The sequence below is a fragment of the Dipteris shenzhenensis genome, chromosome 6 (assembly GCF_047967505.1).
Source record: "Dipteris shenzhenensis isolate YYH24624 ecotype China chromosome 6, Dip_SZ_1.0, whole genome shotgun sequence".
Classification (NCBI taxonomy): Eukaryota; Viridiplantae; Streptophyta; class Polypodiopsida; order Gleicheniales; family Dipteridaceae; genus Dipteris; species Dipteris shenzhenensis.
In genome coordinates, this window is record NC_141601.1 from 12425627 (window position 1) to 12569805 (window position 144179).

At 43.2% G+C, this 144179-nt stretch overlaps 3 protein-coding genes and 1 pseudogene across 5 annotated transcripts; 3 read left to right on the forward strand and 1 right to left on the reverse strand.

The window, feature by feature from the left end:
* Window positions 1-12288: 12288 nt before the first annotated feature.
* LOC147900802 (uncharacterized) lies at window positions 12289-84912 on the reverse strand. Of its 3 annotated transcripts, none has more exons than XM_087376176.1 (6): window positions 84718-84912; window positions 61536-61660; window positions 42679-42891; window positions 35203-35262; window positions 34940-35104; window positions 12289-12611 (listed from the first exon to the last, which is right to left on the reverse strand). In XM_087376176.1, exons 2-6 carry the CDS (start codon window positions 61617-61619, stop codon window positions 12531-12533), a joined length of 603 nt encoding a protein of 200 aa, XP_087232302.1. In that variant the 5' UTR covers window positions 61620-61660; window positions 84718-84912; the 3' UTR covers window positions 12289-12530. The 3 variants fall into 3 exon arrangements, with proteins under 3 accessions (XP_087232302.1, XP_087232300.1, XP_087232301.1); XM_087376174.1 differs by having other exon boundaries at window positions 35203-35392; window positions 42674-42891; XM_087376175.1 differs by having other exon boundaries at window positions 35203-35392; window positions 42674-42891; window positions 84655-84912.
* Window positions 43245-47100, forward strand: LOC147900803 (uncharacterized; annotated as a pseudogene).
* A 19737-nt stretch (window positions 84913-104649) lies between the features above and the next one.
* Window positions 104650-108317, forward strand: LOC147900804 (G-type lectin S-receptor-like serine/threonine-protein kinase SD2-5). Its single transcript, XM_087376195.1, has one exon. It carries the CDS (start codon window positions 105305-105307, stop codon window positions 107999-108001), a length of 2697 nt encoding a protein of 898 aa, XP_087232321.1. The 5' UTR covers window positions 104650-105304; the 3' UTR covers window positions 108002-108317.
* A 31953-nt stretch (window positions 108318-140270) lies between these two features.
* Window positions 140271-142973, forward strand: LOC147900805 (pentatricopeptide repeat-containing protein At2g33680-like). The gene is made up of 2 exons (XM_087375753.1): window positions 140271-141785; window positions 141873-142973. The coding sequence occupies exons 1-2, from the start codon at window positions 140271-140273 to the stop codon at window positions 142971-142973; spliced, it is 2616 nt and encodes an 871-aa protein (XP_087231879.1).
* Window positions 142974-144179: the final 1206 nt, after the last annotated feature.

Genomic DNA, 144179 nt, shown 5'->3' on the forward strand with positions numbered 1-144179 from the left:
CTACTGCTCCTCCTCCCCCCTCCCTCCTGCTCCTCCCTCCTTCCTCCTCCACGCCTACTCCTCCTCACCCTCCACACCTGCTGGTCTGCCCCCCTTTCCTCCTCTTCAATTACTGGTCCTCCCTCCCCCATCCCTCCTCCTCCTCGCCCTCCCTCTTCCTGCATGCTACTCCTTCAAGCCTACATCTCCACACCTTCTCCTTCTCTACACTCCTTTAGTCATGGCACCATTCGAGAATGTCTCCAACAAGTACCAGGTTCACTTAGAGTTAGAGGCTGAATATGCAAGCACACGTAGTCGAGGATTGAGGGGAGCTTCCAAAATCCACAGGCTTCGTTCGCAAGGAAAGAAGCATCTCAACCTTTGGGTAGAAGGATCCTTGTATCCTTTAGATCCTACAAACCAAAAGAGCCCTCCTTTCCATACAATGCATGAGCTAGTTTGGTTTGTTGGAAATGGACATGTGGGGTTGCTTGGTTATTGCAATCGGTTAAACAATGCTCAGTCAATGGCTATGCAAGCAAGCGAGATGCGCAGTGCCCAATCAGAGATGGTAGCACATTTAGGAAATAGCACCATTGTTGCAATGCATAACTCTATGCAGGATCTTCAAAGGGAGAACCAGGATCTTTATGATAAAGCCAAAGCATTGGACTTGGAGCGAAATGCATTGGACTTGGAGTGACATAAATTAGAAGAGTCACTCTGTCAGCTAGCTGAGTCCAAAAAAGGCTTGGAAAGATCTATATACAATCAAGTACGATGAGCCGTAGAGAAGGAATGAGAGAAGGCAGAAGAACGAGTGCAAAAGATGAAAGAAACACCTTTGGGATTGAAGGAGAGGAAAAGAAGGTACTTACATAACATGGATGCATTGGCACCCACTGGTGGTGCTAGAAAGAGGAGAGTCTGGGCTACAAGGTTGGTTATCAAATGTTCCAATGAGATTACACTCTTTTGTGCTACACTGTTTGTGACTAAGTTTTTATTGTGTTCTTCTTTAGGAACTTCATGGAAGATGTGATGGGAAGAACGGACAGGGATCATATTGACTATTCATATGCTCTAGCTAGTTTATTAAAGTCAAGTGATGTCATTGGGATACTAAGGGACCCAAGACACAAGCGCCTACGTGTGCAAGTTGTTGGGGAGGTAATGAAGGACTTCAAGGATATTGTGGATGCAAAGGAGATGCTTACAGCTTGTGATACTGCCGGTGTAAGTCGTGAAGCTTACACATCCATTTTCAAAATTTTCGAGTCTGCTATTTTGGGAAAGTATAAGAAGTCTACAGTGCCCCTACCCACACCTTGATCTGTGAGATGTGCACGGCAAGAAACAAACCAATGTGCAAGAGAAATACTTGGAGGGTACCATTGCGTAAGGGGCACAATGACTTGGAAGAGTAAAAAGAAATCTGGCTTGCAAACCTTTGAGATGAATGCTTTCAACAATGTCCACTTAGATGTTGAGAAACTGCAACAAGCAATGGTCAAATTCTATGGCATGAGAGAAGATGTAAGAGGAAATCCATTATAGCATTGCACTTTACTTAGTTCATTTCCTATATCATGTTTATCCTAATGATTTTTCTCTTTTGTTGTAGAGATTGCAATGGAAAGCTCATATTTATCATCAAAATGGACGAAGCTCAATTGGTGAAAGAACACAAGTTAGAGAGAGTTAGCATCTACATTATGAATAAAAGCCTTAGCCTTTGTTCAAGGGGATGAAGAAGTAGATCAAGATTTCTCAGTGCAATCAGAGAAAGATATATGGTGGCTTGCAACATTGGAGACTCCGAAAGAGTGCGATGAGACATTGAAGTGGGTTCTAGATAGAACAGGAATCCCATCGACCCCATCCGAAGACAAGAGGAAGGGCAAACATTGACAATCGATGGCCATGGAACCTTTCAAGTTGAATGGCATCTTGCTGGTTATTTGAAAACCCTCAAGTGCTTGCATGGTTATGATAGAGGGGCAAATGCAATGAACACATGCCTTTATTGCATGTGTTTGCAACGTAAGGAAAAGGCTTGCTTACAATGGGAGAATGACATTCTATCTTGTAGCCAAACGCAAGCCCCGAATCGCAACAAGAAGGATCCAAAGTGGGATCCCATCTTGCCCATCCCACTTGAGAGAGTACACATATGTACTTTACACGCAGAACTACGTGTACTTGATAAGTTGTTGTATTTGCATCTTGTTTATGCTTGGAATATAATTCCGTAAGAAATATCCACACGGTGCATTGCAGAAGCTGAAAAGTTGTTGTCAGAGATGGGATTCCATGGAGGACATGTTAAACTTAGGGAGGATAAGAAAATGTCTGGGGCAACACAGAATTTTCCTGCAAAAGTGTCCATGGGTGGAGGGAAGGCAAGGAGATTCCTATCGAACCACAATCTCGACAAAGATAAACATACATTGTCTCAAAGTAGTTTGGGTTGGGAAAACTGGAAAGCATTGTGTGAATGAACGACCAATAAGGCTTCTCATCATCCAGTAGCAACTTTGAGAGCTAAAGTATGGACAAAGGTAGATGCATTAATAAAATTGCTTCGCCAAGTTCAAATCGATGAGATGTATAATGAAAGGTTCAGGATGGCTATGAAAGAGTTTATGCAATTAATGGTGAAAGCATGGGGGGAGTCGCACATTACGCATTACATGGTAATCTTGGCACCATCGTAATATTTACCACTTGCTTTATAAATAGTTTTTGTTGCTGATTTGATTCTCATCATGTTTGCATCATATTCTCTATGCACACGAACCATGGTTTGTACAAAATTGGGGTCCTTTGTCAATTTGGAATACACAAGGCATGGAGAAGTCACACTATAGAGCCAAGGCAGCCTACTTCAAGAACTCAAGGCATGGTGGTGGTGTCACTCGCAGCAATGCATTGCATGAGATGTTCGACTGGTTTTTTAGATGTTTACTAGGAAGGACTTTGAAGTCTGAAAAGGCAAAGGCATCAGAACTTGCAAAAGTAGTTCAAATTGTATCAAAGAATAGAAGGAATAGTGCTTGGAAAGCATCCATAAGGAGTCAAGGAGTCACACGTTGGTTGCAAGCTAGAGTGAGAGAAGGGAGCAGATGGGTCCAACCACCAATAGAAGCTATGGTCTAATTGTATACAAATATGAAATAAATATATTGCTTATTTTGACCACAATTTGTGTACTCACTCTTTAATATCTTGCTTATTTTAACCACAATTTTTGTACTCACACGACGTTGGGGAAAGTGGGGACATGGTGAAGGAGGGGGGAGAGAAGGGAGGGGCATGGGGTGGGGCAAGGGGAGGGGTGGAGTGGTAGCAAGGGTGGGGGAGGGGAGGATGGGGGTTATGGGGAAGGGCGATGGGTGTGGGCAGGGCAAGTAGGGGGAGGGCAAGGGGGGGAGGGCGACGAGGGTGGGAGGTTTAGAGGGGTTAGGGCGGGGGCAGGGGGCACGATGAAACCCTAAATGTAATTAAAAGGGATGTGAAAACATGATGGGCCCTTATAAAAAGTTAAAAAAAACCCTAACTCTCATTATTCAATGGCAAGAGTGAAGAACACTGCTAGACCCACTGGACACCGCCTCCACCCTTTCTCCTCTAGCTCTACCACCTCCATGGCATTCGTGCACACGAACCTATCTGAGTCCGGTGGCGCCTCCCCCGACTCTCATGAGCACTCCCCCAAGTCTCGTGAGCCCACTCCCCAACCCCAAGAGCATGAGCCTTCCCCTCAGCCTTCTCCCCAGCCTTCCCCTCAGCCTTCTCCCCAGCTTTCCCCTCAGGCTCAGCCTCAGCATGACCCTCAGCCTTCCCCTCAACCTTAGCCTTCCCCTCAGCCTCAGCCTTAGCCTTCCCCTCAGCCTTCCCCTCCCCATGAGATCCCTCTCCCGATTGAACAAAATGTGTTCGATAACCTCCCGGATATAGAGAGGCTTCCTGAGGGTCAACAGACTGCCAGGAAGAGCACCATCTTCCCTCTCCCAGAGATACAGCCCATGGCAGAGATGACCCCTATGCCCATGAGGAGGGTAAAGTAGACTCCGAGGAAGCCCCATCCCAAAGAAGGCCAAAGCTCCAGACGTCAACGAGAGGAGGATTCGGAGGAGGACCAATGTAGACAGGAGCAACGGAAGAAGTTCAAGGCAGACAGGAGGTCGTGGGAAGGTGTTCGAGTACCTGTAAGGCCCCCACCAAGAGTCAGGAAGTCGTACCGAGCAAAACCAAGAGTGCGGGCCTTGAGGGAGATCAGGCAAATGCAAAAGACCACCAACAACTCAACTTGATCCCGCATGCTCCCTTCCAACTTGTGGTATGGGAGATCGCACAGGGATACAAGGATGATGTGCGCTTTAGCATAGGAGCTATGGGGTTGCTCTAGGAGGCTGTAGAGCAAGTGACCACCGCTCTGTTCGAGGACACCAACTTGTGTGCCATCCATGCAAAGCGTGTCACGGTCATGGACAAGGACATGGCTCTGGCGAAGTGGCTATGGAGTGACCCAAGTTTGAAGCCCTAGATTCTCTTGCAGCCCACTCTTAGGACTTAGACCACCCCCTGCCCTTGAAGACACTATCTTGTATCTAAGGCTTAAGGGCCGATTTTTTAAAATAAAATATATTGACATTCTCTACACTATCGCATTGTTGTATATTTTCCATTTCAATGCTTGCAGTAAATGATCATTTTAGGTTAAGTTTTGAATTCTGTCAAATCTTGAAGGAATTTCACCGTCGCGCAGAAGGGAAAAGTGTCCAGCACGTCACCAGGACCCCAAAAAGCCCAAAACCCGCCATGGCGCAAATTTGGGCATTCTAGAAGTCCGGCACGTCGCCAGGACCCCAAAAATCCCAAAACCTACCACGGCACGAATTTGGGCATTCTGGACTTGGCGACATGTCGGACACTTTTCCCTTCTGTGCGACAATGAAATTCCTTCAGGATTTGATAGAAATGAACTCTTGATACCCAAAATTGAATGATACTAAATTGGCTAGAAATTTATTGAATTAACACAATTAAAATGATGGAGAAAATATATCATCAATGACTTAAACAAAATACAATGGAATTCATGACGAGCAATGATAACTTAAAACAAATAATAAAGACATGTAGTCATGTATCCATTGAAATATCCATTTAAATATATGCTTATACATACAAAAGGCCTCATAGGCTATCTTTCTTCTTGGCTAGTTCGAGTACATCGAGAAGAGGAGTCTTTGAATCTCGTAGTGGATTCCTAGATATAAATCTAGCCGCAACAACACTAACATCCTCCTCTCCTGCTGCCAAAGACATAGCCATTGCCGTCAATGCCCTGCCATGAATGTTCAATCCAAAGGCATTGATAGCAACTAGGCGGTGTACCAAAATGACTTTGTCGGCATTCTGAGTAATGTTGGAGTATCCGATAGTGCACGACAATGCCTTGCACTTTAGCAGCTTCAAAGGACTTCGAGGAGAAAATTTGATGTGAAAGACCACGATATGCTCTGCGACTTTGCCAAGTAATGGGCCAAAGAATGATCTCGCCCAAATGTACTGCGAACATTATCCTGTCGAGATGAGAATTCATCAAGTTCGAATGCATCCTGCAACAATTCAACAAACATTAGAAGACCGACAAAACAAATTATATTTAAAAGAACATCAAAATAAAAAATATTATTTGAACTTACCACTACAGCATTGTCGGCTTCTATCCCTTCCTCATTTGCAATGTTGATGGAACCAAGTGCTGTGTGATGTTCCATTTGGGAGGTGAACGCTTTCTCCTGACCTGTGTTGGAGGTGGAAGCTTCTGCATGAGAGAGTTGTGCATTATATACAGACATGTTTGCATCCCTCATTGAAACCAGCGTCATCAAGAGAGTCTTCCATTGTCTGGTCTTCGGTACCTAAAACCCCAAGATCTTTGACACTTGTGTCAACATCGAACCCCGATAGGACTCCAAGTGCCTCATCCTCTCGTAGTCCAAAAAGAATCGCTATATCATGGAGGAATACGTACTCTTCTCCATCGATGATGAGGGGAGACAAGGACCATAATTGTAAGTCTGGGTCAACGATCTCCGATGTAGATTCTTGCTCTACTGGGGGCTCTTGAAGTAGGCTCAATGCTTGAGCTGCTTCCATCTCCTCTGTTGGATCATCAAGACTCTTTTCCATGTAGATGTCCGAGTCTAGTCTAGGGACGACTAGATCAGCAGTTCTAATAGAGGGGGTGCTAGACGATGAGGCTTCTTCCTCTAAATTTCCTTCTTGGAGAAGGAAGATGAATGTCATCTCCCATGAAAGGAATTTGGGGCCTGTATTTCCTATGATCTCTGCGTCTAGGATGTCTTAAACTTCGACTGTCCTAAACCCTTCCTCTGTAAGGTTGTCACAAAAGCGGGCCAAGTGCTTTACAAACTTGGGTTCCTCTACAAACAGGTACTTTATGTAATCTATGGGAATCCATCTCTTTGAAGTGTGGTCAAGTGTATAGGCAAAATTTGAGAAATTATCTTGCATGTAAAGGATGAGATCTGAGAACTCATCTTTAGCTCGCATATATGTGCCTAGGACATCTAAAGTCCTATTAAACACTAAAAATAGCTCTTCCTCACGATCTTCAAATGCAGTTCGTGAGATGAAGTCATGGAACGTAGTTCTAGCTGAATCCATGGCAAATAGCAATTGATGGAGGGAGTAACTTCTGAGGACGGGAGTTTCTATGGCTCTCTAAATGTGAAAGTGAGAATGTGATGTAAAAAGGGCTCTTACCCCTTAATATATCAAAACCCTAAAACTTAAAATTAATCATAAAATCCCCAAATTTTTTGAAAAACATTTACCACCATGAACTAAAAGGAGAAAACATTAAAAGAAATAACATTTTAATTTAATTGTCCATCATCTTTTGAAGCAATAACTAGGATTTGACAGATAAAAAATTAAATGCTGCACTAGTCAAACACATTGTTAGCAATCTTCAAAGTTGCAGGAGGAATGAAATTGGCACTATGCATGCACTTCTCCACACGGCAATCTTACCACCATTTAATGTAAAGTAGAAGGACTCTGACATGATGTCCTCCATGACCAATAGGTGTTCTCGCACATCCCTTAGAGTCCATTGCAATGCGACATTCACATTCTTGACATCTCCCTCTTCAACATCAATAGACAAAGTTACCCCCATATTATCTTCATCATTAGAGTCTAGGGGACCATTTGTTTTCTTCCAACGCCTGTATTGAAAAGTAAATACAACATTTGGCATGAAAAATGGTATCTAATAACCACATTGTCTTTACATGCGTGACATTAAATCACATCACCCTTTTGGTCACCTGACTGGTTCCCCAATTCATCCCAAGTAAATCTTCAAGAGCATTTTCATCTACACGCTTGCAAAACCACATAGTTTTTGTTCTATGCATATGTATATTCTGAAATAAAGAAGCAAAAATGTGCAGAGGCATAAACCAAGATAACCTTGCCCATTTGGATCCAAATGTAAACTTCATGGCCATGCCCACATCCTTTGCAACCTTGTCCTTGTATGATTGCAATGTCCTCGAGTCCACATTGTTGCAATCCATGTCTTAAAGTTGTGGTAGTGCAATGGTTTGCAGATGGCCATGGCTTGATGATGTCGTTGGAGTGATGTATGTTGCATTATACCAATACACATTCTTCATTCGCAAGGAGGCCAACTTCTCCCTGGCATGCATTTGCTTACCTAAATCCTCATGAATTGCAGTGAACTTGCCTATGAATGATTCAACTGGTTTCCACTCCTCGAGCTCCGAAGGGAAAACATCTGCCACCATGAATAAGAGCTCTTAGAAACACAAAATTTCCAAATGGACTCATTACACTTACAGGTGAAAAAGGTACATAGATAGAAAGGCTCACAGTGTGATGGTATCCTAGATTGATTGAATGATGGAGGAAGCCGCATATCTTTTCCCATGTAAACATGTTACACTTTTGCGAGCCATCCTTTCTTCCCAAACTTGGACTTCAAGATGTGCCCCTTCCACTCATGCAAGATGTCACCCTCTTGCTCTTGGGAAGCTTATGTGGACCTTTGGCTGATCCTTTCATCACTATCCAGTCATTTAAGCTGTAGGTGCAAGGGATCCACTCATCCAATTCATTTCTGGTGTTGTGGAAGACACAAGAGGTCATAGCATTGCATGGTCTTGTAGCCTTTCTCCTCACCATGCTTGCAGAGGTTGCAACAGCAAGAATGGGACTCCTACACAAGGCAATGCTGCTCCAATAGAGGCACAAAAGAGGGAGAAGGAGAGGGACAGAGCAGCAGCAACAGAGGCATAGGAGAGGGAGAAGGAGAGGGATAGAGCAGCAGCAACAGGAGGCACAGGAGAGGGAGAAGGAGAGGGACAGAGCAACAGCAACAGAGGCACAGGAGAGGGAGAAGAAGAGGGACAGAGAAGATGTAACAAAGGCACAGGAGAGGGAGAGGGGGGAGAGAGAGAGAGAGAGAGAGAGAGAGAGAGAGAGAGAGAGAGGAGCTGCAGCAAGCAGGCCAGAGCAGGAGGGAGCAGAGAAAGAGGGGGAAGAGGGAAATTGCGTGGGATTTGGTTCAAATCTAAGCTAGACCAAAACAGTGGGGGGCAGAGGCCCTAGAAATAGGGAGGGGAGAAGAAAAATTCACCATAAGGGCCCTACCATCCCATTGAAGGCAGTTTTGGGCTCATGTGGGAGAGGTGCACCTGGTAGGAGGATGAAACATGGGTTAAGAGGGGGGGGGGATGGTTTGGGTGGTCCCTAGTGTAAGGGGAGCAACCAATAGGGGCTCTCTGCACGCCTGCCCACCCTCCACCTCAACATACCATTGCCCCACACCTTCTAGCACTCTCATTGGTATACCTCAAATCACTCTCTAATCCCTTGAAATTAGGAAACACTAATTGGAGGCCCTTTTGAGACCCCAATTCTCCCCTAATGTCTGCATGTATCAGCTAGTTTTTCATGACCTCCTCCTCGGACACAAATCTTTTGATGTCATTCCACTGTGACCCCTTAGGATATTAGCCACTGTGAGGTTTGTTGGATAATATACGACGAGCATTGAAGAGGTGAAATGACAATTGTTTGCATTCACTCAAAATGTGCTCGGATTGCACAAGTATGTTCCTCTTCTTCTTACTCCTCTCATGTTTGAAGGTCTCTTTCCTACTCTTCTAGCTCTATCATCATGAGGTGGCTCATCTCTTGACATCTCTAACAATGTTGTGTGAAGGTTCTAGGATAAGACGAATGCACCCAAGATATTTTGGGATATTCTACATGCACAAATTCATGCAACTTTTAACACATACAATTCTATGGATGTGCATAAGATAAAGAAAATTTTAATAGTTACAAACGTAACATGCAGTGCATGTAACATGATGTCAACATGATACATGATTCATCATGCATATTGATTGTGATTACAAACATGCTACATGTAGTATGATACATATTGCACAAATGCTTTACTTTTATAGTTGGATTACATGCATGCAATATGTATTAGATTGCATTGCAAAATAAAAAATGACATGCTATCTACAAATAAAGAATTGACAAAAATCCACCTCCCTCTTTGAGAGACCCTATGACCTACACCCAAAGCATGGTCGCATCTAGCTCTTGTTCCTTATGAGCATAGGGGCCAAGGACTATCCTCCAATCCAGGCCATGGTGTGGGGCTTAAGATAGGAGAGGAAAATTACTTCTCAAATCAAAAGAAGTAAAAAAAAACCATCGATTACCTTATTTGGTCGTGGCAGTATTGATATTGTTGGTAAAGAATCTATTACCAACTGTTGAAGGCATGTTACTGTTGGTATATCATTATTTGCCGATGGTAACAAGCATGAAACAGTGGTATTTTGACTACTACCATCAGTAAAAAATATGCCCAAATATACCGCCAGCACTATTTCTTTCACCAGTGGGTATCAATGACCTTGAGCAAAAAGGTTTGGTAAAAGAGTGTAGAGATTAATATTGTAGACCCTTCTTGCAATAATAAAGGATGACAAGGCGTATCTACGGATTCAAGAGGAACTATCATCATATGTAAATGGTTGGAAAAAAGATATTTGAAATTCTTAATGCAAATAGTAGAATTTGTTAACCTAAGCATAATGCCAAGTAAAGCTTGGAGCATCGATAACTTTTAGAATATATTTGTTGAAGTTAAGAAGTATGGCATGTAGATCCAATAAGGAGAAACATTACTAAAAATGGTTTCATGCTATCGAATGAAGAGTAGCATAGAAGCATTTAAAAACCCAAAATTATAGGTGATATTAGTGTTGGTAAGCACTCTTACTTCTTAATGATAATACAGATGAATTTTAGAATGCAAAGATAGAAGAAATGCCAAGATGTCTAGCTTGGATGCAATTCTCTTGGCCTAGACATAATGATCGTTGGCACTTGCATCAAGGGTACCCTAGGCAGTGAGTTCGAATCTTGCAAGTCGACTGTGGGACAGCTAGTCAGTTTTAACACCTCAAGAATAATTGATTCTTTGTATTGTTTCTTCATGATTAATACATCATTCAGAGATAAATAAAGAAAGATCTATTAACATCTATGGAAGACCTCACGGGTCTACGAGACAGTGCAAACACCAAAAAGCAACTTGCAACATCCAAATAACCAGAGAGTCAAGGGAGTGCACAAGGTTAGCTCCTCCTGAGTTATTATAGGACATAGCTACATTCTAGTAGTATCATAAGGTGGCCCTTGTAACATCACTTTAAGACTAAGAGTCTTTGGGTTTGGATTTGAAGTCCCTAATCAATGCTTGTCCATCTGTATAAATCGCCCATTTGCTTGCTTTGCGCACCTCCTTTATTTTGGTGAGTTCTTTATTCCTTTGTTTGAGCTAGATCGGAGTGAGCTCCTCAGATATCCAAACCTTTATACCCTTTAGCTTGTGTGTTTGTCTAAGGATCTTAACTCTTGCTACCCTCCCTTTGAAGTAGACTTGTGCTTGTGTGCCATTTTGATTGATATTACATATATCATTTTCATCCGATTCAATTTGTGGTACTTCTTTCTTACAACATGTGGTTATATCATCTACGTCTTTCTCCTCATCATCATGAAGGCAACCATCTTTCAATCTCCAATGAATTAATCATCTTATTTCGTGCTCTGGTTTCCCGCTCTTTAACCTCCACATAAAGATCCACTCTATTAACTTTGTTGTTGGATGCCAGCAAGCCATTCTTGATTGATTGAGTTCACTTGATTGATGAACATATCCTTACTGTGGGGACAAGTATTGATGCCGATGGGGATGCTTTACATTTTTGTATGATCCCCGCAATAATTTCTTGCCTTCCATTACTCTCCATATCCTACATTTTCCTACAAGTGTTGCAAGCTGAAGCTTGAGCTCAACTGATTCCTTGGTGTAAGTATGGGTCTGAGATGATCCTGTGTCTCAAATGAGTCTTCGCATATGGAGTGGGTGTCGATAGTGTTGCAATGGCAGAATATGAGGGCTTGCTTATTAGAGTTGAGGTAGCAAAGGACTTCATCTTGGGAAGCTCCATGTTTGGCCTGCGTAAACTAAATAACTGTAAATTAGCCCCCCAAGTTGAGCCAAGGGTTCAATCCAACCCGAGGTGGGGGCTGGGACCTTTGAAATTTGTACTTTAAACTTTTGGGCTCCAAAAACTTTAGGCAGAGAGAAAACTTGAAGGTGGTGCAGAAAACAAGCTCGGCAGAGACTAAGAAACCTAATGTGAAACAGTCTATTGACACGACTTAGCCTGAGCTGAAGCGATCAGCTGAAGCGAACACTAAGAGGTAAAGGCCTGGAGGCTGGAATCCAGAATGGTGTGGCAAACCTGGAGCGATGACTAATAGTGGTGGCGGGGCGACCTGAGCAGGGGCAAAACTTGAACAATGGTGTCGAGCAACCTGAGTGAACTAAGACTGAGGGGGGGGGGGCGAAAGAGAGAGAGAGAGAGAGGAACTAGGGAGTTCCAAGCAGGTCTGCAAATCACTTTAATAACCAAGCTATATTAAACAAGTGGGCCAAGGCCACCAGTAATATCACCAAAAATGGTTTGGCATCTGACTTACGCTACCTTATATACCATTCCATCTTGGCATAGCCATGTGATAGAAACCCGAATTATGATATCACTGGACAAACACACAAACGAAAGGGGCATGAATAGATGGATCTTCTCTTATCTTTATACATTAAAAGCCAACTAAAAATATCCAATGGCACATTAACTCAAATCAAAGTATTTGTTGCTGAGTAGCAAAACCCAAATTTGAAGATTAGGAAAATTTGATAAATATCTAGAAGAAGCCACCAAAACCATTTGTTACTAGCTTTAATATGAGGATAGTCTCTATTTCAATGTCCCACGTGCTAGTCATCTTGAGAACCCTCCCTTTGCTGCTTCCTTGCAAAAGTGTGATGCTATTATATAGCATGTTAAACATAAATTGTTTGACATGAATTTGAAACATCAAAAATTGTTATCACTATCATTGTCCTCTATGCCTCCTTCTAAGCTTGGAGTATCACTCGATACATTATCCATAACATCCTGCATGTGGTAGAAATTCAAATGATCAATATAAACTTTGCAAAAGAGCTAGAAAAGCTACAAGTGGTCTCAGCAATGATAAGTATTTATTAATCATCAATGAGAGATTACCAAAACACATAAAAGAATACAAAATATCACATTACCATTGTATATGAGATAGGCCCACTTCTAATCATGGCATTGTTTCACAACAGTGTTTACAACAGAACTTCATATCAATTCTTTAATCTGAAAAATCAAAAACTTGCGGATGATTATTGAGTCTAAATGGCATGGAACATCAAGATATTACCACGAGTTGGAGCATAAATTGGGTGTCATTGAATCTACAGCTGAGCACCCCTGTGCAAACTTCTAGTTTGGAGTTTTATTTCAAAAGACCCACCCCTCAAGCAGCAACATTGCACCCCTGGTCTAGAAGATGTCAAAGCCTAGGTTCTTTTTGCCAAAATAGACTTCCAGTAAGTATGAATAGGGCTACGTCCACGGAGAAACAGCCAGCCCTATGTTTTTCTTATCCAGCGAGCGAGAAGATACAAGATACAAGCAGTATATCCACTACTCTCTTGCTATGTGAGCCCCCTTATCATACAAATTTCACCACTCAACTCATGCACCAATTTTTATGTATTTTTGGCTCAGGGGCGTTGCCCCCGAACCCTCGCAAAGGGGGGCCTAATGCATATCGCCGGCCTGCCTTGGAACCCCTCAGTGACAGTGCTAAGGGGAGGTGTTGCCCCCCCACACTCCCCCTTCATAGAATGCGTATAAACACACCTACATCCAAAGCACGGCACCTCATAACACAAGGCTTGGGGGTTGAGGTTAACCACATTGATGGGACTCCCTTTTTTGTGCAGCCAATGTAAGGATGCCGAGTGGCGACCATGTCAGGGCATGCCCCCGTTGCCCGTACTTGGGCACTTGGTCTATAAAGGCCCTAAGATGGGATAATTAACTACACCTTGCTTCTACCAGACAACCTCCTAACCATCTCACGCCAACCTTTCACCTTGGAGATGATTTCATTGCAAGCACCTACACTATGGATCTAAAGTCATGAGCTTAAGATAGTTAGACTAGGAAAAGGTTAACATGACATGGAAACTATGGAACCTCAAGGTTTGTGGGTTACACTGGTCATTGGAGTGTTGTGGCTATATGACAGAGTTCACGAGTTCAATTACTAACTAGAAGCAATCCTTTTGGCCATATCCTCCTACCTTGTAGAGTGAGCAATACTAGACCGAATAGACCGAACTCTTCCCGAGAAATTGAAGTCAATAGACCGAACTGCGTCTCTAAATGAACAAGCTATCCTATGGAATGATATTGAGCCAACTATTGGACTCCAATTGGACTCAAACTGGAAGATGCCTATAGGCCATGCCTTGCATAAATGCTCAGCCTTTCAGCGGTCTTTTTAGAACCCTTCAACCTTGCTCCTAGATAACTAATAGAGTATAGATGATATCATTCCAAACATAGACAAAAGTGGTTGCAAGTCGAATCTGCTGCCCCCCATCACAAAACTGCACCGTGCAACCGAGATATTCCAAGCTGTGATACTAGAAATTTCCTTCCAAACACTGTCATCAACGCACAAGTTGAGTCCTCCTCAGACCTATCCTTCCACTACACTGTGAACGCACAAAGTGTCTAAGGACCGGGCCAATCCAATACCTTTTAATATCCTCTTATGGTCAAAGCTCATGTCCTCTCGGGAAATTTTATGTCCCATATACAAGAGTCTCACTCTTAGATTCCTCTGCGCACAGCTTCTCACGCCTTTGCATCCTGTTTCTCACTCTTAGACTCCTTCACATACAACTTCTCACACCTTAGTGTCATTAACACAATGCGTTGATGCTCAACATACTCATCGGGAGAATGGTTGTATACCATTATATCGTCTAAGAATACTACCACAAATTTCCCAAATATTCATGAAAGATATCATTCATCATCTACTGGAAGGCCACAGGAGCATTCATGAGTCCAAAAGAAATACTATAAACTCATAATGGCCATACCTAGTTTATTTGTCAGCTATGCATATCTGGTGATATCCAGTATGAAGGTCAATCTTCATAAAATAGTTTGCTCCTTGCAGCCTACCAATCAAGTCATCGGCCATAGAAATGGCATATCTTGTTGAACTTCTTTGAGTTCACACACATTCTCCAACTCCGTCCTTCTTGTGCTTCAATAGCACCCCAAGGAAATTTCTTTTTCTCATTTGCCCCATTCATAGATATTTCAACAACTATCAAGATATCTTATCTTCTTCCATTTGGCTTATCCCATGCTTATAGGGTTAGCTCTTGGAACTAACTCTATCCGATGGTCTACCAATCTAATGGGTGGTAAACCAGGCAGTAACTCAAATGAAAATACAACATCAAATTATTTATTTCTTTGTTTGCGAGTGCTCATGTTTCCCATGCATCTAGCTTAGTAGATTCATTAAGATTATTAACTTTTGATGCAAAATTACACTAACACACATTGATACACTTCATACTCAGAATTTTCCATCATAATAATAACTTCCAAAGAGTGTACAAGAGCGCAGGGTGGGACATCAAAATCAACTTATGATACACAAGGTACTTCCTCTTTGAGAAAATTTAACCTATGACTATACCAATCAATTCGGACATTCAACCTATCCAACCATTCTTTCCCCATCGTTACATCCACTCTATCTAATTCATTAACATGAAATCTGGATCTTCGGAGTAATTCTATATCGTGGGGGGAATCTGTGTCGAAATGCAAATCTACTTCCCCTTTACCATGTACATCTCAAGACATGGTCACTCGAGCGTTGGTACCCCAACTTCTGCACAAGTTTAGCGTTCAAGAAATTGTGAGAACTTCCGGAGTCAACTAGGATGTGCACTGCTCTACACATGTTCGACCCATATATACAAACAAGATTATTACACATTCATATTAAAGTTAACTTCTTTCTTGCAAAGAATTTGACCTAGGATTATGATCTAGACGGAAGAGATACTGTTACATTTGACCTCAATCGTTCTTTGTCTTGCCTTCCATCTTTGGACACTGCATCCGCATATGCCCCTTTTGTCTGCAAAGGAAGCAGTAGCCTTCCTTCACATACATAAGGGTTTGCTCAGCTTTCTTTACTCACTTTTCCGTCGCCTCAGCCGTATTCTGTGAAGGACTCAGGGCTTGATTCTACACCGCCCTTGTAGGACGGAAGCACTTACAATTATTTTGCTCAGAACTCGTGGTAGGCTAAGGTTCTAGTGAAGGACTCCCCTTAGAAACATTATCATCATTGTCCTTGGTGTATCTAATCACATCCTCGAGGTTTCTACTTCAGTTGTTCTTCACTTGTAGCTTGTGTTCGCTTACTAAACCATTTATGAAGAATCCACACAAGGTGATAGGATCGATATACGAAGCTTTGGACTATAGGTCTCCGAAGGGTATCGAACAGAATCTATTCCCTGTTTAAGTTTGTAGACGTAGAGACGATAATACTTGTGCTAACACTTTGCCTTTGAACATCCCTTATGCCATTTGTATTTTAAGTGCATCAAAAAAGGGATGAAAGGAGAAGTGTACCTGCCTTCTTTGTCTTGCCTTCCATCTTTGGACACTGCATCCGCATATGCCCCTTTTGTCTGCAAAGGAAGCAGTAGCCTTCCTTCACGTACATAAGGGTTTGCTCAGCTTTCTTTACTCACTTTTCCGTCGCCTCAGCCGGATTCTGCGAAGGACTCAGGGCTTGATTCTACACAGCCATTGTAGGACAGAAGCACTTACAATTATTTTGCTCAGAACTCGTGGTAGGCTAAGTTTCTGGTGAAGGACTCCCCTTAGAAACGTTATCATCATTGTCCTTGGTGTATCTAATCACATCCTCGAGGTTTCTACTTCAGTTGTTCTTCACTTCCTTGTAGCTTGTGTTCGCTTGCTAAACCATTTATGAAGAATCCACACAAGGTCATAGGATCGATATACGAAGCTTTGGACTATAGGTCTCCGAAGGGTATCGAACAGAATCTATTCCATGTTTAAGTTTGTGGACGTAGAGACGATAATACTTGTGCTAACACTTTGCCTTTGAACATCCCTTATGCCATTTGTATTTTAAGTGCATCAAAAAAGGGATGAAAGGAGAAGTGTACCTGTCAGCCATGCAACAATGCAGTCGGAAGAGCACTCCTTTTCAGCTGCGAAGGTCATCAAGCATAAAGGATGGCGATACTGGTATACTCCCACTGGCTCCTGCTACCAAGCCCGTAACTATGGCTTGTAGCACTGTAATGGTCTGAGTTTGGGCTGCAACCAAGTCCTTCATCTGTATTGCAAAGCAAACCTTCAGCTCTGTGTGTTGCCCCTTCATCACGAGGTTATCTTCTCCGTATCAATATCGCCATCCTCCTCTCCACCATCGGGCTCTTCAAGTGAAGGCATGTTGGCTGTAGGTTTTTCATGCATTTCGTTCCCTTCAACCATGGGTAGGAGAGTACGAGAGGGATGTGAGGATAGAAAGGGAGGAATTCTGCAAGTAGATTAGAAAAGAGAATAGAGAGAGCAGCTGGAATCTGCACAGAATGATGTGCTAAGTAAAAATGAGATGGAGAGAGAGGCTCTGTAGAGGGAAATTGTTGGAATATGAAGCCAAAGTGAGTCAAAAATATGTGTTCTAGTGTGAGTTCTAGTCTAGTGTGTCCTATGGATGCCACGTGTCATATTGGGAGTTATCCCATATGCATAGGTGTTCATATGTGTGCGTGTGCTTTTATATAAGAGTTGTACTTGTCTAGTGTCAAATCAATCAAGTATCAAGCTACAAGCTCTTTGGTCTACATGTGAGTACTCTCATTTTTGTTCATTGCTCTAGTCATTTCATTTCCATTTCATTATGTCTCCTTTTGAGTATCACTTCCTCTCTCCCTAGCCTACCCTCTCTCTCTCCCTCTTTCCACCATGTTCCTTCATGTGGTATCAGAGCCTCCCTTCCTACCTTCCCCTTCTTCTTGCTCTATCTAGAGAATGAGAGAAGCCCACAAATGGAAGCTCCCTTCTCCTCTAAGGTAGAGCCTCCCTTCCCTTAGCCTCGCCATGGTTCCTCACCATCAAGTACTCCGGTGTCCTAGTGATTGCTCTTGGTCCTCGTTTGTGAGTTCAGCTCACTCCCACATCAGTTCGTGGTTCTCCCTTAGCATTGGCGGACATTCCTTGTCAATTGGTCGTCAAAAACTTGTTTTGGAGGCGATTGCGAGCAGTTTTAGCCTACTTTTTGACATTTTTTGCTCAAATTTGGACTCTCGTGACCTCCACTAGTGATTTGAGCTTCCCGAGCTTACCCACAAGTCATTTTGATTGTACCGACACTCCAGTACATTGACTTGAGGCTTCCGACAGCGGGGAATACTCTTTTCACACCTCGTCATCTCTGACATTGCGATATTGCGGTGTTTTTTTTTTTTTCCCAAGAAAGAGACTTCTATTAAGTAAGAGAAAAAACCTGCAAGAGCAAGCTCAAAGCGGAGTACATCATGAAATCATGAGGATAAATAAAAATCCCCTCAGAGTGAGGTGGAAAACAACCAAGGCTGAGGTTGCCCAGGAGTCTCCCTGCATACCCGTCCATACGGCCATCAAAGTATGTATGGTGTCTGTCCAGATACTAGCCAATGTGTGCGAGGGATGAACCTGAGTACCCTCCAAAGCCTCTGTGCATCTGGCTCTCCAGATATGCCAAGGCCCAGGATGCTATGCTCGCTAGAATCTCCCAAGAAGTATCCACAGAGGCATGTACAGCTGTAAAAGGAAGGTGTGGTACCACATCCAACGAACAGGACTCAATTCGATGACGTCGAACCAAAATGGCCCGAGAGGAGTCAAATCTCTCATAGAAAACCTGAGGTCCTGTAAGAGAAAGCCAAGCCACTGAGCCCCATGTCATAAAAAATGGGGAGTGGGCAAAGTGACTGAAAATCCTGGCTACCCCCATCCAAATCATCCTCGCCTGTCTGCAATCCCATAAGCAATGCTGAATAGTCTCCGAAGCAGAGAGGCATCGAGGGCAAGTAGGGTCGGCTCCGAACCTGGACCTCCAAAGATTCACTGCAATCCCACCATGGATAGAAAGCCAAAAGAAAATAGTGATCTTTCTATTCCTGTGGGATTTCCAGAGTCTCCTCCAGAAGCACCTCTTCAGATCTGCAGTGATATCAAATGTCTCCCAATGAGGAACTCTGGAAGGTCTCCAACCTCTACTACTGAGCTGAAATCTCTTGGATGCTCTTCTCTCGATGCCCTGCGTCAATCCACTCCCACTCTCCGGGTCCCACTGGAAATACCTGATGGGAACTCCCTACAACCCTGATAGGCTGAAAAGCAGACTCAAGCAAGATGTCCTCTGTGGACCTGAGCAATCTGCCGCTATCCTGGACACTAAAAACCAAAGCATCCTCCTGTGCATCTCGAAAGGCCAAAACCTGAAGCAGAACACCGCCTCTCGTAAAAGTACCTGCCCAAGTGGAGGAAGTGAGTGGCATATCATCTGTCTCTACCCAAACCTCTCGAAGGGCTGCCTCAATCTGCAAGATCCTCCCTACACTCCCTCTGAGATGTCCTGTCAACCTTGATTTGGTCTCCTCTGGAAACCTTGATTGCGGTGTTTGACTGTCCCAACAGTCAAATATAATTTCTCTGATCTCGGTACACTTCGGTGACTTCTTCGATTGGTGCGTCATCTCTGCTACTCATTGCCTCTTATGCGCATTCGGTGACTCTCCGATCGGCACATTGAGAGTCATGACGTGATCTCCCTTGGTAGCTGCTCCTATGGCCTTCATTGACACATCATTCGAGGGCATTCTCGCCTGGTCCTTCACCGACATACCTCTTTGCATCAGGATGTGCACACTCTTGTGCAGTAGCTACTTCGGGCTCATGGGTTCTCTGCCCTTGCTATGCATAAAACGAATGAAATCTTTTATATATTTTTATATATGTTTGACTTAAAGGTTCTCTGCCTTGAGTAGTCCCTCTAAAAAGAATGTTTGAAGAGTTAATAAAGGTCCTCTGCCTTGGATTGTCCTCCTAAAATGATGTATTTCTTTTATGGTGTGTGACTCCATGTTTCTAGTTAGTCCTTGGAGTCAAGAGGGGGATGTACTGTGGGAGCCATGTATTGGCATTGATAGAGTCTAGTTATCAAGCCTGGCATATGAGTTCTAGGATGTTGGTGCATTGGTCCTAGACCTCTGAGTTGATCATGCATCCATGCATGTTGAGCCTCTAAGCCATGCTAGATGAGCTTTCTATGTTATGCTCACTAGCCTCTGAGCCATGCTCACTTGCCTCTGAGATTGTTTGGGGCCATCTCTAGTTCTAAACCCCGGCATGCACAGTTTTGATGACCGTCATTGTCATGTTCTGTTCTTGGTTCCATTCCAGTAGTCTCTCACCTTGCCTTCATGGGGGGGTGTTGGAATATGAAGCCAAAGTGAGTCAAAAATGTGTGTTCTAGTGTGTTCTAGTCTAGTGTGTCCTATGGATGCCACGTGTCATATTGGGAGTTATCCCATATGCATAGGTGTTCATATGTGTGTGTGCTCTCTTATATAAGAGCGTACTTCTCTAGTGTCAAATCAATCAAGTATCAAGCTACAAGCTCTTTAGTCTACATGTGAGTACTCTCATTTTAGTTCATTGCTCTAGTCATTTCATTTCCATTTCATTATGTCTCCTTTTGAGTATCACTTCCTCTCTCCCTAGCCTAGCCTCTCTCTCTCCCTCTTTCCACCATGTTCCTTCATGTGGTATCAGAGCATCCCTTCCTACCTTCCCCTTCTTCTTGCTCTATCTAGAGGATGAGAGAAGCCCGCAAATGGAAGCTCCCCTCTCCTCTAAGGTAGAGCCTACCTTCCCTTAGTCTCGCCATGGTTCCTCACCATCAAGTACTCCGGTGTCCTAGTGATTGCTCCTGGTCCTCGTTTGTGAGTTCAGCTCACTCCCACATAAGTTTGTGGTTCTCCCTCAGCATTGGCGGACATTCCTCGTCAGTTGGTCATCAAAAACTTGTTTTGGAGCAGTCCAACGGCTGTTTTTTGACCTTTTGAGGCCCGATTTTGACGCTTTTTGACAGACCCTGTCCCGCACCATTTTGAGGGAAAGAAAACTTTGTTCGTATAGCTGTAACGTCCAGACGTCTGTACGGACCTCTGTAGGCGGATGCACGACAGTGCCAGGAGTCCGTACAACTTGTCAGAAGGCGATTTCAAGCAGTTTTAGGCTACTTTTTGACATTTTTTTCTCAAATTTGGCCTCTCGTGACCTCCACAAGTGATTTGAGCTTCTCGAGCTTACCCACAAGTCATTTCGATTGTACCGACGCTTCGGTACATTGACTTGAGGCTTCCGACAGCGGGGAATACTCTTTTCACACCTCATCATCTCCGACATTGTGATATTGCGGTGTTTGACTGTCCCGAACAGTCAAATATCATTTCTCTGATCTCGGTACACTTCGGTGACTGCTTCGATTGGTGCGTCATCTCTGCTACTTATTGCCTCTTATGCGCATTCGGTGACTCTCCAATCGGCACATTGAGAGTCATGACGTGATCTCCCTTGGTAGCTGCTCCTATGGCCTTCATTGACACATCATTCAAGGGCACTGGCATATGAGTTCCAGGATGTTGGTGCATTGGTCTCCTAGACCTCTGAGTTGATCATGCATCCATGCATGATGAGCCTCTGAGCCATGCTAGATGAGCTTTCTATGTTATGCTCACTAGCCTCTGAGCCATGCTCGCTTGCCTCTGAGATTGTGTGGGAGCCATGTCTAGTTCTAGACCGGCATGCACAGTTTTGTTGACCGTCATTGTCATGTTCTGTTCTTGGTTCCATTTCAGCAGTCTCTCACCTTGCCTTCATGGGGGGGTGTTGGAATATGAAGCCAAAGTGAGTCAAAAATGTATGTTCTAGTGTGTTCTAGTCTAGTGTGTCCTATGGATGCCACGTGTCATATTGGGAGTTATCCCATATGCATAGGTGTTCATATGTGTGTGTGCTCTCTTATATAAGAGCTGTACTTGTCTAGTGTCAAATCAATCAGGTATCAAGGTACAAGCTCTTTGGTCTACATGTGAGTACTCTCATTTTTGTTCATTGCTCTAGTCATTTCATTTCCATTTCATTATGTCTCCTTTTGAGTATCACTTCCTCTCTCCCTAGCCTACCCTCTCTCTCTCCCTCTTTCCACCATGTTCCTTCAGAAATTACTGTCCAAAACAGGTCCCAATCGCTAGGTAGTCTACAACAGCAATTCATCGTTGAAATCAGTGTCAATGATCTGCTTGCCTAGTACAATGCAGTTTTGCCAATGTTTCGCTGCCTCCTATGGTCTGGTTATCTGATTCGCAATCTACTGTTGCTGACTGGGGTAGCACTTAATGATCTGATCTGCGCCTTGTGGCTGTACTAGGGATTCGCAGGGTTTTTGGTATTCTAGTCTCTCTGTTTTTTTTTAAGGAAGGCCCCAAAAGCTCCCAAAATCACCTCTGATTTTGAGTCAGTTTTCTCAAAAGTTTTACTTTCCTGCTTTTCAGCCTTCAGCCTGGGTTAGCTCCTGCAAATTCTCATGGGCCTGTCGGGGGAAATCGTCTGTCTCCTGTTCTACTGCAAAAAAATTTGCAATCTTTCACCCAGATCCAGCTTATATAGACCTCTATTCAGGACCGAACCTCTGGTGCACCCCTAGATGACTCCTCAGCAACCAATTCATCCTCATAATCACACTGAGACTACATGGCAGGTGGCATCTCTTTCAACAATTGATTCAAAATGAATCCATGCAACATATTTGTAAATATATTTGAACACATAAAATGCTTGACTTTTAATGTTCAAGGTTTATGTGATGCCCAGAAATGGAAGCTTGTGCGGCATATGTCAATAAATTGCAACCGGATATAGTGGCTATGCAAGAGCATAAACAGCATATGTATGCAGGCCGCACAGGACACTTTGCTGGTTATGACATTTTCTATGCAGGAGAACACTCTTTTTCTAGTGTCGTTTTTCTAGTGAAGCATGCCTTTCAGCCAGTTGTGGCTTTAAATGACAAGGAGGGTAGATGGATTATTATGCAGCGTCTTGTTCAAGGGTGAAATCTTTGAATTTGGCTTGGTTTATGCACCTCAATCTTCTTATAGCAGAACTTTGATTTGGGAAGCTATGAGCCGATATCCCTGGAGACAATATGCTTTCATCTGTGAGATTTTAACAATGCACCCCAACAAGGGGATAATACTTCTGGTAATACCCACATGTTGGCACATTGGTCTCAATTTATTTCTCAGCTCAGTCTTGTTGATCTTTGGAAAGACTTGAAGCCCATGCTTCCAGGCTATACTTTTCAACACAATGCACAGTCCGCCTATCGAGCTCGGCTAGATCGTTGCTATATGATCAATCCACAGCAATATGATATTTTTACTTGTCAAATATGGGTGGAATATGCTTTCCTACAGTCTGATCATGCTCCATTATGGCTGAGGTTGTCTTCTCATGCAGCCTCTTTGGGATAATTGTTGGATTGATATTAATTATGCATGGAATGCTTTTGCTTCTCGGATGCAGTCCGTAATTTGTGAGTATGGGAAGAATTATATGCATGTCTTGAGGAAGGCAATTGCTGAGGCCAAAGTTCAAATGTCAAAACTTGACAGAGCTTAGTTAAGTCAGGGATTTACATCAGCAAGAGATAGCATGCCTATGTCAAGCCAAGCTTCTTTTACAAACAAATGATCACAAGAGGATGCCAAATGGGAAAGCAAAACCAGGCAAAGAGCTCTTTTGGATAAGGGTTGATCATATAAAGAGTTCTTTAAAAGTCTGCATTACAAGAGGCAATCTGAAAATATTTGCGGGGTCTTGACATCTGATGGTTTTGGACCTCCTCACGGGCACATCTAGCTAATGCTCGTCTCCCATTTTGCTCAACAGTTTGGGCATATATATTCTCATTCATAGGAGGTCCTGATGGCCCGACGGGAGCTTTTATAGTATGTCTGTCCTATTATTTCCCCTGTAGGCTATACAGCTTGAGGAACCTTTGAAGAAAGGAAGCTGACTGAGGCAATACATTCTTGTGGCAATGGAAGTCCCCGGGCTGGGATGGTCTCACTGTAGAGTTCTTTCTTGCCTATTGGGATGATTTGAAGCCTATTTTACTGTCCATGATTAATTATGCTTGGCAAAATCAGCAAATGCCAGATGCTTGGAAAAAAGGATTGGTTAAGTTGATTCCAAGAAAGCATTTGTGTACATCATTTGTTGATTGGAGATCAATTACACTCATGCTTGTCATTTACAAGGTGATGGCTCAAATGGTGGTTAATAGAATCAAGGGTTGCATGATGGTCTACATCCTGCCTAATATGGCTTCGTACCTCATAGACATATCATCAATAACGCTGCCAATGCCTATGTTGGAATGGAATATGGAAAGTAGATGCAGCAAGATGTACTTTTGCTAATAGTAGACATTTTGAAGGCATTTGATATTGTACAACGGAACTTTATCAGTCACGTTCCTATCAAGTGCTTGCAGTGGGACCCAGGAGAGTGGGAGTAGGTCGATCATGGGCACCGAAAGAGGGGAATTCTCTTTTTTCGTTTCACGGTTGGTAGTGCCAGGAGATTTCAACTGAACAGTAGGGGTTGGGTTCCCTCCAGAGCCCCCCATTGGGACAGCTTTTTCATCACTGCAAATTTGCGTAGGAATTTCTAGAGGAGGCTCTGGAAATCCCTCAGAAATAGAAAGATCACTCTTTTCTTTTGGCTTTCTATTCATGGAGGGATTGCAGTGAACCTGTGGAGATCACGTTTTGGGGCTGATCCCACTTGCCCTCGCTGTCATTCTGCAGAGGAGTCAGTGCGACATTGCATTTGCAATGAGGACTATTTGGAAAGGGGTTGCGAGGATACTCAGCATTTTTCATACTTCCCCTTTCTTCATGACTTGGGGCTCGGTCGCATGGTTATCCCTTACTGGGCCCCAGGTGTTTTATGAGGGTAAGCCTTCTTCTTAGGCACTCTCGGTCCGCCAGCAGGTGATAGAGCCCTGCTCTCTTCAGGATGTACCACTTACTCCCTTCAGGGCTTCTCATGCTTCAGTGGACACCTCTTGGGAGATCTTGGCTAGCATTTCCTCTTGGCACATTTAGAGAGCTAGATGTACAGAGGCCTTGGATGGCACCCAGATACACCCTTCACAGGTGTTCACGGGTATTTGGACTGACACGGTTCACACTTTGATAGCCATTTGGGCTAGCATGCAGGGCCCTTCACGGACAGCCTCTTCTAGAAGGATTGTATTTCTTCGAGTTTGGAAGGGTTCTCCCTTTTTCTCGGAGGTTTCTACTGGATTGAGATGGCACTATCAGCCCCAATTCTTTCTTTTTGGCTTTTGAGTTTTTCATGCATTGCATGGTGTATCCCGTATGGAGCTTGCTCTAACGGTTTTCTTTAATACTTAATAGAAGTCTCTTTTTGGGGAAAAAAAAAAAAAAAACAACCGTGTCATCTGCTAACTCACTATCCAGGAGCTCTTCTTCCCGGCGGATAGGAAGTCTCAGCCCATAAATATCAGCTTGAGATCTAAGGTAGATACTCATAGCTTCCGCCACAAACAGAAAAAGAAAAGGGGCAAGAGGACATCCCTGGCGGACTGATCTGGAAATCTGAAATCTGTCCCCTCTTACCCCCCCAATAAGCACTTGGCTATGGGCTGATCTGTAGAGAGAGGATACTCCTCTAATCCATGCATCTGAAAAACCAAAGCGAGATAGAGTACCCTCTAAAAAATCCCAGTCTACTCTGTCGTAATCTTTCTCAAAGTCCAAAAGTAGAATGGCCAATCTCTGGCGGCTCTGCATGGTCCATTCTGAGGCCTCCCAAAATGAGAAAATATTATCAAAAATACTTCTGCCATGCACAAACCCTATCTGCGTGTCATGAATCAAATCTAGAAGAAAAACCTATAGCCGCTGACTGATGGCTTTCGCCAGAATCTTGTAAAAAGTGCACAATAGAGTGATGGGTCTCCATTGAGACACTAGATTCCTATTACCCTCCTTTGGGATGAGATGAATGAGACCATCTGTAAGTGAGTCCGGCATCTCACCAGAGTCCCACACGCCCTGCAGGGCTGATGTAATGTGATCACCAATCTGCTCCCAAAAAGTAATAAAAAAGGAAGGGGTAGGTCCATCCGAACCTAGGTACTTGCCCTTGTGAAGGGCAAGTAATGCAGTCTTGAATTCTGTATTGGTGAAAGGTGCATCCAGAGAAACAAACATCTCATCCTTCACTAGTACATGGATACACTGCCAAATAACCTCTCTGACATCATCTATAGCCTGTGTGCCCGGATCTGCAATAAGAAGGGATGCAAAAAAATCTGAAGCTACACGCATGACAGCATCAGGATTTGACTGTAACACCCCGTCTGAGTCAACAAGCTGCGAGACACTATCTCTACTATGTCTAGGCCCATGAGTAGAGAAAAAGTGTTTGTTGACCCTACCACCCATCTGAATCCAAAAGGATTCCCGTGCATGAAAGGCATATTCTGCTCTCTGATCCAACAATGTCTGCATATGAGCCCTTGCTGCAGCAAGGCGCTCCTGAATCCAAGCATCTGTGGGCCTCTTCTGCTCTTCCCTCTGAAGGGACGCTAACTGCTGGTGTATACCAATCTCACGTCTGAGAATATCACATCTCCTAGAATCAACGACTGTATGATAATAGTCACTAATTCCGGATAAGGCTGCAACTACCTGAGATGGGCGGACAGCTCCACCCTGTATGTGAGAAACCCAAATCTGTAAAATATCCTCCGTAAGGCTCTCCTCTGCATAAAAAGCATCCGGAATCCTGACACCGGCAGAGCGTCCTCTCCGATAAGGCTCAAGAATCTGCAACAGCATTGGAAAATGATCTGAGGTGGAAACCCCAGTAGAAATGCATACAAATCCTCCTCTGTCAAGTGCCCAATCGTCTACATAGAATCTTTCAATACGTGGATGGATGGGCATGTGTATTCTCTTGTTCGACCAAGAGTACCGAAGTGACTGTGGCATAACATGAAAGGCATCATCCAACCAAGTGTCCCTGCCACTATACTGAAAAAGAAAGGCATCACAGGCTGCCCTCTCCAAAGAATGAATTCCACCCTGTCTGCCTCCCTTTTTGTCTGATGGCAACTCAACCATGTTGAAATCGCCACCAATGATCCAAGAATCTGCAATGGGGGCCCAAGGGAGTAACTCCTTCCAAAAGGAGATCCGCTCCCCTCTATTGTTAGGAGCATAAAGATTGAGAAGACCAATCTTACGCCCTCCAATCAAAATAATAATCCATTGAGCTCTAGAGGGGGAAATAATACCATGACCAGCAACCAAGGGGAGAATAGAGGGAGAGACCGAAATGCAAGTACCTCCCCTTGTGGCCATAGCAAGCGACGAGAAGGTATGTCTTGAAAGCAGTTTGCCCAATTTAGAGCAATCACTAGCATCCAACTTGTGTTCCTGGATAAAAAGGATATCAATAGCACCTCTAATGACACCTGGATGAAGCTGATTCCGGATCAACTGCCTACGGCGACAGTGTGGAACTCCGCCTAGGCCTTGTATGTTCCAGCTGACCTGTCCTTTGCTTTGACAACTGCCCACATGGCAGCTCATGTGCTGCCCATGTGACAGTTCCAATATCACGAGGTCTATCTCCCCCATGCTCTCCTCATATGGGGGCTTACAGATGGGGAGGTGAGCATTCCAACACCCCCTCTTACCAACACATCCAGGCCCAATGGCAACACGTCGATGGCAATGTTCCAGTAACTCCTTGGTCGTAGTCCTCTGGAACATTTCGATGTCAAAATCTTTTCTTGGCTTTTCATCCAGTGGCTACTCCACTGCTTCCGCACACCATCCTGGTACACAGGTCCATCTTTGGTAGCACCTCCTAGAACCACCTCCTTCAGTCACGTTCCCGCCTCTGAGAACTCGAGCAATCCAGCCGTCACAATCTTCAAGTTGTCCCCCTCATAATGAGTGAACAACTTGGAGTCTTCCAGACACCATGCTCTAAGGGTCTGTTTCAACCCGTCCTTCCTTTGCCAAGATCTACAACCAATGGATATTTCCAAATAGCCTAGACAATGAACTCTCGCTGAGTTCTCAAGCACGTACTCTTCTGCCTTCAGTACTCTTTGTCCATCACCTTCTAGCAATCTGTGTCCGAGATTTGAAGAAGCACCAACACTTCCCCTTCTACCTTCGAAGAAGGCCAATTCCTTCCAATCTCGTATCTCCTGAGAAAAATGAAGAGCAGAGTCTCTCCACAGCATGCTATAAACGCTCAAATGCAAAATATCAAGTACATACCAGACTGTTGTACTGCTTGTGTGTTTGCTCTGAAAGCAAACCCTATACCTCATCGAGACACCCACCAAGAGTCTGTGTAATCCTCTACTGTCCCCTTCTGAAGTACAGCATCCATCGGACCATGAGACCCCACGTCCCTCCATGGAATCCACCCTCGTATTAGTGTCAACAGCCACGCACCTAGAAGGTACCAAGCGCTCCATGCTGTCCTTCACCTTCACAAAGGCATATGACACCTCATCGACCCACATCTCTATGTTATACATCCTCACTGTGATTTCTTGGTCAACATATCTGACCTCGGTAACACTCGGTGATGTCACCAGGAACAACTCTTCGATTACCACATTTTCTTTGGCCTCTCCCTCTGAATCTGAGTCGGACTCCTTCCTTTTGTTTTTCTGATCCGCCTTTTTCTTTCTGCAGTCCTTTGCGAAATGTCCTGGCACATCACAGTAGAAGCACTTCTTCTTCTGCTTCCTCTTGGAAGCGTCTACATCATCAGAGTTGTCTTTCTTGGACTTGCCACCGTTAGGCTTGCCCTTACCTCTACTAGTGTAATCCTTCGCCAACATCGCCTTGTTGTCTTTGCCGTCGTTGTAGAGCTTCTCTCGAGCTTCCTCTTGTAGCAGTAATGGACCCAACTCCTCAAACGTCAAAGGTTTAGTCCTCTGTCCTACTGTCACGGTTGTAACAAAGCTCTTGAAACTTCAAGGTAGTCTCCTCACTACCATCAAGGCCAAATGGCATGAGTCTGTCTTCTGACTAACTGCTGTCAGCTGATCCCTCACCACCTTGACCTTCGTCAAGTGGCTTTGTACCGTATCTCCTTCCATATCAAGATTGTAGAGTTGATGCTAAAGAAGCAAAATCCGAGAGGTGTTGTCCGTCTCGTATAGATCCTTCAGAGTGACCCACGCCTCTACTGATGTCTCGGCCATCTGGATTTGTGGAAGAACAGAGTCCGCCGTAGTTCCTATGATTAATGCCAGGGCATGGGCATCTCTGTCTTCCCAAGCTTCGAGCTCCTGCCTGTCTACTGCCATGACTATCTTCCCTTGCATGTCTACCATGTCCTCCGGCTTCGCCTCAACTCCCGTTGTCAGCTTCCACAACTTCCGAGCCACTAAATGGCTCCGGATTTTCACCTTCCAGATCAAGTAGTTGGTCCCATCTAGTTTCCCAGACTCTCCGCAGTTAGGGATAGTGAATGAGAGAAAACTGGGGGAGGAGAAAGGGCGAGCAGGGGCTGAAGAGGCTGTAGAGGTTGACATCTATGCTGTTATATCACACAGCAAAGTCAACCAAACTCAATTTTTAGTAGACCAGAACTCTGAATGTACCTAGCTGAACCTGAGCCACCCTCCTTCTCGCAAGGGCACAATCCTCTAGTCGTGGAAGTCGATTCCCAAGAGCGTTTGAATCAGGGTCGTGCTTCAAGGTCCCTGCCTTCAGGCTCCCACACCTGTGAGCCTCCTACTTGGGCTCTGATACCATGTTAGAAATGACCCAACAGAGGGTACGCATAGTGGAAGACTGATAGTAATGCCCACAAGCTCACACAGTGTGATGTGGGGTGTGGAATCACAAACTTCTTAGATGTGCAAGCCAGTAAATAGACAATGCTCAGAGACAAATATAGAAGCAACACTTTATATTTCCGTCCGTCCAAAAACTAGGACAGGATACAATACCAAAAGGTCCTTCTACTACAAGCCTGGCACTCCTAGATCTCTGAGCCTGCATGCTCCACCTCGAGCATATGTAGAATCTCAGTCTAGATCCCTTCCACCTTGCTGTCCGGAAGCAGCCTAGGTGGGCAGCACCTTGAGCTCAGTCTGCAGCCGTATGTCAGCCTCCTCCTCCTGTGTGTAGGTCCAAGTGTAGGTCCAAGGGTGGGCCTGTGGCTGCTGCTGTCTGCTCCCCAACTGCTGCTGCAAGTGATGAATGAATTAGGCCCAATGGATTCTTTATATAAGCCCAAGGCCTGCTCCACAAAAACCGACCAGCAGCATCATTCTGGCCGACCCAAACAGGCCGACCAGTCTGCTGGAAAACCGCCCTGAAAGGGCTCTCATTACAAGAGCCCTTGGCCCACAATACTAGGGCTTTGGCCCTCCTTTCAAGGGCAGATGCCCTCCTATATATTCAGGGTCCAGCCCCCTTCTGCCCTGCCATTTTCTAGGCATGGTAGGTTGGCTGGAACCAGCCCTATGCCTGGCCGAGCAGGCTGCTGGTAACCCCTGCCCTGTTGCGCCTCTGCCAGGCCCTTCTCGAGCGCCGTACAGATCCAATAAGCCTCCGTACAGCCCCGTACAGTGGGGCTGTACCCTGCTGATGTCAGCGGGCTTTGACAGAGCCTTGTTGCAGGTGGTACGCCTGTCCTTTGCCTTGACAGCTGCTCACATGGCAGCTCATGTGCTGCCCATGTGAGAGCCCCAATATCACCAGGTCTACCATGCTCTCCTCATATGGGGGCTTACAGATGGTGAGGTGACCATTCCAACACTCTTGGTGCCTTATTGTATGCGATAGCCACTCATCCTATGCTTCAATATATAGATCATATGGTGGCCACTTATGCCTTGCATGGTTTGGAGATCCCTGGAAGAAAGCCCATGAGTGCAAAAGCTTATGCTGAAGATTCCTTCTTCACTCCTAGGAATGCTGAGAAGGATCTTTTGCAACTTCATGTGTGCTTTATTGTTTTATGGAATGACTGCTGGTTTGCACGTGAACTTTCGAAAAATCCAAGCTTCTGCCTCTGCATGCCAAGGACTGGCATCATCTTTTGTGGGCGGGAGAAATTGTTTTGCCAAATCAAATTGCTCGTCATCTTGGCTATCCATCCCAGCGGTCCTCCAATCCAAATCATGTAAGAGAAAAAGGGCACCTCCTCTACTTTGTTCGAGCACCCTATCCAAACCGGCAAAAACCACTCCTTCGAATCCCAGTGAGTCTTTGTAGGTGGTTGGCCCTCCCATAACCAAAGGTGCCACCTTGCCCCCTTATGTCTCACTGCAATTGGAACTAGGTCAGTGGTCCAGTTCTTGCCCAAGCGATCTACCACTTTGACTCTCTACCACTCAACTGAATCCAAACTTCCCTCCTTCTCCAAGTCTCTCGCAATCTCTAACTAGAGAATGCCCAACATCCCCTAGAGTATGCACCAGTATGAGCCAAGGGACTGTCACAAAAACTAAATCTGGAGAGTCACCCCGGTCCTTGAGAATTGTTTGTACCCATGGTAGGGGGCCAGGAAATTGTGCAATCGCTCCCACCATGCCTCAAGGATCTTGGCATTATGTCTGCCCCCCTTAGATGAGAAACTTCCTATCCTCGTGTCTCTATCTCCGTGGGAAGGCAACTCCAAGTCCCAAAACACCTAGTTGGTCCACCGTCCCATTGTGCCCAACCAAATGTGTATCTGTTGCCCCAGCATAAGTCCCTCCTAATCTCACATCTGCAGGTGCCAAATGAATGGCTACATCTCAAACTCCTCAGAGCACGTGGGGCTGTGGCCTTGATAAGTCTGCTAGACAAATGATGCCAAACCCTATGAAGGCTCCACATCAGGGGGATCATCACCCAATCTCCCACATAAAACGTGTTAAGATGCTCTAGTAGCATCATGCCTCCGCCGGCCAAAGAAGAAAAGAAAGCTATCAGAAAGTCCGGAGCACTCTGCCTCTCTCCACAAGTCACAAGCATTTGACTACAAAGCTGAACTGCTCCCACGTACTCCTCTCAGCCACGGGCATCTGTGAGAAGGAAGCTCCTCCCTACTTGTCTTCACAAACTCCAGGTTGTTGAATTCACCTCCTAGAATCCAAGAGTCAATGTCGGGGAGGCTCTCAGTCAACTGCCTTTTTTTTTAAAAGTAGGGCATTACTGTCTGTAGGGAGGGGCGTACACGTTCAGAACTTTCAATCCTAGAATCCCCCTGACTTGGTAGAGGTATGCGATTATGTGGAATGTTGTGTCAAGGTATAGGGGAGATGTCCCAAACTCAGACAGAGCTATCTAATGTGGGCCCGTCAACGTACTACGGATCATCCATGACAACAAGAGAACCTAGAGCCTCTCCAATTAGGCCCAATCTACCTCAAATAGGTCCAACCCCCAACAAGGACTGAATGCAATACATGCCCGCTAGCCAGACCAAGGAGGAAAAGAGAATAGACTTGGTCTGGGAATTGTGAAATGAGATGAAAGCACTGCTGTTTGAGTCTAGCAAGTATGGCATATCCGAGCTTGCATCGCTGGTCGCATCGTGAAAATCAGATTAGAGAAAAGAACCACCAAGTATGTGTAAGATGCCGCACCTTCCATTGGTAATCTGTTCAGAGTGAACTGCTGCTCTCGGTGCATGGCTTCTTGGGATGTGTTGAAGATATGCCCTTGGTTTTACCAAGATTTGACCTTCAAATCATGTGTCTGGCAGAAAGTATGGGGTGCATCCAAGTGTTGCTAGAGGCCCTCCGCTCAAGATGAGAGTTTGTCTGCCTCAATGACAGATCTGAGTGTGAGTATGTGATCTAGAATCGCATCATAAACCGTTCATTATGTGTGTCGAGCACTGATGCATAGATATTGGACATGAAATACCCAATCATAATGGTCCGATAGTTTTCTAGGCTCATGGGATCCCCTGCTTTGTGAAGGGGAGTGATGGAGTTAAGGGTCTAGGTGTGTGGGAGACCGGTGCAAACCGCTTCATTAAAAAGCTTTCTACGTTTGGGAAGATAGCAATTATCCCAAATTCAATGCATTAATACGTAGCCCCTCATAATTTTTTACTCAGCTGTTATGAAGCTTCAAGGCTGCGTGTTTGATGCCATCTATGGTCCAAAGCGTGCAAGAGGTAGGGCAGGGCAGTTGTGTGAGGGCGGTTGAGGAGTGTTGTATAGTGTGCGAGCATAGGAGTGCCATAGCATGGTGTCCGTCAGAGGAGCGGGGGCCCATGGCTCATGAAACTTCTGCTAGAAGTCCTAAGAGTTGTTACTATTTTTGTTTTTAATTAACTCCTAGTTTTGGCAAACAAAGGCCTACTTCTTCTGGCGAACCAGATGGCGATACTCGCATAGTCTCTGCCTCATGCAGAGGGTAATGGTTAGTCTCAAATCTATGTTGATGGTGTAGAGCCTTATGTCATGATATGTAGTGTGAGTGGGTGGCGTCATGGTGTGTTGATTGGAGGCCTCGATGTAGATAGGTATTTGGATTGGGGATATCCACATGGTATGCTCAATGTTTATATAAGCACAAGCATGTTGGCATTCTTCTGGCACTAGCTTACAATTTGCCACCCGGACATGGACTCCTCGATTTTTGGAGGTGACTTTAACAATCTAGTGTTTAAGAAGAGCAAGAGAGAGGCCTCCCTGGTTGTTAGACCATGTTCTAGAGATTCCCTAGGCAATAAGCTGGGTTCTCTGGAAACAGGTTGGGTTTTCAAATAGCTAGCTGTGTTTTTCTTTTCCCATGATCAGCCCCCTTTGGATTGCTGATGTATGGTTGATTCTCAAGTTTTAACAGAAGGCTATTTTCTCTCGGGGAAAAATAAAATAAAATCCTCTTCTTCAAACCACAATTGATCTGGAAGAGAACAATTGCATGCAAGCAAAATCTAGGAGTTATTCTTTCAATTCAAGGTGAAATCGGGCTCCAAAGCAGAAACAACAAGCTGAAAAACTAATCACGATTAGCTTAGAGATGTCTACTGAATCGAACAGGCGCCTAGTGGTTAGCAGGAGGCAAAAATCCAAATCACAATTTCTGTTTTGTGTTTTAGTAGCTTAAAAAACGTGGGAGCAGTGAAGTTCTCAACAATCAAGTTCTCGCTCTAAAGCTGATTAAAAGCTAGAAAGAACAATCTCTTTTTTTTAAAGTACATTACACTTACAGATTAATAAAAATATAGATATACCCATTTAATCAAATATCCCTAGCCTACACAATGGGAAATAACTTCAATAATTGTTAATTCTCTATTTAAGCTGTTATCCCATGACCCCTCTACCCATGCACATAATTGATGCATAATTAGGCCTAGAACAGTTAATTGTACATGAAGGATTAACTCATATCTATAGGGGGAACTAAAATTAGGGAGTGTATTTTGCAAACGGCTATCATATTACTCTCCAGAGGACAAAACTGTATCATACGTCACATCAGATTGATTAATTTTCCCACTCGCGCTAACGAGTCACAAGAGCTGTGTTCTCCCAACCTGGGTGACTCTTTCAATGCTCATGATAGATCTAGCCAAGGTTTCCTACCATAGACTTGCAATTAGCCGCATGGCACTAATTACGTTCACATGCCCATTTACTCTCACATCACCCTACCATCAACCATGTATGGATAGCCCTTCGCCAGCATAACTATTCTTGCCATTATCTAGGCATACCCAGAGTCTTGTGAACACCAAGTCCCCTCGTGACACACAAGAACCTCATCAATCAACCTTAGACCATCAGTTCGCAATCATAAACAGCTGATCCACTTGAGTTCATGGTTCATTCTGATTGGAATGTGAAATGAGTCTTAACCCAATTCTCAAATAAAACAGAAATCAGAGCTCTTAAGTTTTGAAGTACATTAATGATTTATAACGCCTAGCTTTTTTAAAGATATTTCCATGAAAACTTTCAAATATTTCTCTTCTTTTCTTCTTTATTATCAACGCCATCAATGGCTATTGTAATCCACTTACTTCCAACCTAAACCTCCACTTATTATTTGATATTTTCATTTGGTTGTTTACTAGTACATCATAGAGATTTTGGGTTATGTTGGATGCTTTTAAAACAGAAAACAATGTCTGAGAGTTTGAGAAGTCAATTAAAAATGTGGAGAGGCACTTACAGTTTCTGATTTTTCATTGCCTAAACATGAAGGATTATGAGCTCTTTGAGACGATGGACGGTAGTTGTTACTCTCTGATATTCTGTGTCTGTATTCTACTATTTCTGAGTCATGATCATCATCTAAGGAAAGAGAAGCCATCTCTGTGCCTTGTATTTTTATTTCCTGCATGTCACTTTTTCTTAGAAAAATATTCGGCTGCAGTTTCCTTTCAATTTGTTATAAAGACAACATTTACTCATGTAAGTCCATCAAAGGTATACCTCGTCATGAAATCGGCGCTGTAGGCATCTCATCCTGCGCTGAACCTCATCATGTTTTTGCTGTTCAGCCAAGTGAAAACCTTCTAATTGTGATTCTAACCATTGAAGATTACGAAATCGTTCTATGTAAGTGGAAAAAAGACCCTGTAATTCCTTTTGCAGTATCTCATACTCGTCCATATATGCAGGCCTAGATAGAGTAACTAAACAGATTCAGGGTACATAAACTTCACTGTTTACATGTTTGTTTCTTTCTGGTAAGAAGCGTTAGCCACTTAAACTAGATTTGTGCCTAAAGATGGACAACTGAGAAGCCTTGTAAAAGATTCCAAAGATTGACAAAACCTGCAAGTTATAAAGCACATTTCTAACACCTTTGCATTCATAAGATTGCTACTCCTTCAATTGCACCTTCGCATTCATAAGATACTACTCCTTCAATTGCATCCCTTCCAAATGGTCTGGAATGCAAAATTATCACTTCTTTTCATGAATCAAGGAGCTTTGATGCAGGAAAACTACATTGAGGTTCAGATGTTGGAGGCATGAAGTAGGGAATAACAAACAGGCAGTACACAATCATTTATCATTTTATTGAAGAATGGAGGCACCTCATGAACTGCGAAAGTGGTTCAAGAAGGGAAGACAATAGGGAAGAATACAACCAAATTTTAGAACAAGAATTATGCGAAGATCCCTGAGAAAGCTGAAATGCAATATTTACAGAGAGACTCCAAATAGGCATAGAGATAAAAGCAACTTATATCAAAGCATCTGTCATAAGGCCACTGCAAGAGAAAGGACAATCGAAACGTAGGCAATCAACTCTCTTTCTTTATTTCTATCTCAATGTTATAACCTTGTTTTCTGAATGCAAAATATGCATTTCATTGTTAAGCCAAACCTTTCCAAGGCTTTAACTCAAACCAGATGCAAACAGCAATTTTGTAGTCCTTCTAGTATTAGATCTGTTCCTAATGTGATTATCCCTTTAGCTTCTATTTAAGGAAAGTATATACATGTTTTTAGTATAATCATCTGGAAAGCGCTTAAAAGTCAAGCTTGAAATAGACGTATATGTTACAATTGTGATTCCCCTCTTAGCTATGTGCTAAGGGCAATTATTCTAACTTAACCATACACAATATGAGCTTGTCTCAAAAGTATTAAACACTTTTCTTAAATGTCATCTACTTGAAACCAGCTAGTCTCTTTGTTAACAAAAAGAAGGCCATACTATTTATTGTCAAGTTAGAATATCTTCCAACCCCATTCGGGAGTTTTAATGAACCCCATACTTGTATGTATGTACTTGTATGGATCCACCTGATTAACTTGGTTAGCCTAAAAACTTGGATGGGTAAGGGAAGGCTTGACACTACTACTCCCGCTCGAGCTGCTCCGGCTAGCTGCTTCCTCCCCCTCACATCACCACCTTGCCTCCCTCCTTGCTCAGCCACGCAACTTCCTTGCCATCTCCATCCTTCTGCTGCTCTTATTGTGCTTCACAAGTGACTGCTTCCGCTTTGCTGGGTCTGCCTTGGTTGCTAGCTTCATCCGCCAGTCGCCCCTTGCTGCCGCCGCTCGCCAGTCATTGGGGGTGGTGCTTTTTCTGCCCCATCTTGTTCCTTCTTGTGAACGGGGTTTTTTGCCCCTTGTCATTTTGGCAGCTCTCTAGAGGTAGGAGATTTCTCCCTTAGCCTGGGGGCCTCATCCAAGACATCATGTGAATTGTGGGATTGGATGCATTATGAATTTGAGTGCTTTGTGAGCTCGAGCTCAGTCAGTAGGAGCTTGTGTTGGGCTGTGTGGTCCACTGGTTTTTTTTTAGGTTGTCTGGCTTCCGGGGAAAATGTAGCCAGTGTATGAATTGAATGTGTAGAGACAATGATGTTGAATGAATGCCTTTTACCTTCTGGTGGTGTTGTTCGGTTGTTTTAAACGTGGATGAGGATGGCTCTGAAGGCGGATTAGGCTCTACTGCTTTTGTCCATCCACCGTCTCATACAGCGCCTACAAGATTTGGGTTACGACCAGGAGGTCATTTGGACCGAGCGTGCCTCCATCGCGGGTCTCATAGTGAAGATGGGTCCGGAAAAAAAGACCCCAAGATAAGTGTATGATGCAACTACCTCAACAGATGACCCATCAAATACGAACTGCTCCTGGCGCATAACGGTTCGAGATGTATTGAAGATCATAACCTTGGTTTTACCCAGGTTGACCTTCAAATCATGAGACTCACAAAAGGACTGTAGTTCGTCAAGGTGTCTCTAGAGCCCCTCTGCCGAGGAAGACAAGAGAGCCACGTCGTCTGTGTAAAGCAATATCCAGATCAGCGTGCCCGCAAGAGAGCAACCTACCCCCCCCCTGTGACTGCAACACTATCTCAAGCTCGTCAACGTAGAGACCAAACAAGGTAGGTGATAATGGACATCCTTGTTTGACGCCGATACTGCTCATGATCTCGTCAGTTCACCCAGATCCTGCCCGGACTGTGCGTGAAACTCGCTCATAAAGTGCCATGACAGTCCAAATGACCTCCTGGTCGTAACCCAAATCCTGTAGGCGCCGTGTGAGATGGTGGATGGACAAAAGCAGTAGAGCCTAATCCGCCTTTAGAGCCATCCTCATCCACGTTTAAAACAACCGAACAACACCACCAAAAGGTAAAAGGCATTCATTCAACATCATTGTCTCTACACATTCAATTCATACACTGGCTACATTTTCCCCGGAAGCCAGACAACCTAAAAAAAAACCAGTGGACCACACAGCCCAACACAAGCTCCTACTGACTGAGCTCGAGCTCACAAAGCACTCAAATTCATAATGCATCCAATCCCACAATTCACATGATGTCTTACTTCATAACACGCGGAGTCCGGGCAGGATCTGGGTGAACTGACGAGATCATGAGCACTGTCGGGGTCAAACAAGGATGTCCATTATCACCTACCTTGTTTGGCCTCTACGTTGACGAGCTTGAGATAGTGCTGCAGACACGGGGGGGGGGGTAGGTTGCTCTCTTGCGGGCACGCTAATCCGGATATTGCTTTACACAGACGACGTGGCTCTCTTGTCTTTCTCGGCAGAGGGGCTCTAGAGACACCTTGACGAACTACAGTCCTTTTGTGAGTCTCATGATTTGAAGGTCAACCTGGGTAAAACCAAGGTTATGATCTCCAATACATCTCGAACCGTTATGCGCCAGGAGCTGTTCGTATTTGATGGGTCATCTGTTGAGGTAGTTGCATCATACACTTATCTTGGGGTCGTCTTTTCTGGACCCATCTTCACTATGAGACCCGCGATGGAGGCACGCTTGGGCAGAGGATATGCTTTATTGACTAGACTACAGAGGCAATGCTTCCGCTCTCACTTTCAGGATCCACAGACCAAAGGGTTGCTTTTTGACTCCTTGGTCTGCCCAGCGGGAATGTACGGCAATCCATGTTGGGAGCCAGACTTATCGGATACAGAGTGGGCCAGGGTGGAGCGGCTACAGGTTCTCACGTTATCACGGATGATCTGTGGTAAGCCATTTGTTCGTCACCAGATCATTCGGGCGGAGTTTGGGTCACCCCCATTACAGCTAGATGCTGCATTTCAATCACGTTGATAGGACAAAATCTATATCAAGTTTTTGAGCACTGTAAATAGTTGTGGGTAGGCACATAGTTGTACACATCTAGGGTAGGTGTGGGCTTTTGGCATTTGTGGATTTTTCTTTCACAAGCATGATGGACTGATGTATAGTTTTTTGAGATAATAAAGTATGTTTTGTAGGGACTTCATGGGAAATGATGAAATGCAATGTGGTTGTACCAGACTTCCAAAGCAAGGGTGTCTAGTGTGTGATCAAGCGAAATGTTTTTGGGGTCATGTAAAGTCAAGTCATGAAGGGTTTTTTTATATTTTCCTAAGTCAATGTGCACTTGCATGTTACAGGAATTTGATATGTTATGGTGTCCATGTCAAAGGGCTTTTCATGTGTGTGTACGGGGTTGCATGCAAGCTTTAATGTGCATGCTAATGTGTGTGGGAATTGTGTGACTAAAGGTCCAAAATGTGCATTTAATGTGATTTGGGGGAAATGTCTTGAGAGTGGTAAAATGTCACTGATGAGGTGGCAAATTAGGCTTAGGTGGCTGGACTGATTGGGAAGGCATCCTGCACATGCAAGGTGGCTACGTGATGGATGAAGGGGAGCTTCTAGGCTGTGAGCTGGAGCTACGTGGAGATGGCGGCTGGGAGCAGATTCGGTTTTACGCTGGAAGAATCTACGTAGGTAGGGGCTCTGAGAAATAAAGGTGGAACAATCAGAGAGGTGGGAGAGGCTCGCAGTTGTTGATGGGAGGTCATGCGTGAGCAGGAAGCTGAAACCTGTGCATGAAGACATCGTGTGTATTGACAAAGAGAGCTTTGTGAGCTAGGGAAGTTGTGGTGGGATTTCGACTGGAGGAGCTTGGAGTAGATGGGCTCTAGGTGCTTCATGTTGACGAACTTTATGGCACAATTGGCTCTGGCTGGAGTCTTGTAGCGAACTCTATGGTAGCTGCTTGAGGTGCTTCTGCTGGCTGGAGGTTCAGAGCGACGCAGAGGCCTGTGAGCAACAGAGAGTATGCACCATGCGCTTCTTGGTTTCATGGGGAAGGCGTCGCTACTACACAGGCTGAAGGACCTTGAAGAGGCGTGAGCTCCATGAGCTCTATGAGCATGAGAGAAGTCGTGAAGGTGGAGATGAGCGACGAGCTGTAGCAGACTAGCGTGGAGAGCACTGGCTATTGCTCTTATTGGGAGCTGCTGGATTTGAGGAGGATGACTATGCAGGCAGTTTGCTTTGGAAGGAGCTATATGGCTGTGGCGTCATTTATGCTGGCTGGAGGTCCTTGGACAGAGGTTGTGTGTGAGTAAGAGGGTGCTGCAATGTGCACACGGGTTGGCTAGTTGTGGTGTGAGCACTCAGTTGCTTCAAAGCTGGAAATAGTGAGGCCTTTGGCCACATGCGGGTGCCGGGTGTTGCTGCAGAGACCTCAACTGATAGAATCTCCAGAGATGGCGGGCTGCATCATTGCTAGTGCTCGATGATGATTTTGGGAAAGATATGATAAGGTTAGCTTGTGGGTTGATATCTTGAAGAGTCACGAAGATAGCCTTCATGTGGGCTGTGGGTTCATAGTATTCTGAGGCTGACTGTTTTCTGAGTTTTGGGGGGAAGTTCAGTTCTAAGTTCAGTCTGTTTCGGGCTGTGTAGTCTTTTGTCTCTCTTTGAGTCTGTGTGATCCATGTTCAGCCAATTTTTTTTGTGGGGGTTTGTCTCGGTGCCTATTACAAAGAGACATACTTTGGAATCTGGTTCATAAGCTCATCATCTACGAGCCCACATTGCAGCTGATCCCTATGAAGTCTCAGCTATCTGACGTGGTGAAGTACATAATTCCTGGTAGTCTTTCCTTTTTTTTCTTATCATCTTTTTGGCAATCCTGCTGGGGACAGGAGGAGTTTTGAATTGAGATTGGGTACTCAAGACAAAACGGTCCAGAAGAATTGGCTGGGGAATGTTTTGTGTGGTTAGGGATTGAAACTATGAAGACAAAGCCTCGCATGAGAGTGATTCATTGTGAGTTATGTGGGGAGTGTGGACACAGGAGAGATAGATGCCTTGATGTTGAACTTCGGGTGATACGTCTCCGTGCTAAGGTTCAAAAGGCTTTGAAAGTGATTGCTCTTAGGAAGAAGAATGCCAGTCAGATGCAAGGTAAGCTTTCTTCAGTATAGTAATTATTTTTGCTTTCTTCCCAGAAGAGGTTGGGTGGTATTTCTGGTTGGAAGTGTGTTTGAGATAAGTTAGTTAAGAGGAGAGATGGCTCATAAATTTCCTTGATTTCACGGATTGCCCAATGAAGATCCAGAGAGGTTTTTAGAGTGCTTGGAGTTCACAGCTCTTATTAAAGACAGGAATGCTCCAGAAGTCCTTCTTCAGATTCTATCCTTTTGTTTGTTGGGAGAAGCGAAAACTTGGCTGCACACTTTCTCTGCAAGGATGCGTGATGATCATGGTGCTCACAGAAACCCGACTTATCCAGAGGTGAGGACAACTTTCCTAGACAGGTTTATGTGTGTCAGAGATCCTGATGGCATTTGGAGAGAGCTATGTTTAGTGCAGCAATAGCCGACTCAGTTAGTGGATGAGTATGTCGGTAAGTTCATGGTGATCCTTTCCCAAGAACAAGGAGGACCTAGCATCATTGACCCCGAGATGCAGAGCAAAGCCCTTTTAGGTAAGCCGGTGATACACGGCCTTACCCTGTGCTTAGAGCCCTAGAAGCTCTTGCTTCACCGAGGGCTTCTCACAGGCAACCCCTGTACAAGAGGTTTAGTGGCAATAGTCCCACAGGTGGATTTTCTCAAAAGCTCCCCTCACCGAGAAAGGTTCCCCCTTGATGCGAAGCATTAACAAGGTTTGGCAGCACTTGTCCTAAAGGCTTATTTGTACCAACTCGAGGTATTGGGAGGCGTTTGAGCGGAAGTCACCTATATGGCATCCAGAGGTTGGGATCAAGGGGGACTCGGGTTGGGGCAAAGGACGCACTCTAATGGATATAGTGGGATAGTGGCTCAGCCAGTCATTTTTGGGCCTAGAGCTGCCTTCCCATGGAGGCAAAGGAACAAAGTTGGGCACTCTCATTTGAGGGGGACAGGCACTGGATGGTGGAGATTGATGCTATGATCACAAACGTCATGGTGGGAGGTACTCAACATTGTGTCGAGCCCCCCTCACTTCTACACACGGTTTCTTAGGATAGGGGTGCCCCTTAGGATTCAAATTTTACAGTAGTCCCTCCACTCCTAGTGATAAAAACTATACTTCTTCAGCACAAGTTCCAGTCTCGCCAAGACAGGAGGAGGCACGGTGATACCTCTGGTTTTGGGAGAGCTAGACTCTTCGAGAGATTCAGTGGGGACCGAGTAAGTCATTTTGGCCCATACAAGTAGGGCACTCTAATAGAGTGGAGGAGGTTCCCTTCTTCTCGGTTGCCCTCCAAATCTTTCCCCTCACCACACGGTCCACTAGACCACCACCTCTTGGTTCTGTACCCTGCAACAACTGGTACGATGAGGAGTGCAAGGCTTATCGCCAACAGCTTCGACTTGAAACGAGATGTCACCTCCCGAACACACCAGAACGGTACGTAAGTACCGACGTCTCGTATGTCGGAAGAAGCAGGCATTTCTTCGTCGAAATGAGGAGGAGCCCTAAGGCATTCACATTGGAAACAACCAGAAGGGGAACGTTGAGATTTGAAGAAAGAAAGACCTACTAAGTTTCCACAACATAACAAGTGCACTTCTTTGTCATACTCATAAATTCTTGCAACCAAACATCTACAAGATTTGATTTTGATATATAGCTTTCTTTAGAAAGTGAAACTAATGGATAATGCATGGAAAAAAGATTTAATCTAACCTCACATTCATAAAGGTAGCAAGCCGTTCCTCACTCCGTTCTAGCTCCAATTTCCGTTTCTTTAAAGTTGACTGTAAACTCTGCTCATCAGCTTCAGTTTGCAACAGCTCTTTTCCAGTAACAGTAATTTTTTCGTGCATTGAATCAATGGCCTCTTTTAAGGCCTTCTCCACTTCATCCAGATCTATATTGTTGGTGGTTACCCTCAACCTTTCATCCTAGAACAAAAATATTACAGGTGGTCAAAGTTGAACCCTTTGAACCCTATATTTGACTGGCAACAATGAATCGTAATATGAATCAGTATTTTAAGCACCTTGTTCCCACACGTGTGTGCACTGTGCACACAGATACACCAGTGTCATTGTATATAAGCATACTCACTTTCACATATCAGATGTTAATAGTAGAAAAGAATATCATATATTTGAAGGTACACACTTATGTTCGGACAGGCAAACATCATCATAAAAGGATATATTGTTGCTTTGTAGACTTCCGCAAAGCATTTGACACAATCCCACGGGCCAGGCTGATGGAAAGACTACAGGATATTGGAGTACCACATGAGATGCAATGGAGGATATATGCCTTGTACGAGACGGTGATGGGCCGAGTTAGAGCACCTAGAGGGCTGTCAGATGCAGTTATGAGTACTATTGGCGTGAAGCAGGGGTGCCCTCTCTCTCCCACACTATTTGGCATATACATTGATGAGCTCTCAGAGTATATCAACATGATAGGAGGACCCGGAGTCAACCTAGCAGGAGTGTTGATACCCATACTGCTCTATGCAGATGATGTAGTTTTGATTGCAGATTCTCCGGAAGGATTACAAAGACATTTAGATGCGCTACATGCTTTTTGTGAGGACAGGGATCTAACAGTAAACCTTGGGAAAACCAAGGTGATGGTATTTAATACTACACAGGCTTGGGTGACGCGCTCAGCACAACAGTTCACTTTCAAAGGTGAGACAGTAGAGCAGGTACGATCTTATGTGTACCTCGGGGTGATCTTTTCTGGTCCACAATTTTCACTGAGAGCCGCGATTGATGCCAGATTGGATAGAGGCTATGCAGCTTTGCGGGCACTAGAGAGACAGTGTGCACATGTACAGTTTCAAGAGCCACGCACAAAATTATGGTTGTTTGAGACATTGGTGGTGCCCACATTATTTTACGGTGCAGCTATATGGGGCCCCAGTGTAGGGGGTGCAACTGAGTGGAGGAGATTGGAAAGGCCATTAGTGACATTGATTGCCGCATGATCCGGAGCAAGCCATCTGTACCACATCCGATAATACGAGCTGAATTAGCAGCTTCTCCACTAGTGACTGAGGCTCTCTTCCAGGTAGTAACTTGCATACATAGATTGTGGGATCTACCTGGCTCCAGATATGCACGGTTGGCTATGATATCATCCAGGCAACTAGCAAAGGAGGGTCGAACATGGTGCTGGTACACTCAGCTACAGAGATGCTTTGTCGAGCATGAGTTGACAATGGATGCACTCCCACCCTTTCAATACAGTTTGGATTGTCCCAAGTTAGACCTGTCTCGCCATGACCGAAACAAGATCATTAGAGCTGATATTGTCAAGTTGGAGACTGAGAGAACCTGGACTAGACCACATGAGCCCTTAGGGAAGAAGATGGCATACTACCAAAGCCATTTTCTTCATTTATCTTCAGATGAACTTATAGCCAGGCCAGCATACATGGACACACACCTATCTCACGGGCTACGTAGTATTATTGGCCAAATTCGAACCTCATCACATCAGTTGAGAATAGAGACAGGGAGATACACCCACACAGCCCCTCAGGATCGGATATGTCAGTTATGCCAGCAGGAGGAGGAGACAGAGGAGCATTACGTATGTAGATGCACGCTATATTATGAAATCCGAGGAAGATACCAATGTCTATTCAGAAAAGGATTTGGCCCACTCCGTAGGGTGATGGAGTACGAAGATAAAAAATGCTTGGGTTTGTTTTTATCAGAGCTCAAGCGACATAGAGAGACTTTGTTGGGAGACAGACAACCGAGACCAGCCCCACCCAGGCAAAGTACACTCAGAGACTTCTTCACTGCCAGCACCTCAGCTAGTTTTATGCCCTCCCCGCCATCAGAAACCCCTGGTGCCACCACCACCTTATCACACACAGGCAGATTGCCACACTCTAGTGGTGTGATTTTGGACCGAGCCATCGCCATATCCAGGTCATGGAGGCCCAGGCTCCCAAGACCCCGTGCCCGGCACCCATATCTTCATCGGATCCGTGCCATCATTGCCAAACACAGGAAACGTGTGGCACCGAGTTATGAGATCCTAGAGCTGCCCATGATTGGGATTTTTGACATAAGAAGAGTGCAACCCTTTTATTGATTAGCTTTCTGTCTATGCTGATCAATTGGTACTTTTAGTAAATACTTGCTTGGTATTTCATTAGTTTTGGGTCACTTGCAGTCCCTCTGACTGTAAGTACCTTTAGTAGCTCTCAGCCTTCAGCTTATTTATTTTGTTGTTCTCTTTAATGAGACAACACTAGCAGATGTATCAACTGTTTTAGTCTCATAGGCCGTTTGGCCTTTTAGAGACGTTAATATATATCTATCTCCCTCTCTCCCCCCCCCTTCGGTGTACAGGGGCGCAAAGCAACCGCACCGTCTGCGCTGCGCAGCAGCAGCAGGGTTGCAGGCAGCAGCTCCAGGGCTGGGGTTGCATGGCAGCATCTCTAGGTCTCGCACACATGGCAACCAGTAGGGTCACCACCAGCAGTGATTGCAAAAAAGATAGAGCACTACTGCCTTTATAACTACTGCAATCTCTTCCATATACTCACCCCCTTCCCCAAACACCCGACACCATGTACTCCCTCAACCCTACAGGTCTTCATCCCGGACGAGTTCAAAGTAAACACATCATCCAAAAGAGGTCCTGCTGATGGCAATGGCAGATCAATCCACTCAGAGTATAAAACTTCAACATGTACATCATTACCCAAACTCAATGCTCTGCACAGATAGACCCAATTCCAAGATCAAGTACATGAATATTCAGTTTCTTGTTTTTTAGTATTTATATCCACTCATCAAACTCAACATCTGTACAAAGACTCATCCAGAAAAATCCTTCTAGAAGGTCTTCCATTGCTGGTAACACAACACCCTGCCACTCTTCATCATTTACATACAACAGCACGTGCCACACACCTTGTGCTTCAAAGTTGAGGATTTCTTCAAACTGAGAGTTCCAGCTGAAGCACACTGTATCATATTGTGATTCTACCTCCAAACAAAAATACATTTTTTTGTTTTTTTCATTTCCTCCAGTAACTCCTCTACTGGTATCCCTCTATCTCCTTCCACAAAAATATCTACAAAATCAAATTCCACACTCAAATTACTCTGATGTGATATCTACACTCTAGTCTTAGAAAAAGATATCTACACTCTAGTCTTAGAAAAACTCATATTCTGGTATCATATCTATCTCATAAAACAGATCTCTAGGCCACTGGGGGTTCCTGGGAAACTCCAGTCCTGCAGCTACCTCATCTGTTATCTGTAGAATAAGAATCCACCCCTCCTCTGTGACTTCATTATATATTACTTCATACTGCACATGTCGGGATACAATAATTGCCTCCACCCTGTGCTTCATCTCAAACACCAAAAACATTTTTCTACTTAGATCCCTGGTCTGGAAGACTCTTTGGTCGGAGAATGACTGCAAGCACTAGTCCCTGCTGCCCCTGGCTTCTTAGTCATCAAATGATCAACTGCCTTGTATGCTCAGAACCACCACCCTCTGAAGTAAACAAAAATTCCCAAAACAAACTCAATTTCTCGTGTTCATGGCCTATACTATGAGGAGCATAGATCATTGACAGGGCTAAAGACCAGCTTCCAGCACTCCTGGCTAAGGCCCCTCTACCTCTAACTTGCAACTATTGCAAGCCCATGCATCAAGCGCCAACCTCGTCCAGCTCTTCATCGCCAACACGCACACCACCGTGACCTTCCTTCGACCTTAGTTGATCAACCCATGCACTACCTACAACTTCACTGTCGTGCAGCTCTGTACGTAAGCCCTTCTCGAGTCAATTCGCAAGCAATGAGAAGGGCCTTAATCACCCACTGGGGATCGCGACCTCCATCAACTCCTTTGCTCTTGCTCACAGAATATTTCACGTCGCCAGCAGTCCTTCAGAGGATTTAAACCAGCCCATACATCCTTCGTATCAGCTCACGCGCAAACAACTTCCGTCCTGACTATGGAGTAACCTTGTTCAGCTAACTACAAACAGATCGCCATCTCTGGGAACCTCCAGTGCAAAGGTCTTCTCAGCCTCACCAGGCATATGCTTGGCTAAAGCTTTTCTACAGTCAGCCTTGAAGCAAGCGTGTACCCCGAATTAGCGTCAACCCATACTTCCTTTGCTGCAGCACCCCCGTCGCTCGTCATTTACGATCATCTCTTACACGATGACCCAACACAGCTACTTACTCTGACTCAAACACACAGAGCTCTTCCCCGGCTCTTGTAAGGCTCTCCCACTACCCATCCTTCCAACAAGCTCGCTGTTGCGCCCACCGTCACCTAGCTCTCCCTCTGTCATCCCTCCATCCTCCCACAGTCGGGATGGCCTCCCCCGAAGCTCTCTTCCTCGTAGTCCTCCTATTCACCGAACCCGCTTCCCCTCCCGACCTTGCGCCCCTACGAGCCTCCCTCCTCCGAATTCAATTCTCCTCCCTTTAGAAATCTCCACACCCCCGACGCTTCCAACCCCCCCGTGAGGAATTTGTCAACCCACATTCCTCTTTTCAGATTCACGTAGAGGGCTACGTGTGCTTGCATGGCCACATCACGTTCCACGTAGCTTCTTAAGATCTATGCTTTTTTACCCGTCTCAAATGCACACCGAAAAAAACTCCACCCCAAGCACTTGCACGCTGAATATGCAGAACCTGCAGCAACAATTGCTGATGGAGGCAGAATATTATTTCGTTGAAAGGTGTCAACCATCCTTGGAAGCCACTCTTCTTTTTGCTCCCTATGTCCCAACCTTCCATGGCCTCCAAGACCCCACGTGAGCATTCATACACTTCGAACTTTTCCAAATGTTCTTCGATGTCTATTCTGTCTACCACCACAAGTGAGTGACCAACACCACAAGCAACACTAAGAACATCCATGCCCTCCAAAAGGTCTGCCTTCTTTGCATTAGCTGATGATTTTGGACCTGTGGGGCCGTATCCAAGCTCACCATACGAAGCCTATCCCCAGCTTATACAAGACTTGTCTGCACGTTCACTGCACTTCATCATTTCCCAAAAGGCCCCATAAAAGTATCTACCATCTCAAGAAAACATATACATCAATGTAGAATCTTTTATAAGAGTGTCCATACCTCAAAGCCACCACCAACTAGCTATGTACATAGCTATGCACCTACCCATCAGCATGCAACAAATGAAAAGCATATTTACATCTTTATCCACACATCTCTAGCAACCCCTTTCTTCTCCTGCAACATTCATGTCCAGCAGTGAGCCGAGAAGAGATGAAAGATCCAAATTTTCTTCTTCTTCACTTTGCACTGACTTCCACCGGTTCTGCCATAGCTCATTATCTTCATGATCCTCCTCTTTCAGTGCTACCATTAACCGTGCAAAGTATTTCTTCAACCGGACACCATTGACTCTTTTTTTATGTTTCTTACCATTTAAATCAGTCAATTGATAAGTTGCATGTTCAAATTTCTTCTCCACTCGGTATGGACCTTCCCACTTGGTTTGAAAAGCAGCATGAAATGTACTATCCAGTTTGCTATTGTATCTGAGAACTAAGTCTCCATTTTCAATTTCTTTTTTCTTAATTTTTTTTTTCCAACTCTTGTCTCCGCATTTGCACTCTGACATAATGCTCAAAAGCCAAATCCCTGTCTAATTGCATCAACTGCAGTGCCAGTAATCTCTCTCTATAACTGCATATCCTTCTTCAACCAAAAATTTCAAAGTTGGTATTTCCACATCCAATGGCAATATTGCTTCTTTCCCATACACCAAATGAAAAGGATAAAATTGAGTGTTATGCTTCACCGCTACCCTGTATGCCCACAAGACTTGATTCATCTCCAAGTTCCAATTTTTGGTATGGCTTCCCGTCATTTTAGTCATCATCAATTTGAAATCTCCATTAAAATTCTCATTCAACCCATTACACTGAGGGTAATATGGAGTGATGTACTAATGATTTATATTCAGCTTACTGCACAAGTAATCCGTCACTTCTCCTCTGAATCCCGGACCATATCTAAAAGTAACTCCAGGGGAATTCCAAATCTGCAGCATATGTGTTCATATATAAAATCAGCAACCCCTTTGCTATCCACTCTCTTTACTGCCTTCACCTCTGCCCATTTTGATAAGTACTCCACTGCGGTCAACATATAACATTTCCCTCTGGCAGTTCTGGATAGAGGACAAACTGCATCTATTCCCCATCTCTCAAAAGTATCATAAACCAGCATAATATTTCTCGGCTCCATTTTAAGCATTCTTTTTCCCATCCTCTGACATTCATGGTAGGATCTACACCAATGCTGCACATCCTTCTGTATTGAAGGCCACACATAACCCTCCAGAAGTATTTTCTGCAGTGTAATCTTAAAAGCATAGTGTCCTCCACAAGCTCCTTCATGACTGGATGACAGTATGTAATATATCTCTTCTCTCCAAGGCACTCTCCTCAAAATTTGATCAGCCCCTCTCATGTAAAGCTCATCATCAATCATCATATAATGTCTGCTCTTCCGTATGAAGTGATATTTCCGACTCTTCTTAAGCTCCTAAGGTAGATGTCCAGTAAGTAAGAAATCCACTATCTGAGCCAAGAATTCTCTCCCTCTGTACCGTGGATCTTCAAGCCTTGCTATCATTGGGTTTTGATCACTCATCTCCTAAGCTAATTCATGTGCCATTTGATTATCCTCCCTTCGCACATGCTGGATATCCCATGCTGTAAATTGTTGAAGCAGCCTTCTTACTTTGGCTAGATACCCTCTCAACCTCGGGTTTCTTGCTTGCCAACTTCCCAGGACCTACTTTACAACTAGTAGAGAATCTCCCTTGATCATTATCTTCTGAATTTTCAGCTTAAGTGCAGCCAGCAACCCCTAATATAATGCTGCATACTCCGCCTCATTATTACTTCCAGCTTCCAGATGAACTCCCTCTTTCTGAATCAGCTTGCTCTCTGAATCAGTAATCACATAGCCTCCATTAGCTTGATGTAAACTCTTCCTGTATGAGCCATCAAAATGCAAGATAGATGTTCCTGGAATGATAGCATGCTCCTCCTTATCTATCTTCTTCTCCACTTCCTTCACCAAAATGGGACCCTCTTTGTATGTTAACAGATCTGCCAGTGTGGCTCTGGAAGTGCTCTCCACCAGAAATGAGAAAGTATATTCTTGTAGCTCAACCAACCACTTCATCATGCTTCGAGAAAGTGTTGAATTATTAACAGCCTGAGGCAATAAAGGATAGCAAGTCAAAACCACAAATGGCTTCGAGATAAGTTATGCCCTGAATTTCCTGCAAGCATACACCAAGCTTGATAGAATTAGCTCTGCCTCTATATATCTTCTCTCTGCTTCTGTTTTTACTCTGCTAGCATAATATACAAGCCTCATGTGTAGGGACTCCTCCCCTTTCTGCAATAAGATAGCTCCCACAGCATCTGGTCCAAATGAAGGGTTCACATAAAAGGTCTGAGAGAAATCTGGAGCTTTCACACAAGCAATCTCTCCCAACACTTCCTTCACTCTATTGACCCCTGCTTCACAATCCCCACTCCATTGCAGAGATTCTTCTTTCATAGCTTGTTGCAAAGGATACAACAGCTGAGAGACTAAATGTATGAATCTTGTCATATACTTCACTTTCTGCACAAAAGTCTGCAACTGTTTAGATGTAGAGGGAGCTGGAAGTAAGATAAGGGCTTTCACCTTCTTTGGATCATGTTCAATGCCATTTTGAGATACTACATGTCCCAATAATTTCACTTTGGAGCATCCCAAATGACACTTCCGTGGATTGAATTGTCCTCCTGCTTCATCCATTCAGTGGAACACTTGATCCAGCCTCCATGCATGCTCTCTCTTGGAACTGTACACACATATATCATCTAGAAATGCTCTCACAAATTTATCAATGAAAGGGGCTAACACTTCATCAGTATTCTCCTGATACCATGCCGGTGCATTCTTCAATCCAAATGGCATTACTCTGTAACAAAAGCAACCCCAGGGTGTGATGAATGTAGTTTTTATTTGACCTTCCTCTGCAATTGAAATCTGAAAGTATCTAGAATATCCATCACACACACTGTATTTCTCATACCCTGCAACTCTATCCAATATATCATCAATAAAAGAAAGAGGATAATGATTGCTTTTTGTTACCGCGTTGAGAGGTTTGAAATCAATGCATACTCTCCATCCTCCTGTGTGCTTAGGAATGATTACCACTGGACTGCCCCAATCTGAATATTCCACTGGATAAATTAGCCCCGCCTTGAGCAACTTATTTAACTCTTCTCTCAGCACAGGCAAAAGCTCTCTGTTTGTCCTCCTTAATTTCTAAAAAACAGGCCTGCTACCTTCTTTTAGCTCAATGTGCATTGGCTCACATCTGAAACCCTAGATCTCTTCATGTCAGGTAATAAATAGCTGAGCATACTGACGAATGACCTTCATATACTCCTCCTCCTCCACTTCTTCTAGACTGGAATTCAGCATGGACAGCAATATCTCTTCTCTCTCTGTTTGGGAAGGTGGGGGTTGCATCAAGTTATCCATATCTTCAAGCTTACTCTCCTCCTTAGCTTCTTGTATCTCTGCTGCTTGCAATTCATATGCATCAGACTCCTTCAATAGAAATGATACTTGCCCCTCCTCAAATGTAGTACTTTCTTCTTCTGTCTCACTGTCTAACTCCTCTTCCATGCTTGTTTCTTCTGCTTCTTCTTCTATTTCTCGTCTGCTGCTCATATCAAATTTCTTGGCTTTTCCCTTCTTATTATGCACTGTAATTGTACCCATCTTCCAGTTTGGTATTGCTCCCACCTGTCTGAACCAAGGTCTGCCCAAAATCAGCGGGTATGCTCCCAAACCAGCAGGCATAATGTGGCAATTAATGCAACATGATACTCCAAAAGCATCCACTACTACTCCTGTGCATATACCCAGACACTTCACCTTCACATGGTTTGCCAATCGGAGCCTAAAATCTGAATGTGCATTCAATTTTAGCCCCAACCTCTCCATACATGCCTGAGTCATGACACTTATCTGTGCACCGCCATCAACATATGCCTCTCCAACACTCATACTCCACACCATGCATCCACTGCAAGGCATAAATCTGGAAGATTTCCACGGACATCATCTCCGTTTCTCCTCTCGTAGGCTCCTGCTCATTACTTTTTATGGGATTAGCCAACTTCTTCCATTCTCTCTTGAGCTTAGGGCACAAACCAAGTAACTGTGCAAAAGTTATATTGGCTGTCCTCCCCTTCAAATCATTCATCAGTGTGTATTCCTCCTGTCCTTGACCCATATACAAATCTGAAGTTTTGTAATGTTTCCTGGGCCTCCGACTTTTCTTTTTAGGAGACTGAGGGCTGAGATCAAACTCCACATGCTTTCCTTTTTTTGCAGAGTGTCCATTTTCTCCTATTGCACTACTTGTTCTCTTTGCCACTGGCACGATCTCTGGAATAGTCTCCACTTTGATCAGGTTGATTGCCTTCCCCTTTCCTTTATCTTCCCATTTGACTCCACTGGTAGAGGGTTGATTCAAATCCTTCACTTCCACATTAAAGTCTCATGACCTTTCATTTGTCTTATGCATTATAGGATACACTTCTCCACCTACTCTTGCTGGTTTATCACAATGAGGGCTGATATGTCCCCACTCTCCACAGTTCCAGCACTTCACATTGCTCATGTATCCCCGTCCTCTATCTACTCCAGCTGAATTTCCTTCACTCCCAGCCTGTACATCTCTCCTGTTATTTTGCACACCTTGGCCTCTTCCTCTTCCTGCAGTCTCCATCCAATTCAGGCTAAGTGACTTCATAAGCTCTACAGCATCATGCAAGTCCTTTTTCAGGGAGCCATCCTGCATAGGAACAAACACTGGCTCTCTTTCTGCATAATTTTTTATTACTTCTGGACTTCCAATCAGATGCTTAGGCTCTTCTTGCATGCCAAGCTGCCTCAGTCTTTGGATTTTCCATTCCTTCTCCCTGGCCACTCTGACAGCATCCTTAAAACATTCCAGATTCTTCAGCTCCACTTTCAATCTGAGTGTAGGCTTTAGGACAGCTATGAAACGATCACGCTTGATCATTTGAGGTGGTATCTCTGGAACAAGAGCTTCACACCATAAACTCCATAACCTTCCAAATTGGATTAGATACTAATTCACATCTTGCCCTTCCTCCTGCCTCACCTTGCACAGCTCTTTCCAAACTTCATTAGGGCTTCTGGCTTGTGCAAACCGTGCAAGGAAAGCCGCTCTCACCACTGTATACTCCGGATTTTGCTGTTGAGGATGAGCAGTCCTGAAGGTAGCAACTTGAGTCTGCAACCATGCTTTTGCATCTCCCTGCAAGCAATAATTCAAGATCTGAAACAAAATCTCAGGGGTTGCCCTATCTTTCATAAATGCTGTAAATTCCATCTTTTCCGGGAATTTTACTGCATTCTCATATGGCATCCCCCAGTACTCTGGGAAGTCTTGTGCCATCCTCACAATCCTTCAACTACCACACCCTGGCCTATCTCAACCACAACAAAACTGGAAAGCAACAGCAGACACACTACTAAAGAAGCTCACTATGCATCCGAAGAGCATTCTTTTTCCTGCGGGCAAGCACTTTCAAAGCTCTCTGCACTACGGCACGGAGTCAGATCACACATAACTGGACTTCAATGCATCTGTCCTTCCTGTGACCACACTCTCCACACCATTCACACTGTATCACTCTCATGTGTGGATTTCTCCCCATTGCTTGCAACACAGCTCAGAACATCTGCTCTTTCAGTCTTGTAAACCGAAGTGAACCTCCTTCGTGGAGGCACCAAAAAGATGATTACAAAAAAGATAGAGCACTATACTGCAATCTCTTCCATATACTCAACCCCTTCCCCAAACACCCGATACCATGTACTCCCTCAACCCTGCAGGTCTTCATCCCGGACAAGTTCAAAGTAAACACATTATCCAAAAGACGTCCTACTGATGGCAATGGCAGATCAATCTACTCAGAGTATAAAACTTCAACATGTACATCATTACCCAAACTCAATGCTCTGCACATATAGACCCAATTACAAGATCAAGTACATGAATATTCATTTTCCTGTTTTTTAGTATTTATATCCACTCATCAAACTCAATATCTGTACAAAGACTCATCTAGAGAATTTCTTCTAGAAGGTCTTCCATTGCTGGTAACACAACACCCTGCCACTCTTCATCATTTACATATAACAGCAGGTGCCACACACCTTGTGCTTCAAAGTTGAGGATTTCTTCAAACTGAAAGTTCCAGTTGAAGCACACTGTATCATACTGTGATTCTACCTCTAAACAAAAATACATTTTTTTGTTTTTTTCATTTCCTCCAATAACTCCTCTACTGGTATCCCTCTATCTCCTTCCACAAAAATATCTACAAAATCAAATTCCACACTCAAATTACTCTGATGTGATATCTATACTCTAGTCTTAGAAAAACTCATATTTTGGTATCATATCTATCTCATAAAACAGATCTCTCGGCCACCGACTCTTGGAAAACTCCAATACTGCAGCTACCTTATCTGTTATCTGTAGAATAAGAATCCACTGCTTCTCTGTCACTTCATTATATATTCCTTCATACTGCACATGTCGGGATACAATAATTGCCTCCACCCTGTGGTTCATCTCAAACACCAAAAACATTTTTCTACTTAGATCCCTGGTCTGGAAGACTCTTTGGTCGGAGAATGACTGAAAGCACTAGTCCCTGCTGCCCCTGGCTTCTTAGTCATCAAATGATCAACTGCCTTGTATGCTCAGAACCACCACCCTCTCAAGTAAACAAAAATTCCCAAAACAAACTCAATTTCTCTTATGTTCATGGCCTATACTATGAGAAGCATAGATCATTGACAGGGCTAAAGACCAGCTTCCGGCACTCCTGGCTAAGGCCTCTCTGCCTCCAACTCGCAACTATTGAAAGCCCATGCTCTCAAGCTCCAACCTCGTCTAGCTCTTCATCACCAACACGCACACCACCGTGACCTTCCTTCGACCTTAGGTGATCAACCCATGCACTACCTACAACTTCAGTGTCGTGCAGCTCTGTACGTAAGCCCTTCTCGAGTCAATTCACAAGCAATGAGAAGGGCCTTAATCACCCACTGGGGATCGCGACCTCCATCAATTCCTCTACTCTTGCTCACAGAATAATTCACGTCGCCAGCAGTCCTTCAGAGGATTTAAACCAGCCCATACATCCTTCGTATTAGCTCACGCGCAAATAACATCCGTCCTGACTATGGAGTAACCTTGCTCAGCTAACTACAAACAGATTGCCATCTCTGGGAACCTCCAGTGCAAAGGTCTTCTCAGCGTCACCGGGCATATGCTTGGCTAAAGCTTTTCTACGGTCAGCCTTGAAGCAAGCGTGTACCCCGAATTAGCGTCAGCCCATACTTCCTTTGCTGCAGCACCCCCGTCGCTCGTCATTTACGATCATCTCTTACACGATGACCCAACACAGCTACTTACTCTGACTCAAACACACAGAGCTCTTCCCCGGCTCTTGTAAGGCTCTCCCACTACCCATCCTTCCAACAAGCTCGCTGTTGCGCCCACCGTCACCTAGCTCTCCCTCTGTCATCCCTCCATCCTCCCACAGTCGCGATGGCCTCCCCCGAAGCTCTCTTCCTCGTAGTCCTCCTGTTCACCGAACCCGCTTCCCCTCCCGACCTTGCGCCCCTACGAGCCTCCCTCCTCCGAATTCAATTCTCCTCCCTTTAGAAATCTCCACACCCCCGACGCTTCCAACCCCCCCGTGAGGAATTTGTCAACCCACATTCCTCTTTTCAGATTCACGTAGAGGGCTACGTGTGCTTGCATGGCCACATCACGTTCCACGTAGCTTCTCAAGATCTATGCTTTTTTACCCGTCTCAAATGCACACCGAAAAAAACTCCACCCCAAGCACTTACACGCTGAATATGCAGAACCTGCAGCAACAATTGCTGATGGAGGCAGAATATTATTTCGTTGAAAGGTGTCAACCATCCTTCGAAGCCACTCATCTTTTTGCTCCCTATGTCCCAACCTTCCATGGCCTCCAAGACCCCACGTGAGCATTCATACAGTTCGAACTTTTCCAAATGTTCTTCAAAGTCTGTTCTGTCTACCACCACAAGTGAGTGACCAACACCACAAGCAACACTAAGAACATCCATGCCCTCCAAAAGGTCTGCCTTCTTTGCATTAGCTGATGATTTTGGACCTGTGTAGCCGTATCCAAGCTCACCATACGAAGCCTGCTGTCCCCAGCTTATACAAGACTTGTCTGCACCTACACTGCACTTCATCATTTCCCAAAAGGCCCCATAGAAGTATCTACCATCTCAAGAAAACATATACATCAGTGTAGAGTCTTTTATAAGAGTGTCCATAGCTCAAAGCCACCACCAACTAGCTATGTACATAGCTATGCACCTACCCATCAGCATGCAACAAGTGAAAAGTATATTTACATTTTTATCCACACAGCGGCAGCCCCTAGGTCGCAGCAGAACAAGAGGGCTTTCAAAGCAGCCTCCCTTCCGCCTCTCTCACCTTGAGTTGGGGTGATCCCCCATTGCTGCTCAGGGGTTACATAGCTTGGGGGGGGGGGTAAGCTATAGTTCAAGGCCATTATGAATAGGAAACCCACCATTTTGACTCTAGTAGTAAAAATGACTCCAAAGAAGCTTTCCTACACTGCCATAGCTTCAACGCCCTCCCCCTATGACTTGACCTACCACAAATTTCAGAGCAAGCTTGACCCATAGGAGAAGATCTACTTCCTGCAGCAGCAGCAAGAACTCAGAGATGCCAAGCTCCAAATTGCCACTCTAGAGAGGAAAGTTTAGACATTAACAGCAAGGGGGGAAGTAATTCAAGAGGTCTTGCAGCAATGTAGTACACCTGCACCACAACCTATGAAGCAAATAGTTACCACCTAGCTCAAATCTATGAAGCAAGAATTTACAGCAACTGTGAATAACAAGATTAACAAATGTGATGTCTACAAGGAGGCAAAACAGCAAGAAACCAGGGCTGCTAATAATCGGGTTATACACCTAGGAGGGCTGCCTGAGGGTTGGACTATAGGAAATGGAAGCATAGAAACAAAGATTTACCACCTCAAGGAGATAATCCCCAAGATTGAGTGAGATTCAGAAGACATAGTTTAAGTCCTCCAAAAGGGGCACAAGAAAATGTAGTCTTTCAAGATAGGATAGGAAGGAGCAAGGTTCTCAAACAAACTAACAAGCTGAGATGTACCCGGACGTGGATTTTAGAGGGGCTCAACCTGACTCAGCTCAAGGCAAGAAATGCAGGATTGACTAGAGTAAAGGAAGCTCAAAAGGAAGTGGGCTGTTTATCGATATGGAATAGCACTAAACAGAGACATCAAATCTAGACCAAAAGACTCTCAGTCTTAAAATGATGTAATAAAGGCCTCTTCATAGTAGGACTGGAATATAGTAGTGTGCTATAATAAACTCAAGCTGAGATTCCTTGTACACTCCTCGTCTCTCTTTCACTCAGAGATATAAAAGCTTTTTGGATGTGTGCACTTTGTCCTATAGGTTTGTGAGGCTTTCGAAAGATGTTAATATAAGTCTCTCTCTCTCTCTCTCTCTCTCTCTAAATCCCTAGAGAGGGACGAACATGCAAAATCTGGTCGACAGGGGAGGTAGAAAAATGAACAACATGTGCTAAGATGCACAGCCTATGCACACATCAAAGAAGGATATGAGAATACCAAAGGAATTCTGAAAAATCTATTGGAACAGCCAGCCAAAAATCTAGGAAGCTACCTAAAAGAAGTTTTGAACACCATCACAAGGTACTTGGGCTAGCACACAAGCTAGCAGCACAAGTACTAAATGCATAACAATTTTGTAAGGATTTCATTGGATTCCTAAAGGGTCTCACACAAACTTTAATACAATCATATCATATCATCTCTCTCTCTCTCTCTCTCTCTCTCTCTCTCTCTCTCTCTCTCTCTCTCTCTCTCTCTCTCTAACTTCCTTAATAGACTCTTCTCAGAGCTCATTCATTGAGTTCTTCCAACCAGACCATGCGGACTCCCACACCACTAGGCCCCGCTGTGATCGTGACACAGAGCCAGCAACACGACAATGCTCAGATAGAGGGTTGATGCACATATTGCACTTGGGAATATTCCTTCCCTGTTCAGAGTTAGGGCTCCACCGACAAGGGTCACTATAGCCCTTATCAGACGCAGAGCTACGAGCAGGAGACGACACAGGACCATGTCCGCGGACCAGCCTCCAGCACTCTATCTCTGACTTTATACCTTCACTACCTCATCCCCCTCGACGGATGTTGGTGTTGTGTAGACGATCATCATTCTGCCATGATAGCACTCAGCACTTATCATTTGCATTCTGCATTGGAGTGGATGCTCGTTTAGTAGCTCCACCCACACTGCTTGTTTGTATTAGGATTATTTCACAGTCTCATAGACCCATCGGTCTTTCAAAGACTTTAATAAACTCTCTCTCTCTCTCTCTCTCTCTCTCTCTCTCTCTCTCTCTCTCTCTCTGTGGCCCCGATCTTAGCACATATGCCACGGCTTCCCTCCTACTTGGAGTACCACCACCATTGTAATGATCCCATGGAAACAGGAAACTACTGCACCTTCGTGATTGGCCACACATAAGATCGGTACTAGAGAGAGATCAGCTTCTACACAAAAGCACAAGGGAAGCGGGTTTTGGAATAGGCTGGATTCCGGAGGCAGCATCCCACTCGACCACATCTTCACTCTATGGGCTTCATCGAGGAGGCAAGATCGAGATCCCAGAAAGCCTACACTTGCTATGTAGACTTTTGGAAGGCCTTTGATACACTCCCATGAGCTCACATGATAAGAAGACTCTAGAAGATGTAGATCCCAGGAGATATGATCCGAGGGGTGATGAGCTTATATTTGTCAGTCAAAGGGAGAGTACGCACCCTTGGAGGCCTGTCAGACTGGATTGAGAACATGAACAGAGTGAAGCAAGGCTGCCCCCTCTCACCGACACTATTTGGGCTCTACATTGATGAGATCATAACTTTTATTGATCATCTAGGAGGTGAGAAACACTCCTTGTTGATCTGATGATACATATATTGGTTTACGCAGATGACATAGTCCTCATATCCCCCTTAGCGGCGGGCCTACAAAGACACCTAGAAGCTCTAGAGTTGTTTTTCACAGAAAGAGACCTAATATAAGATTTCACTATATTTAAAAAAAATGTGCGCGCGCGCGGCGCGCTCGTTGCCACAGATGTGTGAAGTATTAGGAGATTGTGCCTCCTTTACTCTGTTTTTGTCCATATTCTCGTGAGTTCATTGATATTCTTCGACAGCGCCTGCGAGCGAGATTCTCGACTGTTCCTTTTGGAAAGTCTTTCTGGCTCTTTGGTTTTGATCCACCCAAACCGGAGTTTCATCTTTTCTTTGTTTGGGTTCGCTATTGGGTACTCTGGACTTTATGGACAGACAGGAACTGTAAAGTCTTTAGTGATCCTATATTTTCCTTGTTTGGCTTTTTAAAGCGTTCTCTGCAGCAATCCTTCTTTGATTGTCTGCAGACGCACTGTATAGATCATGATGTATATCTAGCATACACTGAGATTTTCAGCTGATGTAATTTCGGCTGCCTTGTTTTGAGGTCGCTACTCTTGTAATATAATCAATCAAAAGTTTTCACTAAATTTTTTTTTAAAAAAAGTGTGTGTGTGAAGCACTATGAGGTGTCTGGACCATGACATAAGTGATGATGTAATGCAAGGCCCCCTCTTAAGGAGGTGCTTATGATATAGGAATTCCTATGATATAGGAGTGATCTCCTTTGATGTAGGAGAGGTGCCTTTGATTTAGGCCAACCTCCCACACACTCTATAAAAGAAAGAGAGTTACCTCTCTCATAATGAATAGAACACCATTTTGGCTTCATCTTGTGTTCTCATATCTTGAGTCATCATGCATCTATTCTCTCTCACCAATTCCCAACATAGTTTGCTCCAAGGGTAGCTTGTCACACTTAAGGTTGGAAGGGGGGCGACAGGGGGGGGACCGGGGGGGGGGGGGGGGGGGGTTTGGGGTGAACTCAAAGAAAAAGAGCCTACTAACCCCTCTACTCGTTCTCTAGCTTTCTCACTACACTTCTCTTCCTTTCCCCACCCCCTTTCCATGCCTGCTCCTGTTCATCCATTTTTCTCACCCAAAGAAAGGCTTGAAAATCAACAAAAACCCTCCATCCTAGGGTGGCGAACACCAATTAGGAAGTGCTTCTTGTTTCCTTGCTTACTCCTCTCCCCAATAAAACCTTGAAATCAAGAAAAAAGCCTACGCCCCACGAACAGGGCGAATTGCAGCATGTCACTCTGCTTCCTTGCTTGCTCCTCTCCCTCTCTTTGCCCCTAGCCTTCCATGCTCACCCCACCATCCCTTTTTCTGTTTACACAATCTCACCTCACTCCACCCTCACCTTCCATGCTCCACCTCTCAGGCTTGAACTCCATGCTCCCTCACTCTTCGCTACCTGTCCCCCTACCTCTCCCACTCACTCCAGCCCTCATGCTCCCTATGCAACCCCTCCCACCCCAACCCCTTACCCTTTAATGAATTCATATACACTATATTGTAGGCAGGTACTATGTGGAAGCCATTGAACTATAGACGAATGTTCAAAAGTTCAAAAGGTTATATCAAATGTGGAAGTCTCATGCAGTCATCTGCACAATCCCCACCATTGCTTTGACATCCCTTTGACGAATTTGTCTCAGATCTATTACAAACAGGCAGCCGTGTTGCTTCAATACTGCCTCATGGTCATGAATTCCACAAGGTGGAAGCAGAACAAATACACTCTGAATCCATTGAGCAATAGATGACGGCTCGACAGTTTGAATTCTCGATAAGCTTGCAATTTTTGGCAGTTTCTATGACTGTTCGCTGGCTGTGTCAACACAGTCAACATCAACACAGGCTTGGCATCAATATTTGGAAATGTGTTTTAGAGTTGCGCATCTTGGACTGGTGAGCCTAATGCATTGGAGTGGGAAGGGTGAGCCTAATGAATTGGAGTGGGAAGGGTAAGCCATGGGATCATTCAAATGGTTGGAATTTCTCCTTATAGCAATGAAGTTGACAAGCTCAAGAGACCAGACCTGCAATTGACAATAAATCTGGTCCCATTTAGCACTCATATGTTTAGGTTCAGTAAACCAGAAAACAAATCATCCTATCTTAGCATTGAAAATTTGCATTGCTTCCCTTGTAAACGCACAAGACATAACTGTGAATTTGATAAGCTTCCTCAAAGTAGTCCTCCAGAATCATAATAAAAATAACCCTAAGGCAAGTAACACCAAGAAATTTTTAATGCATCACAAAATTAATTCACTCCAAATTAATTGATCAAAATCTCTTCATGGAAATCCATAATCATAGCATCCATATATAAGGTATCTATTCACCTTTAGCCTAGGCTCCTCTATTAATATGTCATACAAAAGAGAGCCACTTTTAACCATATCAGTGACAAGTACTCTTGTCGTCATACTCTTTACTCCTTTTGCAGACAAAATCAGCTCCCCTCAACCTGCACAAAGTGAAAGAAATAGGCATTGACCATTTAATTATGACATGATGATAATGAAGGGACATGTGGAGAGGGGAGCATCACTCTAACACTAGGAACGGAATGGAAAGATGGAAAGCATAATGAAAATGGAAAGAAAGTACAAGTGCAAGGCAATGATAACCAAAATACTCACATAAATACTCACATGTAGAATAAAGCTTGATGTTGACTGATATATTAAGACTCAAGACAAGTACAACACTATATAGTGTGCCACTAGACTCTAGAAAGTCACAATGTCTATGGGATATCTCCCAATGTGACACGTGGCATGTCTAGGACTCACTAGACTATAAAACCACACCTAGACCACCTAGAACACTCATTTTAGACTCACTTTGGCTTCATATTAACATCCCTATCAAAGCCAATACATATGACTCCCACAATACATCCCCCCTTGGCTTCAGAACAGGACATGTTAGGAAGCCACACACCAAAGAAATAGGAAAACCAATACATCTTTTTAGGAGGACTATCCAAGGCAGAGGACCTTTAGACTCAATGAAAACCTAACACTCAATACGTATCATTTTAGGGGGACTACCCAGGACAGAGGACCCCAAAATACATCAAGCTGTAGGAATAATAAAAAATAGATCTCTTAGAAGTAAGAGATGTCCTCCAAGTAGCTAATGCACATGTGTGCACATCCCTACGAGTCGATGAAGCGCTAGGCACGAATGCCCCAAAAGATGTGTCAATGAAGTCCATGGGGTAGCTACATGGAGCACTCACATGGTGACTCTCAAAATGCCGATCAGAATCACCAAATGTCGGAAAGAAGCCTCAATTTGGGTTAATTTTGCTTAAGGTAGCAAAACCCCCAAATAAGAAATAAAAATAAATGATGATTTTACATGGATTTTAGAATCCCCAAAAATATTTACATAGCAAAGGCTTCAATTATGCCAAGGGAAGACAAGAAACAGAAAAGCACTAAATCTGTAAAATTAGGGTTTAGCAGAAAATTAGGGTTTATCAATATTTGGGGCTTTTCCAAATTTCTTGGTTGGAAGGATGCTAGTAGCTGTATAGAACCCCTAGATCATGAAATCCCCCAAAATTTTTGAAAATCTGAGCAGAAATCTGAGATAGCAAAATTTTAGGGTTTCGGGGCAGTTTTGCACAGGTTCACGGGCAGGGAACAGCGAAGTGGCGGCAGAAATGACGCTTCAGAATGGAGGCTACTGTGAATGGCGTGCCAAGTAGGCCTCATGATGATGCGATGGTGCGCTGAAAACCCACGAACTGCCCTGCGTCGAATCTTTCCCAACACATGATGTCTGAAATGCCACGAAGCCGTCAGCCTCACACCTCCTCAGCAACCCATTGATGTATCCCAATTTCTAGCGACGTTCAGCCACAAGGTACCTCAGTCTTGAGCCCCCAAAATCGCCTACCAGCATGCGACCAAGAATCCTCAATCCAGTCCAAAGCATGCAGTCGATCAGCAGCACTTGAACTCTTCCAGAATCTCCATGGAGAGGCTAAGGGAAAATGAAGGAGAGAAGGGGAGAAGGGAGAGGGTTCCCAATAGAGCTTCATTTTTCGGCCATCCTTTCTTCCATGGTTGCCCAAGGTAGGAAGCGAGGGAAAGAGAGGGTGACTCTGATACCACATCAAGTGTAACAGCTACCTATCTATTAATCTCTACTTCGTGTCACGGGAGCAGCACCATGTATCACCTCCCAGCCAAATCTCGCTGAGGCTGACGAGCAGACAGAGATTCTCCGTTCAAAATCATACGTGAATAATTTCCTTCTCTTCTCTCTCGAGCCTCAACAAGCCCCAATTCCCTAGATAGATCTAGATGCCACATGTCATCCAGATAGGGCCTTCCTAATGCAACATTTCACCCCTCTCTTGGGATGCATTAAATCCTTTGCTCCTAGGCACAATCTTTGCACTAGGCCCTTGGCCTTAGATCTACCTAGTCTGGTGCTATCAGCCCTTGGCCTTAGATCTACCTAGTCTGGTGCTACCTAGGACCTTGACATTAATTCCCTCCCGATCATTTACATGAAGCGCAAACAAATATATTACAAAGATAGATCCTTTAAGGGAAATGTCGACTGATTCTTCCGAGGTCATGCTACCTCGGCTAGAGCGTAACAATCCTTCCCTCTTCAAACATCAGTGTCCTCAATGATAAAATCTGGGAACACTCTCCGCAACTGATATACGGATTCCCAGGTAGCTTCGGATAGAGGCTGACCATGCCATACAACCAACACCGTGGGTATCTTCCGATTTGTATTTGCATTGTTCCTCGGTCCAAGATTCTTGTTGGTTTGCGCCTTGCAATATCCTCTATCTCCTAAAACAAAACCACACCTTCGATTAGTGAGTCACCTGTATGTAAAAATTTCTTTAAGCGCGAAACATGAAAAACCGGGTGCACCTTACACCCCTGTGGCAATTCTAATTTATAGGCTACACTGCCTATTCTCTTTAGAATTAACCACGGCCCACAGTATCGAGGTGATACCTTAGCACACTCTCCTGAAGTCAGCGACTTCGAGTGCGAAGGAACTCTGAGAAAAACTTTTTCTCCTTCCTTAAATACTCTTATAGACCGGTTTTCATCCGCATACACCTTGGCTCTATCCATAGCCTGGTGGATATTAGCTCTCGCAAGTGCTAGCATCTCCCGCATCTGAACCACAAAGTTCGCGGCACTAGGCACTTTCTGAGGTACTCCAACTATAGTTGGATTGGCTGGTCTATAACCATAGTTCAGTTCAAACGGACTGAACCCTGTAGAGGAATGTTTCCTATCATTGTAGGCAAACTCCAACAATGGCAACCACTTGTCCCATGTATGTTGCCTCAATGACACATATGCTCTCATCATATCCTCTAAAGTCTGGTTGACTCTCTCCGTCTGACCATCCGTCTCAGGATGATCCCCAATACTCATTCCCAACTCAGTCCTTAGTGTCTCAAATACCGCTGTCCAAAAATGACCGGTAAATCTGACATCTCTGTCTGACACTATGGATCTAGGCAATCCATGCAGACGAAATATATGTCTAATGAACAAATCCGCTACTTGCGGGGCACTAACAGACTCCCTAGTCGGAATGAAGTGAGCCATCTTGGTTAGACAATCAACCACCACAAGGATAGAATCATACCCTCCTTGTGTCGTAGGCAGCCCTACAATAAAGTCCATGGAAATGCTCTCCCACTTACTCAGTGGTATTTCCAAGGGCTGTAAAAGTCCGGGTGGCTTCGCCCGCTCGGCCTTACTTACCTGACATGAGAAACACCGTGTCACATATTCATGAATATGCTTTTTCATCTTTGGCCAAAAGAAATCTCGCTTCACGAGATCATATGTCTTCTCGACTCCTGGATGTCCCGCACATAGGCTATCATGGCACTGTCGAATGACTCTCTGCCTGAGATCATTCTAACCAGGTACTACAACCTTGCCATTTCTTTTCAGCATACCATCCCTTATGGTATATCTTGCATATGTTTGGCCTTTTCTGGATGCCAGGTCATCCTTTTCATTTTCCCCGGGTTTTAACACATGAGCTTTAGGCCATAAGCTCTGGACAAACTCATCCACTTTTTGAGTTTCTCTTATCTCGGTCATTAGAGCACTCTCTAATACCGTGAAACTCAGGTTGTGCATAATGCGAGACAATGCATCAGCAACCTTATTGTCTTTTCCTCTTCGGTACCGAATCGTTAAATTAAACTCCTGCATGAGCTCTGCCCACCTAGCTTGGCGGCCCCTCAAGTCAGGCTGTTTACAAAAATGTTTCAGAGTATCATGATCCACATCCACATAAAACTCTGAACCATACAAGTAATGCCTCCATGTTTTCAAAGCATGGATAACAGCATACAACTCCAATTCATGAGTTGGCCAATTCCTTTGAGAGGGAGAAAGCTTCTTGCTTTCAAAGGCTACTGGCCTTCCCTCTTGAAAGAGGACTGCTCCTACCGCTATGCCACTTGCATCGGTTTCTAGGAACAACGGTTTCTGGGGATCAACTATTTTTAACACCGGTCCTATGACCACAGCTTGTTTTATGGTATTAAAACTTTCTTGTTGATTCTGTCCCCAAATAAAAGGTACTTTATCTGAGGTCAGATCAGTCAATGGCGATACTATTCTGGAATATCCTTTGATATGCCTTCTATAAAACTGGACAAATCCCAAGAATGATAGCAACGCGGTCAGACTCTGAGGGATTGGCCAAGTCACTATCGCAGCCACTTTCTTTGGATCCATTTCTACCCCCTGTGGAGTAATTATGAATCCTAAATATTCAAGCCTAACCATACACAGTATAGTTTTCTTTTTATTTACATAAAGACTCGCTTTCCTCAAAGTACTGAACACTACTCTTAAGTGTTCACGATGCTCAGTAATACTTTTACTGAATATCAGGATATCGTCAATAAAATGTACTACGAACTTTCCGATATACGGACGTAGTAAATCGTTCATAAGCATGACGAAGGTCGCTGGAGCATTGGTAAGTCCGAAGGGCATTACCAAAAACTCATAATGACCAAACCTGCTTCTGAAAGCGGTTTTATGCACATCCTCGGCTCTAATCCGGATTTGATGGTAGCCACACTTAAGATCTTTGTCTTTAATTTCAGCCTCTTCACGAGCTTGGAGTTAATCACATTGTGAGTTGACGCCGAGTCAAACAACACAATGACATCATGATTGGCCACTTGCCCTTTCGTTTTAATTAACTCCGTATCATTAAAGGCGGTATACCCCGTTGCTGCGGGCTTAGATAGGATGTTATCAAGTGCACTCGTCACTAGCTTAGCAACAGACACACATAACAAACAAGGTACTAACCTCTGAGAAGATCCCGCTAGCTGAATCTGCATCTCTTCCGCTCTGGGACTTCCCTCCATCTCCACGTCGCACTCTGAGATCACCATCTCAGCCATCCGACGATCTTTGTTACGTGAACAATCCTTCCACTGATGAGGCTGAAGGCAACCAAAACATAAGCCTTCTCTCCTCGCTTTTTCCCTTTGTTCTGGGTTCAAGGGAGACTTAGACCAAGCCCGGGCTGCCATTGGGGTTACTTTCCTCTTCACTCCAATGGTGGTACTTGGTTTAGGAGTTTCAGCCGGTCTCGCCTGCTTGGCTTGACCACTCGGCTGCGAACCACTCCCTCTACTAGCCCACTTCTTCTTAAACCCAGATTTCTTCGGATACCCATACTAGGTTCCGACCTGTGCAAACCCACTTGGCTTGCTGCCCTTGGCATCCTCATAGTTCAGGGCTATAGCTATTGCATCATCTAACGTGTTCGCGTACTTAGCCCGAACTTCCATTTTTATTCGATCATTCAATCCAAATATGAAATCTTTCACTTGGATTGATTGAGGCAGGGGTTCGTCAACCTTCATTACACTCTCTCGAAACTTATCAGTGTATTCTGCCACTGATAAATTTCTCTGACGAAGGTTCCTATATTGATCCCAAGCTCGGGATGCTTCGTCAGGAGGTAAGAAGTGTTTCCTGAACTCTCTTTTAAACCCCTCCCAGGTAGTGGATGCTATACCATCTTTTTGTTGTTTAATCCACCACCGATCCGCTGCCTCACTAAACATGTGGGTGGCCTCACGGATCTCCTTAATGTCATTTCTGATTTCACAAATGGCGAACGCCTCGTCCCATTTGTGTAACCAGGTCTCAATGACATCGGAGCTACGGTCGTTCATCCGACCAGAATACTTTTCCGGTCTGTAATTGGCAATATTTGGCACTTTAGCCTTCCTAGGCTCGACCATATGGACACTTGACTCCGGTTCCATTGGAGCCTTTCCCTTCTCCTCTCGAGAAGGTCTGGCAGATATACTATGTATCGCTCTCCTAAGTTCGGACTGCCCTACATTGGCCTGTAATTGCTGCGCTAACAACTGTTGCAAGGCATCCTCCAGCAATGCAATCCTGCCAAATAAAGTATGAGCTACTGGGTGCGACACCTGCTGGGTCGGCCGGACTCCTGATTCACCACGGTCCCTTCTGGAAGCTCCTTCTTCTGCTTCCATTCTGTTCAATGGGTGTTTTGGTTTATTTTGTTTTGTTTTGTTTTCTTTTCTTTTTTTTCTTTTTCTTTTTTTAACACCGCTAGAGAATTGTATTTACAAACTGACACAATTCAGTGTACTGACACTCCGACACAATTCCCTATACTAGGGAATTCCTACAATCCCATATTCACACTGATCAGGCATTTAATACAGGCATATATCTCAGATGGCGCTTTTCCCTATACTAGGGAATTTCCTGCAAACTGACTCTGACCGAAGCACACAGGCATATGCACAGGCATAATCTGTCCCTCCTACAACATTAAAGCCTCATGCAGGCTGGTCATTCACGAGATCCTGTCTATGAAAGTAGAGCACCACCCGACTAAATCGAGAAGAAAAAAAAAAACAACACGAAGCAAATGGAGGTCAAAGAAAGCTCCCTGGTCATCAACGATTTCACCACTTCTTGGTTCCCTGTAAATCCCGCCAACAGTCCGCAGTCACAGCCTTGGATTTCCTTCGATACGGATCTGTGTTTACGTGGCCTCTTCTCCTTGCCTATCGTGCGCTCAAGATCACCGCTCACGTATTCGCTGGATCGTCACCCCAGTCACTGCTTACGAGCAGACTCCATGGCGTTGGAGATGGCTGAGCGTACGTGTGTCAAGGAAGTAGATCACGGGCTAGCCAGGCCGCTTTGCGTCACCTCTACGTTGCAACTCTGCAATACGTTTGACGAAACGCACGAAGCACTGACTTACGGGCTCCCCACACTCCAACAATATTCAAAAGCCTCCGTCCGTCGTAGATGACCTCCATATTCGTCGAATGCCCGCATGGGATCTCCGTTAAGGTAGTCCAGCGCCAATCGATGCGTAGGCCAATTGTCCGTCGTCACGTCGCAGCATCACCCGATCAGCCCGTCGATTTGGCGCTCAGGTACTTCGACGATCCCGCTCTATCCTTCCAGCTACGCCCCCCTTCCGTTGTAGTTACGGGAGCGCCATCGACCACGGGCATCGTCAGCAGCTTCGTTGCAGTTAGCCCCCGTCGCCTCGCCACCTATGCTCAAATCCTGCTGTCGATCACGCGAAGGATCGAATCTCCTTGCCTATCCGTCGTCAGCCACCAGGGTTGTCTAGGCCTGTACCTCGAACTCACGCTGCCTGTTCGTCACACGTCCGCGCCTGCACGTCACGTCTCCCGTGCCTGGCCTGTGCTCTGATACCAAAATGTAACAGCTACCTATCTATTAATCTCTACTTCGTATCACGGGAGCAGCACCATGTATCACCTCCCAGCCAAATCTCGCTGAGGTTGACGAGCAGACAGAGATTCTCCGTTCAAAATCATACGTGAATAATTTCCTTCTCTTCTCTCTCGAGCCTCAACAAGCCCCAATTCCCTAGATAGATCTAGATGCCACATGTCATCCAGATAGGGCCTTCCTAATGCAACATTTCACCCCTCTCTTGGGATGCATTAAATCCTTTGCCCCTAGGCACAATCTTTGCACTAGGCCCTTGGCCTTAGATCTACCTAGTCTGGTGCTATCAGCCCTCACCTAGGACCTTGACATTAATTCCCTCCCGATCATTTACATGAAGCGCAAACAAATATATTACAAAGATAGATCCTTTAAGGGAAATGTCGACTGATTCTTCCGAGGTCATGCTACCTCGGCTAGAGCGTAACATCAAGGGACATGTGGAGAGGGGAGCATCACTCTAACACTAGGAACGGAATGGAAAGATGGAAAGAATAATGAAAATGGAAAGAAAGTACAAGTGCAAGGCAATGATAAGCAAAATACTCACATGTAGATAAAGCTTGATGTTGACTGATATATTAAGACTCAAGACAAGTAGAACACTATATAGTGTGTGCCACTAGACTCTAGAAAGTCACAATGTCTATGGCATATCTCCCAATATGACACGTGGCATGTCTAGGACTCACTACACTATAAAACCACACCTAGACCACCTAGAACACTCATTTTAGACTCACTTTGGCTTCATATCCAACAGATAACCTGCTCTTATGTGTGCTTTCAAAGAAAGCATTGTGCATCATTCATCATATTACTTTGTGAATAGATATCATATTGTCTTGTGAATTGAGTACATTGAGACAATCATAAACATAACGATCACCAAGAACAAAAAACTGTCTTATATCTATATTCACAATAGGTTTCAAACACTAAAGAATAAGGTTTATTCGTTCAGGTCGCAACCCTAGTCCACTTTTAAACTTTTGAAATACACATTGTATTTCCTAGGAGCTAGGAGAGCCAAAAAAACTGGCACACTCCACTCAATAGACTCATCAAGAACAGCTAGATAGCCAGCCCATTGTGTGGAAGAATATCATTCTTCTTTTCTTTAGAAAGAGAGACTTCTATAAAGTATGACCAAATACATCAAAACCTAGGTAGAACTCCTGTGATGAGAAAAGCATCTCAATAGCAATTACAAATAATCTGGCTCAAAACAATGTCATTCTGGATGACTTAGGTTGTCCACTAGACTATTCAGGCTACATGTAAAGGTCTAAATGCAAGACAAACTAGCATTCTCAGTCGGTGCCTAGAGAACATTTATGCAAGCAACTTTAGACAAAATTATGCGTAAATGAGAAAAATAAAATATGAAAATAACTTAGTAACAAAGCTACGCTTATGTTCTCGTCAGTACCCATGCATAAGCTGCCATCTAGGTTTCAAAAAATTCTGGAATCTCTTTGGTAAACCCAGTGCTTACTAAGCTTTGAAATCCCAACCAAACAATAAAAATTTCAACTAGCAAAAAGGAAGAAACAAAGCAGAAAATAAGAATACAAAATGCAGCGAGAGAGAGAGAGACAGAGAGACAGAGAGAGAGCTTGAGATCCTTTAGGATCTATTGGACTAGTGACCACTATTAACTAATGGTGGTCTTTTACATCCAGTGAAATAAAAACTTTACAAATCTTGCTATGTTTCTTAGCTAGCTTGTGCGGTACTCTAAGTTCTGTGTCACGGTGTTCTGAGGCTTCCTTTAGGTAGCTCCCTAGCTTTTTAGCTGGTTGTTCCAACAGTCCATCGACGTATTTCTCTCAGATGAGTGCATATGTTCGACATCTTAGGAGCACGTGCTGTTCATTTTCTACCTCTCTTGTGGGGCAAATTTTGCAGATTCTTTCCTCTCTTGGGATCCCTGGTCTTGTTATGCCCCGTAATTCCATCCATTTCGTTCCCTCTCTTTGCCATCCACTTGTCTTTGTATCTTACATTGCTTTGTGTGGTATCCTGCTTGCATCCATCTTCTCAATCTTGTCGAGATAGACTATGTAGTGGCATATTGCTTCCCCTTCGAGAGGTATCACACCGATCTCAACTAGTCGAATGGGGTAGGGTGTCTGTACCTTGATCCCTAGTTCTCCTATGAGAAATCATTTATGTAGTGTTTCTATTCTTCTCCAAGAAGTTCAAGAGAGCCTAGATGGCCATGTTGGTCACCCATAGAGGATCATTGTTTGCACAAGCATGGTATATAGAAACTTTCTCAAATTTCCCAGCTCCATACCTAGATGAATCCAGGAACATGCCCAAACTCAACCTCTAAAAACACAACATAGTGCAGTTTCAATTTCATGATAGTCAATCATAAGGTTGAAAACCATAAACTCCATCATGCATAGCAAGGACTAGCTACTATGACATCCCCACTGACATCATCAGCACCCAATAATGGGTGTAGACCATAGTACAAACATATGCTCTCACACATACAAGTCCACACACCCACACATACTTGAGCATCCATTTATACAAAGTCTTTGTACTGAGTTTCCGTCGGCACTCCGGAGGTGAAGGCAGACTCAGCCATGACGAAGGCTAGCACTAAATAAGAAGGCTAATCAAAAAGTAGTCCAAAATCTCTTCATTCAAGCTACAACTTCTTGTGAAGACTAAACGATTTCATTTTAGTGTCTCTTAGACGAGCATCTCCATCTAGCTATAAGGTGTGCCTTCCTACAATTATTATAGAGCCTGTATAGAGCTTTCAGCCCTCCGAGATTCTCTTTTCTATGCATGCATTCTGCTTGTAGTCTTCAAATTCCAGCCCTAAATATTTATATGTGGTGACTGTGCTCAAATGCTCCCCTTCACAAGTGGATCCCATTTGTTATTTCAAGTTTCAATCACCATTACTTTTATCTGGCTATGTTGACTTGCATGCTTGAGTGTCTACAAAACTTGCCCAGTGCATTCAAGTGTGCTTGTATGTCCTTGTTTTTTATGAAGAAGACTACGTCATTTGCGTAGATGAGCAACAATAGGACATACCCCAAAAAATTGGACACTCATCTGTTGTATTCTCATCCAATCTTCCAATTCATCAATGAAAAGACCAAAAATAGTAGGTGAAGGAGATAACCTTGGTTCCATCTACTAGTGGCTGCGCTGACTCGGTTGATACTCTCGTATAGTCAACTCTGAAATTCTTGAGGGGCTTGGAGCCTTTCCAATCCTTCCCATAGCTTTTTTACGTGGAACTGTATCAAAGGCTTTCTTGAAGTCTACACCTTTCTTATTCTTGGCTCCCTCCAATGCCGCTCCCTCCAATCTTTCCCATAGCTTTACGTGGAACTGTATCAAAAGATTTCTTGAAGTCTAGAAAGCAACATTAGACTACGCCTTTCTTATTCTTGGCTCCCTCCAATGCTGCTCTTATGGCGACTAAATAATCCAATGTTGAGTGCTTGGGATGGAACACTGCCTAGGATGGTGTCCTAATTCCTTGTGCCTCTTCCCACCTGCTGATTTTTGTTCAATGATAATACCATACACCTTGCCATTAGAGAGAGAGAGAGAGAGAGAGAGAGAGAGAGAATTGAATTAGGTTAAATCTCAACCACAACAGGACCCTTGATGGGGGGCGGACAACAACTAATGCTAACACAAGGGAACAAAGATTAACCAACGTACATATAAGAAAACAAATGAAACACCAATGTAAACACAAGGAAACCTCTCTCTCTCTCTCTCTCTCTCTCTCTCTCTCTCTCTCTCTCTATATATATATATATACATATATTTGCTTCACCTTTCTAAGTTTTCCACGCATGCAAATTTTGAAGAATTATCTAGCTTTCCTCTTGAAGCTTCTACTCATCAGGCTGCTTTTTCCTCGAGAAAAAACCTCAATTTCTTCTGAATTAAATTCTATAAATGTATTCTCTTTATTTTTTTTGTGCAATTGCTACCATTTTCCATGCTTTCTTGGCCTCATTACATTCCCTGCGTATGATCCGTTTGCAGAGCATTCCATTACTTCTTCCTAGGCCTTTTTAAAAGCATTCCGTATGATCCGTTTGCAGAGCATTCCATTACTTCTTCCTAGGCCTTTTTAAAAGCATTCAAGGACTGTTTCTTCTATATTATCTTTGTTAGTTGTTTGCTCATCCGTTGCACAATGTCTCTTCCATTCACACGCTTAAGGACTGTCTGGTTCCTATTAATATGGATGAGATTTGTTATGACCCGTATTCTATTGTTCAAAGAATTTGCATGCCTTAGCTGCCTCATCCCGTGTTCAATGCATAAAAGGGGGCTTTATGGACTGCCTCTAGAGTTGGCATCACTTGCGAAATCACTGATTGTGCTGGCTGCATGGTTGCTGGTCATGAGGTACATCAACTCTGTTGTGTCCTTTCATGCACAGAGTTCCTGTCTACATGCATGAGATTTTACTATTAGGTGACTTCACATGCCTAGCTGTCGCACCCCATGCCCGTGCAATTTCAATGATAAGAATAGCACTCTATGAATTGCCTCTAGAGTCTGGGCAATCATTAAGAAGTCATTGAATATGCTTGCTGCTGCAGGCTACTGGCCAGGATGTATGTCAACTTTGCAGGGGGGCTTGCGGGAAAGCAAAAGACAAAAAAAAACAAGCAAAGAACCCCCCCCCCCCAAAAAAAAAACAAAAAAACAAAAAATAAAAAAGATACATGTGGAAGTGGTGCTTTTGAGCATTTCATACAAACGTTTCTGCTAGAAACACTTTGTCAATTGTCAGAAGAATGGTCACTAACCCTAATGTGAACCCCCATATGAGGAAAACGAGCTAGTAGACCATGGTAGCTACTTGTACACCATTAGAAACCTATGCACAATGTCTGCATCTATTTGGAGAAGCGCCTGCAACAATATGGGGCAGCAAGGTTGCATGGGTCAGCAGAACAGTTCAGCACTGCTAAGGCCTAATTCCAGGCCTGGCAGTAGGAAAAGTCCAACAAGAAGTTGGTGGCAGTAGTAGGTCCATTCAAGGTCAGCAGCAGGCTGGTCGGGCAGTAGCAGGTCCAATCAAGGTCAGCAGCAGCAGTTTGCCTACAAGATCGGCTAGATTTGGGGGTGGTTCTAGCCCCTCCCATATATAAACCGGGGGTTAGACACTCCATGAGCCACACTGAATCCCTTTAAAAGGCAACGCGGACTGAGGAGTGTTTTGAGCATACAAATCCCTTAGAGATCTCAGCGGTCCAATCATCCTTGATTGTTGCTTTACCCAGCATCTTTATTGGATGTGTTCAGCTCTCCCCACTTATGGATAAATAATAGTTCTCCTTCTCTCTTTTCTACTATACTTTTCTAAGCGAGGTTTCAGCATGTAAGTGCATCTCTTAGCATTTGGAAAGAGTATCCTAGATCTATGTCCTACTGTAACATGCAACGGTTATCTAATCGTGTAATTCACAGCAAGACCTTCTTTAAACCTTTAGCGAGGAATGAGCGTTGTTTACTATAGAGAGAGAAAGGAGATGAGGGTAGAGAGAGAGTAGAGAGAGAGTAGAGTCGACAACCGATTGGGTCTTTGTACCCACTGAGGGCCCCCTCCCCCAATCAGGGGAGAATTTGCTTTATACTTGGAGAACTGAGAAATACAAAGAACACTCTTCAAGAGAGCACGGAACGCGCTTCTAAAGAGCTCACTGTGCACACGTATAGCAGACCCAAACACCTGAGAGGCAACGCCGACCAGTACCGAGACCTTGATGCTGTCCACACTGACGATGTAGGACGCTTCTACAAGGCAAGGGAGAGGCTTGTGCTGTCTACCGGAATGCAGGGTTACTCTGTGAGTGAGAGAGTGATAGTTGAGAGTAATAGATACTAAGAGAGAGCTGAGATACGACTGAGAAACTAGAGCTAAGAAGTAGGCTGTGTAACCTGTAAAGAAAACTGACAAAATCTGAGGAAACAGTGTCCAAACCTCTCTCCGTTTGCTGGTCCAAACCTCCGACTGTTGTGCTGCATGGACACCTTTAGATCAGGCTGAGCTGATGGCCAAGGGACTGAGGTTAGAGCAGGGCCAGATCTGAGGATCTCAAGGGCTGCACAGGAGGCTGAAGTGGAGCCGTAGGAGAACTGAAGGCAGGAGCAAACTGAATGAGAAAACAGGGCAGCCAAGGGGCCCTTTTATAGGGCTGGACTGAGCCAACCCAGTCTGTAAACAGCCGACTGAGTCGGTCTGTTCTACAGACTGATTGGCCTACAACCAGCCTATAAAAGCCCTCCCTGGCTCATTTGCCAGGGGAGTTTTTGGGCAGCCTTTGCAGGCTGCCTTCTCTGCTTACCTGTCCAGCCTTTGGGGACCCTAACGGGACTCCTAACCTAGGCTAAGACCTAAACTATAAGATGGAAACACTTAACCTACTGTTCTCCAGTGGGTACTAGTGAACAAGAATTGACTTACTAACTTGACCTAAGGCTGAGAGACTGACCTACGTAGCTTGTGCCTGACTGTCCCTGGACAAGGGCTCACAAAGGGGTCACAGCATACGACAAAATCTCCTATCTGGGAACTATAATGCACTTGTCGATGTAGTCAGTGTGTCACCTTGCACCCAAGTGCAGGGGTGCATATGACACCTACATTGAGTGCATCTCTTGGTGTTTGGAAAGAGTTTCCTAGACCTATGCGCTGCATTAGAGGTTCAAACATTCAGGCCTCTATTTCTAACACGGTATTAGAGCCATCAGTGAGACTCTTGCATTTACTTTGAAGGAAAGAGTCCCTCCAAGTCCGAAGGTGACCCCAGTTTAAGTAAAGTGCATGCGGTGGTTTTGTTGCTACAGCAAAGTCTATTCTCTCTTTTCTGTAATTTCAGAAGCTATGGCCACCCCATGTCCATTCCAAACTTTGTAGATGCGGAAAAATTGCATGGGTCAAATTATCCATCTGGAAGGTCAAAATCCAAAGCCACCTCATGGCTATGAGGCTCTTTTGCATCTTTGGACAAGATCCCATAGTTGACATGACCAAACCTCTCATGCCATAATTTGAAGATGTCTATGTTTCCATAAACGGTCAATACATTGATTCGGTACAAACCATCTTCTTTGACTCCTCATGCCAAGATCTCTCCAGTCTCCTTTGATCTGACCATGACCTCCTGATTATCAAACTCCACCTTCATCGTGTTCCTAGTCATCCTACTCACAGCAAGGTTTTGCAAAGATCATGCATTTAGTATACATTGGAGATTACCTTCTTAGTTCCTAAGTGGGTGAAGAAACAAATACTCCCTATGCCCATCACAAGACATGTCCCGTTGTTCCCCAGTCACCTTTGAGTTTGGTTGTGCCGTTTCCATAGCTTTGAACTCTCAATCATTCACAGGATCAGGTTATTTCCTGACCTTCATTGATTATTACACCCGTATGATTTGGGTTTTGTGCTGGTGGCAGCAGGCAGGTCGGGCAATTATCCTATAGAGTCGGCTAGCTCTCTCTTTTTTTTTTTTTTGGGGGGGGGGGAGAACTTTATATTTGCTTTTTATTAAAAAGTGTCAAAAAAAATTAAATGCCAAGGTCGTCGGTTAGGGTGAATGGCACTAGATGTATCTAAGGTCAAAGGCCTACATGCACCGAATTGTGAAATATGCCGAAGGACAAATGAATGAAATATACTCCAAGAGAAGGATAAATGGTGCATTAAAGAATGCTCTCATGATTGTGACATGTGGCAACTAGATGCGTCTAGGGAATTGTGGGCTCTGTAATATTAGGGTGCTTACAGACTACATCCACCCATGCCCGCCCATGGTGCATTGAAAGCATCTAAGCCGTGGGTTGGACATGGGCAGGCAATCTATGATCTGTGGGTAGTCTGTAAACACCCTATGCATGCAAGAAACAACGTCAACCTATCTTTTGAGCTGGAAGGATCAAGATCGTGCCATTGCCCATGGTTCCCAGATTCATGATTCATCGTGTGACCTTGAGAGGCTTTGTGGTGGTTGTTCATATTAATTGGTATCAGAGGGTCAAATGTGGGTCGTGCTCCGTTGGAGTCTGACGGGATCAAGAAATTATGGCTTGTGGATGGTAGTACGTTGAGGCAAAGTATTATGATTGGATGAGAGTTTGTGTTGCCTAGTCATCTGGGGCAAGTTCGTTATGCTTATGAAAGATTTACTACACCCGTATATCGGAAAGTTCGTAGTACAGTTTATTGATGATATTCTTGTTTACATCAAAAGTATTGCTAAGCAACACTTAAAGAAGTGTTTGATACTTTTGAGGAAAGCTAGTCTATTTGTGAAAACCTGTTATGCATGGTTAAACTTGAATACTACTCCTAATGGTGTTGAAATGGATCTGAAGAATGTGGCTACAATAATTCCTCAGAATGTGATCACGTTGCGATCATTCTTAGGACTCATCCAGTTTTATCGAAGGCTCATCAAAGGATATTCCGAGATAATATTGCCTTTGTCTGAGCTGACCTCAGATAAAGTACCTTTTGTGTGGGAACGATATCAACAAGAGAGCTTCAACTCCATAAAGAATGCAGTGGTCTCTGGTCCGGTGTTAAAAATTGTTGATCCCTAGAAACCATTTTTCCTAGAAATCGATGCAAACAACATTGCGATAAGGGCGGTTCTTCTTCAAGAGGGAAGACCAATAACCTTTGAAAGCAAGAAGCTTTGTCTCTCTCAGCAAAATTGGCCAACCCATGAACTAGAGTTATATGCTGTTGTTTTTGCTTTGAAAGCATGAAGGTATTATCTATATGGTTGAATATGGTTGAGAGTTTTACGTGATTGTAGACCATGATACTCTAAAGTAATTTTGTAAACAACCTGCCTTGAATCGCCGCCAAGCTACGTGGACAGAGCTCATATAGGAGTTTAATATGAGATTCGGTACTAAAGAGGGAAGAAGAATAAGGTTGTTGATCAATGCATTGTCGCGCATTATGCATAGTATGAGTTTCACGGTATTAGAGCGTGCTCTATTGACCGAGATTAGGGAAACTCAGAAAGTGGGCAAGTTTATCCAAAGCCTTTGCTCTAAGGCTCATGTGGTTAAACCCGAGAGAATAGATGACCTGGCATCTAGAAAAGGACAAACTTTCCCCCATCAAAAGGAGGGGAAGGCTTGGTGTCCGCTGAAAGAACTGGAAGAAGAAGGAAAGGAGACAAGGGAGCTAGAATGAAGGAAGCATAACTTGAACTGGAAATGAAATGAAATGGATGGAAAGGCAAGAATCAAAATGAAATCACTTATATGACCAAAAGCTCCACTGAGTTGATTGATGTGACAAGTGAAGGTACAACACTCATATAGAGTGGACACACACACTCAAGTACCATACGTATATGGGATAGCTCCCAATATGCCACATGGCACTCTCCAACACAAAGATCATAAAACTAGTTTCTAGTACACACTAGAACACACTCTTTGACTATGATTTCTCCAACATCCCCCCTCAGAGCAAAGAGTGTGAGACCCAACACGTAAGGAGTAAACCGATCCCCCCTCCACCGCAATACTGCAAAGAGCAAGTCCAACTATCCAATACCTCTCATGTGATAGTGACTTCTCAGTCAGCTGCGACCGGCAATGAAGACCATCACTCGTCACCTCTCCTTACTCTGAATTGGGTAGGAGTCTTGCATAGCCATAAGAGTAAACACCCAATACAATCACTTTTTGGGAGACTACCTTGGGCAGAGTACCCTTATTGACTCCAAAGCCACAAAATCATACATTATTTTAGAGGACCTTTATTAACTCACATAAGAGAAATCAGAATACATATGGATTGTCATCCTCAATGGGGGTGACAAGGGCAATGAGTGTGTGATCGAGGTCTGGAATTTGTGTTTTATTGAAAAGGATCAAAAGGAATTGAATGCCAAGGTCATCAGTGAGGGTGAATGACACGGACTAGATGTATCTAATATTAGAGGCCTAGGTGCACCAAATTGTGAGACCAAGAGAGGGTAAATGGTGTATTAAAGAATGGTCTCAGGATTGTGACATGTAGCAAGTAGCGCATCTAGGAAATTGTGGGCTCTGCAGTAAGCATGCAGGAAACAATGTTAACGTATCTTTTGAGCATGCGCTACAGAGGTTGGCTGGAAGGATCAAGATCATGCCATCACTGGTGGTTCCCAAAATTATGATTCATCGTGTGATCTTCAAAGGCTTTGTAGTGGTTGTTCGTATCAGACTGGAGTTTGATCTACATGTGTTTGGACCAAATATATAAGACACCTTCGACATGTTCCTCATGCAGGAGCATATTCTGACTGCGGCTCACAACAGTGGTTGAGAAGGGTGTTACCCATTTGCAAGTCCCCCAAATGAGGAGAGCATGGGGGATTGACACGTCACACCTATACAGAAATGAAGGGAGAGACATGTAGAGGCTGCCATGTGGGCAACACAGAGGCAACCACATTCCCCCCTCCCCCCCCCCCCCAAAGAAAAGAACTTCTATCAATGCTTGATAAAAAACCATCTTGCAAATCAGCAAAACCAAGGGTGCTGATCCAGAGAAAAAGACGCCGCCTAAAGGGCCCATCCTGTTTCCTTAGCTCCACACATACTGCCTAGAGAGTCTCTGGAATAGGGGCTAACAACCACAATGGCGGGCTATACAACCAATGGATACCTCTCCGTGAGAACATAAAAGGAGCCTGCAGGCCATGCCTTGCAGAAGCACGCACGCCTTTCGGCAGTCGCTCTAGATCCCGGAATCCCACACTGGCAACCACATGCACGGCACGTCTTAGGTTTAAACATTTATGACCCACTGTAGATTGATCCACTATGGGACTGTTGTGGTACTGCCCACGTGGGGCTGCACATAGACCATGGAGAAGGGCATATTGACTACATAAGAAGCCCACTGTGTGGGCTGTGGAGCTGGGCATAGACCTTGGAGAGGGGCTATATTGACTACATAAGAAGCCCCTTGTGTGGGCTGTGGAGCTGGGCAAGACCCAGCAAGAGGGGGGCTCTTATAGGCGCCAAAGGGCTGGTCCAGTAAGCCAATCCACAGACTAGGTCGACCAGCCAGGAGACTGGCAGCAGACCCGAGGGTGGAATCAGCCAGAAGAAGGGCCAGTCGGCCAGTTCTAGGGGGGCATTCAGTCCTATATAAAGGCCCCATGAGAGTGCAGACAATATCCTTGCAGAGCAGCATCGCAGCTACTTCAGGCCCTAAAGGAGTGCATCCCCGGGCACTTGAAGAAGCAGGAGAGGCAGTAGAGAGGGAGCAGCATATCCAGCCTGCAGATGTGCATCTAGGCACAAGAGGAGGACGATCAAAGGCAGCAGCAGGGTGCAGCAAAGGAGCCAGCAGCAGCAGCAGCAGCAGACTTTAACACGCATGGGGCTCATCCAGTGAGGAGAAAACACAGGTGCAGAAACGGAGCTGACAGTGACAGCGTTTTGGGCTCCTTTCATAGCCACTGAAGTCCACATTGAGAGGGAAAGAGCAGCAGGAGTGCCCAGCAGATTAGGGCAACAGTTTGTGACCTCAGTTCCAGCACTAGTGGGCAGCACCCCGCTGTCCACAGCGTGTGGTTTGTGAGTGCACCTTTTGTAATACATTTTGGGTCCTTTGTTTTACTTTCAGACTTCAGTGCCGCTTTTTCTGTGTGTGAGGCACTAACACCCACCACATTGGGGGCCACCTCAAGTGTGGACTCCCTGCTCCGTTACTACCCAGAGAGCAGATAAGTCTTATTAACTTATTTGGTTGCCATATCTTCTTGCTCCTCGCTTTTCCCATTTGCAACATAGCATGGTTGTTGGGGCTCTATGATGGATCTAGTTGCTCTTCTCTTCTTTTAGTCTCCTTTTCTCCTACCACTGGCTTGTTTTTCCTCTTGCTTTTGCAAGGCAATTACCAAATCCTGTTTTGCCGATTCTCCCCTTCGTTCAGCGAGATCTCATCATGAGAAGATGTGCTCTTCATCACCAAGCTCCATAGCTACTGGTCGAAGCTAATGTGGCATGGATAGTGGCCAGCTCTCCTTAAAGAAGACTGCACAAAAACTCTGGCAAGGTAACTTCTCGGTTGCCCTCCTTCAAGGACTCCCATCTCGCCTTGCTGCCACCACCTTGAGACATTGCCCTTGGCGCGCCATACACACCCTTGGTTCACTGCAGTTGCCACATGCCACCATCCTACCCTCACATCTGCTTCCCCACATCCCTTACCTGCCATGTCGGCCCACCCTCCCTTGTGTTCCCTCCCGCATCCGCTCCCTTGATCTGTCTGTCTTTAAAATGCTGCCACCACCTTGAGACATTGCCCTTGGCGCCACACACACCCTTGGTTCACTGCAGTTGCCACATGCCACCATCCTACCCTCACATCTGCTTCCCCACATCCCTTACCTGCCATGTCGGCCCACCCTCCCTTGTGTTCCCTCCCTCATCCGCTCCCTTGATCTATCTGTCTTTAAAATGCCCATGACCTTCGTCGACCTACTCTCTAGACTTTTGCCTCTATTTTTCCTAGACACCATCATCTTCTCCATCTCCCTCTCCTACAGCCCCAACGACACATGCTTCTCCTCTCGAAGTCATTATTGGCCTGCCCTTTAGGGAAGGTCTTAGTGAAGGTTTGAGTTCTTGCAAAAGGGAAAAATAGGGGTTTTTGGAATTCAAAAAAGTCTTCAATTTCATTGGCTGTTTTAGGGGGCTTTCAATGCATGCATTTGATGCAGGTGGGAGCTGCCCCATTTTGTTTCTAGAGTCTAAACTAATTTTGGGCGAGTTCATTGATTGCAGAATAATAACCTGCAAATTCGCAGGTCCCATGCCACCCGTCCTCTTCAGTAGCACAGGATCAATTTGAATACCTGTAAGGAACCCCGGTGTTCGAGAAATGGATTCCTCGATCTCTATCAAAAGGCAAATGCTGTTTCTAGGTCGGAGGATGGAAACACAGACACAGATGACGAGGCTAGTTGTGTAGAGTCATGCGCATCAGAATTGCTCGCACATTTGAAAAAAGACAGCATCCCACGCTTTGGGATAGTCTATGCCATATGGATTCGTGCAATTTTAACCCTATTGCAGAAATAATCGAAAACAACCAGCAAAATGTAGAAATTTCTTCACTGATTTAGCAGGATAACATGTCAACGACCATAATCAGGGAAGAAGTGTAACGCAGAACCAGCATCCAGATCGAAAGAACAGGCTGCTTGGGAGAGAGGAAAGTAAATCTGTTCGTGAATTCTATCGTAACCAAAATCTTTCTTCCTCTCTCTTCCCTCTGTCCCTCCTTCCCACTCTGATCCCCCCACACACAATGGCTCGCAGGTGCATTAAGCAATGCATCGCTTTACATGGTTTGCGTGTTCTGACGGTCAACAGTTGCAGTTGCTTAATCCTCGGTGTTTGGACTTCTTCCGATGCGTTGGTCAGTGCATAGTGTTTGGACTCCTTCCGATGCGTTGGTCAGTGCATAGTGTATTTTAGTGTCCTTATCTGTGTGCGCCTTGTCTCACTCCTGCTGATATGGTCTTTCATTCCCCTCTTCTAACCCAACACATCCTCAACTCTGCCTCGCACTAGATACCAAGGGTTCGCTCACGAGTGGTAAACCAAGGACAGAGTAAAGAACAGATGGAACGAGGGGATGACGTGGCAATATCTCTAAGAGGGAGAAAAGTAGCAACAACGGACAGTACGTGATGCCATAGAACGATGGCATGCTGACCGAACCTCCAACAGGCTCTGTTGCGAGGACAGAGGAGGAAAGGCTGACACCACCGCCTTTTGCATCCTTGCTCCTCAAAGGAGAAAATATACCCGGCCTTAGCGACAGTCTGCTAGGCAAAGAGAAGGCCAAGCTACGAAGGAGGAGGAGGTTGGGGAGGATGATGTTGGCGAAGATGGGAAGGAAGCCTTGAATTGGAAGGCCCATTTAATGTTATCCTATTCTTCCCTCCCACATCCCTTCATGGCTCATTTGGTCTCCTCAACCATCAAAATCCAAACCTACCAATCACATTGTCTGCAGCCAAGCCATTCAAAGCAGCCAAGTCCAAACTGAGAGGCCGTTATGCTTCTCTCCATTGTCTCAGATGACTGCCGAGGGATCAGTGAGTGTAGAGTCTTCATCTTTTCATGCTAGAGTGGGTGTTTTTTGCATGCTCTTCTTGTGGAGGTAGATTCTGCTCTATGCCCTGCTGCTGCTTGGTTTTTCATTGCAAGAAAAGGCTGCCGAAGGTTTCAAATTGATCACTCGGTTCGATTTCAAGATCATGAGAAATAGATCATGGAGGAGTTAAAACCGTGTGACCACTACTTGGATGGCCCTCTTCCTGACGGTTTCTAGCGGCTTGGACTGATAGGCAATGCTTGAGCTTCACCTTGATCAGATTATTCTCTCCACAAACTGCAAATCTCCACGTCTGGCTCTTTGCCTCATCTATTTGGGTCGTTACTGAAGCCATCACTTTCCACAGCTAAACTGTGTGTTCTCAGCCACATCTACGATCAGCTTCCAATCATCATATTGCGCTGATCATCCTCAGCGTCGCTTCGCTTTTCAACTGGAAAGGATGTCAATTCCGCTTGCGTCTCTGCTGCTGTAGCGATAGCTACAAACGATGATGTGGTACTCATGCTCTTGGCGTGTTCTTGATGCAACGATCTATTACTGCTGCCCAGCTAAGATGTGCTGATCATGCTTGATCTCTCCGATCTCCTCTCGGGAATCGCACATGCAAGGCAAGAAAGAAAGCTTCCGTTGAAGGTAACGCATTTGCTTGGGCACCTGGGCCCTTCTAGTCTTCTATTCCTTATTTTAGATTAGATTTTGAGGTATCACTCAAGGGCTCAGCCACATGTCTTTCATTTAGAGCTTGGAGGCGAGAAGAGAGAAATAGGCACGAAGGAGACAGCGTTTCAAATTACGTTTTGATTTGGTCTCTCTCTCTAAATCAAGAATCGACGCCTTCTTTGTATCGAGCCATTTCAAACTGTGCAGCCCGCTACCAAGATGTGCAGTCCCCTGCCTGCGATCCTCCTCCTCGCCAACCGCTTCATCGATTTTCCTGATATTGATCTTATATTTGGCCTTGAACTCTGCTATCTTCTTCTGGAGGGCTTCACTCAACCGACCGATGACTTCCTGGAGCCCCTCTTTATTGCGCACAACCGCGGGCAAGACTTCTCCCATGGTCCGTTCCACGAGCACACCACCGTTCATGCAAAAGCATTTACGGCGGCAGAGATCAAGGGGCTGAAATGACGAGGGAGTGCTTGCTCAGTTCGTTGGAAAGCTCAGCGTCTCCACCAGAATCAGCCATGACAGCTCTTCCTCCAGCGTTCAAACACACAAATACGATCGCAGTGCACACCCACAGGTTTGGATTGTGCAGGATTGCACTGGCGCTCTCAAGGAGGGGCTAATTTTTGAGAATGGAAGCAATGTGCCGATTCCTACCTGGGGGAGCCGATGAGCTAGATTTGAACCACCCGCTACACCTGTTCACAGCCATTCTCAGAGGCTCTGGGAAGAACTATTGCTGGAGGAAACATTTTTGGAATTCAGGGAAAAGCAGTTCCATCTTGGCTTCCATTTGAAGGGACTATTAAGAACCTGGTGATTACAAGATGAACTCAGACACCAAGAAAAGAGCCATGTCATGCTTGCAGCACTTGCCTAATTTCGTTCCATGATGATGTCCCGTAAAATCTCCGCAGCTCCACCGATGTTTTCTAATTCCCACCGTGGCTGTGCAAAAAGAAAATCCACCCTGCAAGAACTTCACAATACCATTGTCCTTGAAGCATTTAACATCATTCAGCTATTCACAAATCTCTTGGGTGATCCATCTGACGGGGATCTTCACGAATCCTCCTAGCAATCCTGAAAGACTCAAACCCATCGTAGAAGACTCGTGTGATCAAAATGATGAGGGAAAATGATCACGTGGTTGGAGGGTGATGAGGTCACATTATCCTGTGTGCTTGTGAGGCATTGTGTGCTTAGAAGGCACTTTTGATTGGGCAGTTGACATCACGTGTCATGATGACCTAAACAGTCAAGGCAAGTGAGTTGGCCACAGATGACATGGCTACTAGTGATGACATGGCATGCCACATGGCAAGTGATGTGGCAATAGTGATGTGGCACATGTGGATAAGATGACATGGCAGGGGCACAGCCGATTAGGTTGATGATGTGGCACTTGGGCCACTAGTGCTATGGCTAATTGGTGGGCTGGCAGATAAAGATGACATGGCAAGGACGCAGTCATTTGATGACACGGCACAAGGGTGGCCACAGATGACATGGTCGATAAGTCTACTTGCCACATGGCAGTCGTTCGGGTTAACCAAACCAAAGACTCGACTTAAAGAACTCAACCATGGTGAGTTCTTACCTGCCACGTGTCAGCATCATGAAGTAACGTGCCCGACCAATCGCGAGCGACGGGCGGTTGCAAGCCATAGATTGGACCTGAAAATGGCTGGCACAAGATATTCCTCCACATGAAGGGTGGTTGGGCGATGATAATCTCATTGGAAATGAAGTCCTAGTTGAACTTATTGAACCTACATCTTTACCACATGAACCAGAAAGAATTTTAGATAGACAAGAAAAAAGAACACGACATACAATATGGCAAGAATGTTTGGTAAAGTGGAAAGATAGACCTGAAGAGAGTTCAATGTGGGAAAGGGTAAGCAATCTCTAGAGGAGGTTTCACAATTTTGTTTTCGAGTATGTAAACCATTCTTAAGAGGAAGGGAATGTTACGTCAGCCATAATTGTGTAAGTCTCAGGCTTGGTTATGGTGAGGCAGGAGACCAAGAGGGCTTAATAGTGCAATGGTGGGCACGCATGTGAGTGGCCACAAGTGTGGACCCATTGCCCACCTCGATAGGACCCGGGGTGAGTGTGGTGTGTGGGTGTGTTCAAAAAAAGAAGAAGATGAATGCTGATAAAGCATTCATAAGGCCTGCCTCAGATGCGCAGCTTGGAAGAGAAAGAGAGAGAGAGAGGGCGCGGGGCTAAAAATGTGGAGGATTTCTTGAGGCAAGTGGATCAATAAAAAAGTTGAATACATTCAAGAGGCCTGCCTTGGCAAACTAAAAGCTAAGAGAGAGAGAGAGAGAGAGAAAGAAGAAGAAGATGCTTAGAGAGAGAGAGAGAGAAGAAGAAGAGAGAGAGAGAGAAAGGGGGAGAAAATGATGGCCAAATTTTTAAAATTACTAAAATTGGATTTTCACTTCTTTGTGAAATGACCATTGCTTAAGGCCTAGCCCAAGGGCACCAAAAATCTAGATTTTTTGAAAATAAAAAATGGCCATTTTAGCTTCTTGTTGAATTGCCTTCACTTAGACCTACCTATGGCACGCCAAAAATTGTGTTGGAAGTACTTGCTGCAAGCCAGGTCACGGTATTTATTCACCTCAAAGGGCTAGCAATATTTATTCTGAAAATGGCTTCATACAACGGTTGAGATTGATCTCAGCCGTGGGGGCGGGGCATTCCGGGCAGGAAAGTCCTCGAATATGGCGAGCGGTGAGCCGAATTTCTGATATTAAACACATTTGCATGGCCTTGTAAGATGAATTGGGGAAAGAGCTCAAAGAGGACTTTCTCAATAGGAAAGACTTTAGAATATAGCAAGCAATCAGAGGCACCGAGCCAGATTCCAAGGACTTTCCGACCAGGAAAGCCCTGACTCCGGTCGTTTCCCCCTCGACGGTATCTATGGCTAAAATTTTGAACTATGAGAGGTGACTTTAGTGGAATTACCTTCCTTGTGGGTGGGTTGAGAGGAGGGAGGCTAGATTCCTTCTATAAAAGTAGTCTCATCGGATGGCTTAGATTTAATCTAAGACAACCTCAGCGCTTTACACGCGCAGAACATCTATCGAACAATGAACGATCCAAGAAACTTTGTCACAAAGCCCAACACCGATGTCTAACAACATGCTAATAGACATTAGAGTATGTGACATTATTTGTACAATTTATGTAAGTGAATATATAAAGACTTTCATTTAGACTCTCTTTAGACTTATGACAAAAGGTAGATCTTTCTTTAACCATCTACTTTAACTAGTTCATGAAACATAATTCAAATTATATAGACACTCATATATCTATTTATGATACATAAACATGTGAGTACATAATTATTTGAATTAGTGTATAAGCATACATATGTGCACCTGTATGTGTACCTATATGCATGTGTGTGACCAACATGCAACAAATTAATAGGAAAAGCATCAACTCTGGGAGTAGATGGAGAAACCATATTTATTATTGTAGTAAATATGTGTATTAAGAGATTAAAAAACATATTTCATAAAGGGAGTAACTGCATCTATGAGTGCTTATGCAAGAGTTATTGCATACAATTTTATTTTATTTAAAAGCTATTAAAGATTTTTAGTTTTCATTGCCCACTAAAGAAAGAATAAGGATTAAAGAATAGTAATCTTAATGACTCTAGGTTAAAACATTATGATATTTAGTTGAGCTAGGGTTTCGAGCTCTTTGTTGGAAGGTGAGCTTGCATGTGCGATCTATTTGGGGGGGATGGAAGCTCGATAGGGGTGGGGGGGGGGGTTCGAAGCGTAGGAGGTGTGAGAAGGTTGAGGGCAGATCGTGTGAAATCTTCTCACTGAAAGCAGTTTTTGAGGTGAAAGCGTGTCAAGGTGGAAGTCAAGGTGAGGGATGTGTCACGGGTGTTGGTGGTCCCAAGGAGGTTAGGGGCTTCTCTGAGGCCATGAGCGGGAAGCCTGTTGAGGGGGAGGCAGTAGGAGGAGGTCCTTTGGCTCAGGGTAATTCGATGGGGGGTGTGAGTTCTTAGGGGGAAGGGCAGGAAGAGAACAGGTCTTCTACTGATGTTGTGGCAGTGAAGCTACATGAGGTTTTTATGCATTGTCTAATGAGGAATCATGGGAGATTTTGTGCCAAGACATGGCTAGGAGGGAGAACGAGCCAACGAGGAAAGAGCTCAGGGAGAATGGTAGGAAGCATAGTGTGGTGTGTCGTCTTCAGTTTGATGTGGTTAAGTCGAGAGCTTGAGAAACTACTTAATGGAGGTGTCCACCTATTTTTCACTGGAAGGGATGGCTGAGTCGTAGGAGTTTCTGGTGTCTGAGTGACACACTATGGCGGAGTGTTTCAAGAGGGGGGTTCATGATAATCTACTTGGCAAGGCTTTCATGTTTTATGGAGAAGCGATTCTGGCTTTAACGTGGAGTCCGAACATCAGTGTTGATGAATTTCTATTTAGAGATTGCCTAGTCTAGGTGGACTTTCTAAGAGTCCTTGCATGGATGGGTAGTTCCGTGGAGGTGTTGGCGTCAACGTTGGGGCGTGTTCTTGTCAATCTAGCATCTGCATGCACTAAGTTTGGGGTTAAAAGAGCATGGATCTTATGGGATTGGGGCCATGAAATTTCGAATTTTGTGGAGGAGGTTTTTGAGAATGTTTATGTTACACAGAAGGTGCGATTTAGACCATTTCCTGATTCTTGCTATATCTGCAAGAAGTTTGGTCCTTTCGCAAGGGTATGCCCAGAAAGACCAAAGAACACCAAGTTGGCAAGGGGCAAAAAGATGGGTCGAGTGAGTGAAAAGGACTGGATCTAATGGAGGTACATCTTAATCAATCGAGGGAAGTACAGTTTTAGCATTAGGAGCCAAATCCATCGGCGTCTGGGGGTGAGAAATATGATGGGGGTTCTGTACCTTAAAATAAGAAACATGAGTTGGGCATTGTTCCAGAGGCTGAAGGCTCACATGATAGGAAGGCAAGTGAGGTGGTGCAGAATGGTGAGGAAGGATGGAATTGTTGGTACAAAGGGGAAATCGGGTTTGGTGGAAGAGGGGACTAGTGTTAGAGAGCTGCGTTTAGGATAGGGAGTGGGAAAGGTCCAATTCAACATGAAGACAGTGCTCAAGATTCATCATAGGGTTAGGGGTCTCCTACAGATTCAGTGTAGGGAGCTGGCAGGGAAGAGGAAGCAAATCAAGAAGAGGGTCCTTGAGGAAAGGTCATGGAAAAGGAAAGCTTCTAAAGTTGAGGTGGAGGATGTGCATCGAACGAAGGGTTTGTCGAAGCATATTAAGAATATGGCAAGGAGGGCGGCGCAGGGGTACAAGAGAATAGATTCAACTTCCTCAGAGATTCTTACAAGGTCTTGGCTCAGCAGTAGGAAGGTGGGGGTGTTTACCCGCATAGTTTCACTAGTGATGTGGAATCTCAGGGGAGGGGGTTGATAAAACACGTGTGTTTTTGTAATTTCCTGATGGAATGCTAATGTAGTCTAGTTGCACGAGCTGAAGTGTGGCTCGGATCAAGGGCTTTGGTTCGCTTTAGATATGGTGGGGTATTTTACTGTGGTGCATTGTCCACTTTGAGGTAAGGGTGGTGTTGCTGCCTTGATTAAGAGACCACTTGTGTTTGTGGAGCTGTTTAGGGATGAAAGGGGTGTATGCCTTGCAGTTGAGGTTTTGCTCTTGAAGTTTAAGTTCAATATAGTGAATGTGTATGCCCCAACCATTATAGCTTGATGGCACAATGTTGGAGAGTTTTGGATGATTAGATGAGGGGGGTTAGATGGGTAATGGGGGGTGATTGGAGTATGGTGGAGAATGAGAATGGCAGGTCTCAAGTAGACAGGGAACTTTTGGAGGAGGAGGTTGACGCATGGAAATCTCTGTGTCTGAATAAAGGTTCGGTGGACTATATGGTATTAAAGGGGCTTGGCAGATTCACATGGACTAATAGAAGGAAAGGTGATGAATCTTGGGCAGGATGGCTCGATAGATTTGACATCTCAGATGAAGCGTGGTGGTTATGCGCTCGAATGGGGGGTAGGTGGCATGATGCTCATGTGGGTGTTTCTAATCATGTACATGTTGAGTGGTCTCTTTTACTCCCCCGAGGAAGTTGGACGTAGTCAATAAAGCGAGCGGGAAAAAGTAAGCGAGCCCATAAAAGCGAGTAAGAATTTGTTGAAGCTATAGAAAAATCAAGCAAGCAAAGAAAGAATCTTAGTGTCCCATAAAAGAATTTATTGAAGTAGAAAGTATTCAAAAGGGGGGTTATGTGTCACATTCCTTGAAATTGAGTAGCTCAAAGTTAAGGACTATTTTAACGTGGCCCCATTTGGGTTTGGCAATTATCTAGGGGGGTCACTCATAAACATGTAACATAGCACTTTAGTTGCACCAAGGGGTATTTTTTTAATGGGGGACTTACATGCCATTTATGTGCATGAGGGGTATTTATAAAATAGCAACTTAACGTAATTTATATATGTAGATTTATAAAGGAGTGTCACAATTTTAAGATTGAAAATGTAAACACGTACACAAGTTTAACCAATTACATGGGAAATGTAGAAATGCAAGATTAGGGGTAATTTTTAACACGTGCTTGCTCGCACATGCTTTATGGGTTTATGAAGAGTGACTCCCCGAGCACAATTAGAAGGTAGAGGATGTTAAAATTTGGCTTTTTTTTGCCCAAAATAGATAGGGTCTTCTCGCTCCCTATTATGGAAAACCTTGCTTTAAATTTGGTGCAACAATTCAGTCAAAAATTCATAAATTTCATATTCTGATTCATGAAATTTTTTAGATGGTGCAAAAAGGCATGATATTCATCAAAATCATGCCTTGTCATTGAAATTGATATGTAACACTATGACATTAGGATTTGACAATCAAAAGATGCAAGGATGTCAAAAGCTCGTCTTTTGGGCCAAAACAACCAAATGTTGACAACTTGCAAAGATACTCTTTTGATCCTCTTTTGATTTACAAGTCCAAATGGGGTCATGTTACATATCAAATCAAATGGCAAGGCATGATTTAGATTATTATCATGCCTTTTTGTACCATATAGTAAAATTTTGTGCACCAAAATATGAATTTGTGGCCAATTTGTTACACTGGTTGGATTAGTGGGATGTAAGAGTCAATCATTGTCAGGAGGGATGTTTTTGCAGTAACAAAGAAACATGGGTAATGTTCCAAGAGTGAATAGAGTTAAAAAAGTAAAGCATTTACATATGCATGGAATGCAGACTACTCCATTCAAGGAGTCCTTGGAAATGCCCCTCTTGTGTAAAAGGTTGCATTGATGAACTTGATTACTATGGTGGAAAGAGAGAGACTAATTGTAGTAGGGTTTTTCTTTGATACTAATGATGACTTGGCAACGAAACATACCAACTCTCTTAGGGGGGATGTGAAATTGGTTAAAATTATATGCATATTTAACTTTCTAACATTGAGGAAACATAAGGACTTTTGAATAAATTATTATTTTTTGCTACTCAAATAGGGGATTTATTAATCTTTTATTGTTTTGCATTGCTTGCTTTTTTTGGCTCCCTCTCTTTTTGGTAATCCTTAGGAAGTTGGTAGGTCCTTTGATGTGACATTCTCATTTGATAAGCAGATGCTTGAGCATGAGATGTTTTGGGAAGGAGTTCTGTAGACTTGGGTGCAAGACACATGTGCTCAATGGGATGGGGCAAATAAGGGCAATATTAAAGTATGCTAATGAGTGGGAGATTTATTTAAAGTCTAGTAAGAGGAGAGCAAGTTTACAAGTGACCCAATGCTGGGAAGGTTCGAAGAGGGCAGTGGATGAGTTCCCCAAGATCAACTGGCAACCACTCTTTTAGATGAAGCTGAGGATGCTCTCAAGGCTCAAGAGTTAGACAGGGCAGACAACGTAGAGTGAAGAGTAGGATAACATGGTTAGCCCTTGGAGATTGCCCATCAAAGTTCTTTTTTCAGATTGTTTAAAAAAAACGGGTGATAGAAACGATTTATAGGGTCATGGATGCTGATGGCAATGTTCATACAAAGTTCTGGCACATAGCGGATGTTTTCAAGATGAAACTAGAAAAGATAGTACGCACTCGTGGAGTCAGTGATGACAAGTAGGAAGCAGATGTGATGGAGTTTCTAGGTCCAAGGGTTTTGGAGGTCCAGAGAGTGAGTCTGGGGAGGTCACTCATAGAAAAGGAACTTAAAGAGGCTTTAGATCTCCTAGAGAAGGATAAGGCCCCATGGCCGGATGGGTTGGCTGCCAAGCCCTTTTGGGCCTTCTGGGACCTTATTAAGGTGGACTATGTTGCAATGGTGAATGCATCTATGCAGTAGAAAGGCACTCTATTTGAGGATGTGAATGTTAGTTTGGTGAAATTGTTCCCGAAGAAGCCCAATAGGATTAAGGTGGGGGATTGGCGCTTTATCACCATGTTAAATACATCATAAGATTTTTGCCAAGGTGCTGGCCTACAGGATTAGTGATCTTTGTTTGAAGGTAGTGGATTGGGAGCCAAATGGGTTTGTTCGTGGAAGAGATATATTTGAAAATATCCTTAATGTTTTTGCTACCTTAGATTATAAGATGACTACAGGACATAAAGCCTTGTTGTTGGGGTTTGATTTTGATAAGGCTTATGATAGGGTGAGATGGGACTTCATGCTCAAAGTATTAGGGAGGTTGGGGTCTGGTGAGGAGCTCTCTAGAATGGTGTCAACCTTGTTTGGGAATACTGTAGCATGTTATGTATTAATGGGGGGCCTAGGGTTGGTATGATTTATGCAGTCTCTATGTCAGGGTTGCCCTTTGGCCCCAACATTGTTTGCTCTGTGTACAATTCCTTTAATTTCATATATTTAAAAGGGTGTGATTAAGAGGCTAATCAAAGGCCTAAGGTTGCCCTTAGGGGAACAATTCAATGCCCAATTGTTTGCTGACAACATGATTTCGGTGACCCTGGAGGACCAGGAGAGTGTTCCCTACTTGACTAAGGATTGATAAAGGCCATAATCCAGAGTGGTTGGAAGAGGGTGGGAGAGTTTCTAGGTATAGGCATTGACATGGTAGTCATCATTCATTATCTTGGAGCCTCGTTAGGGGTGGGGGTTACTCTCAAGTAGAGGTTCAAGTGGTTCAAGGATAAGATAAGGTTGAAATTAAGGCACTGGTGGGGTGTAACTATGGGGTGGAATGCTAGAATTCTAGTGCTAAACCATGTACTGTCTTTGTCTACTACTTATCTGGCGTCCATTTGGAGATTTAGGAAATCACATTTGGAAATTGAGAAGATGTTTAGGGCATTTGTGTGGTTGGAGGATAGCAGTAACATGAAGAGGCACTATGTGCCATGGGAGGCACTAAAGGCCCCTAAAGCAGGAGAAGGTTTGGGAGTTCTAGATATCGATAAGAAGAATGTGGCATTACTTTCCAAATGGCTACCTAGAATCTTCAAGTGTGACGTTCTGTGGATTAAGTGTGTAAAGTGGCTTGTGTAGAATGGAGTGGGCAAGAAGGTGGGTACATGGAGAAATCTTTCATGGTATGAAAAAATATGTTATAAGTTTCCCCTCAAGATTAAAGGGTCTGATTTGGTGGTAGGATTGTTGGAGGCATAGAAGATTTGTGGTGATTTATGGTCTTGGAAGGGGAGGTTTGGCTTGAGGGGGGATGCCAGGACTTATGGTGGAGTAGGGTTGTGTCTTACAATGGGGAGCTACTAGCTATGATGGATTTTCCTCAAGCAAGAATTATGCACAACAAGGTGTTGTGTCCCTGGATTAATATTTGGAACTAGTAAAGAGCCGATTGGAAGCCTCTGAGAGCTTGGTGGAATAGTATGATCTGAATTATAGGGAGGAAGCCCTTCTTGTTTGATTGATAAGTAGTATTCTTGATAGTTGGCCGAACAATTGTGTGTCACATGTGATGTGGAGAGTTAATCAGTGGAATGTGGGTAGGGTTGTGCTGATGAAAATATCTACAAAAGAGGTGTATAGGAAGTTGATGGAGAATAGAACTATGTTTGGGCATCTTAATGATAAATGGAAGATGAGGAGATCCTAAAAGTGGTGGTCTAACATGCTGAAGGAAATTTGGAAGGGCTGCAGGGCCGGAAAGGCGAGCTTTATGCTATGGAAGGTTGTGCATATGTGGCTACCACTAAGGTGTCTAGTGGCCAAGTGGAAGGATATTGATCCTTATTGTCCATTGTGTGGCATTGCTTTTGTATCTATTTTGGTCTTGTGGGATCGCTAGGAGGGTATGGAGCACAGTAGCAAGAGCAGTTAAGGCAATGGGGTTGATGGATAGATTTTAATATCTGCTAGAAGCGAAAGTTGGTTTTGGTTGGAGATACAAGCGGTCTTCCCTCGTCACTGTCGGCATGTTGGCTGTATGTGCATGCTACTATTTTTCTTTTGGTTTGGTAAGTTTGTAACAAGGTTGTCTTTGGGTCTGGGTTGGGCCATGGGTTTAGAGAAGATGCAAGTCTTGGGGGGGTTAAGATGATGTTATTAGACTTTGGTAACACAGTTAGTCCCTTTGATGATCTAGTGGGGGGTTATCTTTTGGGTGTAAGTCGGGTAGGGGTAGTGGTTTGCAGTAGGGAGGGCCGTGGGCAGTTTGCCTGAAAGTCAGCCATTTTGTAATTTTTATATTGACTAATAAAAGCTGGAAAATTTCCTTTTTTTTTTTTAAGGACTCTGGGTGGAAGAATACAAAAATCACTATTCTTCCGCCTAGAGTCATTAAGTTCTATGTTTTGAGCAGAGACAATTGAAAATCTTAAAATTTAATGATGATCAACCCATTGGAACTATTATTGTTATTTCTCTAGAACATGGTGGTACATTTTAGGGGAAGAACTTTAGTTGTCTTGTCACATCTTGAAAGTTACAAATGTATCATAAATTGGAGACAATTCAAACGTAAAAATTCATTCCTTTATGACTTCATTAATTTAATTGCATTTACTAATTTCTACATCAAAACATAATCTCTCTTACTAGATTTATTTTTGCATTTAATTTATTATGGTGAACACGAAGAGATACGAACTAACTTGCTTAATACATTTTATGAAAAAAGCCTAGTCATGTACACAATCAAGGACATAACTCCCATAAGGTTAACAAGTAGATAATGGTGTTGACAAGCTTCTCAGTAGCGATTCACTTGTTGCCAGATCGACAAATTGAAAGGATTTCTCCAACAATTTAAGAAAAGGAGAGCACTCTCTGCAAAGTATGTTCCTTAAACTTCTATTACTTAATTTATACTTGGGGGAAAAATCATTGTAATTAATAATTCAAAAAATATTAAATAAAAATTATTCAAAAAAGAAAGCATTAGACACAGTATCTTTTTCATTTGTTAAATTTTTTCCTTTTTAACTATCAACAATAAATTTAAAAAAACCTTTGATTTCAAATAAAATACGATAATCATAGAGAACACGCCAAAAGATCAAATTTGCATATCAAATAGAGGACATGAATACACTTTTGCAAGAGTAATGGAATCCAAAGACAACTCATATGTGTAGATACTCTTCAATAGAATTCAATAACTAAAAGGAGAATAGGAATTTAGTAGGGAGCATTAGAGAAGTGCTCAATGAGAAGCATCTTTCAAATCAATATTGGGCAAAAGCAATGCAAATTCCTGACTATGTGCTTGATTGATTTTTGGCCTGAACTGATGGAAGGTATGAGACCTTAATGTTAAGAAAACTAGGGGTATGTAGAGATGAACTAATTAATTTTAAAAAATCATTATTAAAAAAAATGAAGATCATAGACTTGTAGAGCTAGACAAAACTTCACATCCATATAAAAACTTCCAAAATTGGAGAATCAAGCGGAAGGTTATTGCAAAATTTTAATGGATGAGCAAAAATGTCCCAAATAATAGACCATGCTACTTAGACAAAAATATATCGTTTACTTCTTCTCAAAATAAAGATCCAAATACAATAGTGGATAGATCTTGAAAAGACAAAGATCTGATATAGGCTACAGCAAAATTAGAGTTAAGAGCAAAAAGTAATGATAGTTTTACTCCCCTTTTACTCGATACTATCAAAGCTGTCCATACTAGGCCTGAATCTTGCCTCTATTTGAAAGGCAATGATTTTTCTTAATGTTGAAGTAGCATTCATGACTCATAGTGGAATGAGGTTACCTAGAAGAGTAGAAGATACACTCATATCAAATTTGACAAATACGTCCTCATGTGGACACACAAAGCTTTGAAGCAAAGAGGGAAGAGATAAGAGAAGAATGAGGAAAAGGAAGCATAGACTTAATTCAATACATCAAGAGAGAACATCCGATTGGAGAGAAGTACAAGGGTGAGATCCTAGTTCTCTAGGGAGAGGTGGAAGTATGGGTAGAGCAAAGTTAGATACAAGGTGTTGGCATAGCTACAAGAAGAAGAATGAGACTCTTGAGAGGAAGGATAGAGGCTCCTTTTATAGAGTGATTCTCACCTTTCTTTACCTTGTTACAAGTCTAGCCACTAGATATAGTGACATAAAGACACGGATAAACATCAATTGTCTTTTATGGCACATTTTGATAAGTGTCTCATCACAAAATACTTGCGAGTCTTTAGAGTGGAGGAAGTCAAGAGTTATCGCACATGGAGCCCATAGGGTCCCTGTTTTTCCATATGTCTGCATTATCCCTAGTCCATATAGGAAATTCATGAATTGATCCCACAGTCTTCCACAATCCTCCACATGCCATCTACACACTTCTCTCTTACATTATGGAGCAAACAGGGACACAAGACCCACTTCTTTATATGAGTCACTCTTTCTATTTTCATATTTCATTCACAAATAAATTTCACCCCATATTTATCATTCCTACACATGGTATTTACAATTATTCATTCCCATCATCCTCTCAATTCATTATAATATCTTAGAAAATGAAAATAAAGTGATAGCCACTAGGCTACTCCTTAATACTCATACTCTTATCATATATAAAATTGATACGAATACCAAATAAAAGATCTCAAATGTTGGTGTCACATCTTTTCCACCTTAGAAGTTAGCAGATCCCCAAGCTTGCCTTGGAGATTTGTTGTCCATGGTGTCCAAGGGTAAAAGATCTTTAGCGGGTACTTGTTGATACATCCAGGAAGCTCTTATCTTCCAAAATATAAGTGTTATTTTTGAACAATCGCTTTACCCTGAAGGGGCCTTTCTAGTGTCAAAGAATCTTCTTATCTAGTTGCTTCTCTGCACGACCATTAAACCTCATGACCAAACTTCCTTCCTTGATTTCTACTTATTTTTTTCTTTGTGAGAGTGTCATGCCTTGATTTGCGCTATTCCTGTGTTGCCTTCAAATTTCAAAGTGCTTGCAACCTCTTCTAATCCAAGGTCTCTAGTTGTACAAGACATATTTGCCAACATATTTGCGAAATGGCCTCCACCTCATATACAAGCTGAAAGATTTTGAAACCAAGATCTTGTGAGTGGTTTTATAAAAAATAAACAAGCTAAAAGGGTGTGAAACCAATAGAGGGCTTGTGAGTGGTTCTATAAGCCCATTCAACTTATGACACATGCACATCTGACTCTCTTTGCATACACTAGTTTTGACATTGATCCACAAAGCAATCCATTGACTTTTTCTACTATACCAAAGGTTCCACCTCCCTCCATGTCTAAGGGCCTCCAATGGAAACCCAAATCAGGCACATAGGTACTCTGTGAAAAAGGATGCCACCGGTATTGGCTTATTACTAAGTGTGGCCTTTGCCTCTACCCATCTGGTTGCATAATCTATGGCCACCAATATGTATCACTTTCCATGTGAGGAGCGCAGAAATGGACCCACAAAATCTATCAAAATCGACCATATGTTGGAATAGGGTTTAAGGATCCACAAACCAATTTCTTGTACCCATATGCTTGGCATAGTTCATAGCTTAGGTGCCACTCGTAGACATCTTTATTGAGCCTAAGCCAGCAATACCCTATGTTGAGGATCTTGTATTGTACTAGCTGAGGCAAAGTGATTTGAACATTCATGGCATAATTCCATAATGCTTTTAGATTCTTCCAAGCTCACCATCCTCCTAAGAACCTTATCTTTACCTTGCTTGTAGAGAGCATCTCTTATAATTGTGTTAGGATGAGATTTCATCATAAGCCTTTGCATCTATTGAGGGATAAATCCATGCAAGGAGTATCTTGCATCAAAGTAATATTGAACATCTTAGAGATTTGACCAACCTGTATCTACTAAAGCAAGAGTCGCCATTTTGAAAGAAGACAATGTTATTGTAGCCAATCCATTAGCCTTTTAATTATCTTTCCTTGAAACATGCAGACATTTGTACAGCTCAAAAGGTTCTTTTAATGCCATTTCTCTTTTATATTATTCTTGCAAATTAGGAGTCCTTGCCTTGCATTCTCCTTCCATTTTCCTAATTCTCAATTGAGAATCTCCTTTGATCTCTACCTCATTCGCTTCCTCCTTTAGGCAATTATTTGATATAGCATTTGGAATTCTCTTATATTGGCCCAAACCTCTTTTCCTTTTGAATCAAATAAAAGTACACCCCCCCCCGGTCCTAGCTCCACATTGCTTGGAGAGGATAAAGCTCCATCAGAATGCAAACAAAGCAATTGCTAAACTCTCCAAAACTTTGTATACGTCTTCGTTTATTCTTGTTCCTTACTCTCATTCTTTTCCTATAAGTAGATTTGCAAGAAAGGCCCTAGTGGTACTTTATATAACAACAGTAAAAGAGAATTATTGAAGCTCACAAATCCATTTTGTAAAATTTCCCATAGGATTGGGTTTGCAAACTACAAATTGCAAATAAAGCTAAGATGTAATGAAGAAAAAGGGGCGATGTAGCAAGTACCACCTAAACTTCCTTACTAGGAAAACAAGTGACAAACCTCCTTTTTCAATTTTATCATACCTCTCAATGAGTTATCCGCTTGCATGATACACACGTTGCATGCATCTTATGTTGAGGACCACGTGTTGCAGTGAGCCAAGTTGAGTACTTGTGACCATTCAAAGAAGGAATATGAAAAAGGAAAATAAAAATCTAAGGGGTAAGTTATTAGGAAGAAGTTGTTAGTAGGGATTGATGTAAGATCCTAGTGGTGTTAGCTTCAGCAGAGTAAGTAAAGTGCATTCTCATGCTCCTCTTAAGTCGCATATTTGATTTGAGTAGGACTTCTAATGGATTCTCATGAGACAATGTCTTTGTCATGCCATGTTTGAACGTCTAGAGTTGTGCATGAAATTTTGTCTTGCTTCTTTTTATTGAAGTTTCATTAAAATCCATTTCATTGAGGGCTTTGCTTGGAAGTATTTAAGCCCAATAAGGTTGTGGCACCATCTGGAGCTTTATTTGTCTAAGTCATCAAAAGAGGATTTGAGAATGCACCATACAAACCCTTAAAATGAGGACTATGGCTAAAGAGGTTTATACCCACATCCCATGCACAATGGAATTTGAGAAGCCACATTAGGCGCAAATAGGGTCAAATTTCTATAGGGAAAGTCTATATTGATGGGTTTGAGCACCTAGGGCAGACCTGGGTAGTACAATGAGAGATTGTGACTATATTGATGGGTTTGAACACTTAGGGCAGACTTGGGTAGTACAATAATAGTGGATGATGATCATCATAGCATGCTTCAACACCTAGCAACTTTGACAAATTGGCACCCCAGCAAGGATTTCTCAGAGCGTTGATCAAGAAGACCTGTAGTAGATCGTACCTAGCAATAAGCAGTTAAAATAAGAGATCCCACATAGTGGCAATCGGGAGTAGACTCATTTAGGCAATGATGAGATTGAGCCACATTTTATCATTGCCTACCCACACAATCATCTAGAGTTGTGTGTTAGTTTCTTGCTAGGAATCCAACACCTTGACTGACCTAGCCACACCAAGAGACCATCACTACCCAAAAGTGTTGGTAGAGATAGTGAGGTCTCTTCTCTTCAAGGCTTTATATGCCTTGATTCTTGGATTATCCACTTACATGTGGGATTAATCCTTTTGGCCACTTGTCACATGTCTCCACTAGCGTGAGAGGCATTTATCCTCCTCCCTATGCTCCAGCACATCAAATGCAACAACTTAGTTGCAAACACACAGTGTAGCTCACATATGATAAACTCTAGGTGAGGAGGGAGAAGTTTCTCAAGAAGTGTTTTGGCAACTTTTTAGAAAACCAAGGCTTTTAGCCTATCCTATGTGGTCATTAATATAGTTTCCCAATTAAAATGCACCAAACACATGCCATAGATGCGATACTTTCATGTAATTAGTGGCCCTAGAGTAATGACATTGTGTGTTCATGCTTAGATTTTATTAGGAGATTATACATGATCTTCTATGGGATAGTAGATAATCTTGATTTCATTGTCAATTATCTTTTCATTTATGTAGTGATGTTGCACCTCAATGTGTTGTTAGAGCATGAAATACAAGATCCTTGGCAAATTTCATAGAGATACAATTGTCAAGCATTATTGGAGTTGAAGTTTTTTGAATGTCCAATATCACTTAAGAATATCCTCAACTAGATAGCCTCACATGCAACATTAGTGGATGCTTATATCTAGCTTCTCTATAGGATAAAGCCAATATTACTTTGCTACTTATTGCTCCACTGCATTAGGTCAAGCCCAATGTTGAAGCAATATCCAAAAGTAGACCTTCTATTATTTCAGGCACCTTGCCCAATCACTATTAGTAAATGTGAACGATGTTATACCATTGCTTATTGTGTACTCAATCCCATGGATTAGGGATTCCCTCAACATACTTGAGGATTCTCTTGGATGTCTACAAATGGATTTCTTTTAAATTAGACATATATTGGGATATTATAACGATTGCACTCCAAGACTATGTTGATCTTCTGACAAAAATTCACCTGAATCCATAGTCAGTGTATTAATCAACTTGGAATCCTCCACCATTTGAGAATTTTATTTGGATGCAAAGTTTGGGATATGAACATTTTATCTCGATCTTAGAAGCCCAAATTATGCACTTCAAACTATCTATAAAGATTGACCTTGACCTCCTTGATCATCCTATTGTTGCTTCCTACTATAAAGAGGTCATCCAGATAGAGTACAATAATTCTGAGAGCATCAAAATTTCTCTTTACATACATTCCATGATCAAGTTCACTTCCCTTGAATCCTTCTTGTCCAAAAAAAGTGTCAATCTTGCTGTGCCAAGCCCATGGGGTTTTCTTGAGACCATAGAGTGCCTTCTTTAACTTGTACAACAGGTGTATAGATCCTTTCTCCACAAACCCTTGTGGTTGCTACATATATATCTCTTCTTGCAGTTCTCCATTAAGGAACACAAACTTGAAATCCATCTGGTAAAAGTCTAACCCTATAGAGAAAGACTAAGGCCGATTATTTTCATCCTTGTGACTGGTGCAAATGTCTCCTTATAATAATCAATGCCCTCCTATTGAGCATATCCTTTTGCTACCAACCTTGTCTTGCACTTGTCTACACTACCATCAACTTTTTGCTTGACTTTGTAGACCCATTTGTAATGAATGACATTCTTCTTTGGGGTGATTCTACCAACTCCCAAATTCATTTTTAAGGATGCCATTATACTCTTCTTCTATGGAATCAACCCATTTCTTGTATTTTACTGCCTCTCAAAAGTGGACAAGCTCTTTGATGTGTGCCACAGAACCCTATAGGCTATTTGCACACTTGTAGGCTTCATGTCCTTGACAATGATCTCTCCTTAATCCGCTAGCTACCTTGCCCACCTTGGCATCTACTTGGATGATGAGGCTTCTTGAACATTATGACTATGAGATGCATTCCCCGACTAAGAGTTTGCAAAAAATCTAGGAGTACTAACCTTTGTTGACTTCTCCTACTCATGCTAGGTAGCCTGTCATCAAATATTCCACATTCTATGGATGTTTACAAATTAGCATCTCTAGCATTATCAACCACTTGGTTATCTACTCTTCCATTTAATTTTGCAAAATGATGATGGCAAATAGCTTGCTTTACCTTCTCATCAAACACCACATCATGGGAAGAAAACATTTTGTGTGCTATAGGGTTGTATAACTTATAATCTAGATGTTTCTCTACATATACCACCAATATGCATTTCTCACTCTTGGAGTCAAACTTACCCCTCTTGTCCTTTGGCACATAGAATTTCTCAATAAGCATGTTTACTTTGGGTGCCTCATCATTTCATGACTTTTTTCTAGCTATGGACTGGTCACAATGCACAATTAAAATTCATTTCCTAGTGCAAGAAGCTTACACGAGAGTAAAGAAAAGGAACACATACATGTGTAGACAACAAAGCTCATTCCTGATAAGTGGAGCAGCTATTTCGAGATGCTCCATGAAAACCTATGGCTTGATTTTGTCTGTTGTGCCCCATAACACTTACCTGCCTCTCTTCACTAGCTTTGTCCTCTGCTTCAGTTTGAAAGTTAATGCACCCTTCACTGATGAAGGCTGTGCTGAATAGCCAATTTGGGGCCACAAGATTGAGGTTCTTGGAAGCTAGAAGATCATTACTGCACCATACACATGCGACATGTTTTTGAAGTTTGCTTTTTCTAGAAATCGTCTTGCCCCACCTTATAATAGCTGCATGATCCAAGAAATGAGCCCTTGCATTGTTTTGATAGGATCAACTACACTACTACAATTATGGGCACATTAATAACAATTATGTAGTGGAGCACAAGACACAAGACTACCAAGCTTCAAACCCATGGGTGGGACTCAGATTTTACACCACATTCCTTAATCCTTCCTGCTAGCTTGCTGCAAACTTGTTGCAAAAAACTTGACAGAACACTCATGACTTGATGTGTTATGCAGGCTCATAGGACTTGTTCCATCAACAATGTCAAACACATTATAAAAAACTACAACTTTAGAAATTTAATTTTAAAGCAACATTGTCCTGGTTTAGTCCTTGAGAACTTCACTATAAATGGTTCAAACTATTGGAAAGTTCACCTTCCCATTTATAAGCCCCCCAATGAGGAGAGCATGGGGGAGGAAGACCTAGGGCAGGATAGGCCCATAAAAGAAAGAAGTGGCTGCCACATGGACAGCAGTAAGGCTGTCATGTGGGTAGCACATAAGGAGATCCACCCGGAATCTCAGATGCTACATCAAGGGGGTAGATGGGTAGGAAAGACGGTGGCGCAATGTACCTTGGATGTAGCACTGGCAAGAAGCGACTGAGGAGCAGCAAGAAGGCACAAGAGTGGAGCTAGAAAGGGAGCCCTGGCAAATGGTGCAATTGGACAGGCAGTTGGTAAAGATGTGTGCACTCCCACTAACCCTCAGAAGGTACCGATCAGTTATCGGCATAAAGATTTGGAATTTGTAGACCCATTTCCTAAAGATGTGGAGGCATGCTTGATGGAATTACAAATCCTTCCTGTTAGTGAAATTAATTATTTCCAAGTAGCTGCTCATATTAAGTAGAAACTAAAGACCGAACAAAAATTAAATAGAAAGATCTGTTCCCGCACAACTTCACTGAAGATTTTGAAGGGGAAAGAGAATTGGTAGAGACACTAGTCACTATTACATGCCTTGGAACTTACTGATAAGTTCCAGAGCCAACATAAGAACTCAACCTTGGCACGGATGACAGTCTACAACTGTTGTGGTAAGTGCCACTCTTTCTTCCATGCAACTACAGATAATCAAAGAGCTTTTCACTAGCTACAAAGATATTTTTTCCTGGAATTTACTGATCTTCAAGGAGTTCTGCCTGAGTTATGTCAACATGGAATTCCTTGGTACTGGATGCCAAACCAATCTGGCAACAAAGATACAGGATGAATCAGACTTACGCTAAGTAGTTGAAAGTTGAATTAGATCAACTTCTTCGGGCAAGATTCATCTATGCCATTGCTTGCCTACATTGATGAAACACTTTTTCTAGAAAGCATAGACGATCTTTGTCTATAGAGTACACATAGCTCATGAGTACTTGTACTCACTTGTTTATCCTCATTTAGAATTCAACATGACTTGCTCTTTCTAGAGGCTCATGGTTTGTACTTGTACTTGTACTCACTTGTTTATCCTCATTTAGAATTCAACATGACTTGCTCTTTTTAGAGGCTCATGGTTTTTGACTTGCTAGGCATGCAACTAAGTGCCTAAATTTCAAAATGAGTCCTTGTTGTTCCATTGAAAGGCTCTCTCTTATCATAAAATTTCATTTAAGAGTATCATAAAATTTACTTATTAACTAAGTGCCTAAATTTCAAAATGAGTCCTTGTTGTTCCATTGAAAGGCTCTCTCTTATCATAAAATTTCATTTACGAGTATCATAAAATTTACTTATAAAAAAACACATAATATATATTGCTGCATATTATTTTTCCATTTCTCCTTTGTCATTTGAAGAGAGATTTTCTAGGCATTTGTAATTGAGGAACAAACAAACACCCTAATGAAATGAAATCGTGTAGAATTGAGGTACTTTTTCTTTCTTTTTCATTTGAATTGTAGCGTTGGTAATTTGGTGCCGGCCTTACATCATTGCATGTCTAAATTTGACTTGAGTTGTTATCAATACGAGTAAATGATTGACTTGCCGTCAATTTTGTAAAAGCAAAGACCACGTCAAAATAGGAGGCCGTGGTCGGCCGGACGAATAGATTTCATTAAAAAAGTTTCATTTTGTGAGGTTGCTTCAGGATCTTCATCATCTTCCAGGTTGAGAGCTCCAGCCCAACTGCTTACTTTCAACAAAGTCAGGACGGCCCAACTGCTTACTTTCAAGAAAATCAGCTGAGCAGGAAGCTATGGCTCCCACGGCTCTATAGGATTTCCTCTCAAATTTCATTCTTTCAAGAATAAGGCTCTTCTCAGGCTGAGCCAAGTGCATTCTTTCAAGAATTTCAGCTGAGGAGGAAGCTATGGCTCCCGAAGCTTTACAGGATTTTCTCTCAGGCTGAGCCAATTGCTCTTTCTCAAGAATTAAGGCTCCATACGATTTCTATAAGAAACAACTGCATTCTTTCAAGAAGATGAGCTCAGAAGGGGCTATGGCGACCAAGGATTTCATTGCATTCTCTCAAGAATTAAGGCTTCATACGAATCAACTCCATTCTTCAGCTGACCGAAGGATTTCTTGTGAGCCAATTGCATTCTCTCAAGAGTTAAGGCTCCATACGAATCAACTCCATTCTTGAGCTCACCGAAGGATTTCTTGTGAGCCAATTGCATACTCTCAAGAATATCAGCTGAGGAGGAAGCTATCAGGCTGGAGCCAATTGCAGTCTCAGGCTCCACAATAAGGTTCTATACGATTTTCTCCCGATTTTCTCTCAGGCTGAGCCAACTCTATTCATTCTTGCAAGAATATCAACTCAAAGGGCTATGGCTAGGAAGGATTACAGGAGGAAGACGATCATCATCATCTTCTGCAGCCTTCTGCTGATGATGATGCTGCTGGAGAGCTCGAGGGCAGAGGTATGGCATCTCAACCAATCTTTTGCTCTGAATCAATCCAATTTCGCAGAGGAGAAGCTCAAAGCATGGCCACTAGAGGAGTATCCAGGATCGCTAGCCTTCCTCTTCATGCAGGGAGAGTCTTTCGATGTCTCTCCCTACCTCTGCTTCATCTCCTCTCCTCCACCTTCTTCCTCCTTCACCCTTTCCATCTACATCTACTCTTCCACCCTCGTCTACAGAGGTGCCATCGTCTGGACAGCCAACAGAGCTTCCCCCATCCATGGCACTTCCCTCTCCCTCACCCTTCAGAGTGATGGCAACCTTGTCCTTCTTGGGTCTCACCCTTCCCTCCCCATCTGGTCCTCCAACACCTCCCACCAGGGTGTTGTCTCCATGGAGCTCTCCCAGAACCCCGTCAGTCTCAAGCTCCTCACCTCCAATCGCTCCATCGCCTGGCAGAGCTCCGACTTCCCCTCTGATACTCTCACCATGACCCAATTCCTCCTCCCCTCCAAATCCCTCCTCAGTTGGTCCTCCCCCACAGACCCCTCCCCTGGCTCCTTCAGCCTCGTCATGGAACCTGGTGGCCTTGCTCTCTACTACTCCTCCCTCCCTCAGCCTCAGCCCTTCTGGATATGGGGCTTCTACGGCTTCAATGACAGCTTCTCTGTCATGCATACCTGCGAACCCACCCCCTTGGCTGCCTTCATGGATCCCGAGGGAGCTCTTTTGGTCAATGATAACTATCCAGGATTGTCTCCTTGGTCTGATAACGCTTCGTATTGGCCGCCCTTCTGCTCCCTGCACCCTGACTACACCACTTCAGGCACTCTTCCGTTTCAACAATATGCAACAGATCAAAGCGTCGCCATAAGCAATAAAACCTTCTTGCGGCTTGGTTTCGATGGGAATTTACGTGTATACACACTGGGCTCGGTGTGGTCTATTCAGCTCGACCTTTTTGCTTCGGATGCATGCCTTTTGCCGAATTCCTGCGGGCCTTATGGGGTCTGTACCTTGGGTTCTCAGTGCGCTTGTCCTGCGAACAACGACTCTCTTTTTTCCCCCTTGAATTCGTCTGCTTCATCCTTGGGATGTCAGCTTGCCAATGGTTTGAGTTGTTCCAATAGTGCGGCTGCGAGTTCCTCACAAACGCAACAAATCATGCTGCCGCTCAATGGCCTGGATTATTTCTCCAATAAATATACTCCTCCCTTGAACGTATCCACGCAAGGGGCTTGTGCGAACCAGTGCTTTCAAAATTGCTCCTGTCTTGCGGCTTTCTGGCATGTCGATAAGCAAGCTTGCTACCACGTGCAACAAATGGAAAGCCTTCAGGGCGCTCTCAACGAAAGTAATTACCTAGCCTTCTTGAAAGTGGAAAGCAGCCCACACCGTGGAGGGAAGGCTTCAAAGTCCACCCTTGCCATTGTGGCAGGAGTCTTATCGGGAGCAGGGGCCTCCCTTATCCTTTTGTGTACACTTCTGAGGTGTAGGAAGCTCTCTGCTGACGCAGACACTGATGAGGAGGAAGACAGCTTTTTGGATTCTATTCCAGGGTTACCAACCAGGTTTTCTTACAGAGAGTTACGGACAGTAACAAATGAGTTTACAATGCAGCTGGGCAAAGGGGGTTTTGGGACTGTATATGCGGGCGTGCTTCCAAACGGCACCAAAGTGGCCGTGAAGCAGCTTGAGAGCGTGAAGCAGGGAGAGAAAGAATTCAGGTCAGAGGTGGCAATCATGGGAGGAATACATCACAACAATTTGCTTCGGTTGCTTGGGTTTTGTGCCAGAAAAAGCCACAAACTTCTTGTCTACGAGCTCATGGAGAATGGATCTTTGGACCAGTGGTTGTTTAGCGACACACACAAAAAATCACAATTAACTTGGGACTTAAGGTGCAGGATAGCCTTAGGCACAGCTCGAGGCCTGGCCTACTTGCATGAGGATTGTAGAGAGAAGATCATACATCTTGATGTGAAACCTCAGAATATCCTTCTCGATGAGAATTTCGATGCTAAAGTAGCAGATTTTGGCCTTTCGAGGCTGGTAGGTAGGGATCAAACGCATGTAATGACCACTATGCGGGGCACTCCTGGATATTTGGCCCCAGATTGGTTGAAAGAGGGTGTGATCGACGAGAAATGCGATGTTTTCAGTTTTGGAATGTTGTTGATGGAGATTATAAGTGGACGAAAAAACCTGGATTACACAGTAGAGTCAGTGGAGAGGATCTATTACCCAGAATGGGCATTCTGGCAAGCACAGGGAGATGTGAGAAAGGTAACAGACGCCAATCTAAGTAGTGAGGAGGACACAATCCAATTGAGGAGAATGATCAACACTGCTTTCCTATGCTTGTTGGAGGATCCAACATTGCGGCCGTCAATGTCCAAGGTAGCTCAAATGCTGCAGGGCCATCTCCCTGTTGATGAGATCCAGCTTGCAGATCTTCACCAAGGCCTCCTGTTTGTACTCAGGAGCCCTTCTTCTTTCGCCAAAACACGCATTGAAGAGACCATGCTGGGTCTTTTGGGGTCCACGTCTGATACAATTCCTCTGCTTGACAGGAGCAACAATGCTGGAGTGATATCATCCTTCGAGATATCTACAAGATGATACTTACCACGGGAAAATATATATACAGAAATATTTATGCATTTTACAAAAACAAATTACATCACCTGTGAGATGAAGCACATACACATCTGGAGGTGCTGTCCATCTGGCTTCACTTTGGTAATTCACTTATAAAATGAAGCTGGTCTTTATGGGGCTGCTTCTGATGCTGTTCCTTTCATTAAGAGTACATCAATCTTTTACTCATATATTTTACAAGATGATGCCACCATGTGTGGTAAAATGTATGCTCAAACTTCATGTTAAAAAGCAAACTATTTATTTGGCAGATCCATTCTATGGGATATGCTGTACATTTTCAGGACTATAAGGCACTGCCAAGCATGCAAACAAGTTATATTTACAATTTGTAGGCTATGATAAGGTATATTGCTGTAAAGCACAGAGGCTTCCTTATATATTTCAATGATAGTCCCATGAAAGAAAATTTGGCAGAAATTAGGACAAAGGCTTTTGTATAAGTACATGTTCCTGTGTGGATATGTGTGCATTAATGAGAAGATATGGTTATACAATGTTCTGCACCCAAATTTGGGACTATGCACGATGATAATCTTTAGGGTCATGAGCTTCTCCATTGTCTGTTTTGGCATTATGCGCTAAATTTGTGTGAGTTTGTGTGTGTGTGTGTGCATGCACGTGCCTGCACCTGCACCTGCACCTGTGTGTCTGCTAGTTTGTGCATGCACACAAACACATTGGCTTCAGAGTGAGTACCTACAGATAGTAGGGCTTCTCTAGTTGCTTTTATTTAGCACCATTTGACTTCTCTGAAAACTTTAGTATTTTGGATTGCAGACATGTATTGAATTTACTTGGTACCATTTTGTTAACAGTATGGCCATCTGTTTGAAGCTTTACCCTGTTGCACCAGTAACTGGGTTGGAGTGTTGTTTGGACGGGTGGTTTTCAGCGTCCTTTGTCATCGTCCTCATGTATATTGTGCCCATAACATTTGGCTTGGACTCTTATTGTCATCGTCCTCATGTAAATTCTACCCACATCATCTCATTTCCAAAAATTTGGCTTGGACTCCAACTGTGATTGCCTTTGTTATGCTCAAGCTGAGATAACATGACCTCGGAAGGGTCGGTGGACGTTTTCCTTTAGAGGATCAATTGTCGTATTTTATTTAAAGCGCTTCAAGTATGTGGTTAAAGGAATTAATGTCAAGGTCCTTGGTGAGGGCGAATTGGCACTGACTAGGTGGTTCTAAGATCAGGGGCCTAGGTGTACCGAAATGTGAAATTGCCAAGGGGCAAATGTAATTCAAGAGAGGGGTAAAAAGGTATACCTAAGGATGGCCCTAGGAATGTGACATGTGGCATGTAGAACCATCTAGGGAGTTGTGGGCTTTGTATACAACAAGCAGGAAAATTAACGTGTATATATGTCGAGCTGGTTGACACGGAGGTTGGCTGGGTGGTTAGTACATGTGCCAACGCCCGTGATTATCAGGAAATTGTTATTTGTTCGTTTCATTCGGTATCAGAGCCGAAGGTCGAGTGAGTTGTGTTGGGCTTGGAGAAGCTTTCAGGGCACAAGGATCAGCCTTGATTTGTTGCGCGGGTGTAGATCGTCAGCAAGCTCCTGTGAGCTGATGGTCTGAAAACGGTTCTGTCGATGCAAAAGCCGGTGGACGTAGAGCACATGACTTTTGGTAAACGTTGAGTCTGGATAGAATTCCCTCTGTGCTCACGTCGTGTTAGCCTTAGAGGAGGAAATTCGGATTCCTATTTGATGTGGTGCAAATCTCAGGGAGAAGGCTCCTATTACGTCGCGTGCGCAAGCATGTGGAGTGACCTAGGGGTCTTTCTCAGTTAGAGAGCGCGGCTGGTTGGGTTCTACACAAAGTCTACGCATGGTCTAATGTTCGACGAAGTCCCGATGTCAGTAATTGCATAACGCCATCACGTGGGCTGTAATTGGTTCATAAGCGCTCATTGCTTGACCATTTGTCAAAGGAATTTATTTTGCTCCTGGTTTGTCATTGGACGGGTGACTGCAATCGTTGATGGGTCGATACGAACCTTTGACTCTGTCGTTCGTGAAAGCTTTGGAGTTACGAGAGCTCATCAAAAGGTGCAACAATCTAACGTTGCTTCACTCGGCTATAGGGAAATGTTGGTGCACACAGATTTATTGCTGCTGACCTATGCTCAAGTCCTTCTATCCAAGCCAAAGAAAGTATCTCACAACGATCTCTGATCCGGTGTAGTTCAAACAGCTAGATTGGTTGGCTGCTCAAAAGGGAGCTGATTATCGGTAATCGGATCGTGGTTAAAACAAAGTGACCAGGGGGATTTCCTTTCTTTACCTAAATTTCAGCTTTCTTTGTTTACAGAATTTCAGAGTTTTTTTTGGTTATTGGGTGTGCAGGAATTTCCATAGTATAGGGAAAAGTATTGGTGGTTTGCAGCTGGATATATGCCTGTATAGCTGTTTTCTTGAGCATTTGGAGTTTATGGTTTGTAGTTGGAAGTCAGGGTTTCCAATTGTAAATACAGTTTCAAACGGTGTAGAAATTATTATAAAAAAAAAAACCCTCAAGTAGTCAGACAGGGTTAAACCTTTTAGATCTAAGGTCCTATGGACAAAGGCAAAGCAATAGCAATGGAAGTGGAAGAAGAAGCTTTTAGGGTGGATCCCGTAGAATCGGGAGTCCGGCCAACCCCGTAGGTGTTGTGCCTAGCAGCCCATTCACTGTCTAGTAGAATTGCATTATAGAGGATGCCTTGCAACAGATTCTTGCTCAGCAACTGCAAGCTAATGTCGGGCAATCCGAGCTTAGGAAAATGGTTCACAGTTTGTCTACTAAACCATCCCATGAGGAAAAAGGTAAAGCTCCAATGGAGCCTGAAACCAATGTTCATACGGTCGAGCCTAGGAGGAGGGGGTCAGGAGGATTGCCTTTTTTCTTGCCTTGGTGCTCATGTGCTTTTTTGGCTTTTCTTGGTGAGCACTCTTCAATGAGGCTCTAAAGGGAGTGCCGGGGCCATAGTTGCAAACACTGGCTACTGAGGGAGTAGAGATAGGAGCTACCAGCAGCGGTATGGGATGCCGGGGGTGAGGTTTGGCTTGCAGGGCTAGCAAATTCCACGAGGCTCTCTAGCGTGGGCTTGGTGGGGCTGATCAAGTTTGGGTTAGCATGGTTGGGTGGTGAGTTGCTTGCACATGATTCTGGTGTTGTAGACTAGGGTTTCAATAGGGTTAGATCCTGTGACGACGTGACACTATTGTATATGGGATTAATCCCACTATGCCACATGGATTCCTAACAAAGCTTAAACTAAAAGACCCAAGTAACTCCACCAAAACGTTTCATATTTTAACAAGTGAGTAGTCACCCTTAACCCACTCAACAAGTCCTATCTGAAGGATACTAGCTATAGAAAACTAAAGCATGATAAAATTTGTCCTCAAACTTTGAGTGTCATAGAAACAAACATCATCAATGCTACTCTAGTACTTTCCTCAAGATGTTAACATTAGGAAAAGATAAGATCGGTTTGTCTTCAAGAAAAAACGAAGATGCTATGGCCTCCCTACTCACTGCTTCAGTTGAGCAAGTGTGGATATTGCTCCATAATAGTAGATGGTTGCCAAGAAGATTCATCATTAGGAAGACCCCTCCACTTGATGTAGTACTCCACAAATGTTTTATTTCTGATTACATGGTCTGTGAACCCCATAATTCTTTCTTGAATGTATCGAATATTATCTTCCTCATCCATGGGAGGCAATTTCTCAAGGACTTGTACCATAGGTCCCAAATACTTCTTCAAAGTGAAACATGGAAGGCATTGTGCATTCTTGAAGATGAGGGAGTTCCAACCTATAGGCTAGCTCTCTAATTTTCCTGAACACTTTATAATGACCATAGTATCTATGGGAAGCTTTAGTACTACTATTCCCTTTGAAGTCTGATGAAAACATAATCACTCCTCAAAATATCATTCTATACGGTTCTAATCTACATACACCTTCATGGCTTGACCTTCGGCCATGTTGTCTTTGCATTATTGTAATAGAGCATTCATGTGGACCAAGTTAGCACTAACTAGTTGGTTAGTCAATGCCTTATTGGCAACTGTAGAGGGGATATGTCCTTTACAACCATACATAGCTTTGAAAGGACTCATTTCAATAGATGTATTCTTTGTGCTGTTATACCAAATTTTAGCTAAGTGTAGCCATGTATCCCGTGTAGTTTGAGTGTCAAAAAAGCTAGAGATACAGTTGATATTGATTGCCTGTTCGCTAGACCCCGGCCTACTGCAGTCTTTACCTGCGCTGCTATGCAGCTGAACCCCTACGTGCTCATGCAATCTTTCAGCTCTTCTGGCCCATCAGATTGCAATTCATCTTCTAACCTTCGGGCCCGTATGCCATGTGATTTGCCACTCTGGCTGCTCTCTGCCACCTTTTATTAGCCCGTTGTTTTAAGTGTAGCCATGTATCCCGTGTAGTTTGAGTGTCAAAAAAGCTAGAGCAATTGATATTGATTGCCTGTTCGCTAGACCCTGGCCTACTGCAGTCTTTACCTGTGCTGCTTTGCAGCTGAACCCCTACGTGCTCATGCAATCTTTCAGCTCTTCTGGCCCATCAGATTGCAATTCATCTTCTAACCTTCGGGCCTGTATGCCACTTGATTTGCCACTCTGGCTGCTCTCTGCCACCTTTTATTAGCCCGTTGTTTTATGTGTCCAGTGCTCCAAACGCTTGTGATTCTCTCCCTGCTTTGGAATCTAGATAAAAAGTTCAACATATTGATGTCAACATTGAGAAACTCATCGGCAGGTGATGTTGAGAAAGCAAAGCGCCGTTGTTTGGAATCCCCTTGGTAAATGTTTAGTTAATCCAGCACATTCCTTTGTGTGGCTTTGACGAAGGAGGTTAAGGCAGGCCTCGAAAAAGAGCAGATTCTTGCGGATCAACAAGATTATATCACGAGGAAGGCACGTGACTTCATGGTGACTTATGCTCAAGAGCTGCAGGAAAGGAGAAAGTACAGGAACTCTCCCAAAGAAGACAGATTAATCCTCTCTTCATAGAACTAACGGCGGTTCCTCAGCCACCTCTTCTTCTATCACCCTTGAGGGAAGCATCCCACACATTTTTTTCCTATGTAAAATTTTTAAAAAGACCTTCGGTAGAGCCTTTAAATTTGTCCATCCATGAATTGGTTTTTGTCTACATGTTAGATTGGTCTCACACTGGCACATGTCATCATGATTGCCTGCTCATTGAACCCTTGCCTACTGTCATCTTGTGCCCGCACTGTCGCACAGGTGAACCCTTGCTTACCCATGCAGTCTTGTTATCTATTATTATAAAATCCTCGCAAAATTTAATCAGTATGCTTTTATATTTTTTCTTATAAAATTTGAAGTAAAATATGTAAATCTTGGTTGCATAAAAGTTTCAAATCGTGGCGAAAGTTCCAAACAGTTTTTTTAATTAAGGCATACAAACTTTCGACACCAATATAAAAGTTTTGCTTCTTAACGAAACTGACATGAAAAAAACATCCATGCTTCTAACCTTTGGGCCTGGATACCACTTGTGATTCGTCACTCTGGATGCTCTTTGCCGCCTCTTATTAGCCCGTTGTTTTCTGTGTCTACTACCAAATGCTTGTGATTGTCTCTCTCCTTTGGAATCTAGATAAAAAGTTTAATATATCAATGTCAATGTTGAGAAACTCATCGGCAAGTGATGTTGAGACAGTAAAGCACTGTTATTTGGAATCTTCTTGGTAAATGTCTAGTTAATCCAGCACATTCCTTTGTGTGGCTTCAAATTTTTTTGGAGGACTTATGGTATGACCCAGTCTTTTCTTGTGTGATTTTTTTTCAAGACCTTGGGTAGAGCCTTCAATGGGAGTCCCTTTTTTAAATTTGTCCATCCATGAATTGATTTTTGTCCACATGTTAGATTGCCATATGTTTTGCTTGTCCATATAACTTGGTTTTTGGCTGCTCAACTAACACGTTTCATCCACCACATGTCGATTGCACAAATAAAGCTATTTCACTAGACTGTACTATCGGTCTCACTCTATCACATGTCATCACGATTGTCTGCTCGCTGAACCCCTGCCTGCTTGCAGTCATGTGCCCGTGCTGTCGCACAACACTGAACCCCTGCCTGCCCGTGCAATCTTTCAGCTTTCTAGCCGATCAGACTTTCTAACCTTCGGGCTCGGATGTCACTTGTGATTCGCCACTCTGGTTGCTCTCTGCTTCCTTTTATTAGTCCGTTGTTTTATGTGTCCACTACCAAATGCCCGTGATTCTCTCCCTCCTTTGGAATCTAGATAAAAAGTTCAACATATCAATGTCAACATTGAGAAACTCATTGGCAATTGACGTTGAGACAACAAAGTGCTGTTGTTTGGAATCATCTTGATAAACGTCTAGTTAATCTAGTACATTCCGTTGTGGCTTCAAAATTTTTTGGAGGACTTATAATTTTAAAGACCTTGGGGAGAGCCTTCAATGGGAGTCCCTTTTTACATGACTAGCCTAGAGCAACTTTGGCCTATTTGAGCTGATATTGAGCCATTTGTCACGATTCTATTGGCTATTCACCAAGCCAACAAAAGCAAAAAAGCAACTTCCAAAAATCATTTGAGCTTTGGAAAACCTAAAGCAATTCTTTTGAAGTAGTAGATTAGGTTTATACCTTGATTGCGACCACAGGGACTTCCTCATCTACTACTGGAGTATCAATCACTTGATTTAAAGCATTTTGAGGGACTATTGACCTGCAACTCTTTTTAAATAATGTTGCACATGACAAACAATTTATGATGTTCTTCCATTTCTTTTTGTAATTGATCATGAGCATCATGAAATTTAAATATATCTTGATGTAGCTACTCTTAAACTCTCGCGCTGCAAACCTGTGCATCGAAACTGTATCTAACAAGCAATTATGATCACTATCACTATACCAGGCCTGATTGCGAGGTAAGGCTCTTATCTTCATGACAAAACGAAATATCGCTTGCACAAATTCACCTTGATGATAAGCTTTTCGTGATCACTCGGGGGTTGAATTTGAGATGTAATTCATACAATCGAATACTGTAGTAAACATGTAGCTGACGTATGTCAAATGTTCTTGTGTTTGACAAACATCGTTCGATGTTTGATTTACTTTGAATGGAACACGAGAGAGAGAGAGAGAGAGGAATTCTGAGACCACCACAATTCTGCCACTGAGCTTGAATAGATTTAAAGCTTGCAATGAAATTTTGCATACCATAAGATAAATCTTTCTATGATCATCTTGGCAAGTGCCTGCTTCGTGGTAATTATTTGAGATGCATCCAAGGAATAACTAGACAAGACAGCCGGGAATAATTGCTGAAGGATGATGATAGATGGCAAAAGTAAGCAGCCGGGCAGAAAGTGACTCGTAGCACCTACACTGATCGCCCGCTCAGACAGGCGCAATACCTTCTGCAGATCGCGACAGCGAGCATTCCCAGGGCGATCAAAGGATCGCTAATACGGTCATTCTGGCCAGTCTTCACAAAGAATCTCTTCCTCTAGCAAGGGATAAATATCAGAGCCAGCCGCATGCTTTTTGTCCAGAGACAACAGATACGATTCTCAAATATTTAGCTTTACCTGCTTCTTTCGGCTTGCTCTGAGTTCCTTTAGCTCTGGTGAACCCCAGACAGGTGCATTGCAGCATTAGATAAGCTTATTTGAATTGACCGTGGAGCCTTGATTCCCAAATTGCAGCTCGCCTTCAAAGACCCCGGGGATGTAGAAATACAAGTCTCTAGATAGGAGGAGGGATCACAACTCACTCAATCAAGCGTTTTGTTTTGCTTCGATACAGGCTGTCGACCTCCGTTCAGCACGACTGAGTCAATCAAGCGCTAATTTGTTCTTCTTTGATACAGGTATCGCTCGACCAAGCAGAAGTGCATGCAACACGAAGCGGGTGAGGTGACGAAGGCCATGGAGGAAGCAATGGTTGAAACCCATGATAGACTTTCAATCGATTACACCCGCTAGCATAGTGAATTTGGGTTCTCATCAATCGTCCACAGCGTCCAATGTGAGTGTGTAGTGTGACTCACTCTATAGTGTCTGTGTTGATACGCGAGCAGTTGTACAACAAAGCTATTTTAGCTACGTAAAAGTCCACACGTTAATCTACAAGAAAAATTTTAAGTATATTTTCCACTTAGTATGCTTGAAGTCTTGTGCAGTCTCGTGCAATTCTCAAGCAAAGAGACCGCCCTGCTGAAAATCTTGTTTGGCATGTCGAAAGCATGTTTTAGTGAGATTAAGGAGAAAGGAAGCCCGACGTTGCTTATGATTTCTAGCTCGGCATCTCTCTTCGTTGAACTTCTCAAAGGATTGAAGGATTTCATCCAAGCATACAATTAGGTAGCCCATGGACATTCCAAGAATTGTTAGAGTATTGCGGGTCTTGGCTTTTTTTTTGCCATGAGTGTAGGAGAGTGTTCTAAACAACCTTATAGGAACCTCGGACAAAGAAACTTTCTAAAAATATTTCCACAAAATACACACTTTAGGATCAACTTAGGCTATCAACTTCCAGCCTCCCAACTACCAATATTTACATGAGGAGATAGGCATCTCTAAATTATATCCATTGAAGCACACAACTCATTCAATGGAACACGAACATTGACATAGGCGATAGCTTATCTTACCTACAAAAATCTCACGTGGCTTCTAATATTGAACCATATGATCAACGCCTCCTATCTAATTATATGTGTATGTGCATTTTTGTTTGTGTCACACAAAATGATATAGACAAAGGATTGCAATCAATGATATCTAATTTGAACTCTCCTTCGTATCATTCCAATTTTGTCTGATGTATCAAAGAGAAATTTTCTTAAAAAGGCCAGCAATCACATTCATAGTTACCTCTTGAATAGGTTGACCATTTTTGTAGGCATTTGATCGACGATTTGAAGTTCTACACGACACAAGGTAATAAAACATTCCAAAAGAAGATCAAACAACCACCTATAGACCCAAAAACTTGCAAGTAATTCATTTTGTCAATTTGAAATATTACTCCAAGTTGATTTAGTTTAGCTTCCACATGTCATTTTATCTGTTTTAATTAGATATGCCATTGATGTCTGATACTTCGGTGCAAAACAAACATAGGAATAAAAGAAGCAAAAAGGACCTTGTAAGAAAAGCTTCCAAACGAGGGCAAGGTTTGAAAAAATCCATCTTGAACCTTCAACATTATCATGGATTTATATCGACCGCTTATATAAAGAATGGACCGAAAGATGTGGTTCTATGATTCATCAAATACAATATAGCACTCACTGGGGTAGGGTCAATTACTATAGCACGACCAAGCAGGTACATAGAATTCCTGGAAGAAACATCCCTCCACCATCATTCCTAGTGAACATCGTCTTGCCCACATACGTAGGGAATGCAACTAGAAACAAAGAGTGGTTTTCTTGTGTAGGATGTCACAACAACAACATACGAGCGAAATATATCGTTAAGTGTGAGCCAAATTACATAAGGCAATTGCTTAAAGCACATCCATTCTAGACGTAGCTGCTAAGCATCATCAATGTCTTGATAAACGTTAAAACAATAGCATGCGCCATCGCAAATGGCATCTTTGATAAATGATCACTTCTAGATACTAATATGTTGGGGATGAGCTGTGTGAATGAGTTGTGTGAATCCGTCAAAGACTTAGAGCGGCGGGCCATGTTGCATCAATCAGAATGAGCTGTGTGAATCCGTCAAAGACTTAGAGCGATGGGCCACGTTGCATCAATCAGAATGAGCTGTGTGAATCCGTCAAATACGTGCTAGCATTCAATATCAGGCACAACCCAGTGATCCAACGTTACCTTACAATGTTTGAATGCCCTCATCGCAGGCTCGAGCTATGTATACTATCAGCAAAGGTTGCAACGTCCATCATCTCATGACACTTCACAGATAGCCCATTTAGCTTAATGGCCACCACAAAAACATAGAATTTGTACTCTGTCTCAACACACACACAATATCAAAAAGGAGATACGCATGAGATGGTGACGATGTCCTTATGAGACACAAGAATGGTCGTGAATCGGCCACCGACATTCTACACAGACCGCTGTTCGTTAACAATCTCCACTTGTGGCGACCTGCCTATAGAGATCGCACTGTTTCCATTCCTATTTTCGGTTCGACATGGCACATATGACGGGTGCCTCTGGTTTGCCAACTACCTTAAGATGCGGATTGACACACTATTCTCTTTGTTTACATTGCACAAGCCATACCTACTACACATGTACCAACAACTGAAACAGGCTGTGCAAATCGTCAACGACACCTAAATGGCTTGTTTGCAGAGAGAGATCCACAGCTTCAAGAAGACCGGCTATAATGCAATTGAATAGGACGTCTATAAAAATATTCTCATGTATAAATTACTTGCAACCTTGCTCGGATTGCCATCTTGGCACTGCCATAATCTAAAGGACATGATCACGATGGTCGATGTGTGGGGCTTGCCAAACTTGTTCCTCATTCTTACATCCGACGAAGTCACAACCGCGTGCGCGTTGGCTTGAGATCGACAACATTGAGGCGCTTGTCAAATCCATAAACCCTAACTTGATATGGAGGGATTGTTCGACCGAGTGCGCAGTGCTCTTCCACTTCTGATTAAAGAAGTTCATGCAACATTACAGCTTGAAGTTGTCTAGACTGCACGGTTGCATCGAACATCATCTCTTCCAATACGAGATCTAGAACTGTGGGTCACTACATGAACACATCATGCTATGGGTACACTCAGATGACATCGATAGGATCATTGACAAAATAGTTGCTCACATTCCACGGCACAACACCAAAAATCCACATAGCTCAAATCCATTGCAAGCCCATTTGCATGACATGGTGATGATGAAACATATCCATGTCTGTCAAAAATCATGCATTGGACAACCAGGTAGCCAAAAATGTAAGTATGGGTTCCCCTTTTTGGGACTTGTTTCCCTTTCCTATCATGTAGACAAAAATTTTGACTATAATTTTGGAGACAAGGTAGCTTATGATCTTGAGATTCATACTTATGTCATAATGGATAGTTTCTTATGTAAAACCAACAGCATGAGAATATATGGAAGGAGTTGCACAAGGATATAACTTGCAGTAATAGAATCCTTTTTCTCAATTCTATAAGGGCTGCTTTGTATTATTTTGGAACGGACTTGGATTTCTTTCATTAATTGTGATTGAATTGAAAAGGAAAAAGGAAGGGTAGAGACCTAGAATGAACACACACACACACACACACACACACACACACACACACACACACACACACATGTATCCTTTCCCAACTATGAATTATTCTATTATGTACCCCCCGTGAAATCTCCCTTCACACTCTCTTTTTAACCACCCCACACACCAAGCACACTAATCGTCCCATATCTCCTTTAATCTCTTCTTAACCTGTGCACTCATTTGCTCCTTACTCCACGTGTGACTTAAACTTCTCTTTTTTCTTCTCTTTAAAACTATCTAAGAATCCATATGGTTGTCTATATTCCTAGGTAAAGCAATAACAAGTTGAGGAAAACAGGTATTACTTGCCTACCCAAACATAACTATGATGTTCTAACACCTAGTTTGTTTGGAATCTGGATGGTAGGAGGAGGTAAGTGGACCCTGACCTTGGAACTTGGACTACCTGAGGATTTGAAATCTTTTCTCGATATTATGTTTGTCAAACGCAATAGTATTAAAACTCTTTTTTTGCTGGAAATTTTTGCAAACTCTAGTTGCATTTTTCAACTTAGATGTCTCAAACATTTTTTCCTTATATGTGTCCCTTCTTTTAATTTTTATCTAATTGATGGAATTAATTGTATGGCTCAATTATTGATGGGACTTTTTAATCTAAATACACACTTTGATTTCCCAACTAGCCTTTGGTCGACGGGCTAGTGCCATACAATTAATTCACATCCATTTGATAATTACTTAGCATGGATAATCTCTCGTCATTTTCTTATCTACCTTATTTTTTACTAACTTTTACATATATTTTGTAGAACTGGTTTATGCATTTACTATTGGCATCATTTTTTCATTTTGACACTTATCATACAAATCCACTTTTATTCACTTATTATCAATAGGTGGAGAGTAAGCTCCACATGGTGGGCTTAGTCCCCACCATGTGGTCTTACTCTCTCAGTTGGGGGTGGGAACACATACACACACACATATATACTTTCCCAACTATGAATTATTCTTTTATGTACCCCCGTGAAATCTCACCTTTACACTCTCTTTTTAACCACCCCACACACCAAGCACACTAATCCTCCCATATCTCCTCTAATCCCTTCTCAACCCATGCACTCATTCGCTGCTTACTCCACTTGCGACTTAAACTTTTCTTTTTTTAATTATTATTATTTAAGAATCCATATGGTTGTCTATATTCCTAGGTAAAGCGATAACAAGTGGGGGAAAACAGGCATTGCCTGTCTATCCAAACATAAATGTTATATGCTAGTTAACCTAGTTTGTTTGGATGGTGGCAGGTAAGTGGACCCTAATCTCGGAACCTGGACTGCCTGAGGATTCGATATCTTTTTTCAAATATTATGTTTGCCAAACTCAATATTATAAAAAATTCTTAATTTTGGTGAAATTTTTCTCAAGTTACGCTATTTGCTGCATTTTTCAACTTAAATGTCTCAAACTTTTTTAATTATATGTGCCCCTTTTTTAAATTTTTATCCAATTGATGGAATTAATTGTACGGCTCAATTATTAATGGGACTTTTTAACACACACACACACACACACACACACACACACATGCATGCATGCACACATGCACGCACGCATGCACGCATGCACAAGTGCGTGCGCGCACACACACACACACGCACTTTTTTTAGTGAAACCATATATTAATGTGTGGGAATCCTCAAAAGTGGTGAAAACCCACCATGAAGTACAAAAGTAAAAGGTTACAAGTAGGCCCCTGAAAAAAGCCACGTGGCTAACCGAAAACTAGAAAAGTTAAAATAATCACAAATCACCAGGGGAGGCATCCACTAGGATATCCTGAGATTATTTGTTTGCAAAAACTGTTGTAAAGGAACCACATCTCCATCAATAAAATGAAGGTGTTTTTTACACTCGTGATTCTTCTTGAGATAAGCAGGCACTCGAAATTTTTGAATCACAGGGTCAAAAACCTTCTGCAACCAGGGATGAAAAGAGTCCAAAGAAAAAGTAGAGGCAGGTACCAGATCCGACATGAATGAGGCAGAAGTATCCAGTCTAGGAGAAGTATCCATATTAACAACCACAGTCTGAGTAGCTTGCTCTTGCAAATCCACAGTTGGGTGCACAAGGGCATCACTGAGCTCGATTCGAAGAAGAAAGATCCACTTGTTTATCTTGCTCTGACAAATCTGCATTCTCATCACCTGCATTACGTACATCTGAAGGAGATATATCTACATGTAACTCACACACACACACACACACACACACAATTGTGCTTTATATTTATGCTGCTATTGTGGATCTCAATTCTATTTGCAATTTTTTATGCAAAGGTCAAGGTCTTGGTCTAGGGGGTGGTGCTTGATCCATATGCTCTTAAGGCAAGGGGAAAACAAGGACCATGACTTAGGACTTCTTATGTATCTTAGATCTCTCTACATATGATCTATGCATTCCCGTGGTGGCAAAAGTGTATATGGAAAACTATCTAGTTGTATCGTCCTCAATTGTTTGGGACTTATGAGAACTCCAATAAATTTGACATGGTCTACAATTCCCTTGGAAGAAATCTCAAGAGAAGCAAACCATTTAACTTATTTCCAATCATTCTAGCCTCAAGAGCACTTTAGGCTTTGAACATGGTATACAAAGTTCATGGCAAAATGCTTATGAGAAGAAAATCTTCCAATTTTTCTATCTTCATTCATGGTAGCCTCAAGAGAAATCCAATGTTTTAATATTGTCTACAAATTCCTTGGGAGAATGTGCATGAAAACCGAATTTTCATCCTTTTTCTCATGCTTGAATTTCTTGTAAAATGAGCAAAATGGACAATATTTTTATTGATGTGCTCTTGACTGTGCTCTTGACATATAATGGCAACACAAGTGCGACATGGTGAAAAGATAGTGGTGGGAAGGCTAGAGGTTGGTGGTTTGATCCTTGCGGGTGGCGCACAGTCAATAGAATTTTTTTATTTTTTGAAAGAGAAAGCTATTAGCACTTTAGCCCAACCATAGAGGAGTGCCATCGCAGTCCCCATAGGTAGCCAACTCACTATGCAGTCTAGCTCTTACTGCCCAATCAAAGCGTCCATCTAGCTTTGTGGTTATGGCAAAGTAATTGTCCACATGCACACAAGAGTAGGATAGTCTTTCTTGCCTCGTCAAACATAGGTATGCTACCCAATTGAATTTTTCATCACATGCCACATGCAAGCAAAGTAGTAGAGCCAAGGAGTCATTGTGACGAAGAACCTTTCATGTAGCCCAGTGTTTGCACATGTAGAACGAAAGGAGAAGCAGAGATGTTTTTATGGGTGGCTGCCAGTATCTCGAATTTTCTTATAAATGTTTGGAGTAGGTGAATTGCGAATGTCATTAGTGGTCAAGAACCTATTAATGGTTATTGTGAACATGAGAGTGGGGATGGGGATTTAGTGGGGCTTGAGAAGGAGGAGAGACAATCAGAGGAGTTTGGCTATTAGGGAGATGAGTTCTGCAAACATGGTTACATTGATAGAAATGGGGAGCTCCTTCGATGTGGGTGCACCCTCAGTACTTTTTGTTTGTCTATTTGTAACCAAATTAGTGATAATAAATGTGGTAACTTAGACTAAATAATCACATTAGAACATGAAGGTGGATTTATTTATCTTTACTAGGGATCTATATCTTTGTTTTTGTTTAAAAAATGATGAGTTATGGGTATCTTGTTACTTTTAATTTAATATTTGTTCTAAATATGTAATTATAAGGCATGATCTTCCTATTTATGATGTCTCTTTTGTTTTTCTTCAGGTCATGGATATTGATGGTTTAGAAAATGGATAATGGTTGAAATCATAACCAACAAAATATAATACTATCTCAATGCATTCATGCAGAACCAAATTTTATGAAAGCTTTGTCTGATTTATGCCATATATAAACAAAGTTATCCTCAAGTCAAGAGATATAAAATTTATTCTTTATATTACTTAAGGTAAATTTGATTTTAATGTTGGTTGCAAGGATGTAATTATAAGGCATGGCCTTCTAATTTGTGATGTTTATATCCTTGCTTCTAGTCCTGGGTGTTGATGTTGAAATTGGAGACCGATAGGAAAGATAAGTAGAGAAATGTGATATTATCTCAGTGTCTTAATGCAACATGATCTTTGGGAAATAAGCTTGATCAATAACACGAAAAAATAACATCGTAAGGATGTCCTTTTAAGGCATGGTTGTAATAGATTCATGCTCATATTGAAGATAGTGCTCAGGGAACATGTGTTTCTTGCTCAACTCAGGTAGTAGTGATCTCCTTTATCAAATGGATTCCAGGAGGTGATGAGGTCCTTCATGAATGATTTAGCAATTCACCCAGCCATTACAAGAGACGGAGGCTGACTACAAAGCTCTACAAGTGTTTGTAAAAACTCTACGCATTTTGGGCAAGGAGAACTCAGCTCAAAAGTAGACTTCATGAAATCAGAGGTTGTGAGTAACTGAGGCTGGGGTTGTCAAAGTGTTAGTAGGGAGAAGCTTTGCTTTGCTGTGCTAAAACTAGAAAGTGCTATTGAGCTAAGGAAAGAGAGAGAGAAAGAGGCTTGCAAATGCAAAAACATGTTTAAATGTGGAGGAGCCCTTGATCAACTCCCAAAAGTATACTCTTGCCCAATCCATTGCCAATCTACAAAGGTGGAACATATAAGAAATAGGAGGGCTCCAATGTCTCTCCAAAGGGCAACTCAACGGCTCCTTCCAAGTGGGCTGCCCTCATAAATGCGAAGATGCCTCCCCAAGATACTACTCAAAATGTGGGTATCCTATGTCCCCACTCCTTCCTATGCACCTAGTGCCACTAACTAACTCAATGGCAGACGAATGGCGTGAATTGGTGTGGCTCTGATGCTGCAGTGTTGTCTGTATGGACCTATCATAGGAGGGTGGACTAGATTGGTTAACAGTTTCAACAAAAGCTTATGGTGGCTTCTTGTATTTCTCTAGATGTAAGAGCAATACTTGATCTTTTTTGTGCAATCCCAAATGAATTCCACCTCCAAAATTTTTGTTTCAAATGTTGTTAATGTGTTGGGATATTGGTAGAAGAAATGGAGTCTTGAATACCTAGATTTAGAGTTTAGTTTTCTTTCTTTGGGTTGAAAAAGTTATTTAATATACATTGTAATCAAAGCTATTATTAGACATTTTTGTAGTTTATTATTCTCCATCTTGATGTAGTTGCCATCATTTAGTGAGCAACATACATGCTCACAAAGTCTATGTACATAATTTGTTTTCTAGAGATTTGAAGCTTCTTTGTCTCTCGGACTTACTCTTGATTCTATGGTGTTCATGCACAAAGCCCTATACATGTTCATTTATCTCCTTTAAAAGTTGAGCATGATATTCATTGAACTTTAGAAACTTTAGAGAGTCCTTTGTAAGACTCTGCTTTTCCTCTTGAAACACAACATAAACTTTTCTTCAATATTTACTATAACATTTATGATTAAAAAGTATTTGTGGCCACTTAGATGAGCCAAATTTCATGTGCTTTGATGTGATTCTAGTACTCTTGACTAATTTACAAGAATCCCTAAGTAGAATAGATTTTTAATTGATTGGACCCTCTCGTTGAATCTAAATAATTTTGCACGTACTTCTAGCATGAGGACAAGAAACAAACAAATGAAAGATTTTCTTGACATCTTTAATGCTTGTCATCAATCTAGATTGCCAACACTTTCCCATCTAGAGTTAGTCCACATATTTTTGTGACAAGATAGGCTATAGAACTATGGATATTTTCTTTGTTATATACTTGTACCAAATATTTAGAAACCTATTTCTATAGTAGTGGCTATTGTTTAATAGTTCCCATCTTATATTACAATGTTGTACAATTCATCTATATTAGAAATGATAGTTGGTGGGATGGGGGAAAAGTGAGAGCTTCCCACCTGGTTGAACTCCTTATGTAAATTGGGTAGAATCCCCCTTTCCATTCAATGCCACTAGGTCATAGATCTAACCTACTCATCACAAAAAGTTGGCCTTGATTGGTAAGCACAAACTCTCCTCTTACCTCAAGCCATTTTTTCCACCTAAGCGCACCTCTTATCGAGAAAATAGACCTTTTTTGAACAAGAGATTTGATTTATTAAATCCAATATCACTAAACGTGTTGGACTTAAACATAGATGAGATCCATGCAAAGTCATTTCTCATAAAGGACCTTTTTATTTAGCAAATGATTTTCCTTTTATTGCCTTAAAGTATATCGAAAGATGTCGAAAGGGATATCGAAAGGTAGTTTCTTTTAATCCCTCAAGGTTTAGGGTTGGTTACATAAGGCTATTAAGAGTTTCACTAGGAGCTCTCAATGGCTTGAAATGGAAAAAATTCCTCATCAAGATTTGATACCATAGAGGTCCAAGGTTTAGTATACCCATTCTGACCTAGGATGTTGAGAGTTTAAAGGTTTGCTATTGAATATCAACAAATGCCAACCCTCGTTTACTTTTTGGCTTGGTACTAAAGGACCATTTTAAGGAGGGAATATTTTAATAGTTATTAGTGACCCCTTCCATAACAAAGACCTATGTTGCCTACAGGAGAGAGAGGGGCACTAGGGCAAGGTAAGTAGAATTGACTACTCGATATATGCAATGATTTAGGACAAATCTTCTCCTAGTAACATTTTCTTAGAAACCTCTCATTTGTCTATCTTTTTTTGAACTTCTCTAGGATCCACGTCCACATGTCTTCCATTGATACATCGAATCCCATTGGTATCCTAAATGGTCTAAACATAGCTCCCTTTGGAATTTTCAAATGCTCTATTGGATTCAATACTTCTTGATCATTTGTTAATAGAGAGTGAAGTAACCCATTTTGGCATGATTGATTCTAACCTTGAAGTAGTACAAAAAATGTTTAGGAAGGGTTGAGTCCAAGATATTTTCTAAGGAGTGTTCTAAGGTGTTATATTTGTGTCACCAAAAAATTGCTAATTGACTAGATATTTACGAGAAGGGACCTCAATACCCTTGATCTTTCCTCTTCCACTTGCTAGTGGATAGGCCAACCAAAATAGTCAACTTTTGTAGCAAAAAGAATTGAGGCTAATGCGATTCTTTTAGCAATAATATTAGAGTCATCTCTATATTGATACAAACCTTAGTAGTAGAATTAGTGAGTAGAATTCTAACATAGAACATATAGATAGGACCAAGACCCATGTTTTAGTAGACAGTTTTACAATGCTTGAACCAAGAAATCCCACTCCCATGCTGAGAGAAAAAATGTCTTGATGTGCTTCAATAGCATAGGCACATCCCTCCGAAAAGTTGATGGCTTACAAAGTATGTCTACCTATGACAAAAACTTCTGTTGTTGGAAAATCCAAGTGTATTCTTTTCTAAATGCCCAATGCCAGTGATTTCTCAAGGCTCAATGCTAGTGATTTTGCAAATATTTTGTAGCCCACAGCAGAACATAGTAGGGGATTTTTAGTTTTGACGTTCCTCATTGTGCCCTCCTTGGGGATTAAATTTATCATTGCTTCATTTACATTTTTGGGAAATCGTTGGCTTAAGACAATTTCCTCCCAAAGGAGAAGGAGATAGGGTAAAAAAAGGTCCCACAAGGCCATTGAAACTTAGTAGAAAGTCCTAGTCCTCCACAAAGGGAGGTAGCTTAAATATTGCACAAAGATAGAGGTAGCCTAATTGCACAAAGATAGAGGCATGTACATCATCTTCATTAGCACTATTTCTTCTTACATGGGTTTTGAACTTCAAGGATTATGTGGATGGCTATCTATGTGATGGGAAAGAAATGCTAGTTGGTCATGCAAAGCCATTAAAATTTTGATTTTACATGCAAGGTGACAGACCTATGATGCAGTACAAGGTGCATCCAAAATCAATGAATTAGATGCCCATTGAAGGGGGAATTGGCTATTGCTCTAGAGAAGAGTGAAGGCTTGAAGAACAAGGAAAAAAACAAAGATGCTGACAGTGACACCAAGGAGACACCGGCAAAGAAAGATAAACTCAAAACCAAGCTGAAGAAGTCCCTAAAAGAATTGGGAATCCGAGGAAATCTAGGCAACAATGATAAATGGTCTAACAAATATTGTAAGGGTGGACACATGAAAGAGGAATGCAAGTTCAAAAGGGGTTAGCCGCTAAATTTGCAAGGGAGTTGAAAGAGAAAGCTCCTATAGTGGAGATACCCAAGCAGATTCAGTATTCTATTATCAAGTGAGGGGAATCCTAAAAATCTAAGGCAAATGCAATAGAATCAAGTGCCCCACCATAACCTAGTGTTGAGCTTGCTTGAACCTGGGAAATATTCAAGAATATGCAAGTCAGTTTGACATTTTCCTAGTTAATATGAATAACTCCATACTATCAGGTTTTCTTTACTTGCAGTTTACCATTGTCGATGAATGGATTTTGATTGTGGAGATATCATCATGAAGGTTGTATTAAATGCCCATTCCCAATCACATGCGACATACTCATTCCATGGATTGGGGTAGGTGCACAATATCCAATGGTGGGATTGTGCACTCCTTGTGGTAATGAGCATGTAGCTTTTGATGGTATCTTGAGTTCAATAGTAGGTGCCATGCAATTACACACTAGTATGCCTCGTCAACAGCTCAGTTCAGCTAGACTCTTTGTTCATGAGGCCAGCTTCTCACAATGTTGATCTCCTATTTTCCCCTCACATTGTTGATCTCCTATTTTCTCCCTCAAACTCTCAGTTTTCTACTCTTATCTTTCACACCTCCACATCCTCAGCCTTTCTCTCACCTCCAACACATTCTTTCCACTCCTCCTACTCTCAAATTCATGGGCATGGTGTTGGTGCAGACTCTCATCATGACACCGCTTTGTGGTCACAATTAAGAGATGCTCGATCGTTGGCTATGCAACATGTGGCATTTTTCGAACCACCCCTAGTGAGATAGGGTTGGTTGAGTTATTTAATGTGGTTAGGTTCAACTACCTGTGTTAGTTGGATCATGGTTAAGTTTGTGTAACCTAGGGTTAACTAACTTGGGTTAGAAGGTTACCACATCATCATAAGTGCCAACTAAGCACACAGCATCCTGGGGAATGTTGCAGGTGACTCCTTGTTCCACCACATCATCAAAGGCCACCTCTTCTTCACAGAAACTTCGACAACACGTAAGCAATCTAGGAGGAATTTGCACACGCTCTAAAAAGGAAAAATGACCGGTTTTTTTAGCTCTATGTCCCTGTCACAACATAGATTTTCTATATGCAATTAGACACTTCCAGATTTGAAAGTTTCTTCAACTTATAAGACCTTTGCAATGGCAATACGCACCCCAACTGTTGAGACGTTCTCTGGGGAAGGATTTCACACCTAGTCTACACAAATGAGGTATCTCCTGCTACATCAAAAGCTTTGGAAGACTATAAAAGAAAACATTGCCACTACACATAATGATGCCTAGAAGGAAAAAGATGAAGCAGCACTATCGCTCATTGGTTTACACTTGGGTCCAAACATAATTCATCATATAGACTCCAAGATCATGCCAAAGATGCATGGGATGAGTTGAACACAGTGTTTGGTGCAAAAGCCAAAACCCAAGAAATTCATCTTAAGATTGAATTCTATGGTTTGCACATGAGCTTCAATGAATCCATGGCACAATTTGTCAACAAAATCGAAAGCGTTATGACCCAACTAGATGGCATAAATGCAAAAGTAAGGGAAAAAGATGCACTTGCAATTCTCCTTAAAAGCATGCCTGTAGAGTGTAGTTCGTGAATTGACAACCACTTGGAAGAATTTGCCAGATCCAAAGTCTGAGGAAAAAGAAAGAAATCTGAAGGCATCGACATCTACATCAACACGCAACATATATAATGAAGAACAAGCATTGTTTAGTAAAACATCAACGAAGTGCTACTATTGCAGAAGGATGGGTCACTATCAAAATAGCTGTAGACTAAAGAACAAACCAAAGTGTCACCTTTGCAAGAAGCTGGGACACAAGGAAGAAGATTGCAGATTGAAGAACCAGCAAGTCAACTACATGGAGTCATCATCAAGCCAAGAGCAGAATGACAAGAACAACATGTATTGAGAAGCAACATCCTTGCCACCTTTAGCCCATATGATTGTAAATCAAACCTGACCACGTGAGTATAGCCATGTAAGCATCTAGGGGAGGATTTAATTTTGTAACTCACATCTGACCACCTTGCAGTAGCCAAAGGATCATGGCACCGAGGGGAGGTGTTGAGATATGGTGCCATGTGCACATATATTAAAGGCTAAGGTATGGTATAGGAAAGAATTAAAGTAGCCACCCTAAGATGTGGTTTACATGATGTGGAGATGTGGATCAAGGATATCCACAAGGAGAGATGTGGATTAGAGGATCCCACATGTGTTGACTATTCTAAAGGCTCTCTCTATATAAGAAGCCTATCTTTGTATTGTTCAAGTACACATTGCAATAGATTGAGTGTTTGCTACCCTATGTCTCTCTTGTGGTGCTTTGATCCTCCTTGATCCCTCACTTTTTCGGTCAGTGCGATGTACTCTGTAGGCATGCTTTTAAGGAGAATTGGAAGTACATCTTTTTCCCCTACCTTTGCATTTATGCCTTCTAGTTAGGTCATAATGCTTTTGATTTTGTTGACAAATTGTGCCATGGATTCATTAGAGCTCATGTGCAAACCATAGAATTCAATCTTAAGATGAATTTCTTGGTTTTTGGCTTTTGCACCAAACACTGTGTTCAACTCATCCCATGCATCTTTGGCATGATCCTTGGAGTCTATATGATGAATTATGCTTGGACCCAAGTGCAAACCAATGAGTGATAGTGCTGCTTCATCTTTTTCCTTTCAGGCATCATTTTGTGCGATGGGTATGTCTTCTTTTATAGTCTTCCAAAGCTTTTGATGCATCAAGAGATACCTCTGTTGTGTAGACTAGGTATGAAATCCTTCCCCAGTGAACTTCTCAACAGTTGGGGTGTGTATTGCCATTGCAAAGGTCTTACCAATTGAAGATACTTTCAAATCTGGTAGTCTAATTGCATATAAAAAATTTGAGTTGACAAGCGTGTAGAACTTGGAAAACCGGCTATTTTTCCTTTTTGGAACACATGCAAATTCTTTCTGGATTGAGAGTTATGGCTTGTCGAAGTTTTATGAAGAACAAAAAGGGATGATGATGTGGCACAGGGGGCATTCACATGCTATAGATACAATGTGCTTAGCAAGGGCTATGTGATTAGGTGGCAACCCAAGGTCCACACAAACTTAACCATGATTCAACTAACCCAAGAAGCTAAACCTAACCACAAACTCAACCAAGGGTACTTCTAACTAACCTTGGTTAGTTATTATTTGCCATGTGGCATTTGGTAGAGAACCTTGTAACTCCGGAGACCTTTGAGTTTCTGAGGCAGTGTCATGGTGTGGAGACTTCTGTTGCAGGGCGTTGTTGTCAGCCGTGATGCCATTGCATTCATACCAGTGTACATGCAACCGACACTTGCACAAGCACCCCCAGCTCTGAGGTTGAATCCTGTTCCCATTTGGACACAAGTCCTGCAATTGCTCAGGAATTCAAATCCACAACCATATCCAAGAGCACCAAATCCAGCTCCTCTAACAGTTTCAATACAACAACTTCAAGCTGAGGAAGTGGATTCACCATTCAAGTATGAAGCAGTGTACTATGTAAAAGGCACAAAAGGTTTAATACCATTCTATGCAAATCAAGCTCGACCCAACACATATCAAGTGCTACGGTTGTGGAGAGAATCTCCGAATTGAACTCCGAATTGAAGAGTGCCCTTATCATGGTAGCCCGCTACTTTCCAACCACTCTGCAGAGATTGTGACATAGGCCATGCCTGTATGGATTGTCCCATGAAAAATAAGGTCCCACAACATACTGAGGCTAAGCTTGACATCCTAATCGGCATTATTGTACTACCATGCAAACTTGAAGGAGCCGCAGTCTCTAGCATTCTAAGTTGCCATGTGTCAATTCATATTGGAATCCTATTAAGGAGTTGTCCCAATCTCTAGGAGAGTTTCAAAGGCTAGATTGAACTCGCAAATCCCTGTCGACTTATGGAAGGCATAGAAGATATCCCTGTACGGATCCACAAGGCATATGAATGAGCTCTACGATGAATGGGGTCTCCCACCAATGCCAAAGGCTAATTTCAACATACGCCTTATCGATGATTCATGAGCAAAACCCTTGGAAATCATGAATGGCATGTCAAAAAAAGCCGCAGGAGTTTGTTTTTCCTTTAATTCACAATCTTGTATCTCCCCAAGCAATCCTATCAAATCTTGCTGGGACGTCCTTGGTTGTGTGAATCATCAGTCCTCCATGATTGGGGAACTGATAGAGTGACAATCCAAAATCGTGACACTGCAGTTAGGGTGAATGTGGGGAAAGGAGCAATAAAACCAATTGTGCCTAGAGCGTTGGATGAAACCTCTTCAAAGACAATGTCAAGCAAATCAGCTCCCTTGCAATAACATGCCAGAGCGGACGATACACAAAGCAATGTCAATAATTAGATACAAACATTGGCAACCATTAACAACTACCATTCATTAGACCCCATCTTCTCATAGATAGATGCTAAGGTCATGCAAGTAGATCCTCCACTCACACATGAAGAGCCAATCGATCTAGAGGTGCCATTCTTTATGGCTGACCTCTAGTGGAATAATGAACCTGAAGAAGGTAACCATACCAATAGGGACTCATTTTCTTGGAACCTTGAAACTGAGGTTGAGAATGCTCAATTTGAAGATCAAGTCTTTGACAATGACTTAGCCATTCTGCATGTGCTAATGGCGGTCGAGCTGCCCAAATTTGAACCTCCAAAGTTGAATAATAGTAGAAGATCCCGCAAGAAAGCTAAAGGAGGAAATCACCACAAAGCCAAGGCCAAACACTTCAATGAATTCAAACGAGTCCAAACAAGGATCATTGCATTGTCTCTTGTAAAGCTAGCTTCCTCAAAATCTGAGCCACCTACTCTTAAATGGTCCCTTGATGGATTGGAAGGAGCATGCACAGCAAATGAACTCTTACTTGGGAACACCTTACCAGTGGAAAAGTTACCCCACAGTTCCCAATGTAATAAGTTTCGAAAGTATAATCCACATGTGCGGATGAAGCTCAATCAAGAGGCTTCAGAAAAAGAAAGTCATCAAGAGCCTAACAAATTGGTTAATGATACTATGCCACCCAGTACCTATAGCACATGTTAGGCTAGTTCAATACCATTAGAGGCTGATCTTCGAGAAGTGTCGAAATACTTCAAGAATTACACAAGTGGTAGTGTTCCCATAGCAATGCCAAGACCACTAAGAGAATCTGAAGTTCAAGAAACCGAGAGCATTGGAGAAACTCCAATATATAGGGATCGGCGAAAACTCAAACAATAAACCTCACCCTTGAAGGGGAGGAAGAAAAATTCGTTTTTATTGGGAAACAGCTTACACAGGAAGATGAAACCAAGATCAAAGCGCTCCTAATGGAGCATCGAGACTGCCTAGCATGGCCATACAAGTCTTCCTTAGTTAGGATTAGATTGTACCACGAGCACTCACTTGCATATGTATGTCTTCACACATATAGGTAGCATCAACTGATTTCAACCTAGGGCTCAGAAGTGATGCCTGAGTCCTAGCTGCCCTATAAAATCCCAACAAAAAAAAAAAGGCATATAGTTAGTCCCTACCTAGTTACCAGGTCACGTGCACTCACACGCTTTTGCTTAGACACAATGTCAATTGCATGAATAATTGTGCCACACACTTTCATTCCACACTCTCAAAGCATGTGTAAAAATAAGATCTCTCACAAACACACAAAAATGTCATACCTGCATGCCAACTAATCTAATGATCAATGGTACATCAAATGAACATGGATGTAGGTTCATAAACAATGCCCCCACTAAAGAGGATGCAAAGAAAGAGCACACCACCTCAGCCATGAGATCCCCTCTAGAGTTTGCAACCATCTACCTCCTCTCAACCATGGCAACCATAGGCATTTGTGGTTTAGAGCGATAGCTCTAAGCAGAATTATGTGCATGACATGGAAACCCAAGAAGAACAAATGCCACCCCCTGTCACCACTGGCCTACACAACCATTGACGGGGCCCAATCCTTGGAACTTGTGTGGCCACCTACATTGACTTATGCTCTTTCCAATGCAACAACATCTTTCTTAGAGCAAAGGGGTTTAGGCAGTTTATATGAGATCCTAAAACCCTTGGAGGGTAGTCCTACAATGACCACATACATCAGGGACTTTCTCCATTCTTACCACTCCAGCGATGCACAGGTTGGCAAGTATAGCACCATCACTGTACATGAGAGCCCACTCAACATTATCCTCGACAGTACAGTCATTGAAAGGGCCTTCTCACTCCCAACACAGGGTGCAAAATAACCTACAAGCCCTACCGATGCTAAATTTCTTGAAGTACAACCTCTCCTCGCTAAGGGCACAAAGTTTCATAGGGACGTGATATTACTTCGCACCATCATTAACCCTCGCCTCAAGGAAGAAGCATTAGTGCCAGATGAACAATATGAATACTGTACATAGGTGACTGACTTACCATTGGAACAACCCCCAACAAGTATTATAGAATCATCAGGATGGTTACATGGGCACCAATTGTATTAGTAGTATCGCCAGTCCTCATCACCATCTATCATTCTCCATCATCAAGCTAGCCAAATGCTCCAAATGTCAAAACTATTCACTAGCTTGGCCAAGGAGGAACATGCATGAGAATTGGAAAGATAGACTGCAGCAGCAATCAAAGACCAATTCCAGGGAATCGCCATAGAGGTCGGCACTTCGGGCGCAAATAGATGAGAAAGAGGTTGAAGAAGTGTGCATGAACCAAGCTCTCCAAGCTCAAGATAAGGCAGTGAGAGATGTGACCTCCAACCTCCACCAAAGCCAAATACAGCTGAACGGCAGAGCAGTACAAGCTACGGCAATCCTATAGACCTCATATGACTTTAACCTCTGCACATGCTCAGCAGACGGAGGCACTGGCACAAGCTTGACTCACTCTAATCCACAAAGAAGAAGAGCTCTAGGATTGCCAAGAAAAGCTTGAAGACATGCAACAGTCTTTGGCAATATGCACATTCAGCATTGAAGAGCTTACAAGGGACTATTGAATCTTAAAGGACCAACTTGGTACCTCCAAGGAGGCTAGACTTCTCAAGCACAACTCTTGGACCAATGGTCCAATACCACTGAAGTCATTCCTCAACAAGTGCAGGTCACCTTGCAAATGAAAAAGCTTAAGGAGGCATATACATCCATCTACCATAAATATAAAGAAAAAATGGATGGGATGCAATCCCAAAAGATAGTCATCTCCAAGCTTGAACTTCAATTGCTAGTGCACAACAATGAGGCAATGGAACACACCAATGAAGTCCCACTACAATGCACAATGGTGGTGTACCGAGCTTGTGGCCGATCTACAAGCAGAAGATCACCTCAAAGCATGAGTGCTTATCCAATGGAAGCAACTCCAAATCAGGATCATATCCTCTCATCCAAAAATCAAAGGGGAACATTCCATAGGAACCAAAACTCTGAGCATAATTTGCCAAGACTTGTCCGAAGATGAGGAAAATATCTTCTGCCTATCTACACATGCTAGGTTTATAGCACTAAGGATGGATGCTTTCATCGCATATGTATGCCTCATGGGTAGTCCTACCCTCAGGGTTATTGCTGGTTTGTTTCCATTGCTACAAATGCTATCACTATTATTTGCAAGGCATGACATAATTGATATCCCACCCTTGTAGAGCTGATGATCCCATTGCACCAATAAAAAGAAGTGTCGGAAGATGATAGAGCCTATCTCACATCTGACTTCCCATATTTAACCACTCTCTATGCCAACCTCATAACGTCACTTACCCTTGCTGCTACCACCCTCTTAACCTTCCCTGAGCTTTAGCCTAACATCTACTCCCTTCATCATCTTTTTGCTCATGCCTCTCACCACTTTCAACTAATCCAACATTCACAAACTTACGAGCCCCTCACACCTAATAAGCTTCTTCCCTTTCCTTGCTAATCCTACCCTCGAGGATTACCAAGCTGCTCAAACCATTTGCCCAATTCTTCCCCCCCTCCCGTCTGATCCCCCTTCCACAACTAACACTCTTCCATATTTCTCCCCCATGTCCCTAGATTTTGTCCCTACCCTGTCATCACCTCCGACACTACTTGTGCTGCCATTAGTAGAAAATGACCCAGTATTTGATTTTGAATATCAGGATTCATATAATCCAATTCGCACCCATGCCAAATTCCAATGATGGGTGTGATTTTGATGTGATACCACTTTCCACTAACCCCATCAAGGATTTTTGGAGCAAATATCCTGATATGAAAACTCGAGGTGGATGGACCCTAGAAAACTTCCCTACCAACCTTCGTTAGTGACAAGTTAGTGAAGATTAGGTAAGCAAGTTGATTCCCAACCTGATTGGCACCATCCCAAGCTCTTTGATGTAATTTTCTTCAAAGAGTACCTGCGTGTAGCTCCATGTCTCAAAACCCATCCCAAGTTCTATGCAGTTCCACAACATCATAGATGGGAAGCCAACATACATACTTTGGGTGAAGATCACACCATTAATTGACCAATGATAGAGCCATACTCTGATGTAGAATGGAATATCCAAGGCACACTAATCCGAGCATTTCAACAGCATGAGAAAATAATGTACGGCAACATTGACCCTTCCTTCACCAGCCACATCGATCACCATTTGCCTCCACTCAATTTCAATCCCAATGAACGGATCGATGCTCAGATTTTACAAGCCGACTCTATCAAAGAGTCCTCTTCTTAGAAGCACGCCACATATCTCTATTCGAACAAATGGTGGATACAGGCTACCTGGAAATAGAGCAAAAATTGTATGGTGCCAAGGCTTTACAGTAGGATCGATTGGCACAACACAAGTTCCATAGCCAGTGGATTACACATGGCATACCAACTCTGTGATCACAATAAGCCATAACCCGAGGATGGTTAATAAAATGGATCCAGGAGTATGCATTGTTGTCTCTGTGCTGACATGAACTTAGGTAGTACAGACTCTCCTTAAAGTTCTGATTAGGACAGCCGTGTCCTAATCTCTTTGAGAAGAAGCCTCAACCATGTTGCTGTTGGAATATAAGAGTCACCTTCCCACTTGTGAGCCCCTGTATGAGGATGACATGGGGAAGGATGGCATACAGTGTAGGATGGGGGAAAGGGGGTAGAATGAGGGCTGCGATGTGGGCAGCAGGCTGGCTGCCACATGGGCAGGATGCATACCTCCTTGTTGAATTGACTTCGGACAGCACATGAATTTGCATGCAGCTCAGGCTAGAGCCCATGGACATGATCAAATGGCTGAGGGCAGGACAGCACCAAGCATCAGCAGGACTGTACGATAGAATGATAGGATCAGGTCAGCAGTACAGCAGCATGTACGGCAGATATGGCATCTGGAACAGTCTAGGACTGTACTAGTTATAGTAGCAGGAGCCTGGAGAGGAGAGTAGAGGAGGAGTTGCAAGGTTAGGACATGCTTTTGAACGTGGAGTGCAAGCTTCGAAGCATGGACACTTGGAGACAATTGCTTGGAATACCAAAGTGGAACTCAACACAATGCCCCAAAGAGTGTGGGCTTCATTCCATTATGGGGTATTTATACAAGTTGGAGAGCTTCTCTCTCTGCATGTAGGAATTGTAAGACATTCTCTTGCTACATGTAGAACTTACATATAGAATTTGCATGTAGGAGTTGCATGTAGAACATGCATGTAGGAATCGCTTGTAGGACTTGCATGTAGAACATGCATGTAGGAGTCGCAAGTAGAACTTGCATGTAGAACATGCATGTAGGACTTGCATGTAGAGCTTGCATGTTGAGGATTCCTAAGAGAGATTATTCCTAGCCTTATGCAAGTACAAGCGGAGCTTTGCTGCTACTCTACACACACCTTGCAACCCATCCTCTCCCTCTCCTCCTCCTCCCTCCTCCCTCCTCCCTCCTCCTCCCTTCTCCTCCTCCTCCTCCTCCTCCTCCTCCTCTTGCTCCTCCTCCTCCTCCTCCTCCTCCTCCTCTTGCTCCTCCTCCTCCTCCTCCTCCCTCCCCCTCCTCCTTCCTCCTCCCTTCTCCTCTCTCTTCTTCCCCCCCATGCTCTTACACCTTCATCTCCCACTCCTATGCTCCCCCTAAACCCTTAGTTCCTCAACCCTTGACCTCCATGATCTACGAGGGAGACAAGTTCTCCACCATGTACTCTACCCTGAACCTTGGATCCTCCTTCTAACCCTTGAACCTCTTCTAAACTCTGAAACCTCTCTCTGAACCTTGGAACCTTCTTTTAAACCCTGAACCTCAACTCTAACCCTTAAACTCCTCCTAAACCCTTTAACCCTAAATAAAGGCAAAAGCCTTCATTACCCCAACCATGATGATGCATGTTCCATTCACACATGCATGCACTATGTTTGCTTACCACACTTAAGCCTATGTCTCTCACCAGAATATGATCTGAGGTCCTAAGCTACACTTATACTACAAATGACAACACCAATATATTTGTAGGTGACAAAAAGCCTCGGAACCCTGCATACTGAGTATACCCTACTCTTCCTGCGGAAGTCATGGGAAAAACTAAACATTTGTGGTCCCATCATGATTGCCACATTGTCTCATTGCGAGCCTAAATTGATCACATGTTCCCTAGGAATAGGGATATACAAAAATTTCGTGTCCATGGTAGTGTGGATCTCTATGTTGGGAATTTGTTGCTTGATGAGGCTAGGCAAGAGATGCCGCATTTTTCACAACTTTATGTATACAATACAGATCATCAACTACAACGCCATCTAAATGGGATGTCTAGTTTGGATTCAAGAATTTGGAGTTGATGCAACGCATGAGTCCAATCCTTATGCCCATGAGTTCATAGCTATGGGACAACTGCTGAGAACAAATTCACATGCAAACTTGAGGATGGTGATTTGTGAGAGCCGCTCAACCTCAAGGTAATACTTGGCTCCTACAACTAGCAAGGTTGCCACCATCATGCCAAGACAAGGGGATGACTTCGATGTTAGACACCAAGACATTCAAATTTCAATCCATCATGGAGTTATAGCTATAATATTTAATTTGGATCGATCATACATGCCACTCATGTATGTTATTTTGTTTCCTCGAGGGGAGGATGGATGGCATCTATGTATCCCCTACAGTGATGTACCTAATCACATACCATTGCATGAGATACGGGGATAAATATGTGTCACCCAGAGAGAGTACTATGCATTCCATTTGCAAGATTTGATACAAATGCATGTCTTCTACATTAGGGGAGATTACTGCAGCAATAAATTGTTGATGCATGCATACAGTAACATAGAAGCTTTCAGGAAGGTATCGATATGCAACAATCAAGATTCTTTGCATGGAGAAGTCTATCAAGGACTGATGGACATGATAATGTTCTTTTATAGGAGGTCCTTGATATATGTGTCATCTCTACCAGGATGCAATGGCATGTAGATTTGTACTGCCATGTTCTTTTATAGGAGGTCCTTGATATATGTGTCATCTCTACCAGGATGCAATGGCAATTGTGAGGAAAAAGGGAAAACCATATCTATTTATCACATTCTCTTGAAATCCAAAATGGTTGGAAATATTTGAAGGGTGGTTGCCAATACAAACTGCACAAGATCGGCCAAATTTAACAACCTACAAATTTGATGAAAAGCATAAGGATATGATGCAATCGATTACAAAAGATAATTTATTTGGGAAGGTAGATGGATACGTATGTGTGATTGAGTTTCAAAAGAAAGGTCTTCCACACTCACATATATTGTTAATTTTAGAAGGTTCCTTCAAACTATGGAGATCGGTCACTATGATTGATTGGTATGTCCAGAGTTACCGAATAAAACATTGGTCCCAGAGGAGATCGGTCACTATGATTGATTGATATGTGCAGAGTTACCGAATAAAACATTGTTTCTAGAGTTGCATGAGATTACTGGACAATGCAATGTCCATGGTCCATATGCTGCAATGAATGTCTCTGCAACTTGCATGGTTGAAGGCAAATGCACTCGTTGTTATCCACGTGCATTCTGTTAGTCTATTGTGGTTGGCAATGATGGGTACCCTATTTACATTCATTGAGATGATGGTAGAAAGATACGGGTAAAAGGAGGTGCAATAGATAATTCTTGAATTGTGCCATTTAATCCTTTCCTCTCTGTGAAGTACAAGGCACACGCCAATATGGAAATTTGCTCCACTATTACTTTAGTTAAGAAGGAATGTAGCATGCTCCACTATTACTTTATTTGCGATTTTGCTCTTTTACTTATTGCGATTTTGCACTAGGGGAAATAAGGGGGTAATAGGGTGGGACTAGAGGAAATAGCATGCTCTAGTTGATATTTGCCCTACCCTTGAGAACAAAATTTCTCTACTATTGATGTTAGGTTTCCTAATACCCCTCTCTCATTTCCCCTTGGATCATTATGTCATGCACCAAGGGAAAAATGGCCAAACTAGGCTCTTCCAAGGGGAAAACATCCAAAATAGCCAGTCTTAAAGTCCTTTAGGCATAGGTAGTGATGGACCTTTAACCAAGATCTTTAGGCAAGCATTTGAAAGGAGAGGACTGAATCTCGTTGATATGGAGGCATGCTGCCATGTAAACTCACTCCCCTCCTACATCTAAGGATCCTCTCTCTAGTGGGTCTTGATAATTTTCAGCCTTCAGCCAAGGGATTCGCCTTTTTTCACCAGGAACATGAGATCCTCCATGAGCACCATCCCCATATGCGTGCTGGAGTTTGCAATTTCCGCCCACAAATCGCGTTTGCAAAAGTGCAGGAACAGGATTTGGGTCGGTGGCTCCCCAACAGAAATACCCTTCCTGGAAACTGTAATGATCGCTACTCCACAGAAAAACAGACTCAGGGACGAGTGCAGCCTTCCCTGGATCAGCTCGATTTACACGGGTTTCACGCGAATTCTGCTACCTGTGCATCTCTCATACGCTTGTGCACTAATAATAAGTCTTTATTGGATGGCAAGCGTGTCCATCACCACGTCGCCAGAAATGGCTTTGAGGGAAACACGCTTTTAGGCAGTCTCCTTATCCATATGTATGGAGAATGTGGAGCTGTAGAAGATGCCTCTGCAGTATTTGCCAATATGCGTGAACGGAATGTTTTCACATGGAATGTCATGATCCAAACCTTCGCGCAGCAACAGCAGGAAAAGGCGGCTCTTAGGCTTTTCAAACAAATGCAGTGTGAAAAGGTGATGCCAGACAGGGTCACCTTTCTAAGCTGTCTCTCTGCTTGTGGCAGTTACGCAGCCCCAGATGAGGGAAACTGGATACATTCACTCATATTGACCAATGGGTTTGACACAGATCCTATCGTGGGGACTGCCCTGGTCAGCATGTATGGCAAATGTGGCAACCTGGACGATGCTCAGAGGACGTTTGATAAGTTATCTGTGCAGACTGTCGTCTCATGGAATGCTATAATTGCAGCTTACGCTCAGAATGGGAAGGAAAGGAAGGCCCTCCAGCTCTTTCAACAAATGCAGCTGCATGTAGCACAACCCAACAGAATCACTTTTGTAACCATCCTTGATGCCTATGCCAGCAAGGCTTCCCTATCTGATGGTATGCGGTTTCATGCCCTCATCACAGAGAGTGGGTTTGAGCCAGATGTTGTAGTGGGGAATGCTCTTGTTACAATGTATGGCAGGTGTGGCCTCATGGACGATGCACATAACATGTTTGAGAGAATACATGAGCGAAATGTGGTCTCATGGAATTCAATAATCTCTGTGTATGCTCACAATGGACATGGTAAGGGTGTTATTTTACTCTTTAAACAAATGCAGCAAGAAAGCATAATGCCAAACAAGGTCACCTTTGTGAGCATGCTTGCTGCATTTGACAGCTGGGCATCTCTAGCACATGGCAAGTGGATGCATGCTCACATGGTGGGGAGTGAATTCGAGTGGGACATTATTGCTGGGAATTCCCTTGTCAACATGTATGGCAAGTGTGACACCTTAGACAGTGCACGGAGGATGTTTGAAAGCATGCCCGTACAAAATGTGGTTTCATGGAATGCCTTAATCTCGTTACATGCACAGCAGGGGCAGGGCAAGAAGGCCATTGAATTCTTTGAGCATATGCAGCGAAAGGGGGTTATGCCCAACAAGGTTACCTTCATCAACATGCTTTCTGCATGTGCCAGCCATGCAGCGCTAGCTGTAGGAAGGCATGTGCATGCTCTTATTGTGAGCAATGGATTAGTATCGGATCCAGTAATTGGGACGGCTCTAGTCAACATGTATGGCAAGTGCACTAGACTAGAGGATGCATGCAGGATCTTCAAAAGAATGCACACACAGGATGTGGTCCCCTGGAATGCCATGATTGCAGCATACATTCAGAGTGGACATTGTACGGATGCCCTTGACTTTTTCAACCAAATGCAATGGGAAGGAATAATTCCAGATAAGGTCACCTTCCTTCGTGTCCTGGAGGCGTGTAGCACTGAGGTAGCTTTAATGGAAGGCATGCAGATCCATTCTCTGGTATTGCACCTTGGATTTGAGTCAGACATCGCTGTGGGAACTGCTCTACTTCACATGTATGGCAAGTGTGGGAGCCCAATGGATGCATGTAGAGTGTTTGACCAACTGTCTGAGCAGAATGTGATCTCTTCGACTGCCATGATTGCAGTCTATGTTCAGAATGCAAGGCACAGAGAGGCTCTTGACCTCTATTTCCAAATGCAGTGCAATGGAGTCAGGCCAAACAAGGTAACCTTCATAACCATTTTAGATGCATGCATTATCCAGGCAGCCCTTGTTGAGGGTGAACAGATACATGCTGACATAATTGCAAGTGGCTTTGAGTTAGAGGTTATGGTTGGGACTGCCCTTATCAACATGTATGGTAAATGTGGCAAGGTTGAGGAAGCAAAGAGGGTGTTTGAGAGCGTGGCAGAAAGGAATGTGGTCTGCTGGAATGCAATGATTGCTGTGCATGCCCAGAATGGGCAGGGCATAGAGGCCCTCCAATCCTTAGAAGAAATGCGGTGCAAAGGAATTATACCAGATCAGGCCACCTTTATTAGCATTCTTTCTGCATGTAGCCATGCTGGTATGGTTGTTGAGGCTTGTAAAAACTTTGTTGCCATGGATCAAGATTATGGCATTACACCTGGGGTAGATCATTACAACTGCATGATTGACCTACTTGGTAGGGCTGGGCGGTTAAATGAAGCAGAAGCCTTAGTCAACAGTATGCCACTTGAACCAACTGTAGCATCTTTTATGGCATTGCTTGGTGCGTGCAGGCACCAGGCTGATGTCAATAGAGGAGAACGTGCTGCATACCGGGTTTTCCAACTGGATGCAGGCAAAGCTTCAGCCCATGTCGTGTTGTCAAGTATTTATATGTCAGCTGGTAGGGGTGAAAAAGCACAAAATTCACAAGGAAGATGACAGCAAGGGTTTGAGGCAGCAGCCAGGGCCAATGTAGATTGAAGTTGATGGTGGACTATTGAGGGCATCGGATGATGAAGTTTACACTTAAGGAATACAGGCTGAGGGGGGAAGGCATTGGTGGCGTTCACCCCTCGTGGTGACGTGTGGATCAATTGGTAACTTTGGCCATGGTGGCCTTGCATATATGTGCAAAAAGTAGACCTCTAGGGTATCCATCCTGGGTCTTTTTGGGGGGATCTGAGATGCTACACGTGGCTATGGGACGCCCACACCCGACGCATCCATCCGTTGACACATGGTGCCTTCCGAGGTTCTAACATGGTATCAAAGCTAGATGGGGCATTTAGCTGCCCTACAGCTGTCATACGGTTGATGCATGGCGGCTGTCCTGTCTGGGCAGACTGAATTGTGGGCTGAAGGTTGCGGGATGTGGTGACATGTGGTAGCCTCACTAATGCTGCTTGGGAAATTCCACCTAGATGGGGGCCTTTGAAGGGGGACTATCCACCTGCATATTTACATTTGTTTGCACCTACCTATGAGAAGATAGTTGCAATCATGCTGAGCACTGAAATGCTCTAACATGCCTTGACATAGGCGATGAATCCTCTGACATAGGCATTCCCTTGAACAAATATGCAAAGGGAGGAGAGAGGGTGGAAGTAGAGAGCACACTACAAATGACTAGTTGTACACTATGTTAGTTGAAAAGAATCAATATATACCTACCCATTTAGGGTTAGGATAATGGCTTCCAATCCTTTTCAGCAATCTTTTGTATTAGTGCTATGCACATCATAAATATGAGGTTGAGATAAATCCTCAATACCTTCTCTCAAGATCAACATCATGAAGTAGGATGTCCTTCAAGATGATGATTATATGGGAAACAAAGTTATCACAATGTTGCAATGTGATGTCACTAAGTAATACTCTCAATTTGATTAAGTGTTGCTTGACATCAATGTGATTTATCTTTGAAAGATATATTCTATTATTGGCTAATGCTTTAGTCGATTGATTATCACAATATATAGTTGTTGCCTTTTTGTGACCTTAGTAATTTGTTTCTAGCAATAGTTTTCTTACCTCACATACACCTATTATGATGAGTATTTTACTTTTGTTGAAGACAAAACTAGTTAGTTGTTTATTTAACAACCATGATATAGCACCTTGAGCAAGGAAAAATGTATATCCTCG

What these genes read in the sequence shown, in the direction of transcription:
- LOC147900804 (XM_087376195.1), top strand. Translation starts at nt 105,305, where the DNA reads ATGGCTAGGAAGGATTACAGGAGGAAGACGATCATCATCATCTTCTGC.
- LOC147900805 (XM_087375753.1), top strand. Translation starts at nt 140,271, where the DNA reads ATGCGTGCTGGAGTTTGCAATTTCCGCCCACAAATCGCGTTTGCAAAA. An exon ending in ATGGATTAGTATCGGATCCA is followed by an intron (nt 141,786 to 141,872) that starts GTAATTGGGACG and finishes ATGCACACACAG; the next exon opens with GATGTGGTCCCCTGGAATGC.
- LOC147900802 (XM_087376174.1), bottom strand. Translation starts at nt 61,619, where the DNA reads ATGACGACAAGAGTACTTGTCACTGATATGGTTAAAAGTGGCTCTCTT. An exon ending in TAGAGGAGCCTAGGCTAAAG is followed by an intron (nt 42,892 to 61,535) that starts GTGAATAGATAC and finishes TTTTTGTTCTAG; the next exon opens with GATGAAAGGTTGAGGGTAAC. An exon ending in GCAATGAAAAATCAGAAACT is followed by an intron (nt 12,612 to 34,939) that starts GTAAGTGCCTCT and finishes TACCACATGCAG; the next exon opens with GATGTTATGGATAATGTATC.